The sequence below is a fragment of the Cervus canadensis genome, chromosome X (assembly GCF_019320065.1).
Source record: "Cervus canadensis isolate Bull #8, Minnesota chromosome X, ASM1932006v1, whole genome shotgun sequence".
Lineage (NCBI taxonomy): Eukaryota > Metazoa > Chordata > Mammalia > Artiodactyla > Cervidae > Cervus > Cervus canadensis.
Window position 1 is genome coordinate 70,059,574 of NC_057419.1, and position 111,060 is coordinate 70,170,633.

Genomic DNA, 111,060 nt, shown 5'->3' on the forward strand with positions numbered 1-111,060 from the left:
GAGGACAAGATGGTTGGCAGGCATCACTGACTCAATGGACATGAGCTTGAGAAAACTCTAGGAGACAGTGAAGGGCAGGGAGGACTGTGAGCTACAGTCCACTGGGTCACAAAGAGTCGGACAGGACTGAGCGACTTCACTTTCACTTTCACTTTCAGTGTACTTGATAGGATTGCTTCATGGTAGCTGAGAATATACAGTAATGAATGGATCACTAAAATTTTTTATATCATACACAATTATGGTCATATTTATAATAGAGTACTGATAACATTGTGACTTCAAGAGAAAACACCTGTGATGACAGGCTGATATGTGTTTATGTTTATCCATTTACAAGAGAGAGGTGGGACACAAGAGAGAGGTAGTACAATAATATAGTTCTTTGAAAGTAAATCTTAAAACAGAAAAATGAAAATATTATTACTTTTATATTAAATGTCACTCACCTTCTGCCTATGTAATGGTAGGCTATCCACTTCAATACAAGTCTTGCACGCTATGTTCTACAGGATGATTACTTAGGTGGTGGTGTTGATGACGGTGATGATGACACAGAAGCATCTCATAGAGTCCTTGGCATACAGTTATTGGCTCTTAGCACAAAGACATCACACACATACTCAGCAGATGAGTTGATTACCCATATGGTATGACGATTATTTACTACTCATTGAGTGGAAGTGGATGGATCATCATGAAGGTCTTCATTCCTGACACCTTCTTGCTGAGTAGGCTGAGGAGGAGGAGGAAGAGGAGGGCCTGACCTTGATGAGTGGCACAGATGGAAGACCAGAGGAGGTGGAAGGGAAGGCAGGAGAAGCAGACACACTCAGTGTACCTTTATGGAAATACATTATAATTTTTGTCCAAATATTTTTAGTTTTCATTTCTCTAAAAATGTTTCTGTGTATTATCAGCCGTCCTTCCACCACTTGCTTTTGTTTCAGTGCCCAGATCACAGAAGGATCCATGCCATACAAGAGACAGAAGCAGTCTTGAGTCCTCTGAACACTTCTGCCAGATTGTCTAATGTCAATTTGGTTTCTGACACTGCTTCTTCTGCATCTTGTTCCTCATCATCCAGCTCTGGTTCATAACCACTCATCTCCATCAAGTCATATTCTGTTAATTCCTCTGCCGCTCTCCCAACTTTGCATGCCATATCCACAGTCTCTTTCATGATTTCCTCGACTGACTCTGTCACAAATCCTGTGAAGGCATGCACAACACCTGGACTGTTTTCTTTAGCAGGAATTTATTGATTTGGAATTGCATGTTTTTTCTTTTTTTGGCCACAACAATCGCATCTTCACTCATGGAATCCTTCCAGACTTCATGATGTTCTATCAGGGTTCTCTTCTATACCATTGACAAGAGAGTACCCTATGTAAGAAGCCTGAAAGGTCCTTTTGATCCTCTGATCTATAGAGATGGAGCTCTAAGTCCTCTGACTTAGAGATGTTGTGTTTAGAGGAAAGGAGACCACTTTGATTCCTTTGGTGTTGAACTCACGGGGTTCTTGGTGGCCAAGGGCATTATACAATATCAAAAGAATTTTAAAAGGCAGTCCCTTACTGGCAAGGTACTTCCTGAATTCAGGGACAAAGCACTGACAGAAACAATCCCACTCAAGGGTTCATGCTGTCCAGCCTTCTTGTTGTACAACTGAAACACTGGCAGATGGTATTTATTGTTTCCCTTTAAGGCTCAGGGTTAGCAGCTCTAGAGGTTAGGGGAGTCCTGATCATTTGCACAAAACCCTGACGACATTTGCACTAAATCATAAAATTGGCCTATCTCTTTCTGTCTCAAATCCGGGAGCTCAATTCCCTTCCTTACCAATGCATGTACTTTGTGGCATTTCGTTCAGAATGGGGCACTTTGATGTGCCTTAAAACCTGTCCAGACAGGTCTCCTTTCTCCTCAGTGATTTTCTGTTTTAAATCTTATTGGAGTATATTTAATTAACAATGGTGTGTTAGTTTCAGGTATACTGCAAAGTGAAACAGTTATTCATATCCATATATGCATTCTTTTAGAGAGTCTTTGGTCATATGAGTTATCACAGAATATTGAATTTCTGCTCTATACAGTAGATCCTTGTTGGTTATCTACCTTATATACAATAGTGTGTATATGTTTATCCCTCCCTGCCACGTTTTCTCTTGTTTCCTCTTTGGTAACCAGAAGCTTGCCTTTGATATACGTTCAGTCCGTTTCTATTCACTAAAGAAGTTCAGTCGTGTAATTTTTTAAAAAAGAAAACTATATTTCCAGATGAGAACAAGATGGCAGAGGTATAGGTTGATGTGGAGTACATCTCTCTCCACGGATACATCAGGAATACACCTTCAGACACAGAAGTGCATGCAGAACACCAGATGAGAGTGAACAGGAGTACCTGACCATCAGAGAAAATATCTAGAACCATGCAAAACTCGGTAGGAGGAAGGAACTAGGGGGGAAAACAGGAGTGTTAGTAGGACCAGACCTGCCCTCAGCGGGTGGGGGCACTGAAGGAAGGTTTGATTCCAACATCGGGGCAACTGTCTGAGTCAGAGAAGAAACATTAAGGCTGAGAGTGGAACAGCTGATCTGTGGCAGCCTAAATGGAATGAGAACGACAATCCTTGCTGCTGCCACACACACCCCAGACTGGGACACAGGTCCCCTAGAAGGCACAGCGGTTGGGAGCTGGAGTTTAGGGATTGTGGAGCAATCTCATGGCAAGAGCTGCTCTTGACCGTGGAGAGGACAATTGTGGGGATGTGAGAGAGGAGATTGTGGTGGGCAATGCCTGTGGAGGAAAGACAGGCAGCCGTGGAAGCAAGGCGATACTACTGAGTCACATGTAGAGGGTGGCTGCTGCTGCTGCTAAGTCACGTCAGTCATGTCCGACTCTGTGCTACCCCGTAGACGGCAGCTCACCAGGCTCCCCGTCCCTGGGATTCTCCAGGCAAGAACACTGGAGTGGGTTTCCATCTCCTTCTCCAATGCATGAAAGTGAAAGGTGAAAGTGAAGTCGCTCAGTGGTTTCCGACTCTTAGCGACCCCATGCACCACAGCCTACCAGGCTCCTCCGTCCATGGGATTTTCCAGGCAAGAGTACTGGAGTGGGATGCCAATGCCTTCTCCGTGTAGAGGGTGGAGCCATCACCATAGCCTCTCTCACCCAACATGCCAGCATCGACAGCTGAAGAATAGAAAGGCTGGCCCATCAAACACCTGACGCACTGGACTACAGAATAGGATCCCACACAGGGTGCCCCTTTAAGTGCCTGACATGCCGATCTACAGAGTAGAGCCCCAGCCCGGCGGGGGGGTGCCCTCTATGTGCCTAATGTGCACAACAGAGAAGGACCACAGCTAAGGGAGCCCTCTAAGTGCCTGAATGGGCAGAGCTACAGAGAAAGACTGGCCAAAGAGGCCTTCTGATCACCAGCTACAAGAGGCTAGAAAGAAGACTCTGATAGGGCCATAACTCCTGCGGCAGAAGCAGTTCGTGTCCCTGCACAATTGGCGCCACCAGGGTCCCCACAACCCAAGGAGCTGCGCCACCTTCACAATCAACCCTCACTGGGCAGAGCTGCCACAGGCACAGAAGTCTTGTGTCTATGCATGTAGGGTTGCTACATTCATGTCCAACTCTTTGCAACCCTGTGGACTGTGGCCTGCCAGGCTTCTCTGCCAGGGAGGGGGGCTCTCCAGGCAAAAATACTGGAGCATATTGGCCAATACTGGTTGCCATACCCTTCTAGAGCACTATATTTCCTGCTGCCCTAGCCACCAACTCCCCTGAGTCCTTGGTGCTGCCAGAACCACTGCGACGCAAGGAGCTGCACCACCTCCACACCCGGCCCTCATTGGGGCAGACCTCAGGCCTCCAGGGCAGCCTCAGGAGTTACCCTAGTGGATGACTCACATGCAGAGGTGGAAATAAAACCACAGGTGAAACCCAGGGGCAGTGTGGCTAAGGAAGAAGACCCAAAATCTTCCCACCAGCTGTACAAGCTGCAGATGAAATCCACACAATGAACTAGCCAGACTCTGTGTCTCTGGAATATATAAAAGGTCACTGAGAGCTCCCACAAAAGAAAGTGCACTAGTTCTGATAGCTGTGGATATTGGACGCAAGAACACAGAATAGTAGGACCAGATTAGAATCTGAACTGCCCCCAGAGCAGGTCCAGAGACCAGCATAGTGTTGGAGGGCATCCTAGGGAGGTGAGGTGGACTATGAATCCCAGCAAGGGAAAGGACTCTGACGGCAGTGACTCAAGAAAACATTCATTATTCTTATGTTTTGACTTGTTCTGTAGATTCTTTTGGATTTTTTTTCTTTTACTTCCCCCCACCCCCATTGTAGTTTTCAACTTTATTGCCACTATTAAATCTAATTAAGCTTTTGGGTTTTTTTTTCCAGTTACACTTTTACTGTTGTTATAAACCTCTGCCTCTGCGTTGGGATTTTACAGTTCTGTGGAGTTTTCCTTCTTATTTGCTTTCTTCTTTTTTTTTTTTCTATTTTAATTTTAATTTTTAAAGCTATTATTATTGATTCTACATGTATGCCTTTGTTTGCTTTTCCCACTGTTCTTTTCTCCTTGCAGTTAATCTTTAATGTATATAAATCTTCTTTTTCTACCTCTATTTAACTTTGCATATCTATTCTTTCTTTCCTTTCCTCTCAACACATTGGTCACTTTTGTTTTCATTGCTTTATTCCCCACTTGCCATCTTGCTTTAGTTCTGTTTTCCAGTTTGTGCTTTAGTAAGCTTGCTTCGTAAATGGTAGATATAATTTTTGGTTTCTTCTGTTTGCTGGGTCAATCTATTGTACTTTATTTTCATTGAACTGTTTTGATTTTGCTTATGGGTTTATATGTATATGTGTATATTCCATTATTTTAATTATTTGCCTGATTTTGTAACTGCCATCTTCCTGGGGTTCATCTTTGGTTTCTTGTTTTTGAGTATTTGTTTTAATCTCATTTAATGCCATAACAAATCACCTGTGGAATCTTTGTTCCTGACAGAGATCAAGCCCGGAACCTTTGGAGTGGGAGTACTGACTCCAAGACCCTAGACAACTGGAGGACTAACCCTGCTGCTGCTGTTGCCGCTAAGTCGCTTCCTCTGTGCGACCCTGTAGCCGGCAGCCCACTACGCTCCCCGGTCCCTGGGATTCTCTGGGCAAGAACACTGGAGTGGGTTGCCATTTCCTTTTCCAATGCATGAAAGTGAAAAGTGAAAATGAAGTCACTCAGTCGTGTCCGACTCTTAGCGACCCATGGACTGCAGCCTACCAGGTTCCTCCATCCATGGGATTTTCCAGGCAAGAGTACTGGGGTGGGGTACCATTGCCTTCTCCAGACTAACCCTAGGGAGTATCAAATAGTGAGAACTCACACAGAAGAAACCACCTGAATACAAGAACCAGCATCACCAAACCACCTGTAGCACCCTGAGCAGGACACCTCATCTAGACAACAAACAAACAAAAAAATACAAACCCAAACATCAGCAGACAGGATTACCAACCTTACTCAGCCTTGCCCATCAGTGGAAAAACAAACAAACAAGAAATCTAAGCACAAAACTCACCATATACAAGGTTACACAAACCTCTGGACCAACATAGGAGGGTATGAATCAAAAGGAAGAAAGAATTCAACCTTGAAGCCTGGGAAAAGGAGACCTCAAACACATTAAGTTAAAAAAAAAGAAAGAAAAAGCAGAGAAATACTACAGAATTGAAGGAACAAAGCAGAAACACAGAAGTCCAAATAAATGAAGAGGAAATTGTCAAACTACCTGAAAAAAATAATTCAGAATAATGAGAGTAAAGATGATCAAAACCCTTGAAAACAACATGGATAAAATTCAAATATCAACCAACAAAGCCCTATAAGAATTAAAGAATTAGCATACTGAAACAAACAACAAAATTACTGAAATTAAAATATGCTAGAAGGAATCAAGAGCAGAATATCTGAAGCAGAAGAAGGAATCAGTGAGCTGGAATATAAAATGGTGGAAATACCTTCTGAAGAGCAGAATAAAGTAGAAGGAATGAAAAGAAGTGAGGATAGTCTCAGATACCTCTGGGACAATATCAAACATACCAACAGTCGAATTATAGGGATCCCAGAAGAAGAGAAAAAGAAAGGGTAGGAGAAAAATTTTCAAGAGATTATAGTTGAAAATTTCCCTCACATGGAAACGGAAATAGCCAATCAAGTCCAAGAGGTGTAAAGAGTCCCATACAGGATAAATCCAAGGAGAAACATGCCAAGATACATATTAATCACACTAACAAAGATAAAACAGAAAAAGAGAATATTAAATGCAGTAAGGGAAAAGTAACACGTAACATACAAGGTAAACCCCATACGTTTAATAGCTGATCTTTCAGCAGAAACGCTGCAGGCCTGACGGGAATGGCAAGATATATTTAAAGTACTGAAAGGGGAAAATCTACAACCAAGAGTACTGTACCTGGCAAGGATCTCATTCAAGATTGATGGAGAAATGAAAAGCTTTTCAGACAAGCAAACGTTAAGAGAATTCAGTACCACCAAACCAGCTTTACAACAAGCGTTAAAGGGACTTATACAGTAAAGAAATACAAGAGAAGAAAAAAGATCTACAAAATCAACCCCAAACAATGAAGAAAATGGCAATAGGAACATATATATCAATAATTACCTTAAATGTAAATGGATTAAAGGCTCCAACCAAAAGACACAGACTGGCTGAATGGATACACAAACAAGACCCATATATATGCTGTCTACAAGAAACACACCTCAGACCTAAAGACACATATAGAGTGAAAGTGAGAAAATGGAAAATGATTCCATGCAAACGGGAAGCAAAAGAAAGCTAGAGTAGCAATCCTCATGTCAGACAAAATAGACCTTAAAATAAAGAAGTTTACAAGAGATAAGAAAGGACACTATATAATGATCAAGGGGTCAATCCAAGAGGAAGACGTAACGATTGTAAATATCTATGCACCCAACATAGGAGCACCTCATACATGAGACAAACACTAACAGACATAAAACGAGAAATTGACAGTAACACAATCATAGTAGGAGACTTTAACACCCCACTCACACCAATGGACAGATCATCAACAGGAAATTAATAAGGAAGCACAAGTCTTAAATGATAAATTCGATGAGATGGATCTCATTGACATTGTCAGGACATTCCATGCAAATGCAGAAGAATACACCTTCTTCTCAAGGGCACATGGAACATTCTCCAGGATAGACCACATCGTGGGGCAAAAATCAAACCTCAGTAAATTTAGGAAAACTGAAATCATATCAAGCATCTTCTCTGACCACAAAGCTATGAGACTATATATCAATTACAAGAAAAAAGCTGTAAGAAACAATAACACATGGAGGTTACACAACACGTAAATATCCAAAAGGTTACTTGAGAAAGCAAAAGAGAAAACAAAACATTTCTAGAAACAAATGACAATGAAAACATGACAACTCAAAACCTATGGGATGCAGCAAAAGTAGTTCTAAGAGGGAAGTTTATAGCAATGCAATCCTACTTCGAAAAACAAGAAAAACATCAAACAGACCACCTAACTTTACACCTAGAACAACTGGAAAAGAAGAACAAAAAATTTCCCAACATTAGAAAAAGGAAAGAAATCATAAAGATCAGAGCAGAAATAATTGAAAAAGAATGGAAAGAAACAATAGTAAATACTAATAAATCTAATAGCTGGTTCTTTGAGAAGATAAAACTGACAAACCTTTAGCTAGACTCATCAAGAACGAAAGGGAGAAGAATCAAATCAAACAAATTAGAAATGAAAATGAGAGGTTACAACAGATAATGTAGAAATACAAAGGATTATAAGAGGCCATTGAACAACTGTATGGCAATAAAATGGATAACCTGGAAGAAATGGACACATTCTTAGAAAATTCAATCTTCCAAGACTGAAACAGGAAGAAACAGAAATTATGAACCACCCAGTTACAAGCACTGCAATTGAAGCTGTGATAACAAACCTTCCAAAAATCAAAAGCCCAGGACCACATGACTTCACAGGAGAATTGCGTCAAACATTTCGAGAAGAGCTAATGCCTATACTTCTAAAACTCTTTCAAAAAATTGCAGAGCAAAGAACACTTCCAAACTCATTCTCCAAGGCCACTATCACCCTGATACCAAAACCAGAAAAAGACAACACAAAGAAAGAAAACTACAGGCCAATATCAGGGATGAATATAGGTGCAAAAATCCTCAATATAATTTTAGCAAACAGAATTCAGCAACACATCAAAAAGCTCATACACCATGATCAAACTGGGTTTATTTCCGAGAGGCAAGAATTCTTCATTATATGCAAATCAATCAATGTGATACATCATATAAACAAATTGAAAGATAAACACCAATGATAATCTCAAGAGATGCAGAAAAAGCCCTTGACAAAATTCAGCACCCATTTGTGATTAAAACTTGTCAAAAAATGGGCACAGAAGGAACATACCTCAACATAGTAAAGGCCATATATGATAAGTCTACAGCAAATATTACTGTACGTGGTTAAAAACTGAAAGTATTCCTCCTATGATCAGGAACACGGCAAGGGTGTCCACTTTCACCACTATTTTTCGACATAGTTCTGGAAGTCCTAGCTCCAGCACTCAGAGAAGACAAAGAAATACAAGGAATCCAGATCAGAAAAGAAGAAGTAAAGCTCTCACTGTTTGCAGATGACATGATACTGTACGTAGAAAACCCTAAAGATACTATCAGAAAATTACTAATACTAATCAGTGAATTTAGCAAAGTTGCAGGATACAAAATCAATACACAGGAATCAGTTGCATTTCTATATACTAACAATGAAAAATCAGAAAGGGAAATCAAGCCATCAATCTCACTTACCATTGCAACAAAAAGAATTAAATATCTAGGAATAAACTTACCTAAGGAGACAAATGACTGTACACAGAAAATAATAAGACACTGATGAGAGAAATCACAGATGACATAAAAAGATGGAGAGACATTCCATGTTCCTGCATAGGAAGAATCCATATTGTGAAAATGACTACATGACCAAACACAACCTACAGATTCAATGTGATACCCATGAAGTCACCAATGGCATTTTTCACAGAACTAGAACAAAACATTTCACAAAGCATATGGAAACATAAAAGACCCCGAAGAGCCAAAGTGGTCTTGAGAAAGAAGTATGGAGATGGAGGAATCCACCTTCCTGACTTCAGATTGTACTACAAAGCTACAGTCATCAAGACAGTATGGTACTGCCACAACAATGGAAATACAGACCAATGGAACAAGATAGAAAGCCCAGCAATAAACCCATGCACCTGTGGGTACCTTGTATTTGACAAAGGATGCAACAATATACAATGGGGCAAAGACAACCTCTTCAATCAATGGTGCTGTGAAAACTGGACAGCTACATGTAAAAGAATAAAATTAGAACACTTTCTAACACCATAGACAAAGATAAGCTCAAGATGGATTAAAGAACTAAATGTAAGACCAGAAACTATAAAACTCTTAGAAGAAAACATAGGCAGAATTCTCGATGACATAAATCAAAGCAAGATCCTCTATGTCCCACTGCCCGAAGTAAAGGAAATAAAAATAAAAGTAATCAAGTGGGACCTGGTGAAACTCAACAGCTTTGGCACAGCAAAGGAAACTATCAGCAAGGTGAAAAGACAACCCTCAGAATGGGAGAAAATAACAGCAAATGAAACAACTGAGAAAGGATTAATTTTAAAAATACAAAAGCAGCGCACACAACTCTATACCAGAAAAACAAACAACCCAATGAAAAAGTGGAAAAAGACCTAAACAGACATTTCTCCAAAGAAGACATATAGGTGGGTAAGAAACACATGAATAGATGCTCAAAATCACTCATTATTAGAGAAACAGAAATCAAAACTACAATGAGCTATCGCCTCACACTAGTTGGAATGGCCATCAACAAAAAGTCTACAAAAAATAGAGGCTGGAGAGGGTGTGGAGAAAAGCTCTTTCACTGCTGTGGAAATGTAAATTGATACAGCCACTATGAAAGACGATATAAACATTCCTTAAAAACCTAGGAATAAAACCACCATATGACCCAGCAATCCCACTCCCTGGCATAAACCCTGAGGAAACCAAAATTGAAAAGACACATATACCCATTGCTCATTGCAGCACTATCTACAATATCTAGAACATGGAAGCAACCTAGATGTCCATCAACAGATGAATGGATAAAGAAGTTGTGGTACATATACTCAATGGAATATTACTCAGCCATAAAAAGAAACATATTTGAGTCAGTGTTAATGAGGTGGATGAACCTAGAGCCTATTATACAGAGTGAAGTAAGTCAAAGGGAGAAAGATAAATATTTTATTCTAACACATATATACGGAATCTAGAAAAATGGTACTGAAGAATTTATTTACAGGGCAGCAATGGAGACGAACAAAGCTACAGGAGGTGATGGAATTCCAGTTGAGCTATTTCAAATCCTTAAAGATGATGCTGTGAAGGTGCTGCACTCAGTATGCCAGCAAATTTGGAAAACTCACCAGTGGCCACAGGACCGGAAAAGGTCAGTTTTCATTCCAATCCCAAAGAAAGCCAATCCCAAAGAATGCTCAAACTACCACACAGTTGCACTCATCTCACACGCTAGTAAAGTAATGCTCAAAATTCTCCAAGCCAGGCTTCAGCAATACGTGAACCATGAACTTCCATATGTTCAAGCTGGTTTTACAAAAGGCAGAGGAACAAGAGATCAATTTGCCAACATCTGCTGGATATTTGAAAAGCAAGAGAGTTCCAGAAAGACATCTATTTCTGCTTTATTGACTATGCCAAAGCCTTTGACTGTGTGGATCACAATAAAATGTGGAAAATTCTGAAAGAGATGGGAAAACAAGACCCCCTGACCTGCCTCTTGAGAAACCTATATGCAAGTCAGGAAGCAACAGTTAGAAGTGGACATGGAACAACAGACTGGTTCCAAATTGGAAAAGTGGTACATCAAGGCTGTATATTGTCACCCTGCTTCTTTAACTTATATGCAGATTACATCATGAGAAACACTGGGCTGGAAGAAGAACCAGCTGGAATCAAGATTGCCAGGAGAAATATCAATAACCTCTGATATGCAGATGACACCACCCTTATAGCAGAAAGTGAAGAAGAACTGAAGAGCCTCTTGATGAAACTGAAAGAGGAGAGTGAAAAAGCTGGCTTAAAGTTCAACATTCAGAAAACTAAGACCATGGCATCCGGTCCCATCACTTCATGGCAAATAGATGGGGAAACAGTGGAAACAGTGGCTGACTTTCTTTTTCTGGGCTCCAAAATCACTGCAGATGGTGATTGCAGCCATGAAATTAAAAGATGCCCACTCCTTGGAAGGAAAGTTATGACCAACCTAGACATCATATTGAAAAGCAGAGACATGACTTTGTCAAGAAAGGTCCATCTAGTCAAGGCTATGATTTTTCTGGTGGTCATGTACAGATGTGAGATTTGGACTATAAAGAAAGCTGAGCACTGCAGAATTGATGCTTTTGAACTGTGGAGTTGGAGAAAACTCTTGAGAGTCTCTTGGACTTCCGGGAGATCCAACCAGTCTATCCTAAAGGAGAAGAGTCTTGAGTGTTCATTGGTAAGACTGAGTTTGAAGCTGAAAGTCCAATACTTTGGCCACCTGATGCAAAGAGCTGACTCATTTGAAAAGACCCTGATGCCAGGAAAAATTGAGGGCAGGAGGAGAAGGGGGTGACAAGGGATGAGATGGTTGGATGGCATCACTGACTCGATGGACACGGGTTTGGGTGAACTCCAGGAGTTGGTGATGGACAGGGAGTCCTGGCATGCTGCAGTTCATGGAGTTGCAAAGAGTTGGACATGACTGAGCGACCGAACTGAACTGAACTGAATGGAGAAACAGTCATAGAGAATAGACTTGTGGGTATGGGGAGAGGGGAGGAGAGGGTGAGATGTATGGAGTGAGTAACATGGAAACTTACATTAATGTGTGCAAAATATATAGCCAATGGGAATTTTCTCTATGTCTCAGGAAGTTAAAATGGGGCTTTGTATCAATCTAGAGGAGTGGGATGAAGAGGAAGATTGGAGTGAGGCTCAAAAGGGAGAGGATATATGTATACCTATGGCTGATTCATGTTGAGGTTGGATAGAAAACAACAAAATTCTGTAAAGAAATTATCCTTCAATTAAAAAAATTATCTTTCCACATGAGTGATGTGATCTCTCTTTTTCTGACTTCACTTAATATGAAAATCCCAAGGATGTCCCGTCTCCACTTTTGCTCAACATGATTTCAGAAATACTAGCTGTAGCAATCAGAGATGAGAAAAATAGAAAGGAATCCAAGTTGGAAAAGAAGTGAAACTGGCACTGGTTGCAGATGACATGATACTAGACATAGAAAAGCCTAAAGATGCTCCCAGAAAACAACTGGAGTTCATCAATGAATTGGTAAATTTGCAGGATACAAAATTAATACCCAGTGATTTTCTTAATGGCATCTGTGAATGCATCTGTTGCCTGTTGATTTTGCGAAAGCTACTTCTCCTATTCTTTTGATAATTTACGTCAATCTTCTTTCTAGTGTTGTCAGGCCATCCCTTGCTGCCATTAAGTTCTCCAGCTCTAGATCCTTCACCCCCGTTTTGCTTTAGGTTGTCATAATGACTTTGGTTTTTCTTCAATCATATTAGAGTCTATAGATATGCCTTGCTTATAGCAATCCTGCACCCACATACAAGCTATATTTTCAATATAAGATAAAAAGATATTTCACAAAAAGCAAAGGTTTTCACACCTGCTGGTGTAGCTGAAGCGATGGCTTCCTAAATTTCATGTTCTTTTTCTTACAGTGGTCCTTATGCTGGATTCATTCATCTTGAAATGGAGGCAACTACAACTGCAGACCCAAACTGTGGTACATAACAAGCAATTCAACTTTTTTGTATAATGTTGTGACTTCCCTCCACTTCTTGAGAGCACTTCCAGCACCACTTGATATGAGTCCTATCATGTTATTCAAGGTTTACAATATCATGGTAAACACAATGAGAACTACCTGAGAACCACTGGTGGTCAGATTTTTGAGATCATAACTTACTACCGAAACTGCTCATCAGGGATTAATAGTGCTATTCACGGTCGATAAGTGTGTGTGTGTGTGTGTGTGTGTGTGTGTGCATAACTTTTGATAAATTTAAGCTTTTCATATTTGTGTATATTTTATGGTATTGAGTGATAAAATAGACTAGTCTACATAAATTTTATGCATTCATGATACCTTTTTCTTAATCTTTTTTTATTGCTAGGCTATGCGAGTCACCTGTTTTTTCAAGTCATCCCAAATCTCTGAATCATTTTCAATGTATTTATTGAAAAAAAATTCATCTATATGTGGACCTGCACAGTTCAAATTTGTGTTGTTCAAGGGTCGATTGCATACAAGGAGGTGGCAATGCTGAGCCGTATGATAGTTACATTTGTGATTTTCTGAGGAACCTCCACACTGTTTTCCATAGTGGCTGTGCCAATTTATATTTCCAGCAACTGTGTACAAAGGTTCCCTTTTCTCAACAGCCTTGCCAAAACGTGTTATCACTTGGCTTTTTGATAATAGCTGTGCCAACAGGCATGAGGTGATGTCTTACTGTGGTGTGGATTGTCATCTCCCTGATGGTTAGTGATGCTGAGCTCCTTTTCATATAGCTGCTGGCCATTTGTATGTCTTCTTTGGAAAATGTTTAGGTTCTTTGCTCCTTTTTTTTAGTGATTTTCAATTAATTAGTCTGTCATAGAGTTGTCTGAGTTCCTTTTATAAGATATTAATTTATGAGATATATGGCTTGCACTCTTTTTCTCCTATTCCACCTTTTCATTTAGTTGATTGTTTCCATTGCTATACAGAATCTTTTTAATTTGATGTAGTGCCATTTAGTTTTGTTTTCCTTGCCTGTGTTTCTGATCTCAAATTGAGAAACAAAACAAACAAACAAAACTAAAATCCCCAGAACACTGCCAAGACAAATGACAAGGAGTTCTCCCCTATGTTTTCTTCTTCTAAGTGTTTTAAGGTTTCTGGTCTCATTTTTAAGTTTTAAATCCATTTTGCATTTTTCGAGTGATATAAGATATATGATATATATCTTATAAGATATAAGTGATATAAGATATATGACTCCTGTTTAATCCTTTTCATGCAAATATTCAGTTTTCTCGACACTATTGGGTGACTGAGGATACCCTCTTTTTCACTGTGTATTCTTTTTTTTTTTTTTTTTATTAGTTGGAGGCTAATTACTTCACAACATTTCAGTAGGTTTTGTCATACATTGACATGAATCAGCCATGGAGTTACATGTATTACCCATCCCGATGCCCCCTCCCTCCTCCCTCTCCACCCGATTCCTCTGGGTCTTCCCAGTGCACCAGGCCCGAGCACTTGTCTCATGCATCCAACCTGGGCTGGTGATCTGTTTCACTATAGATAATATACATGCTGTTCTCCCGAAACATCCCACCCTCGCCTTCTCCCACAGAGTCCAAAAGTCTGTTCTGTACATCTGTGTCTCTTTGTCTGTTTTGCATATAGGGTTATCATTACCATCTTTCTAAATTCCATATATATGTGTTAGTATGCTGTAGTGGTCTTTATCTTTCTGGCTTACTTCACTCTGTATAATGGGCTCCAGGTTCATCCATCTCATTAGAACTGATTCAAATGAATTCTTTTAACGGCTGAGTAATATTCCATGGTGTATATGTACCACAGCTTCCTTAGCCATTCGTCTGCTGATGGGCATCTAGGTTGCTTCCATGTCCTGGCTATTATAAACAGTGCTGCGATGAACATTGGGGTGCACGTGTCTCTTTCAGATCTGGTTTCCTCAGCGTGTATGCCCAGGAGTGGTATTGCTGGGTCATATGGCAGTTCTATTTCCAGTTTTTTAAGAAATCTCCACACTGTTTTCCATAGTGGCTGTACTAGTTTGCAGTCCCACCAACAGTGTAAGAGGGTTCCCTTTTCGCCACACCCTCTCCAGCATTTATTGCTTGTAGACTTTTGGATAGCAGCCATTCTGACTGGCGTGTAATGGTACCTCATTGTGGTTTTGATTCGCATTTCTCTCATAATGAGTGATGTTGAGCATCTTTTCATTCACTGTGTATTCTTAGTGCCTTTGTCAAAGATGACTTGACTTTCTGTGCATGGTTGTATTCCTAGGCTCTATTCTGTTCTATTGGTCTGTGTGTCTATGTATACGCTGGTATCACACGGTCTTGAACAAAGGCAAGAAGTGCCAGGCTTCCACCTTTGCTCGTCTTTCTCAACATTATTTTGTCTATTCAAGGTATTTTGTGGTTTCAAAAGAATTTTACCATTTCTATTTCTCTGGAAAATTCCAGTGGAATTATGACACACAGTACATTAAGTCTGTAGATCACTTTGGGCAGGATGGATACTTTCACAGTATGGCTTCTTCCAATTCATATACTTGGGGCATCTTTTTATTTGTGTCTTTTCCAACTTCTTCCATCAGTGTCTCGTTGCTTTCAGTGTATAGATATTTCACTTCCTGGATCAAACTTATTTCAAAGTATTTTATTCTTTTTGACACATTTGAAGTAGAACTGTTTTCTTATTTTCTTTTTCAGATAGTTTGTTGCTGGTATTTAGAAACACAACTCATTTTTCTGTGTTATTTTGTGTCCTGCACCTTTCTTGAATGCATTTCTTAGTACTAACAGGACTGAAACTCAAAACACTCACCCCACTGTCACTTCCCCCTACCAGCAATGGTCACAATCGCTCTTGGTACCCAGCTGTACCAGCCCAAGACAGGGGGTGATGCCAAAGAGTCAAATTGCTGTGCTTACACATTTCAAGTGCAGCTGATGTAAATTATATGCTTACCTATGGTACTGCAATTTCTTAATTGGGTTCTAGACCTTCTATAAAGGTATTTTGTTACTTATACAATTTTAAAATCTGGGTTGCTGTGGGGAAACAGGGGCTGGGAATTCCTGTTCCACTGTATTGCAGATGCCACACACTCAAGACCCTTTTCGTTATTTCCTGATATCAACAATTTCACTTAGTCTTCATTCACAATGGTAAGAAACTCCCAATACTCTTGACATGTTATCTTGCTCTGAATCACAAAGAGAGACTCAAGGATTTCCAATTCGTTATAGAAAATACCAAAACTTTTATACTTATACTGAAATGCAGTAATAAATGGGATATACTTTGTTCATAAACACAGATACGGAAGTCAAAGAGACCTTCAATGACAAGGAAGTATATTTCAATACTATGAAAAAGAAAGCCCTAAGCAGAAAGAGATACATCTCCCAGTTACTGAGGTCAAGCAAGAACAAAAAAAGACATAAAATGTGTTCCCTTAAGCTCCATCTTGGCACTCAATTAGTTCAAATACTTCCTTCTCTTCTCAACCTCAAGATGAAGGATCGGTCCTGTATGTCACTATGTGGGAGGAGCAAGAGGACTGAGATCTGGAACGTGCCCTGCTCATGGCAGTAGCACTCTCTCTTAGCTCTCGAGGCCTCTCTCTACCTCATCCTATGATGGAATTCAGGACCTCCAAGGGCTGACAGCAGGAAGTGGATGCTACAGAACCCCAGCGGTTCTGGGTCGCTATTTCTTTCACTTCTTTGTCAGGGGCTTCACATATATATCAGACAATTCCTACTCTGACCTGAGATAGTAGTCTTTAGACCAAAGGTTTCAAGTCCCTGACAACTGTACTGTGACAACAGGGAAAAGAGATGTTCACCTTGAGATCTCTCCCTGGAATCTTCTTATGCCTAATATTCTTGGGGGTGCTTTCCTCAGTCCAGACGTATGGGTGTCCTCCTATAGGCCCTTGCCCCTTTGATTAAAGGCTTCTTGGGAGATGCCACATCCTTGAAAAGCCCCGATCAGTTTCCCTGCTCCAGACCTTGCAGAGAATGAATCCCTGTCCTAGGAGTGATAAGAGATGGGAAATCCATGGCATAAGAAAGGGGGGCCAGGTAGAGACCTGCGAGAGAAACAAAGTGTGGTAACCTGTCCCTTCTCTCCTTCAGCCAGATTTCTCAGGCAACCTCTAATAAATAAACTTTATATTTTAGATCTAACAGAGATTTCTTAATACAAAGAAATGGCTATGTGATGTTCGTTTTGTGAATCCTTGATCTTTTAAGCTTATCTGAAACCTCATATGTAGGCATAGATGATCTTAATACCAGCAAATATTATCTCTTTCTTTCCTCTCTTCATATGTCACACTTGTTATGGCATTATTATTATTATTGCTCTGGCTATGTATTACAATGTAACTGTTTGAACCTAGAGTCTTGCTTCCTTTTGCTTCCAATACATTTCACAATAATGAGAAGAAGGTAATTAAGGGTACAAGGTCAGCTCAGGCTTGCAGGAGTGAGAGGGTGAGCTTTAGAGTAACTCAGATCAGGGGGCTATGCCCATCCCTGTCACTTGAGCAGCCATGGGAAGTTTGTCATGTCATTAAACTCTCTGAGAGAGCCTTGGGCTCTTTAACTCTGAAGGGAGTTTGGCAATCCCTGCCTGGAAGGACTGGTGGCATGTGGTGGTAACTGTAAAGCATCTGCCACAGTGCCTGGCAGGCACCATATCCCTCCTTTCTCATGACTGGTGGCTGTACTTTCCAACGAAGATCTGGCCTCCCTTAGGCCTGACATAGGGCTTCCCCGGTGGCTCACCAGTAAAGTGTCCGCCTGTGATACAGCAGCTGCAGGAGATGCAGACTCAGTCTCTGGGTCAGGAAATCCCCTGGAGGAGGAAATGGCAACCCACCCCAGAATTCTTCCTTGGGATATCCCATGGACTAAGGAGCCTGGTGGGCCACAGTCCATGGAGTCACAAGAGAGTCCGACATGGCTTAGCAATTCAACAAGAAGGAGGAGGCCTGGTATAAAGATGTGAGGGAGAGCCTTGCCTGACAGTCTTCCCCTGAGCTTTCTAGAACTGACATCAAAGGGCAGGGCATGACTCTCTTTAGTCCCCTCTATTCAGGGATGAGTACACCCCTCAACCTTCACTTGGACTTCACAATTTGACTTCTGGTGAGGCCTGGGGAATCCCCTCCTTCTTGACCTGAGGCCTACCTCCTCATAGTAAGACCCATACGTCCCTGTGAGCCTGGAGGAGGAAATAGGGTGGCCTTGTCTAGCCACCCCTGCCCATAGTCTCACAAGAATGAAAGCTGTGGCAAGCTCCTTGAGGATGACAGACGGTTCCTCTCAGGGTCCCAAGTCAGGGTCCAAAATTTGACTCTTAGCCAAGCCAAAACTCCCCCCTCTGTTGACATGGGACCGCCACCATCAGACCAAAACCCCAACTTTCCTGCTATTACACAGTCAGAACTGAAGGGGCCCTTGGCCTGACAACTCCACCTGTGGCCTTCTAGTCTGACAGTAGGGAAGATTCTGTGTGGCTATCCTGGTATGTGTGTTTAAACAGTTTTACTGTCCTCACCCTGATTTGGAAATAACCTGGAAATATTCCCTGGTTTGCCTTAAGGCTTCTCCCCTCAGGCCCCCAATTCCCTGAGACCCCCAAGGGAGAAGTGGAATTTGCCTCATCGGGTCACCACAGCTTGTGGTCTTCCGAGGCTAACAGCAGTGGAAGGAATATGTTCTGTCCCCTATTGTTTTGAGACAGATAGTCTTTTCAGTCATCAGGGACCTTACCTTCTGGTACAATCTGGAAATCGTCCTTCTGTTTAGCGTTGGCTGCTCCCATTGACGAGGATGAGGTTCCTTCCCTCCACGAGACGCTCTGGGAGGAAGTGAGTAGGACTCACCACGTCACCAGGCCTAAGTGGCAGAGTCTCAGGCCTGACAGGGACAGTGCCCTCTGTGGATACCTTCCTTCTGGGAGGGATCCTTCGTTGTCAGCCAGTGCCATCAGTTGACTCCTGTTCGGAACTCGGTACCCGACCTCAACTGAATGGGGCCTCCTGCACTAGTCCAAGGACTGTAAGGCCCTGAAGCCATTCGCCTTCAGAAAATGAGGGATAAACCTAGTCTGAAAGTCCTGCCTGTTCCCTCCCAGGGCCCAGTACATTTGCAGGACTTTCTAAGAATTTCTCTGTAGCGGGGTAGTTGCCTGCTGCACTCCTCAGACAAGTTTGTGCCACTCTCATACCTGGCATTTCCACTCTGTCATGAACAGCCAGTCTATGAATGACAGTCCTCACCTCCTTGACACCAACTAGGGAGAAGTCACGGGGCCCTTGAGCTGACCAGCACTTCCCTCTGCTTCCCAGGGCTCACTGAAGATGGGCTAAGTGTAGCCCTGTTGGCTGTTGAGTTGAGGGGCTTTCACGTCCATACCCTGGGTCTTCACTTTGACTCTGCACCCTTCCTGGGGCTGCTCTATCCTCTGCTGATTCCCAAAGTCCCTACTTTCCCGGGACCTGAGTTGAAAGTGATAACCACAGCAGCCCAGATAGTTCTGGACTCCATGGGCTTGCCAACAAGGACAGGTATATCGTTACATGTTCCTACTATGTCGCTGCATCTTTCCATCACCCTCATTCAGGTTTATCACTGTCATGTCTGAGAGACTGATCCTCTCTCCCTTACCAACCTCAGAACTCTGCTCCGAGACCAAGTTTCTTAGGTCTCAGAGGCCTGAAAAATAAGCGAGGCTATGCTTAGTTAGCCTAATAGGTCTGAGATCGCCTGTGACTGAGAGCAGTTGGGAGGGCTGTTCAAGTGAGTCCCCCCATATTCTGGGGTGTTGCTCTCCTCAATCCTCCTACATGGGGTCCTCATCTTGCTTTCTGGGTCTTGGATTAAAGGCTCCTGGGGAAATTCCACATCCCTGCAAACTCTGGAGCCGTACTTGCTCTGCAGTGCTACAGAGAGTGAATGGGTCCTTTTCCCAGGAGTGATAGGAGATGGAGAAGCTACAGCCAAAGGCAGGAGTCCCAGGACAGGTGGTCATCCGTCAGGGAAAAAAAGTACATCAATCTATCTCATCAGCCAGGTGAAGGTTCTCACGTCATTTCTGTTCTGATAGATTTACTTTCTATAGACAAGAGACTGTAGGCATGATATGGAGAGCCCCTGGTCTTCAGAGGTTATCTCACACGGCCAATGCACATGCTAATACTGTCACCGAATATTGTCTCTTTCATTTATCTATGGGTAATGAATAAGGGATACATATTTCTGGTTAAATGCATTTGGAATTCTTACTGCTCTGGCTACACATTCTGATCCACTAGCTTGAGCACAAGGGCATTCTTTTTTATCACCTAGGACCAATTTTGAAGTATTGAGAAAAACACTGAAATAAAACATACAGGGTGGGGACTTTCCTAGTGGCCCAGTGGCTAGTACCCCAGGCTGTCACTGCAGGGGGCCCAGGTTCCAACCCTTGTCAGGGAAGTAGACCCCACGTGCCGCAAATAAGATCCACCACAGCCAAATAAATAAATAAGTAAAAGGAAATTAAATGTCAAAGATTAAAAGTACTTGTTTAAAAGACAAGACATGGGTATGTCTCAGGACCGTGGATAAAGAACAGTATGTATGCTTCAGTAGTTTAGAGCAGGAGCCTAGTCCCAGCTCTTTCATTGACCGGCCTTAAGTATTTTGGCACAAAACCAAACTCTGACTCTACGAGCCTTGGGCTCTCCACTGTGAAGTGAGTTTTATAAACCCTGCCTTGTCAGACTGGTGGAATATATGTATTCATGGAAAGCATCTATCACAGCACCTGCCTCTGTTGTGAAATTACGGGCAATCGCAGTTATTACGATTAACTTGACCTCAGATGTTACATCAGCTGGGTTTCTTTTCTTTTTTTGCATCTATCAGATGTCAGAAACTATGCAGCGTTCTAACTGAAAGAAAAACAAAAATGACCCCACCTCTGCAATCAGCCAAAATTCTGCTTAGCAATGAAACCAGAGTAATATATTCTCTCCACGCCCTCTTTACCCTGCTTCTTTCTTACTCTTCTTGAGGTTGAGAGCATCTCAGCCTCTTCCACAGAATGACAGCTTCCCTGGAAACTATAATTGAATGGGCAGACTGGGAGTTTCCTTGACGAAACAGTGCCAGTACAGGCCTGAAAGACTTCTTTGAAGCAGATGCTCAATTAATGTTTGTGTAAAAGAAGAGCCACAAATAAATCATTTGCTATAATTTATATTCTCAAACATTCTTGAAAACCATAAGCAGATCCAAGGATATATCTTATACATTTACAAAATAGGAGACTATAACAGAGAGTAAAGCAAACCAAAAATTGAAGAACTTTCAGCTCTCTATGTATCTATGTTCTGAGCTTCTATTAGTGTGGTGTCTTTCACATTTCTAAGGCTATTCTTATCCTAAAGTGATGTTATTCTCATCCGGGATCACAAAAGTGATTTGAGGATTTCCAATATGCATTTCCAAAAACAAAATTCCTACTCATGAATTTGATAAACAGCAAAGTGTGTGTGACCCATGTTATTCAAATACTTGTATCATCAACCTAAATACAACCTAAATCAACTTTTTCAGTTGAAAAAAGAAAGAACTGAAAACTGGGTGGGAGGGGGAAGTCAACAGGACCACAGGATGATGACAGGCTTTTCAAACCACAAAGTGAAGAACAGCCTTCAGACCACACTAGGGGCGAGATGACCGGCTGCATGCGGCCCTAGCGTGGGCACTGGCCGAGACAGAAGGGCCAGCACTGGCTGCAGCAGAAATGCCAGGCATGGCTGAGGCAGGATGCTCAGCCTGGGCTGCAGCAGAAGGGCCATCCCAGACCGAGACAGAAATGCCTGCAGTATCCCAGACAGACGTGCCAGCCCAGCCCGAGGCAGAAGTGCCAACACTGGCTACAGCTCTGGCGCTGGTGCTCTCTACTTCCTCTTCAGAAGACTCCTCAAAATGCTCCAGGAAGGTAGCAGGGACCGTATCATTGACCTTGGCCAAAAACTCCAGGACTTTCATCTTGTTGGATTCCATGAGTGCTTTCCGACCCCACAGGAACTCATAGCGAGGGGGATCGCTGCCTGGCACCTGGCGGTACTCCACGTACTCTTCCCGCACCAGATCTTCTGTGAGGAACTTCCTGGTATCTCCAAAGATGAAGTGCCTTCTTCCATCATAGATGCCCAGAAAATTCAGGATCTTCCAGATCTTCTCCTCAGAGAGGCGGTGGCCATTCAAGTAGATGACACCCAGAAGAGGCATCAGAAGACCATTCTTCGGCAGCCCCCGGTCACCTCTCATAGACTCACTGTCGCTGAGATCTAGGTTGCTCACCAGGATATAGGAGTGACCGTCGGGCCTGACTTCCTTCAGGACCAGGCCAAACACCATCTCTATGTGCTCAGAGGCTCTCCTGAGGATCTCAGGGAATTGCCCCCTGTACCTCTTATTGATTGCCTTCAGCATTTCTGACCTCTTAATGAGCTCCCTCTCCTTATACTTATACAGCATCTTCTGTAGCAACACCTCGACGTTCTTGGTCAGAGGATCTGTGTGAGAGCTCTCAGCAGCAGCTGAGGCCTGGGAGGAATTTTCACCTCCCTGACCTTGGCCCTCGGCACCGACAAGAGCTCTTGAGCGTGCTGCAGCACCGACACCAGCTCTTGAGCGTGCTGCACCACAGACATCAGCTCTTGAGCGTGCTGCAGCACCGACATCAGCTCTTGAGCGTGCTGCAGCACCGACATCAGCTCTTGAGCGTGCTGCAGCACCGACTTCAGCTCTTGAGCGTGCTGCACCACAGACATCAGCTCTTGAGCATGCTGCAGCACCGACACCAGCTCTTGAGCGTGCTGCACCACAGACATCAGCTATTGAGCATGCTGCAGCACCGACATCAGCTCTTGAACATGCTGCACCACAGACATCAGCTCTTGAGCGTGCTGCAGCACCGCCATCAGCTCTTGAGCGTGCTGCACCACAGACATTAGCTCTTGAGCGTGCTGGAGCACCGACATCAGCTCTTGAGCGTGCTGCACCACAGACATCAGCTCTTGAGCGTGCTGCAGCACCGACATCAGCTCTTGAGCGTGCTGCACCACAGACATCAGCTCTTGAGCGTGCTGCACCACAGACATCAGCTCTTGAGCATGCTGCAGCACCAACACCAGCTCTTGAGCGTGCTGCACCACAGACATCAGCTCTTGAGCGTGCTGGAGCACCGACATCAGCTCTTGAGCGTGCTGCACCACAGACATCAGCTCTTGAGCGTGCTGCAGCACCGACATCAGCTCTTGAGCGTGCTGCACTACAGACATCAGCTGTTGAGCATGCTGCAGCACTGACATCAGCTCTTGAGCGTGCTGCACCACAGACATCAGCTCTTGAGCGTGCTGCACCACAGACATCAGCTCTTGAGCGTGCTGCACCACAGACATCAGCTCTTGAGCGTGCTGCGGCACCGACACCAGCTCTTGAGCCTACTGCACCACAGACATCAGCTCTTGAGCGTGCTGCAGCACCGACACCAAATCTTTTGGGTATAGCACCTGCAGCAGCACTGGTGGTGCCTTGGGCTCCCTGAGGCTCCTTCGGGGTGCCAGCAGCTGAGGAGCTTGAGGGAGCACTCTCTAAATCAGGAGGGGAGGAGGAGGTGGTCTCTTCTCCCCTAGAGGTGGTGGCTTGATCATGAAGACCCTGGGTCTCAGCCCGGGCCTGGTGATGTTTCTCATGACCACGGACCTTACTCTTCTGCCTACGGGGCATGATGGCCGTGGACAGGAACTACAGGCAGGAGTCTGGGTCAAAGGACAGGAGATTGGTGCACCTGGAGAATGGAGAATGAGGCGATGTGAGCAACTTAAAATGGGGAGATTCCACCTTGCCTTTATCAAAGGCCGCCTCTGCAGGTGTCCTTGAGGACACTGCCCGAGGAACCCACAAGGCTCCTGTTTCGTGCTCAGCTGTCCCCACAGAATCCCACAGAGGAGGAACAGAGGCCTTCGATTTTCCCTCTGCATCCTCTCAGCCCTGCTTTGGATTTACCGGCATTGCAGTCCTCTCAGCTCATCTTTAGTATTACCATGTCAAGACTTGGCAGAGCCTGGGCACCCTTCCCTCTGCTACTCTGATGCAGACAACTTTAGACCTCCACATCATCCAGAAGCCAAGTGAAGGGATATCTCAGGCCACCTCCCTCTCAAGGCATTCCCAGTGCTGAGGGCTCAGTAGGGTTTTTTCCACCCAGAGTTCACTGGGATCACCATTCATGGTCCATACCTTGGCTCCTTAAAACATTGGGCACCATTCTCCATTTGCTGACTAGTGGCTGCACCTTCAGACTAGACATTTCCCCTCCCCTAGACTTGGTATAAAGTGGTGAAGTAGATGCTCAACCTCACAGCCCTTCCCTGAGATTTCCTGGGCTCAAATCCAAGGGATGGGATAAATGCACTGAGTACTCACTCAGGTTCCTCAATTGGGCTCCTGGCAGAGAAGCTCCTCTTTCTCCTGAATTGATGCCTGTGAGATAGTAAAAGCCAATCAGCCTGTGTCCCAACAGGAGGAAGTAAGATGACCTTATCTTACCAAACACAGTCTTCTAAGAACAGGTGCTATTACAGGCAGATTAATGTCCCTGTGCTCCCACACAGGATCCCAATTCAAGGTCTATAATATCTTTTTGCTTCTCTTTTCTTCTCTCTTTTCATAATTAAATTTATTTACTATTAATTGGAGGATAATTGCTTTACAGTATTGTTTTTGTTTCAGCCACACATCAATATGAATCAGCCATAGGTGTACTGTATGTCCCCTCCCTCTTGAAGTTTCCTCCTACCTCCCAGCCCATCCCACTCCTCTAAGATATCACAGAGCACCGGCTTTGAGCTCTCTGTGTCATAGGACTAATTCCCACTGGTTATCTATTTTACATATGGTAATGTGTGTGTTTTCAATGTTACTCTCTCAGTCTGTCCCTCCCTCTCTTTCCCCCAGTGTCCACAAGCCTGTTCTCTATGTCTGCAAATTCACTGCTGCCCTGCAAATAGGTTCATCAGTACCATCATTTTAAATCCATGTATATGCGTTAATATGCAATATTGGCTTTCCTCTTTCTGACTTAATTCACTCTGCATAGAAAATTAGGACTAAAATTACCACATGGAAAGTGGAGCTAAGATGGCGGAGGAATAGGACGGGGAGACCACTTTCTCACCTACAAATTCATCGAAAGTACATTTGAACGCTGAGCAAACTCCATAATAACTTCTGATCACTAGCAGAGGACATCAGGCGCCCAGAAAAGCAGCCCATTGTCTTTGAAAGGAGGTTGGACATAATAGAAAAGATAAAAAGAGAGACAAAAGAGTTAGGGACGGAGACCCGTCTCGGGAAGGAAGTCTTAATAGAGGAAGTTCTAAACACCAGGAAACCCTCTCCCTTACAGGTATGGGGGAAGTTTTGGAGTCTCAGAGAGCAACCTAACTGGGAGGAAAAATAAATAAAACCCATGGATTACATGCCTAAAAGCAACTTTCAGCAGAAAAGTACCCCAGACGCTCGCATCCGCCACCAGCTAGTGGGGGCTGAACGGAGAGGAGCCGGAAGCATTGCTTATGGCAAGAACCGGGCCTGAATGCCCTGTGGGCAATCGGAAGGAGCTAACCTGAGATGGCAACTTAAACTGTGGGATAGCAAGAGAGAGAAAGAAAATTAACCTGCGATAAGCCGTAACTGAAGACATTGCCGGCTGTTGGCAGAACCAAGGAAGGACTGAGCAATTCTGGAGAAGAGCTAACCGGCTGTGGACTGGCCTGTCCCCCGCTGGTGGCAGGGGGCAGTGGGGAGGGGAAAGGGGCAAACCTGGCCCCAGAGACAGCATCCCCTACCAAACTGCAAATAGGTTTCCAGTCTCTAACCAAAGACTTTCTGAGATTCTGGAGGGTTGACACCTGCTGGGAGGGTCGCAGCTAGAGACCAGCTCCCCAGAAGAGACACAAGGGGTGCCGGACAGGCGGAAACTGAGGCTGGGACCGCGGAGGGGAGAAGGTGCACCGCACCCAGGGAGAGTGAGCCCGTCAAGCTCCTGGCTGCCTGAGCTGCTCGGGCTGGGGAAGGCACAAAACGCAGGCGCAACTGTGTCCGCGCTTTTGTGGAGGACCCAAAAACTGGAACCTAAGCAGCTTAGGCCTCAGGAGTGCACGCACCTCAGGGCCTGCTCCCTGTAGAGCAACCTGGAGCCTTAGCACTGTCGATGGGGAAAGCACACACGCCGTGAGCGGGGACAAACCCAGTGTGGCCGGAAAACCGCGAGTGCTCCCCACACACGCCAGTGATGTGTCTGCAGTGCCCCGCCCCCCTGCCCACAGCACGACTGAACAAGCGAAGCTAAACAAGGGACCACCTCCGCCCGTGTGTGTCAGGGCAGAAATTAGACACTGAAGAGACCTGCAAACAGAAGCCAAATAAACAAAAGGGACCGCTTCAGAAGTGACAGGTGCAACAGATTAAAATCCCTGTAGTTAACACTGACTATACTGGAAGGGGTCTATAGATATCGAGAAGTGTAAGCTGGAAAAAGGAGCTATCTGAAACTGAACCGAACCCACACTGCCCGCAACAGCTCCAAAGAAAATCCTAGATATAATTTTACTATTTTTTTAATTAAAAAAATTTTTTTTAAATGTTTTTCTTTTCCTTTTTTGGAAATGGCAACCCACTCTAGTATTCTTGCCTGGATAACCCCATGGGGGGAGTAGCACGATAGCCTACAGTCCATGGGGTTGCAAAGAGTCGGACATGACTGAGCGACATCACTTTCACTGTCTATTACTCCTCTATTACTTCTTAATTTTCATTTGCATAACCCACTAAAACCTTGCAAAAAAAAGACCCTATTTTTAAAGCAAACTTCATATAGATTTCTTAAATTTTTTGTGTTTTTGTTTTTAATATTTTATTTTTAAGAGTCTAACCTCTACTCTAGATTTTTAATCTTTGTTTTCCAGTGTTTGATATCAATTTTGGACATTGAAGAATCCAATATTCAGTACCCATTTTTACTCAGGAGTGTGATGATTACTCTCTCCCCATTTTGACTCTCCTTTTTCTCTCCCAGATCACCTCTATTTCCTCCATCCCCCTTCTCTTCTCAATCCAATTCTGTGAATCTCTGTGGGTGTTCTGGGCTACGGAGAACACTTAGGGAACAGAGTACTGCATAGATCTGTCTCTCTCCTCTTGAGTCCCCCTTCTTCTCCTCCTGCTCATCTCTATCTCCTTCCTCCCTCTCCTCTTCTTATTGTAACTCTGTGAACCTCTCTGGGTGTCCCTCATGGTGGAGAATCTTTTCACCATTAACCTAGAAGTTTTATTATCAGTGCTGTACAGTTGGAGAAGTCTTGAGGCTACTGGAAGAATAAGACTGAAATCCAGAGACACGAGACTTAAACCCAAAACCTGAGAACACCAGAGAACTCCTGACTACAGAGAACATTAAGTAATAAGAGATCATCCAAAAGCCTCCATACCTACACTGAAGCCAACCACCACCCAAGAGCCAATAAGATCCAGAGCAAGACATACCACACAAATTCTCCAGCAACGCAGGAACATAGCCCTGAGTGTCGACGTACAGGCTGCCCAAAGTCACACCAAACCCACAGACCCATCTCACAACTCTCTACTGGACATTCCATGGCACTCCAGAGAGAAGAAATTCAGCTGCACATACCAGAACACCGACGCAAGCTTCCCTAAACAGGAAACCTTGACAAGCCAATCGTCCAACCACACCCACTGGGAGAAACCTCCACAATAAAAAGGAACCACAGACCACCAGAATACAGAAAGGCCACCCCAAACACAGCAATCTAAACAAGATGAAAAGGCAGAGAAATACCCAGCAAGTAAAGAAACATGAAAAATGCCCACCAAGCCAAACAAGAGGATGAGATAGGGAATCTACCTGAAAAAGGATTTAGAATAATGATAATAAAAATGATCCAAAATCTCGAAAACAGAATGGAGTTACAGATAAATAGCCTGGAGACAAGGATTGAGAAGATGTAAGAAATGTTTCACACGGACCTAGAAGAAATAAAAAAGAGTCAATTAAAAGTGAATAATGCAATAAAGGATATCAAAAACACTCGGGAGGGAATCATCAGTAGAATAACGGAGGCAGAAGATAGGGTAAGTGAGGTAGAAGATAAAGTGGTGGAAATAAGTGAAGCAGAGAGGAAAGAAGAAAAAACAATCAAAAGAAATGAGGACAACCTCAGGGACATCTGGGACAATGTGAAACACCCCAACATTCGAATCATAGGAGTCCCAGAAGAAGACGACAAAAAGAAAGGCCATGAGAAAATACTCGAGGAGATAATAGCTGAAAACTTCCCTAAAATGGGGAAGGAAATAGTCACCCAAGTCCAAGAAACCCAGAGAGTCCCAAACAGGATAAACCCAAGGCGAAACACCCCAAGACACATAGTAATCAAATTAACAAAGATCAAACACAAAGAAAAATACTAAAAGCAGCAAGGGAGAAACAACAAATAATACACAAAGGGATTCCCATAAGGATAACAGCTGATCTATCAGTAGAAACTCTTCAGGCCAGAAGGGAATGGCAGGACATACTTAAAGTAATGAAAGAGAGTAATCTACAACCCAGATTACTGTACCCAGCAAGGATCTCATTCAGATATGAAGGAGAATGCAAAAGCTTTAGACACAAGCAAAGTCTGAGAGAATTCAGCACCACCAAACCAGCTCTTCAGCAAATGCAAAAGGATCTTCTCTAGACAGGAAACACAGAAAGCTTGTATAAATGCGAACCCAAAACAGCAAAGTAAATGGCAACGGGACCATACCTATCAATAATTACCTTAAATGTAAATGGGTTGAATGCCCCAACCAAAAAACTAGGACTGGCTGAATGGATACAAAAACAAGACCCCTATATATGCTGTCTAAAAGAGACCCACCTCAAAACAAGGGACACATAAAGACTGAAAGTGAAGGGCTGGAAAAAAATATTTCACACAAACGGAGACCAAAAGAAAGCAGGAGTCGCAATACTCATATCAGATAAAATAGACTTTCAAATAAAGGCTGTGAAAAGAGACAAAGAAGGACACTACATAATGATCAAAGGATCAATCCAAGAAGAAGATATTACAAGTATAAATATATATGCACCCAACATGGAAGCACTGCAATATGTTAGGCAAATACGAATGAGTATGAAAGGGGAAATTAACAATAACACAATAATAGTGGGAGACTTTAATACCCACTCTCATCTATGGATAGATCAACTAAACAGAAAATTAACAAGGAAACACAAACTTTAAATGACACAATGGACCAGCTAGACCTAATTGATATCTATAGGAAATTTCACCCTAAAACAATCAATTTCACATTTTTCTCAAGTGCACACGGAACCTTTTCCAGAACAGATCACATCCTGGGCCATAAATCTAGCTTTGGTAAATTCAAAAAAATTGAAATCTTTCCAGTCATCTTTTGTGACCACAGTGCAGTAAGATTAGATCTCAATTACAGGAAAAAAAAAACATTAAAAATTCAGACATATGGAGGCTAAATAACACGCTTCTGAATAACCAACAAATCTTAGAAGAAATCAAAAAAGAAATCAGAATATGCATAGAAATGAATGAAAATGAAAACACAACAACCCAAAACCTATGGGACACTGTAAAAGGAGTGATATGGGGAAGGTTCACAGCAATACAGGCTTACCTGAAGAAACAAGAAAAAAGTTAAATAAACAACCTATGTCTACACCTAAAGCAACTAGAGAAGGAAGAAATGAAGAACCCCAGGGTTAGTAGGATAGAAATCTTAAAAATCAGGGCAGAAATAAATGCAAAGAAACTAAAGAGACCATAGCAAAAATCAACAAAGCTAAAACCTGGTTTTTTGAAAAGATAAACAAAATTGACAAACCGTTAGCAAGACTCATTAAGAACCAAAGGGAGAAGAACCAAATCAACAAAATTAGACATGAAAATGGAGAGATCACAACAGACAACACTGAAATACAAAGGATCATAAGAGACTACTACCAGCAGCTCTATGCCAATAAATTGACAACATGGAAGAAATGGACACATTCTTAGAAAAGTATAACTTTCGAAAACTAAACCAGGAAGAAATAGAAGAACAGAACCATCACAAGCATGGAATCAAAACTGTAATCAGAAATCTTCCAGCAAACAAAAGCCCAGGACCAGATGGCTTCACAGCTGAATGCTACCAAAAATTTAGAGAAGAGCTAACGCCTATCTCACTCCAACACTTCCAGAAAATCGCAGAAGAAGGTAAACTTCCAAGCTCATTCTATGAGGCCACCATCACCCTAATTCCAAAACCAAACATGCCACACAAAAAGAAAACTACAGGCCAATATCACTGATGAACATAGGTGCAAAAATCCTTAACAAAACTCTAGCAAACAGAATCCAACAACATATTAAAAAGATCATACATCATGACCAAGTGGGCTTTATCCCAGGAATGCAAGGATTCTTTAATATCTGCAAATCAATCAATGTAATACACCACATTAACAAATTCAAAGATAAAAACCATATGATTATCTCAATAGATGTAGAAAAAGCCTTTGACAAATTCAACATCCATTTATGATTAAAACTCTCCAGAAAGCAAGAACAGAAGGAACATACCTCAACATAATAAAAGCTATATATGACAAATCCACAGGCAACATTATCCTCCATGGTGAAAAATTGAAAGCATTTCCCCTGAAATCAGGAACAAGACAAGGGTGCCCACTCTCACCACTACTATTCAACATAGTTTTGGAACTTTTGGCCACAGCAATCAGAGAAGAAAAAGAAATTAATGGAATCCAGACAGGAAAAGAAGAAGTGAAACTATCACTGTTTGCAGATGATATGATCCTCTACATAGCAAACCCTAAAGACTCTACCAGAAAATTACTAGAGCTAATCAATGCAGATAGTAAAGTTGCAGGATATAAAATTAACACACAGAAATCCCTTGCATTCCTATACACTAACAATGAGAAAACAGAAAGAGAAATTAAGGAAACAATACCATTCACCATTGCAAAAAAAGAATAAAATATTTAGGAATATATCTACCTAAAGAAACTGAAGACCTATACACAGAAAACTATAAAACACTGATGAAAAAAATCAAAGAGGACACAAAGAGATGGAGAAATATACCGTGTTCAAAGATTGGAAGAATCAATATTGTGAAAATGAGTATACTACATTACTTTTCCAACAAAGTCCGTCTGGTCAAGGTTATGGTTTTTCCAGTGGTCATGTACGGATGTGAGAGTTGGACTGTGAAGAAAGCTGAGCACCGAAAAATTGATGCTTTTGAATTGTGGTGTTGGAGAAGACTCTTGAGAGTCCCTTGGACTGCAAGGAGATCCAAGCAGTCCATCCTAAAGGAGATCAGTCCTGGGTGTTCATTGGAAGGACTGATGCTGAAGCTGAAACTCCCAAAACTTTGGCAACCTCAAGCAAAGAGTTGACTCATTGGAAAAGACCCTGATGCTGGGAGGGATTGGGGGCAGGAGGAGAAGGGGACGACAGAGGATGAGATGGCTGGATGGCATCACCGACTCGATGGGCATGAGTTTGAGTAGACTGGGGGAGTTGGTGATGGACAGGGAGTCCTGGCGTGCTGCGATTCATGGGGTCACAAAGAGTCGGACACGACTGAGCGACTGAGCTGAACTGAACTGAACCCAAAGCAAACTATAGATTCAATGCAATCCCTATCAAGCTACCAATGGTATTCTTCACAGAACTAGAACAAATAATTTCACAATTTGTATGGAAATACAAAAAACCTCGAATAGCCAAAGCAATCTTGAGAAAGAAGAACGGAACTAGAGGAATCAACCTGCCTGACTTCAGGCTCTACTACAAAGCCACAGTCATCAAGACAGTATGGTACTGGCACAAAGACAGAAATATAGATCAATGGAACAAAATAGAAAGCCCAGAGAAAAATCCACATACCTATGCACACCTTATCTTTGACAAAGAAGGCAAGAACATACAATGGAAAAAAGACAACCTCTTTAACAAGTGGTGCTGGGAAAACTGGTCAACCACTTCTAAAAGAATGAAGCTAATACACCTTCTAACACCATACACAAAAATAAACACAAAATGGATAAAGATCTAAGTCTAAGACCAGAAACTATAAAACTCCTAGAGGAAAACATAGGCAAAACACTCTCTGACATAAATCACTGCAAAATCCTCTACGAACCACCTCCCAGAATATTGGAAATAAAAGCAAAAATAAACAAATGGGACCTAATGAAACTTAAAAGCTTTTGCACAACAAAGGAAACTATAAGCAAAGTGAAAAGACAGCCTTCAGAATGGGAGAAAATAATAGCAAATGAAAAAACAGACAAAGGATTAATCTCAAAAATATACAAGCAACTCCTGCAGCTCAATTCCAGAAAAATAAATGACCCAATCAAAAAATGGGCCAAAGATCTAAACAGACATTTCTCCAAAGAAGACATACAGATGGCTAACAAACACATGAAAAGATGCTCAACATCACTCATTATCAGAGAAATGCAAATCAAAACCTCCATGAGATACCATTACACGCCAGTCAGAATGGCTGCTATCCAAAAGTCTACAAGCAATAAAGGTTGGAGCAGGTGTGGAGAAAAGGGAGCCCTCTTACACTGTTGGTGGGAATGCAAACTACTACAGCCACTAGTACAGTGTGGAGATTCCTTAAAAACTGGAAATAGAACTGCCATATGACCCAGCAATCCCACTCCTGGGCATACACACCGAGGAAACCAGATCTGAAAGAGACACGTGCACCCCAGTGTTCACCACAGCACTGTTTATAATAGGCAGGACAAGGAAGCAACCTAGATGCCCATCAGCAGATGAATGGATAAGGAAGCTCTGGTACATATACACCATGGACTATTACTCAGCCATTAAAAAGAATTCATTTGAATCAGTTCTAATGAGATGGATGAACCTGGAGCCCATTATACAGAGTGAAGTAAGCCAGAAAGATAAAGATCAATACAGTATACTAACACATATATATGGAATTTAGAAAGATGGTAACGATAACCCTATATGCAAAACAGAAAAAGAGACACAGATGTACAGAACAGACTTTTGGACTCTGTGGGAGAAGACGAGGGTGGGATGTTTCTAGAGAACAGCATCAAAACATGTATATTATCTATGGTGAAACAGATCACCAGCCCAGGTTGGATGCATGAGACAAGTGTTCAGGGCTGGTGCACTGGGACGACCCAGAGGGATGGGATGGGGAGGGAGGTGGGAGGGGGGATCGGGATGGGGAACACATGTAAATCCATGGCTGATTCATTTCAACGTATGACAAAAACCACTACATTACTGTAAAGTAATTAGCCTCCAACTAATCAAAATAAATGAAAAAAAATTAAAAACATTAATTACCACATGAGCCAAAAATCCCATACTGGGCATGTCCCCTGAGGAAACAGTAACTTAAAAAACACTTCTACTCCAAAGTTCGTTGCAGCACTCTTTACAATAGCTAGGGCATAGAAGCAACCAAGGCCTACATTTGATTTATGACAGGATCGAAGATTACTCAGTGTGCTGACACGCCCCTCGGACCAGGGCAGAGTGCTCAGAGGGGACTTGCTTCCCCTTTAGGCTGCAGTGGGAACCACCATGTATTCTTGAGGTCTCAAAGGGATGATGACAGGGAGGATGTGGTCTGAATGATGTGGTGTGGAACATCCCCATTGCCCCTGAGGTTCTCACCATCCCACCAGGGAACCCGAAACTCTCCCTTCCCAACCTGACGCTCCCCGCTTTGACATGGTCTCTCACTTCCCTGAGATGATCTGGGAAGTGTCATGTCAAAATGCCCGATTGCGACTCCATTTCTTATGAGAGGAGCCCCCATCCTCACTCAGCATCACAACCATGAATCGTGTTGGGAACTAGGTCCCTTTGTTGAATTAAGTTTATTCCTTTAGAGCAAGCTTCTCACCTCCCTGATCCCACCACCAGCAAACGATAGGGGGCACCACTGTCGGCCAGCTCCACGTGGGGCCTCCTAGAGCTGAGTGCAGGGGGGCCGCTCAGTGTGGCCCCCATGCGGTTTTGAAGTCTGATAACTGGCCCTCAGGCCATTATCTAGGACCGACAACTCCTTCGAGGGTAGAATCCGGGCCTACCCCCACAGACCAACGCCTTCACCTGAGACACGCTAGACTGCATTCTGCCGATTGCTGTGAGGGACTCGAAAGAGCCAGGTCACAGGGGTGGGATGCTGCTGGGTCACTTTTCTTAATAGTGGGTTCGCAAAGTCCCTTCAGTTACATTCCAGTCCTCACCTTGGTTCCGGACAAGTCCTGGACACAGAAACACCACCAAAGAGACGCCACGACTCCCGGTCAAGCTCCTCGCCGTTGAAGCGGAAGTGGACGGGAGCTGCGTACGGTCCTACGTGGGGTCTCCCGGGGATGACGGCAGGGGCAAAACACTACGGGAACCCTGGTAGCTCAAAATTCATCCGTCCCCGTGTCCTCCTTCTGCAGTGTGTTAGAGCCCGGGACGTCTCCAGCTATGAATCCAAGCCCTCAGCCCCCAAACAAAGCCCTCGCCTCCCTGAGTCCCTAGTGGGAGGAGTCAGGGCGCTGCTCTGAGCATCTCTGCTTGTCAGGAGGGGCGCCACTCTGTGAGCCTCCCTCGTTGGGGGAGACCCTCTCACTAGCACTGATGGGCCTCATCTTCCTGATGGTGATGGCCAAGACACCACCCTTCTAAGAACTGGGGTTTCCATCCTGATAGAAAAAGTCCTTCCCTCGCTGAGACCAGACAGAAATGAAGAGGCTTCTCATCCCTATAACTCTGCCTGGAAACTCTGGGGTTAAGAATAGGGGCAGGGGTCTGCAAAGCCTCCTCATTTGTGGGTCTAGTGATACTTCTTTCTTCACTCAGGGGTCTCACCATGATCCTGGCCAGTCCTGGGACCTGACCTTCCAACCTGAGATTCTCCCTCCTCTGAACCGAGGCCATTCTTCTTAGACTCAGATTTTGACCTCACAGAGAACTACAAGGCTTCTAAGAGGGAATGTCCTGTCTGGGAATTCTAGGCCTGAGGGCAAGTTTAGGCAGGTCTCTGAATGACCTGTATATTAGGGTGGTTGTCTCTCCAGTCCTCACTGATGGGGGCCCAACTTTTGTCTATCTCTTGGATTAAAAGATTCCTGGGGAAAACCACATTCCTGCAACCTCTTGAGCCGTGTCCCTAATGCAAACCTTACAGTTTCATGTCCCAGACTGGACCTGAGATGGGGAAAATAACACAGAAGGCAGGGGGCAGGATGGGGTGTGCTCCCAGAAAAAAATGCTGACCCATCCTTTCAAAAGCCAGGGTCAGTCTCTTTTCATGGCTTGTTTTAATGATTTACAGGCATACATTTAAAACATTGTACTGCATGTAATCATTGTTCACAAATACTGTGTTTTGTTACAAACTGAAAGTTTATGGTAACCATGCACTGAAAGTGTCTATGGCACCATTTTCCCAGCATCATGTATTCACTTGGGGTCCCTTTTCCACATATTGTTCATTCTTTAAATATTTTAAACTCTTTCCTTATTTTATTTCTTATGGTGCTCTGATCAGTTGTATTTGTTACTATTGTAACTGTACGACATTTGTAAATTAAGATATGTGCATTTTTAAGACATCTTCTAGTAAGCCTATAATAGGATTAACAACTTTTATAAGCACTGGGAATCCCCCAAATTCCTAATGATTTACTTTATGACAGTTTTCACTTTATTGCAGTGATCTAGAACCCAACTCACCATATCTGAGATATGAGTACAATTCTAAAGGAAATAGCCACCCAAGATGGTTTTGTGGTATTCTGATTGAGGTCATCTGACACTGCACAGAGAAATGATCTGACTGTCCCTGTCATCTGTTTCTCTTCCTTTTTCCTGTCATTTCCTGAGGTAGCCTTCAAGGCTTTGTGCCTAAAGAAGTGCATTGGAAAGAAAAAATAAAAGAAGTGCATTGGAATATATCCAGTGGCCTTACTTTTATCCCAAGATACATTTTGAGTGGTAAGGAACACAGCTCTGCTTTAGGACAAGAGTATAACAGCATAAGATCTAGAGTAATTCAAAGAAGAATCTAATTCCAGGCCTATCAGTCACGAGTGTTCCCCAGCAAGGGCTCACTGCCTGATGCACATGGAAGCGAAGATTATGGAACGGGCTTTTGAGAGAAAAACTTTAATCCAAGGTGCAGTAGCAAGAAGACAGGAAGTCGGGCTCTCAAATCTGTCTCCTCATTCCAGAGTTTGGGGTAAAATTATAGGGTTTAGGGGAACTGCAAACTTGGAAGCTAATTGGCTAGTCTTGAATTAGTTCATGTGAGCTATTCATGCTGCTAGAAGCCAAATTGTCCCTATTGAAGGACTTCATACAGTTCTCCCATGGCAACATTCCTACTCTGAGAGTTGCACAGACTGAACCCTCTTGGTTCAGGGCTCGTCCTGCAAACAGGGGCTCCTTTTTTTCACTTGTATAGTGCTGCCTCTAAAAATAAGTCAAGGTTTGATTAATCAATAACCTGTTTTCAGGAGGAAAAACCAGTTTAAACTGGTCAGTGCTTTATGTTTCAATCCCCCCATTTCTCTTTGTACATTCTTCAAGCTTGTGGGAAACCATCCTCAATTTGGTTAATGAATCTCAAATTGTGTAGAAAATGATAATCCCAGGTCACAGATTTTGTACCAACAGGGCTGGAGTGTTATATAAGCACTGACAACGTTGAATTAATTGGTATTTAAGAAAGGTGGTTATCAGAGGCTTTGTTACCTTCACATGTGTCTTTACAGGATATTGCTTTAAATGTGGCATCATGGAGGCTGCATGGAATTTATCACTACTGGGTCAGCTGTCTTGGCTTTTCCTGGACACTCATCAGCCCAACCTGAGCTCTGCAGTTGAATGATTAATTTCTTCTACTGTAGGGCTCTTTCAAAATTAGTTTACATTTTGGCCAGCAAACAGAGCCTGGACCACCTGCGTTTAACCAATGCTTGCTGCCTCTTCCTAGCCTTCACGGATTGCAGTCGACATCAACCAGCACTCTTATCAGGAACTTGAGGTCTCTGGATGAGGCAGAAATGTTGGCTTCCCCTGGAAAACCCCTGCATTCATGGGAGCTGTAGGAAGGCCTTCAGGGCTTGTCTTTCTGTGGCTCAGAGTGCTTTGTTCCTTTCTAGGGAGAAAATGGGCAAACTAGAGGCACTGTCCCTTAATTTAGGACCCAATTCCATCTCCTAGGTTGGTTTCTGGGAGGAACTGGCTGTATGAATTCCCTGGAGAAACCACTGAGAAGAATGGACAGTCTCAAGGTGACCAGCTTGGATCTGAGGGTTCACTTAAAGAACCCTGAAAAGTTTTCCATTACATGTGGTTATCAAACTGTAGCTTGAAAGGCACATGTGCTACCCAGCTTCCAAGGAATCTGTCCCACCAGTTCCAAGACTGGAGCCCATTTGGTCAGAGGCTCCCAAAATTTCTGCACCGCCATGTGATGAGGAGAAGCTTGTCCTTAAAGAGAGTCCTATGGAAGTTCAGGCTCTGTCTCACTCTCCACGTAGAGAAACTTACCTAGTGAGGAGGAGGCTGAGATAGTGATTGCATGACATTGAAGAAAGTGAAAGAGGAAGCTGTCTTAGACTCAGGCAGAGCTGACTTTCAGAGAGCAACTGAGGAGCACACACGTTTAAACACCAATTTCCTCACTTCCTTTCGGTGCATGCTGGGGTTTAATCTTTCTGGTAGATGACTGCACCACTTGGGAAGCCCACATCTACAACTAACATATATACATATATGTATATATATATATATGTATACATAAATAGCAATAACTGAAAAACACCTACTGTATAACACAGGGAACTCTACCCAATAATCTCTGATAATATGTATGCGAAAAGAATCTGAAAATGAGTGAATATGTGTATGTATAACTGAATCACTTTGTTATACACCTGAAACTAACACATTTTAAATTAATTATACTGCAATAAAATGAAATAGAAACATAATACAACCATAGCATCCAGCAATCTGACTCCTGGGCATATATCCTGAGAAAATCATAATTCGAAAAAGGAACAATCACCCCAATGTAAATTTCAGCAATGTTTACAATACCCAAGACAGGGGAGCAACCTAAATATCCATCAACAGAGGAGTAGATAAACATGTGGTCCAGAAATACAAAGGAATATTACTCAGCCACATGAAAGAATGCCATTTGCAAGAACATGAATGGACCTAGGGATTGTCATACTAAGTCAAGTAAGTCAAACACAACTCTATCCCTCATCTGTGGAATCTAGTTTTAAACAGTGATAAAATGAACTTATTTACAAAACAGAAAACTTACGGATCCTGAAAATGAACTTATGGATACTAAAGGGGAAATGTAATGGGGGATGGATAAATCAGGAGCTTGGGATGAACTTACACACACCACTATATATAAAAGAGATAACCAATAAGGACCTCCTGCATAGCACAGGGAACTCGAATTGATATTCTGTGATGCCTATATGAGAAAAGAAACAGAAAATGAATTTATATATGTATAACTGAATTACTTTGCTATATGCCTAAAACTAACACAACATTGTAAATCAACTATACTCCAATAAATTTTCAAAAATAGACTACCTGGGCATATATCTGAAGAAAACCATAATTTGAATAGGAACAAGCACCCCCATGTTCACTGCAGCACTGTTTACAATAGCCAAGACATGGAAACCACCTACAGGTCCATCAACAGATGAAAAAGACGTGATACCTAAATACAATGGAAGCATACTCAGCCATAAAATGAATCAAGTATTGCCATTTTTGGCAATATGGACGACCTAGAGATTTTCATACTGAGTGAAGTAAGCCAGACAAAGACAAATACCACAGTATACTGCTCATAGGTGCAATCTAATTTTTTAAAATGACACAGATGGACTTATTTACAAAACAGAAACAGACTCACACAATTTGAAAACAGATTTATGGTTACCATAGGGGAACTTTGTGAGGAGGGATACATTAGAAACTTCAGATGAACATACACACACACAACCAATATAGAAAATAGATAACCGAACAGGACCTCATATATAACAAAGGGAACTCTACTCAATATTCTGTAATAGCCTATATGGGGAAAGAATCCAGAAAAGATTGAATATCTGTGTAACTGAATCACTTTGCTGCACAGCTCAAACTAACACAAGACTGTAAATCAACAAATCTCCAATAAATTAAAAAAAAAAAAAAAAGAATATCCATCTGTAACAATACCGCTGTGCTGCCACCTTAGGCAAGGGGGAAAAACCCCATCACCTCCACAAAGCAATGTTTCCAGTCCAGGAGCAAGGTGTTTTATCTCCCGATTCAGAGGATCCTCATTAATTATAGGTTGAAAAAGTTTCACCACATTTATCCAATAGCTAACTCCTATTAGCCAATCCCAACACATTAAACAGTCAGACACAGACAAACATAGGCAATTAAATCCAAAGGCCTGGAACCTTAACCCAGTGTTCAGAGCTCTAACCCAATCATTTGAGCACCTCAGTAGCTCTAACCTCTGGCATTGTCCTCTTAGGTGGGTCTCTAAACCACGACTGTAGCCTTAGGATTCTAATCAGACAGAAGAAACTCTCCAAGGTGGGACTCTAACCCACAGCGTTGTTGTCGTTCTTCAATCAATCAGTCATGCCTGACTCTGCTTCCCAAAGGACTGCAGCATACCAGGCTTCCTTGTCCTTCACTTTCCCCTCAGGTTTGCTCAAACTCATGTCCATTGAGTCAGTGATGCCATCCAACCGCCTCATCCTCTCTAACACACAGTTCTGATGACATTATTAGACTATAAGCACATTATAATTTCATATAGCACATTTAGTTCCAGGCACATTTTAACAAGTTTACTCACCCCAAAGATGTCTGGTCCAGGAGCTGTTTCCTTCCTTAAAAGTGAAAGGAGCCCAAGAAGCCAGAGGATCCCAGAGCACCATGGCTAGGGAAGAGGAACCCAAGAACAAAGTCTAGACAAACCCAGTATAGGTGGCCACTCAGGGTTGGTGTTGAAGGCCCACCAGGGGCTACAGTGTATCAAGCAGATGGTCACAAGTCCTAAATCTCAACTAGGCTGCCCAAACTCACTGAACATGGGCTCACTGCCCAATGCTCAGAGAAGTCAATACTTATGGCAAGAGCTTTAGAGAAAAGAGCTTTGCTGCAAGGCCAACCAATGCAGGAGGCAAGGTATCAAATCTCTCTTCAATCCAGGAGCCTGGGTGCAATCTAAGGGGTCACAGGAATTTCTAACTTGGAAGCTAATTGGCTAGTCTTGAATTAGTCCATATCCAAGTCAGGATACTGAAAGCCAGGTTTTCCTTATTGAAGGACTTCTCACTTCATAAAGTGCCCTCGGGGCAGCATTTCTCTTCTCTGAGTTTTGCAGACTGAAGACCTTGGCTTCGGGCTCATCCTGAGGTCCTGTGTTCCTTCTTGGACACATGTAGTTCTTTCTTTGTATGATGACTCAAGGTGTGATTAATCAACAACCTCAACAATCTATTTTGAGAAGGTAAAACCAGTTTAAGCTGGTCAATTGTTTCACATGCTGTTTCACTAGCCCCTTGAATTACAGCACATTACCCCAACTCCAAGACAAAGAAAATCACAGTGAACTAAAATGTTGCCTAGCAAGGACAATCGAGTAATATTCACACCAGAGGATATAACATAGAATGTGCTTAAGGTAGAATCTTTCCCAGTTGGAAACAACTCAACGTTCTTAGAATTTTTGTCACTGACCAGTATCTTCCCTCCCAGCTACCCTTTCATCTAAATAATAAGTATTGCCACGTATTTCAGTCAGTTCAGTTCAGTCGCTCAGTCATCTCTGACTCTTTGCGACCCCATGAATCGCAGCACGCCAGGCCTCCCTGTCCATGTACTTAACTACCAACAAAAAATCTAGAACTTGCCTAGAATTTGCCCAGTTACACACAAGAGAAAATAATCAAGTACCTCCTTAAGGAGAGGTCTCTGGCTCCCTCAACCCAGGGTAAAGGTCACCAGTCCAGGAGACTGTGGATTCTCTGAGGCCCTCCATGTGCAGATCTGGCTGTGCTCATCACTCCCACTGTCTCTCGAGCCCACCAGGCAACTTGACTTAAAATGACCGCTCACTGACGGCTCTGCATTTTCCTAAAGCTCCAAACCTAGACAGTGTATTAAAAAATGGAGACATCATTTTGCTGACAAAGGTCCCTTTAGTCAAAGCTACTGTTTTTCCAGCAGTCATGTATGGATGTGAGAGTTGGGCCAGAAAGATGGCAGAGAGCTGAAGAATTGATGCTTTCAAACTGTGGTGCTGGAGAAGATTCTTGAGAGTCCCTTGGAAGCAAGGAGACCAAGTCAATCCACCCGAAAGGAAATCAACCCTGAGTATTCATTGGAAGGACTGATTCTGAAGCTGAAGCTCCAATACATTGGCCACCTGATGCAAAGAGCCAACTCATTGGAAAAGACCCTGATGCTAGGAAAGAAAGATTGGGGGCAGGAGAGGACAGGGCAGCAGAGGACAAGATGGTTGGCAGGCATCACTGACTCAATGGACATGAGCTTGAGAAAACTCTAGAAGACAGTGAAGGGCAGGGAGGCCTGTGAGCTACAGTCCATAGGGTCACAAAGAGTGGGACAAGACTTAATGACTGAACAACAACAAGGCTCCAAACTGCCTCACCGCAGGCCATTTACCCTTGCTTTCAACTCCAACTGCATGCCGTCTTTACCCCTGCTTTTGACATCTTCATTCAGCAGTGCCCAAACTTTTTGGCACCAGGGACTGGGTTTGTAAAAGACAATTTTTCCACACACTGGGAGTGGGGGATGGTTTTGGGGCAAATCAAGCACATTACATTTATTGTGAACTTGATTTCAAGTCTAAATGTTGGTGCTGATCTCACAGGCGGTACTGGTCCAAGACCTGAATGGTGGGGACTGCTGCTTTTGGTCATAGAGAGTATCTCAGCATATTTTTATGTAATAGTACCTCCTAGATTCTAAAATCCAATGGGCAGCGGCTAGATCTTGTTTTGGTGGTGGTTGTTGTTCCATGTTTTGAAAAAACAAAACAAAAAAATAGTCCACAGTACTAGTAAACATTCCAAAAGGCTCATTCTCAGAACTTCCCGGTGATCCAGAGGATAAGACTCCCTGCTCCCACTGCAGGGGGCATGAGTTTGATCCTGGTTGGGGAAGGTCCCTCATGCTGCACATACCCCTGCACCCCAAAAAAGAGCTCCTTCTCAATTACTAATTGGGAAATAAATAAGAGAATAAGCATGTGGCCTAATCCATTAGAATTTGTCTTCAGTTCAGTTCAGTTCAGTTACTCACTCGTGTCCGACTCTTTGTGATCCTATGGAATGCAGCACGCCAGGCCTTTCTGTCCATCACTGACTCCCACAGTTTACTCAAACTCATGTCCATTGAGTCGGTGATGCCATCCAACCATCTCATCCTCTGTCATCCCCTTCTCCTGTCACCTTCAATCTTTCTGAACATCAGGGTCTTTTCAATTGAGTCTGCTCTTCACATCAGGCAGCCAAAGTATTGGAGTTTCAGCTTTAGAATCAGTCCTTCCAATGAATATTCAGAACTGATTTCCTTTAGGGTGGACTGGTTAGATCTCCTTGCAGTCCAAGGGACTCTCAAGAATCTTCTCCAACACTACAGTTCAAAAGCATCAATTCTCTACTGCTCAGCTCTCTTTACAGTCCAATTCTCACATCCATACATGACTACTGGAAATACCATAGCTTTGACTAGATGGACCTTTGTTGGCAAAGTAATGTCTCTGCTCTTTAATATGCCGTCTAGGTTGGTCATAACTTTTCTTCCCTGGGCCTTTATTCCCTGGTGACTCAGATGGTAAAGCATCTGCCCGAAATGCGGGATACCCGGGTTGAATCCCTGGGTCAGGCAGATCCCCTGGAGAAGGAAATGCCAACCCACTCCAGTACTCTTGCCTGGAAAATTCCATGGACAGAGGAGCCTGGTAGGCTACAGCCCATGGGGTCACAAAGAGTCGGACACGACTGAGCGACTTCACTTCACTTCACTTCAGGTTGGTCATAACTTTTCTTCCCTGAAGCAAGTGTCTTTTAATTTCGTGGCTGCAGTCACCATCTGCAATGATTTTGGAGTCCCCCAAAATGAGTCTGTCAATGTTTCCACTGTTTTCCCATCCATTTGCCATGAAGTGATGAATTTATCGTACATTCCTAAATAATATAAACAAATCCAATTGTATAACATTCATTTTTAGAGGAAAAAGCAACATTCCATGGTATGTGTACACCATATATATATCCATTCATCGATCAAAGGACATTTAGGCTGCTTCCCTGTCTCGGTTATTGGGAAAATGCTGCAACAAATATGGGAATACTAGTATATCTTGGAGAGTCTAAATTTAACTCCTTTGGATAGATACCCAGAAGTGGTTTGCTGAATCATATGGTAATTCAATTTTTAATTTTTTGAGGAACCTCAATACTGTTTTCCACAGTGGCTTTACCCATTGACATTCTCACAGTATAAAAGAGCTCTTTTCTAAATTCTTGCACTTAATCAGCTTACTCTCTACTGGAGAGAGAGCAAGGCAATCAAAATTTCAAATTATTGTTGTGGTAAAAACATATAACATTAAATCCACCCTTAAAATTTTAGGCACACAGTACAGTACTGTTAAAAACAGGTGCACTGTTTCACAGAGAATCTCTGGTATTTATTCACTTTGCATAACTGAAACATTTTACCAAGTGGAAAGCAACTGCCCATTTCTCCCTCCTGTGGCCCCTCTGTGTTTCTATGTGTTTAAGGATTTTAGATACCTCATATAAGTGGAAGCATGCAGCATTTGTCCTTCTGTGACTGGCTTAGCTCATTTAGAATAATGTCCCTGTGGTTTCTCCATGTTGTCCCATATAACAAAATTTCTTTCATTTGTAAGGAGAAATTATATCTCATTGTCTGTGTCTACCACATTTTCTTTATCCATTTATCTGTTGGTAGATATTTGGGTTGTTACCATATACTGGCTATTGTAAATAATGGTGCAATGAACACAGGAGTGAAGATGTCTCTTTGAGATACTGATTTCACTTCCTTTGGTGGGTTTGGTTTACACAAAACCCCCATGCAGTCAAAACCCTCTGTATTCTTTTGACCCTGCCCACATGTAACTACTAATAACCTACTGTTGACTGGAAGCCTTACTGATAAACAGTCAATGCATATTTTGTATACTCTAAGTATTTTCTACTGTATACTTATGCTAAAGTAAGCTAGAGACAACGAAATGTTATTAAGAAAATCATAAGAGAAAATATAGTAACGGTACTGTGTTTATCAATACTACAGTAGTACAGCATCCATTTACAAGAATAGTCTGTCAGTACCTACATCTATTTTGTCTTACTGACACAAAAGACTATAGATACAAGACACTATGTATCAAAACTGAAAACTTAATGTGAAAAGAAATTCATATTTAGTTACAGGTATAATGATTCAAGCATTGATCAGGAAGAAGAAAAAATATAATTGCTTTATAGTAGCCTAGTGGGGCTTTCGTGGTGGCTCAGAGGGTAAAGCATCTGCCTCCAATGTGGGAGACCCGGGTTCAGTCCCTGGGTTGGGAAGATCCCCTGGAGAAGGAAATGGTAACCCACTCCAGTATTCTTGCCTGGAGAATCATGGACGGAGGAGCCTGGTAGGCTAGAGTCCACGGGGTCACAAAGAGTCGGACAGGACTGAGCGACTTCACTTTCATTTTCACTTTCAGTGTACTTGATAGGATTGCTTCATGGTAGCTGAGAATATACAGTAATGAATGAATCACTAAAATTTTTTATATCATACCCAATTATGGTCATATTTATAATAGAGTACTGATAACATTGTGACTTCAAGAGAAAACACCTGTGATGACAGGCTGATATGTGTTTATGTTTATCCATTTACAAGAGAGAGGTGGGACACAAGAGAGAGGTAGTACAATAATATAGTTCTTTGAAAGTAAATCATAAAACAGAAAAATGAAAATATTATTACTTTTATATTAAATGTCACTCACCTTCTGCCTATGTAATGGTAGGCTATCCACTTCAATACAAGTCTTGCACGCTATGTTCTACAGGATGATTACTTAGGTGGTGGTGTTGATGACAGTGATGATGACACAAGAGCATCTCATAGAGTCCTTGGCATACAGTTATTGGCTCTTAGCAAAAAGACACTCACACACATACTCAGCAGATGAGTTGATTACCCATATGGCATGACGATTATTTACTACTCATTGAGTGGAAGTGGATGGATCATCATGAAGGTCTTCGTTCCCGACTCCTTCTTGCTGAGTAGGCTGAGGAGGAGGAGGAAGAGGAGGGCCTGACCTTGATGAGTGGCACAGATGGAAGAACAGAGGAGGTGGAAGGGAAGGCAGGAGAAGCAGACACACTCAGTGTACCTTTATGGAAATACATTGTAATTTTTGTCCAAACATTTTTAGTTTTCATTTCTCTAAAAATGTTTCTGTGTATTATCAGCCGTCCTTCCACCACTTGCTTTTGTTTCAGTGCCCAGATCACAGAAGGGTCCATGCCATACAAGAGACAGAAGCAGTCTTGAGTCCTCTGAACACTTCTGCCAGTTTGTCTAATGTCAATTTGGTTTCTGACACTGCTTCTTCTGCATCTTGTTCCTCATCATCCAGCTCTGGTTCAGAACCACTCATCTCCATCAAGTCATATTCTGTTAATTCCTCTGCCGCTCTCCCAACTTTGCATGCCATATCCACAGTCTCTTTCATGATTTCCTCGACTGACTCTGTCACAAATCCTGTGAAGGCATGCACAACACCTGGACTGTTTTCTTTAGTGGGAATTTATTGTTTTGGGCTTTCGTGTTTTTTTCTTTTTTTGGTCACAACAATCGCATCTTCAGTCATGGAATCTTTCCAGACTTCATGATGTTCTATCAGGGTTCTCTTCTATACCATTGACAATAGAGTACCCTATGTAAGAAGCCTGAAAGGTCCTTTTGATCCTCTGATCTATAGAGATGGAGCTCTAAGTCCTCTGACTTAGAGATGCTGTGTTTAGAGGAAAGGAGACCACTTTGATTCCTTTGGTGTTGAACTCATGGGGTTCTTGGTGGCCAAGGGCATTATACAATATCAAAAGAATTTTAAAAGGCAGTCCCTTACTGGCAAGGTACTTCCTGAATTCAGGGACAAAGCACTGACAGAACCAATCCCACTCAAGGGTTCATGCTGTCCAGCCTTCTTGTTGTACAACCGAAACACTGGGAGATGGTGTTTATTGTTTCCCTTTAAGGCTCAGGGTTAGCAGCTCTATAGGTCAGGGGACCTGATCATTTGCACAAAACCCTGATGACATTTGCACAAAATCATAAAATTAGCCTATCTCTTTCTGTCTCAAATCCTGGAGCTCATTTCCCTTCCCTACCAATGGATGTACTTTGGGGCGTTTCATCCAGAATAGGGAATTTCATCTGCCTTAAAACCTGTCTAGACAGATCTCCTTTCTCCTCAGTGATTTTCTTTTTAAAATCTCATTGGAGTATATTTAATTTACAATTGTGTGTTAGTTTCAGGTATATTGCAAAGTGAATCAATTATTCATACCCATATATGCATTCTTTTAGAGAGTCTTTGGTCATATAACTTATCACACAATATTGAGTTTCCTGCTCTATACAGTAGATCCTTGTTGGTTATCTACCTTATATACAATAGTGTGTATATGCTCATCCCAAGCTCCTGATTTATCCCTCCCTGCCACGTTTTCTCTCGTTTCCTCTTTGGTAACCAGAAGCTTGCCTTTGATATCTGTTCAGTCTCTTTCTATTTGCTAAAGAAGTTCATTCGTGTAATTAAAAAAAAAAGAAAACTGTATTTCCAGATGAGAACAAGATGGCAGAGGTATAGGTGGATGTGGAGTACATCTCTCTCCACGGATACATCAGGAATACACCTTCAGACACAGAAGTGCATGCAGAACACCAGATGAGAGTGAACAGGAGTACCTGACCATCAGAAAAAATATCTAGAACCACGCCAAACTTGATAGGAGGAAGGAACTAGGGGGGAAAACAGGAGTGTTAGTAGGACTGGACCTGCCCTCGTCGGGTGGGGGCACTGAAGGAAGGTTTGATCCCAACATCGGGGCAACTGTCTGAGTCAGAGAGGAAACATTAAGGCTGAGAGTGGAACAGCTGATCTGTGGCAGCCTAAATGGAATGAGAACGACAATCCTTGCCGCTGCCACACACACCCCGAACTGGGACACAGGTCCCCTAGAAGGCACAATGGCTGGGAGCTGGAGTTTAGGGACTGTGGAGCAATCTCATGGCGAGAGCTGCTCTTGACCGTGGAGAGAACAACTGAGGTGATGTGAGAGAGGAGATTGTGGTGGGCAATGCCTGTGGAGGAAAGACAGGCAGCTGTGGAAGTAAGGCAATACTACTGAGTCACATGTAGAGGGTGGCTGCTGCTGCTGCTAATTCATTTCAGTCATGTCCAACTCTGTGTGGCCCCGTAGACAGCAGCCTGCCAGGTGCACCGTCCCTGGGATTCTCCAGGAAAGAACACTGGAGTGGGTTGCCATTTCCACCTCCAATGCATGAAAGTGAAAAGTAAAACTGAAGTCGCTCAGTCGTGTCCGAGTCTTAGAGACCCATGGACCGAAGCCTACCAGGCTCCTCCGTCCATGGGATTTTGCAGGCAAGAGTACTCGGGTGGGGTGACAGTGCCTTCTCTGGACTAACCCTAGTGAGTATCAAATAGTGAGAACTCACACAGAAGAAACCACCTGAATACAAGAACCAGCATCATCAACCACCTGTAGCACCCTGAGCAGGACACCTCATCTAGACAACAAACAAACAAAAAAATACAAACCCAAACATCAGCAGACAGGATTACCAACCTTACTCAGCCTTGCCCATCAGTGGAAAAACAAACAAACAAGAAATCTAAGCACAAAACTCACCATATACAAGGTTACACAAACCTCTGGACCAACATAGGAGGGTATGAATCAAAAGGAAGAAAGAATTCAACCTTGAAGCCTGGGAAAAGGAGACCTCAAACACATTAAGTTAAAAAAAAAGAAAGAAAAAGCAGAGAAATACTACAGAATTGAAGGAACAAAGCAGAAACACAGAAGTCCAAATAAATGAAGAGGAAATTGTCAAACTACCTGAAAAAAATAATTCAGAATAATGAGAGTAAAGATGATCAAAACCCTTGAAAACAAAATGGATAAAATTCAAATATCAACCACAAACCCTATAAGAATCAAAGAGTTAGCATACTGAAACAAACAAGACAATTACTGAAATTAAAATATGCTGGAAGGAATCAAGAGCAGAATATCTGAAGCAGAAAAAGGAATCAGTGAGCTGAAAGATAAAATGGTGGAAATACCTTCTGAAGAGCACAATAAAGTAAAAGAAATGAAAAGAACTCAGGATAGTCTCACGGACCTCTGGCACAATATCAAACGTACCAACAGTCGAATTATAGGGGTCCCAGAAGAAGAAGAGATAAAGAAAGGGTAGGAGAAAATTTTGCAAGAGATTATATTTGAAAATTTCCCTCACATGGAAAAGGAAATAGCCAATCAAGTCCAAGAGGTGTAGAGTCCCATTCAGGATAAATTCAAGGAGAAACATGCCAAGATACATACTAATCACACTTACAAAGGTTAAACACACAAAAAAGAGTATTAAACGCACTAAGGGAAAAGCAACACGTAACATGCAAGGTAAACCCCATATGTTTAATAGCTGATCCTTCAGCAGAAACTCTGCAGGCCTGATGGGAATGGCAAGATATATTTAAAGTACTGAAAGGGGAAAATCTACAACCAAGAGTACTGTACCTGGCAAGGATCCCATTCAAGATTGATGGAGAAATGAAAAGCTTTTCAGACAAGCAAACGTTAAGAGAATTCAGTACCACCAAACCAGCTTTACAACAAGCGTTAAAGGGACTTATACAGTAAAGAAATACAAGAGAAGAAAAAAGGTCTACAAAATCAACCCCAAACAATGAAGAAAACGGCAATAGGAACATATATATCAATAATTACCTTAAATGTAAATGGATTAAAGGCTCCAACCAAAAGACACAGGCTGGCTGAATGGATACACAAACAAGACCCATATATATGCTGTCTACAAGAAACACACCTCAGACCTAAAGACACATATAGACTGAAAGTGAGAAAATGGAAAATGATTCCATGCAAACGGGAAGTAAAAGAAAGCTGGAGTAGCAATCCTCATGTCAGACAAAATAGACCTTAAAATAAAGAAGTTTACAAGAGATAAGAAAGGACACTACATAATGATCAAGGGGTCAATCCAAGAGGAAGACGTAACGATTGTAAATATCTATGCACCCAACATAGGAGCACCTCATACATGAGACAAACACTAACAGACATAAAACGAGAAATTGACAGTAGCACAATCATAGTAGGAGACTTTAACACCCCACTCACACCAATGGACAGATCATCAACAGGAAATTCATAAGGAAGCACAAGTCTTAAACGACAAATTCGATGAGATGGATCTCATTGACATTGTCAGGACATTCCATGCAAATGCAGAAGAATACACCTTCTTCTCAAGGGCACATGGAACATTCTCCAGGATAGACCACATCGTGGTCCAAAAATCAAACCTCAGTAAATTTAAGAAAACTGAAATCATATCAAGCTTCTTCTCTGGCCACAATGCTATGAGACTAGATATCAATTACAAGAAAAAAACTGTAAGAAACAATAACACATGGAGATTACACAACACGTAAATATCCAACAGGTTACTTAAGAAAGCAAAAGAGAAAACGAAAAATTTCTAGAAGCAAATGACAATGAAAACATGACAACTCAAAACCTATGGGATGCATCAAAAGTAGTTCTAAGAGGGAAGTTTATAGCAATACAATCCTACCTCAACAAACAAGAAAAACATCAGACAGACAATCTAACTTTACACCTAAAACAACTGGAAAAGAAGAACAAAAAATATCCCGAAATTAGTAAAAGCAAAGAAATCATAAAGATCAGAGCAGAAATAATTGAAAAAGAATGGAAAGAAACAATAGTAAATACTAATAAATCTAAAAGCTGGTTCTTTGAGAAGATAAAACTGACAAAACTTTAGCTAGACTCATCAAGAACGAAAGGGAGAAGAATCAAATCAAACAAATTAGAAATGAAAATGAGAGATTACAACAGATAATGTAGAAATACAAAGGATTATAAGAGGCCATTGAACAACTGTATGGCAATAAAATGGATAACCTGGAAGAAATGGACACATTCTTAGAAAATTCAATCTTCCAAGACTGAAACAGGAAGAAACAGAAATTATGAACCACCCAGTTACAAGCACTGCAATTGAAGCTGTGATAACAAACCTTCCAAAAAACAAAAGCCCAGGACCACATGACTTCACAGGAGAATTGCATCAAACATTTAGAGAAGAGCTAATGCCTAAAACTCTTTCAAAAAATTGCAGAGCAAAGAACACTTCCAAGCTCATCCTACAAGGCCACTATCACCCTGATACCAAACCAGAAAAAGACAACACAAAGAAAGAAAACTACAGGCCAATATCAGGGATGAATATAGGTGCAAAAATCCTCAACATAATTTTAGCAAACACAATTCAGCAACACATCAAAAAGCTCATACACCATGATCAAGCTGGGTTTATTTCCAAGATGCAAGAATTCTTCATTATATGCAAATCAATCAATGTGATACATCATATAAACAAATTGAAAGATAAATACCAATGATAATCTCAAGAGATGCAGAAAAAGCCCTTGACAAAATTCAGCACCCATTTGTGATTAAAACTCGTCAAAAAATGGGCACAGAAGGAAACTACCTCAACATAGTAAAGGCCATATATGATAAGTCTACAGCAAATATTACTGTAAATGGTTAAAAACTGAAAGTATTCCTCCTACGATCAGGAACACGGCAAGGGTGTCCACTTTCACCACTATTATTTGATATAGTTCTGGAAGGCCTAGCTCCAGCACTCAGAGAAGACAAAGAAATACAAGGAGTCCAGATCAGAAAAGAAGAAGTAAAGCTCTCACTGTTTGCAGATGACATGATACTGTACATAGAAAACCCTAAAGATACTATCAGAAAATTACTAATACTAATCAGTGAATTTAGCAAAGTTGCAGGATACAAAATCAATACACAGGAATCAGTTGCATTTCTATATACTAACAATGAAAAATCAGAAAGGCAGATCAAGGAATCAATCCCACTTACCATTGCAACAAAAAGAATTAAATATCTAGGAATAAACTTACCTAAGGAGACAAATGACTGTACACAGAAAATAATAAGACACTGATGAGAGAAATCACAGATGACATAAAAAGATGGAGAGACATTCCATGTTCCTGCATAGGAAGAATCCATATTGTGAAAATGACTACATGACCAAACACAACCTACAGATTCAATGTGATACCCATGAAGTCACCAATGGCATTTTTCATGGAACTAGAACAAAACATTTCAAAATGCATATGGAAACATAAAAGACCCAGAAGAGCCAAAGCAATCTTGAGAAAGAATTATGGAGATGGAGGAATCAATCTTCCCGTTTTCAGATTATACTACAAAGCTACAGTCATCAAGACAGTATGGTACTGCCACAACAACAGAAATACAGACCAATGGAACAAGATAGAAAGCCCAGCAATAAACCCATGCACCTGTGGGTACCTTGTATTTGACAAAGGATGCAATAATATACAATGGGGCAAAGACAACCTCTTCAATGAATGGTGCTGTGAAAACTGGACAGCTACGTGTAAAAGAATAAAATTAGAACACTTTCTAACACCATAGACAAAGATAAGCTCAAGATGGATTAAAGAACTAAATGTAAGACCAGAAACTATAAAACTCTTAGAAGAAAACATAGGCAGAATTCTCGACGACATAAATCAAGCAAGGTCCTCTATGTCCCACCTCTCAGAGTAAAGGAAATAAAACATAAAAGTAAACAAGTGGGACCTGGTGAAACTTAACAGCTTTTGCACAGCAAAGGAAACTATCAGCAAGGTGAAAAAACAACCCTCAGAATGGGAGAAAATAACAGCAAATGAAACAACTGAGAAAGGATTAATTTTAAAAATATACAAGCAGCTCACACAACTCAATACCAGAAAAACAAACAACCCAATGGAAAAGTGGAAAAAGACCTAAACAGACATTTCTCCAAAGAAGACATATAGGTGGGTAAGAAACACGTGAATAGATGCTCAAAATCAGACATTATTAGAGAAACGCAAATCAAAACTACAATGAGCTATCGCCTCACACTATTCAGAATGGCCATCATCAAAAAGTCTACAAAAAATAGAGGCTGGAGAGGGTGTGGAGAAAAGGGAATGCTCTTGCACTGCTGGTGGGAATGTAAATTGATACAGCCACTCTGAAAGACGATATAAACATTCCTTAAAAAACTAGGAATAAAACCACCATATGACCCACCAACCCCACTCCCTGGCATATACCCTGAGGAAACCAAAATTGAAAAAGACACATATACCCATTGCTCATTGCAGCACTATCTACAATATCTAGAACATGGAAGCAACCTAGATGTCCGTCAACAGATGAATGGATAAAGAAGTTCTGGTACATATACTCAATGGAATATTACTCAGCCATAAAAAGGAACATATTTGAGTCAGTTCTAATGAGGTGGATGAACCTAGAGCCTATTATACAGAGTGAAGTAAGTCAAAAAGACAGAGATAAATATTGTATTCAAAGGCATATATACAGAATCTAGAAAAATGGTACAGAAGAATTTATTTACAGGTCAGCAATGGAGACCAAGAAAGCTAGTGGAGGTGACGGAATTCCAGTTGAGCTATTTCAAATCCTGAAAGATGATGCTGTGAAGGTGCTGCATTCAGTATGCCAGCAAATTTGGAAAACTCACCAGTGGCCACAGGACCGGAATAGGTCAGTTTTCATTCCAATCCCAAAGAAAGGCAATGCCAAAGAATGCTCAAACTGCCACACAATTGCACTCATCTCACACGCTAGTAAAGTAATGCTCAAAATTCTCCAAGCCACGCTTCAGCAATACGTGAACCATGAACTTCCACATGTTCAAGCTGGTTTTACAAAAGGCAGAGGAACAAGAGATCAATTTGCCAACATCTGCTGGATCATCGAAAAGCAAGAGATTTCCAGAAAGACATCTATTTCTGCTTTATTGACTATGCCAAAGCCTTTGACTGTGTGGATCACAATAAACTGTGAAAAACTCTGAATGAGATGGGAATACCAGATCCCCTACCTGCCTCTTGAGAAACCTATATGCAAGTCAGGAAGCAACAGTTAGAACTGGACATGGAACAACAGACTGCTTCCAAATAGGAAAAGTGGTACGTCAAGGCTGTATATTGTCACCCTGTTTATTTAACTTCTATGCAGAGTACATCATGAGAAACGCTGGGCTGGAAGAAGAACCAGCTGGAATCAAGATTGCCAGGAGAAATATCAATAACCTCTGATATGCAGATGACACCACCCTTATAGCAGAAAGTGAAGAAGAACTGAAGAGCCTCTTGATGAAACTGAAAGAGGAGAGTGAAAAAGTTGGCTTAAAGTTCAACATTCAGAAAACTAAAACCATGGCATCCGGTCCCATCACTTCATGGCAAATAGATGGGGAAACAGTGGCTGACTTTCTTTTTCTGGGCTCCAAAATCACTGCAGATGGTGATTGCAGCCATGAAATTAAAAGACGCCTACTCCTTGGAAGGAAAGTTATGACCAACCTAGACATCATATTAAAAAGCAGAGACATGACTTTGTCAAGAAAGGTCCATCTAGTCAAGGCTATGATTTTTCTGGTGGTCATGTACAGATGTGAGATTTGGACTATAAAGAAAGCTGAGCACTGCAGAATTGATGCTTTTGAACTGTGGTGTTGGAGAAGACTCTTGAGAGTCCCTTGGACTGGCAGGAGATCCAACCAGTCCATCCTAAAGGAGAACAGTCCTGGGTGTTCATTGGTATGACTGAGTTTGAAGCTGAAAGTCCAATACTTTGGCCATCTGATGCAAAGAGCTCATTTGAAAAGACCCTGATGCCGGGAAAAATTGAGGGCAGGAGGAGAAGGTGACAAAGGATGAGATGGTTGGATGGCATCACCGACTCGATGGACACGGGTTTGGGTGAACTCCAGGAGTTGGTGATGGACAGGGAGTCCTGGCATGCTGCAGTTCATGGAGTTGCAAAGAGTTGGACATGACTGAGCGACTGAACTGAACTGAACTGAATGGAGAAACAGTCATAGAGAATAGACTTATGGGCATGGGGAGAGGGGAGGAGAGGGTGAGATGTATGGAGTGAGTAACATGGAAACTTACATTAATGTGTGCAAAATATATAGCCAATGGAAATTTTCTCTGTCTCAGGAAGTTAAAATGGGGCTTTGTATCAATCTAGAGGAGTGGGATGGAGAGGAAGATTGGAGTGAGGCTCAAAAGGGAGGGGATATATGTATACCTATGGCTGATTCATGTTGAGGTTGGATAGAAAACAACAAAATTCTGTAAAGAAATTATCCTTCAATTAAAAAAATTATCTTTCCACATGAGTGGTGTGATCTCTCTTTTTCTGACTTCACTTAATATGAAAATCTCAAGGATGTCCCGTCTCCACTTTTGCTCAACATGATTTCAGAAATACTAGCTGTAGCAATCAGAGATGAGAAAAATAGAAAGGAATCCAAGTTGAAAAAGAAGTGAAACTGGCACTGGTTGCAGATGACATGATACTAGATATAGAAAAGCCGAAAGATGCTCCCAGAAAACAACTGGAGTTCATCAATGAATTGGTAAATTTGCAGGATACAAAATTAATACCCAGTGATTTTCTTAATGGCATCTGGGAATGCATCTGTTGCCTGTTGATTTTGCGAAAGCTACTTCTCCTATTCTTTTGATAATTTACGTCAATCTTCTTTCTAGTGTTGTCAGGCCATCCCTTGCTGCCATTAAGTTCTCCAGCTCTAGATCCTTCACCCCCGTTTTGCTTTAGATTGTCATAATGACTTTGATTTTTCTTCAATCATATTAGAGTCTATAGATATGCCTTGCTTATAGCAATCCTGTACCCACATACAAGCTATATTTTCAATATCAGGTAAAAAGATATTTCCCAAAAAGCAAAGGTTTTCACACCTGCTGGTGTAGCTGAAGTGATGGCTTCTTAAATTTCATGTTCTTTTTCTTACAGTGGTCCTTATGCTGAATTCATTCATCTTGAAATGGTGGCAACTACAACTGCAGACCCAAACTGTGGTACATAACAAGCAATTCAACTTTTTTGCATAATGTCGTGACTTCCCTCCACTTCTTGAGAGCACTTCCAGCACCACTAGGGGCACTTCATATGAGTCCTATCATGTTATTCAAGGTTTACAATATCATGGTAAACACAATGAGAACTACCTGAGAACCACCGGTGGTCAGATTTTTGAGATCATAACTTACTACCGAAACTGCTTATCAGGGATGAATAGTGCTATTCACGGTCCATAAGTTGTGTGTGTGTGTGTGCGCATTACTTTTCATAAATTTAAGCTTTTCATATTTGTGTATATTTTATGGTAGTGAGTGATAAAGTAGACTAGTATCTACATAAATTTTATACATTCATGATACCTTTTTCTTAATCTTTTTTTATTGCTAGGCTATGCGAGTCACCTGTTTTTTCAAGTCATCTCAAATCTCTGAATCGTTTTCAATGTATTTATTGAAAAAAAATTCATCTATATGTGGACCTGCACAGTTCAAATTTGTGTTGTTCAAGGGTCGATTGCATACAAGGAGGTGGCAATGCTGAGCCGTACGATAGTTACATTTGTGATTTTCTGAGGAACCTCCACACTGTTTTCCATAGTGGCTGTTCCAATTTATATTTCCAGCAACTGTGTACAAAGGTTCCCTTTTCTCAACAGCCTTGCCAAAACGTGTTATCACTTGGCTTTTTGATAATAGCTGTGCCAACAGGCATGAGGTGATGTCTTACTGTGGTGTGGATTGTCATCTCCCTGATGGTTAGTGATGCTGAGCTCCTTTTCATATAGCTGCTGGCCATTTGTATGTCTTCTTTGGAAAATGTTTAGGTTCTTTGCTCCTTTTTTTTAGTGATTTTAAATTAATTAGTCTGTCATTGAGTTGTCTGAGTTCCTTTTATAAGATATTAATTTATGAGATATATGGCTTGCAAGCTTTTCTCCATTCCACCTTTTCATTTAGTTGACTGTTTCCATTGCTATACAGAATCTTATTAATTTGATGTAGTGCCATTTAGCTTTGTTTTTCTTGCCTGTGTTTCTGATGTCAAATTGAAAAACAAAACAAAACAAACAAACAAAAAAACAAAATAAAATCCCCGGAACACTGCCAAGACAAATGACAAGGAGTTCTCCCCTATGTTTACTTTTAAGTGTTTTAAGGTTTCTGGTCTCATTTTTAAGTTTTAAATCCAATTTGCATTTTTCGAGTGATGTAAGATACAACTCAAGTTTAATCCTTTTCATGCAAATATTCAGTTTTCTCGACACTATTGGGTGACTGAGGATACCCTCTTTTTCACTGTGTATTCTTAGTGCCTTTCTCAAAGATGACTTGACTTTCTGTGCATGGTTGTATTCCTAGGCTCTATTCTGTTCTACTGGTCTGTGTGTCTATGTATACGCTGGTATCACATGGTCTTGAACAAAGGCAAGATGTGCCAGGCTTCCACCTTTGCTCGTCTTTCTCAACATTATTTTGTCTATTCAAGGTCTTTTGTGGTTTCATAAGAATTTTACCATTTCTATTTCTCTGGAAAATTCCAGTGGAATTATGACACACAGTACATTAAGTCTGTAGATCACTTTGGGCAGGATGGATACTTTCACAGTATGGCTTCTTCCAATTCATATACTTGGGGCATCTTTTTATTTGTGTCTTTTCCAACTTCTTCCATCAGTGTCTTGTTGCTTTCAGTGTATAGATATTTCACTTCCTGGATTAAACTTATTTCAAAGTATTTTATTCTTTTTGACATATTTGAAGTAGAACTGTTTTCTTAAGTTCTTTTTCAGATAGTTTGTTGTTGGTATTTAGAAACACAACTCATTTTTCTGAGTTATTTTGTGTCCTGCACCTTTCTTGAATGCATTTCTTAGTACTAACAGGACTGAAACTCAAATCATTCACCCCACTGACACTTCCCCCTACCAAGAAATGTCACAATCTCTCTTGGTACCCAGCTGTACCAGCCCGAGACAGGGGGTGATGCCAAAGAGTCAAATTGCTGTGCTTACACATTTCAAGTGCATCTGATGTAAATTTTCTGCTTACCTATGGTACTGCAATTTCTTAATTGGGTTCTAGGCCTTCTATAAAGGTATTTTGTTACTTATACAATTTTAAAATCTGGGTTGCTGTGGGGAAACAGGGGCTGGGAATTCCTGTTCCACTGTATTGCAGATGCCACACACTCAAGACCCTTTTCGTTATTTCCTGATATCAACAATTTCACTGTCTTCATTCCCAATGGTAAGAAACTCCCAATACTCTTGATATGTTATCTTGCTCTGAATCACAAAGAGAGATTCAAAGGTTTCCAATTCGTTATAGAAAATACCAAAACATTTATACTTATACTGAAATGCAGTAATAAATGGGATATACTTTGTTCATAAACACAGATACGGAAGTCAAACAGACCTTCAATGACAAGGAAGAATATTTCAATACTATGAAAAAGAAAGCCCTAAGCAGAAAAAGATACATTTCCCAGTTACTGAGGTCAAGCAAGAACAAAAAGAGACATAAAATGTGTTCCCTTAAGCTCCATCTTGGTACTCAATTACTTCAAATACTTCCTTTTCTTCTCAACCTCAAGATGAATGATCTGTCCTGGATGTCACTATGTGGGAGGAGCAAGAGGACTGAGATCTGAAACATGCCCTACTCATGGCAGTAGCACTCTCTCTTAGCTCTCGAGGCCTCTCTCTACCTCATCCTATGATGGAATTCAGGACCTCCAAGGGCTGACAGCAGGAAGTGGATGCTACAGAACCCCAGTGGTTCTGGGTCACTATTTCTTTCACTTCTTTGTCAGGGGCTTCACATATATATCGGACAATTCCTACTCTGACCTGAGATAGTCCTCCTTAGACCAAAGGTTTCAAGTCCCTGACAACTGTACTGTGACAAAAGAGAAAAGAGATGTTCACCTTGAGATCTCTCCCTGGAACCTTCTTACGCCTAATATTCTTGGGGGTGCTTTCCTCAGTCCAGACGTATGGGTGTCCTCCTATAGGCACTTGCCCCTTTGATTAAAGGCTTCTTGGGAAAAGCCACATCCCTGAAAAGCCCCGATCACTTTCCCTGCTCCAAACTTGCAGAGAATGAATCACTGTCCTAGGAGCGATAAGAGATGGGGAATCCATGGCATAGGTAATGGGGCCCAGGTAGAGACCTGTGAGAGAAACAAAACGTGGTAACCTGTCCCTTCTCTCCTTCAGCCAGATTTCTCAGGCAACCTCTAATAAATAAACTTTATATTTTAGATCAAACAGAGATTTCTTAATACAAAGAAATGGCTATGTGATGATTGTTTTGTGAGTCCTTGATCTTTTAAGCTTATCTGAAACCTCATATGTATGCATAGATGATCTTATTGCCAGAAAATATTATCTCTTACTTTCCTCTCTTCATATGTCACACTCGTTATGGCATTATTATTATTATTGCTCTGGCTATGTATTACAATGTAATTGTTTGAACCTAGAGTCTTCCTTCTTATTGCTTCCAATACATTTCACAGTAATGAGAATAAGAAGGGAATTAAGGGAACAAGGTCAGCTCAGGCTTGCAGGAGTGAGAGGGTGAGCTTTAGAATAACTCAGATCAGGGGGCTATGCCCATCCCTGTCACTTAAGCAGCTATGGGAAGTTTGTCACACCATTAAACTCTCTGAGAGAGCCTTGGGCTCTTAAACTCTGAAGGGAGTTTGGCAAGCCCTGCCTGGAAGGACTGGTGGCATGTGGTGGTAACTGTAAAGCATCTGCCACAGTGCCTGGCAGGCACCATATCCCTCCTTTCTCATGACTGGTGGCTGTACTTTCCAACGAAGATCTGGCCTCCCTTAGGCCTGACATAGGGCTTCCCCGGTGGCTCACCAGTAAAGTGTCCGCCTGTGATACAGCAGCTGCAGGAGATGCAGACTCAGTCTCTGGGTCAGGAAGATCCCCTGGAGGAGAAAATGGCAAACCACCCCAGAATTCTTCCTTGGAATATCCCATGGACTAAGGAGCCTGGTGGGCCACAGTCCATGGAGTCACAAGAGAGTCCGACATGGCTTAGCAATTCAACAAGAAGGAGGAGGCCTGGTATAAAGATGTGAGGGAGAGCCTTGCCTGACAGTCTTCCCCTGAGCTTTCTAGAACTGACATCAAAGGGCAGGGCATGACTCTCTTTAGTCCCCTCTATTCAGGGATGAGTACACCCCTCAACCTTCACTTGGACTTCACAATTTGACTTCTGTTGAGGCCTGAGGAATCCCCTCCTTCTTGACCTGAAGCATACCTCCTTATAGTAAGACCCATATGTCACTGTGAGCCTGGAGGAGGAGACAGGGTGGCCTTATCTAGCCACCCCTGCCCATAGTCTCACAAGAATGAAAGCTGTGGCAAGCTCCTTGAGGATGATAGATGGTTCCTCTCAGGGTCCCAAGTCAGGGTCCAAAATTTGACTCTTAGCCAAGCCCAAAACTCCCCACTCTGTTGACATGGGACCACCACCATCAGACCAAAACCCCAACTTTCCTGCTATTACACAGTCAGAACTGAAGGGGCCCTTGGCCTGACAACTCTACCTGTTGCCTTCTAGTCTGACAGTAGGGAAGATTCTGTGTGGCTATCCTGGTATGTGTGTTTAAACAGTTTTACCGTCCTCACCCTGACTTGGAAATAACCTGGAAATATTGATAAGCTGGAAATATTCCCTGGTTTGCCTTAAGGCTTCTCCCCTCAGGCCCCCAATTCCCCGAGACCCCCAAGGGAGAAGTGGAATTTGCCTCATCGGTCCACCACAGCCTGTGGTCTTGCGAGGCTAACAGCAGTGGAAGGAATATGTTCTACCCCTATTGTTTTGACACAGATGGTCTTTTCAGTCATCAGGGTCCCTACCTTGGCTTCTGGTGCAATCTGGAAATCGTCCTTCTGCTGAGCTGTGGCTGCTCCCGTTGACCAGGATGAGGTTCCTTCCCTCCACGAGACGCTCTGGGAGGAAGTGAGTAGGACTCACCACGACACCAGGCCTAAGTGGCAGAGTCTCAGGCCTGACAGGGACAGTGCCCTCTGTGGCCACCTTCCTTCTAGGGGGCATCCTTCATTGTCAGCCCATGCCATCAGTTGACTCCTGTTTGGAACTCAGTACCCGACCTCAACTGAATGGCGCCTCCTGCACTAGTCCAAGGACTGTAAGGCCCGAAGCCATTTGCCTTCAGAAAATGAGGGATAAATCTAGTCTGAAAGTCCTGCCTGTTCTCCCCAAGGGCCCATTACATTTGCAGGAATTTCTACGAATTTCTCTGTAGCGGGGTAGTTGCCTGCTGCACTCCTCAGACAAGTTTGTGCCACTCTCATACCTCGCATTTCCACTCTGTCATGAACAGCCAGTCTATAAACCAAGGTCCTCACCTCCTTGACACCAACTAGGGAGAAGTCACGGGGCCCTTGAGCTGACCAGAACTTCCCTCTGCCTCCCAGGGCTCACTGGAGAAGATGGGCTAAGTGTAGCCCTGTTGGGTGTGAGTTGAGGGGCTTTCACGTCCATACCCTGGGTCTTCACTTTGACTCTGCACCCTTCCTGGGGCTGCTCTATCCTCTGCTGATTCCCAAAGTCCCTACTTTTCAGGGACCTGAGTTGAAAGTGTTAACCACAGCAGCCCACATCGTTCTGGACTTCATGGGCTTGTCAACAAGGACAAGTGTATCTTTACAGGTTCCTACTATGTCGCTGCATCTTTCCATCACCCTCATTCAGGTTTCTCACTGTCAATTCTGAGAGACTGATCCTCTCTCCTCTACCAACCTCAGAACTCTGCACCGAGACCAAGTTTCTTAGCTCTCTGAGAGGCCTGAAGAATAAGCGAGGCTATGCTTAGCCTAACAGGTCTGAGATCCCCTGTGACTGAGAGCAGTTGGGAGGGCTGTTCCAGTGATCAACCCCCATATTCTGGGGTGTTCCTCTCCTCAATCCTCCTACATGGGGTCCTCATCTTGCTTTCTGGGTCTTGGATTAAAGGCTTCTGGGGAAATTCCACATCTCTGCAAACTCTGGAGCCGTGCTTGCTCTGCAGTGCTACAGAGAATGAATGGGTCCTTTTCCCAGGAATGATAGGAGATGGAGAAGCTACAGCCAAAGGCCGGAGTCCCAGGACAGGTGGTCATCCGTCAGGGAAAAATGGTACATCAATCTATCTCATCAGCCAGGGGAAGGTTCTCACGTCATTTCTGTTCTGATAGATTTACTTTCTACAGACAAGAGACTGTAGGCATGATATGGCGAGCCCCTGGTCTTCAGAGGTTATCTCACATGGCCAATGCACATGCTAATACTGTCACCGAATATTGTCTCTTTCATTTATCTATGAGTAATGAATAAGGGATAGATATTTCTGGTTAATTGTATTTGGTATTCTTACTGCTCTGGCTACACATTCTGATCCACTAGCTTGAGCACAAGGGCATTCTTTTTTATCACTTAGGACAAATTTTGAAGTATTGAGAGAAACACTGAAATAAAACATACAGGGTGGGAACTTTCCTGGTGGTCCAGTGGCAAGTACCCCAGGCTCCCACTGCAGGGGTCCCAGGTTCCATCCCTTGTCAGGGAAGTAGACCCCAAGTGCCGCAAATAAGATCCAGCACAGCCAAATAAATAAATAAGAAAAAGGAAATTAAATGTCAAAGATTAAAAGTACTTGTTTAAAAGAAAAGACAAGGGTATGTCTCTGGGTCGGGGAAGAAGAACAGTATGTATGCTACAGTAGTTTCGAGCAGGAGTCTAGTCCCAGCTCTGTCATTTGCCAGCCTTAAGTAGTTTGGCACTAAACCAAACTCTAACTCTATGAGCCTCAGGCTCTCCACTGTGAAGTGAGTTTTATAAACCCTGCCTTGTCAGACTGGTGGAATATATGTATTCATGGAAAGCATCTAACACAGCACCTGTCTCTATTGAGAACTTACAGGCAATCGCAGTTATTATGATTATCTTGACCTCAGATGTTACATCAGCTGGGTTTCTTTTCTTGTTTTGCATCCATCAGATGTCAGAAACTATGCAGCGTTCTAACTGAAAGAAAAACAAAAGTGACCCCACCTCTGCAATCAGCCAAAATTCTGCTTAGCAATGAAACCAAAGTAATATATTCTCTCCACTCCCACTTTACCCTGCTTCTTTCTTGTTCTTCTTGAAATAGAGAGTATCTCAGCCTCTTCTGTACAATAACAGCTTCCCTGGAAACTATAATTGAATGGGCAGACTGGGAGTTTCTTTGACCAAACAGCGCCAGTACAGGCCTGAAAGACTTCCTTGAAGCAGATGCTCAATTAATGTTTGTGTAAAAGAAGAGCCACAAATAAATCATTTGCTATAATTTATATTCTCAAACATTCTTGAAAACCATAAGCAGATCCAAGGATATATCTTATACATTTACAAAAAAGGAGACTATAACAGAGAGTACAGCAAACCAAAAATTGAAGAACTTTCAGCTCTCTCTCTATGTATCTATGTTCTGAGCTTCTATTAGTGTGGTGACTTTCACATTTCTAAGGCTATTCTTATCCTAAAGTGATGTTATTCTCATCCAGGATCACAAAGGTCATTTGAGGATTTCCAATATGCATTTCCAAAACCAAAATTCCTACTCATAAATTTGACAAACAGCAAAGTGTGTGTGACCCATGTTATTCAAATACTTGTATCATCAACCTAAATACGCTTTCTGTTGAAAAAAGAAAGAACTGAAAACTGGGGGGGGGGGGGCAAGTCAACAGGAACACAGGCTGATGACAGGCTTTTCAAACCACAAAGTGAAGAATGGCCTTCAGCCCACACTAGGGGCGGGTTGGACAGCTGGATGCGGCCCTAGCGTGGGCACTGGCCGAGACAGAAGGGCCAGCCCTGGCTGCAGCAGAAATGCCAGGCATGGCTGAGGCAGGATGCTGAGCCTGGGCTACAGCAGAAGGGCCATCCCAGACCGAGAAAGAAATGCCTGCAGTATCCCAAACAGACATGCCAGCCCTGCCCGAGGCAGAAGTGCCAACACTGGCTACAGCTCTGGCGCTGGTGCTCTCTACTACCTCTCTGGCAGACTCCTCAAAATGCTCCAGGAAGGTAGCAGGGACCGTATCATTGACCTTGGCCAAAAACTCCAGGACTTTCATCTTGTTGGATTCCATGAGTGCTCTCGGACCCCACAGGAACTCATAGCGAGGGGGATCGCTGCCTGGCACCTGGCGGTACTCCACGTACTCTTCCCGCACCAGATCTTCTGTGAGGAACTTCCTGGTATCTCCAAAGATGAAGTGCCTTCTTCCATCATAGATGCCCAGAAAATTCAGGATCTTCCAGATCTTCTCCTCAGAGAGGCGGTGGCCATTCAAGTAGATGACACCCAGAAGAGGCATCAGAAGACCATTCTTCGGCAGCCCCCGGTCACCTCTCATAGACGCACTGTCACTGAGATCTAGGTTGCTCACCAGGATATAGGAGTGACCGTCGGGCCTGACTTCCTTCAGGACCAGGCCAAACACCATCTCTATGTGCTTAGAGGCTCTCCTGAGGATCTCAGGGAATTGCCCCCTGTACCTTTTATTGATTGCCTTCAGCATTTCTGACCTCTTAATGAGCTCCCTCTCCTTATACTTATACAGCATCTTCTGCACCAACACCTGCACCTTCGTGGTCAGAGGATCTGTGTGAGAGCTCTCAGCAGCAGCTGAGGCCTGGGAGGTATTTCCACCTCCCTGACCTTGGCTCTTGGCACCGACACCATCTCTTGCACGTGCTGTGGCACCGACACAAGCCCTTGCACGTGCTGTGGCACCGACACCCGCTCTTGTGCGTGCTGCACCACAGACATCAGCTCTTGAGCGTGCTGCAGCACCGACATCAGCTCTTGAGTGTGCTGCACCACAGACATCAGCTCTTGAGCGTGCTGCACCACAGACATCAGCTGTTGAGCGTGCTGCACCACAGACATCAGCTCTTGAGCGTGCTGCAGCACCGACATCACCTCTTGAGCGTGCTGCAGCACTGACACCATCTCTTGCACGTGCTGCACCACAGACATCAGCTCTTGAGCGTGCTGCAGCACCGACACCAAATCTTTTGGGTATAGCACCTGCAGCAGCACTGGTGGTGCCTTGGGCTCCCTGAGGCTCCTTCGGGTTGCCACCAGCTGAGGAGCTTGAGGGAGCACTCTCTATATCAGGAGGGGGGGAGGAGGTGGTCTCTTCTCCCCTAGAGGTGGTGGCTTGATCATTTAGACCCTGGGTCTCAGCCCGGGCCTGGTGATGTTTCTCATGACCACGGACCTTATTCTTCTGCCTACGGGGCATGATGGCCGTGGACAAGAACTACAGGCAGGAGTCTGGGTCAAAGGACAGGAGATTGGTGCACCTGGAGGATGGAGGATGAGGCGATGTGAGCAACTTAAAATGGGGAGATTCCACCTTGCCTTTATCAAAGCCTGCCTCTGCAGGTGTCCTTGAGGACACTGCCTGAGGAACCCACAAGGCTCCTGTTTCGGGCTCAGCTGTCCCCACAGAATCCCACAGAGGAGGAACAGAGGCCTTCGATTTTCCCTCTGCATCCTCTCAGCCCTGCTTTGGATTTACCGGCATTGCGGTCCTCTCAGCTCATCTTTAGTATTACCATGTCAAGCCTTGGCAGAGCCTGGGCACCCTGCCTTTTGCTACTCTGATGCAGACAACTTTAGACCTCCACATTTTCCAGAAGCCAAGTGAAGGGATATCTCAGGCCACCTCCCTCTCAGGGGATACCCAGTGCTGAGGGCTCAGTAGGGGTTTTTCCATCCTGAGTTCACTGGGATCACCATTCATGGTCTTTACCTTGGCTCCTTAAAACACTGGGCACCATTCTCCATTTGCTGACTAGTGGCTGTACCTTCAGACTAGACATTTCCGCTCCCCTAGACTTGGTATAAAGCGGTGAAGTAGATGCTCAACCTCACAGCCCTTCCCTGAGATTTCCTGGGCTCAAATCCAAGGGATGGGATAAGTGCACTGAATACTCACTCAGGTTTCTCAATTGGGCTCCTGGCAGAGAAGCTCCTCTTTCTCCTGAATTGATGCCTGTGAGATAGTAAAAGCCAATCAGCCTGTGTCCCAACAGGAGGAAGTAAGATGACCTTATCTTACCAAACACAGTCTTCTAAGAACAGGTGCTATTACAGGCAGGTTGATGTCCCTGTGCTCCCACACAGGATCCCAATTCAAGGTCTATAATATCTTTTTGCTTCTCTTTTCTTCTCTCTCTCTTTTCATAATTAAATTTATTTACTATTAATTGGAGGATAACTGCTTTACAGTATTGTTTTTGTTTCAGCCACACATCAATATGAATCAGCCATAGGTAAACTGTATGTCCCCTCCCTCTTGAAGTTTCCTCCTACCTCCCAGCCCATCCCACTCCTCTAAGCTATCACAGAGCACCGGCTTTGAGCTCTCTGTTTCATAGGACTAATTCCCACTGGTTATCTATTTTACATATGGTAATGTGTGTGTTTTCAATGTTACTCTCTCAGTCTGTCCCTCCCTCTCTTTCCCCCAGTGTCCACAAGCCTGTTCTCTATGTCTGCAAATCCACTGCTGCCCTGCAAATAGGTTCATCAGTACCATCATTTTAAATCCATGTATATGCGTTAATATACAATACTGTCTTTCCTCTTTCTGCCTTAATTCACTCTGCATAGAAAATTAGGACTAAAATTACCACATGGAAAGTGGAGCTAAGATGGCGGAGGAATAGGACGGGGAGACCACTTTCTCACCTACAAATTCATCGAAAGTACATTTGAACGCTGAGCAAACTGCATAAAACAACCTCTGATCGCTAGGAGAGGACATCAGGCACCCAGAAAAGCAGCCCATTGTCTTCGAAAGGAAGTAGGACAAAATATAAAATATAAAAAGAGAGACAAAAGAGTTAGGGACAGAGACCCGTCTCGGGAAGGAAGTCTTAATAGAAGAAGTTTCTAAACACCAGGAAACACTCTCACTTGCGGGTGTGGGGGATGTTTTCGAGTCTCGGAGAGCAACTTAACTGGGAGGAAAAATAAATAAAACCCACAGATTACATGCCTAAAAGCAACTCCCAGCAGAAAAGTACCCCAGATGCTCGCATCCACCACCAGAAAGGGGGGCTGAACGGAGAGGAGCGGGAAGCATTGCTTATGGTAAGAACCGGGCCTGAATGCCCTGCAGGCAATCGGAGAGAGCTAACCTGAGATGGCAACTTAAACTGTGGGATAGCAAGAGAGAGAGAGAAAATTAACCTGCGAAAAGCCCTAACTGAAGACACTGCCAGCTGTTGACAGAACAAAGGAAGGACTGAGCAATTCCGGAGAAGAGCTAACCGGCTGTGGACTGGCCTGTCCCCTGCCTGAGGCAGGAGGCAGTGGGGAGGGGAAAGGGGCAAACCTGGCCCCAGAGACAGCATCCCCTACCAAACTGCAAATAGGTTTCCAGTCTCTAACCAAAGACTTCCTGAGATTCTGGAGGGTTGACACCTGCTGGGAGGGTCACAGCTAGAGACCAGCTCCCCAGAAGAGACACAAGGCTAGCCGGATAGGTGGAAACTGAGGCTGGATCCACAGAGGGGAGAAGGCGCACCACACCCTGGGAGAGTGCACCCATCAAGCTCCTGGCTGCCTGAGCTACTTGGCAGGGAAGCAGAAAACGCAGGCCGAACAGAGTCTGCGCTTTTGTGGAGTACCCGAAAACTGGAACCTGAGTGGCTTAGGCCTCGGAAGTGCATGCACCTCAGGGCCCGCTCCCTGTAGAGCAACCTGGAGCCTGAGCGGTGTAGATGGGGAACCACACACGCCACGAGTGGGGGCAAACCCAGTGTGGCCGGAAAACCGCCTGTGCTCCCCACACACGCCAGTGATATGTCTGCAGTGCCCCCCCTTCCCCACAGCATGACTGAACAAGCAAACCTAAACAAGAGTCCACCTCCGCCCGTGTGTGTCAGGGCAGAAATTAGACACTGAAGAGACCTGCAAACAGAAGCCAAATAAACAAAGGGAACCACTTCAGAAGTGACAGGTGTAACAGATGAAAATCCCTGTAGTTAACACCAACTATACTGGAAGGGGCCTATAGATATTGAGAAGTGTAAGCTGGAACAAGGAGCTATCTGAAACTGAACCAAACCCACACTGCCTGCAACAGCTCCAAAGAATATCCTAGATATAATTTTACTATTTTTTTAATTAAAAAAATTTTTTAATGTTTTTCTTTTCTTTTTTTGGAAATGGCAACCCACTCCAGTATTCTTGCCTGGAGAATCCCATGGGGGGAGGAGCCTGGGAGGCTACAGTCCATGGGGTTGCAAAGAGTCAAACACGACTGAGCTACTTGACTTTCACTTTCACTTTCTATTACTCCTCTACTGCTCCTTAATTTTCATTTTCATAACCAACTATAACATTGCAAAAAAAGACCCTATTTTTAAAGCAAACTTCACATATATTTCTTAAATTTTTTGTCTTTTTGTTTTTAATATTTTATTTTTAAGAGTCTAACCTCTACTCTAGATTTTTAATCTTTGGTTTTCAGTATTTGATATCAATTTTGGACATTTTAGTATACAATATTCAATACCCATTTTTACTCCGGAGTGTGATGATTACTCTCTACCCCTTTTGACTCTCCTTTTTCTCCCCCAGATCACCTCTATTTCCTCCATCCCCCTTCTCTTCTCAATCCAATTCTGTGAATCTCTGTGGGTGTTCTGGGCTACGGAGAACACTTAGGGAACAGAGTACTGCATAGAGCTGTCTCTCCTGAGTCCCCCTTTTTCTCCTCCTGCTCATCTCTATCTCCTTCCTCCCTCTCCTCTTCTTATTGTAACTCTGTGAACCTCTCTGGGTGTCCCTCACGGTGGAGAATCTTTTCACCATTAACCTAGAAGTTTTATTATCAGTGCTGTACAGTTGGAGAAGTCTTGAGGCTACTGGAAGAATAAGACTGAAATCCAGAGGCAGGAGACTTAAGCCCAAAACCTGAGAACACCTGAAAACTCCTGACTACAGGGAACATTAAGTAATAAGAGACCATCCAATACTCTCCATACCTACTCTGAAACCAACCACCACCCAAGAGCCAATAAGTGCCAGAGCAAGACATACCACACAAATTCTCCAGCAACGCATGGACATAGCCCTGAGTGTCGACATACAGGCTGCCCAAAGTCACACCAAACCCATAGACCCATCTCAAAACTCTCTACTGGACACTCCATGGCACTCCAGAGAGAAGAAATCCAGCTGCACATACCAGAACACCGACGCAAGCTTCCCTAAACAGGAAACCTTGACAAGCAATCGTCCAACCACACCCACTGGGAGAAACCTCCACAATAAAAAGGAACCACAGACCACCAGAATACAGAAAGGCCACCCCAAACACAGCAATCTAAACAAGATGAAAAGGCAGAGAAATACCCAGCAAGTAAAGAAACATGAAAAATGCCCACCAAGCCAAACAAGAGGAGGAGATAGGGAATCTACCTGAAAAAGGATTTAGAATAATGATAATAAAAATGATCCAAAATCTTGAAAACAGAATGGAGTTACAGATAAATAGCCTGGAGACAAGGATTGAGAAGATGTAAGAAATGTTTCACACGGACCTAGAAGAAATAAAAAAGAGTCAATTAAAAGTGAATAATGCAATAAATGAGATAAAAAACACTCGGGAGGGAACCATCAGTAGAATAACGGAGGCAGAAGATAGGGTAAGTGAGGTAGAAGATAAAGTGGTGGAAATAAGTGAAGCAGAGAGGAAAGAAGAAAAAACAATCAAAAGAAATGAGGACAACCTCAGGGACCTCTGGGACAATGTGAAACACCCCAACATTCGAATCATAGTAGTCCAGAAGACGACAAAAAGAAAGGCCATGAGGAAATACTCGAGGAGATAATAGCTGAAAACTTCCCTAAAATGGGGAAGGAAATAGTCACCCAAGTCCAAGAAACCCAGAGAGTCCCAAACAGGATAAACCCAAGGCGAAACACCCCAAGACACATAGTAATCAAATTAACAAAGATCAAACACAAAGAAAAATACTAAAAGCAGCAAGGGAGAAACAACAAATAATACACAAAGGGATTCCCATAAGGATAACAGCTGATCTATCAGTAGAAACTCTTCAGACCAGAAGGGAATGGCTGGACATACTTAAAGTAATGAAAGAGAGTAATCTACAACCCAGATTACTGTACCCAGCAAGGTTCTCATTAAGATATAAAGGAGAATGCAAAAGCTTTACAGATAAGCAAAATCTGCGAGAATTCAGCACCACCAAACCAGCTCTTCAGCAAATGCGAAAGGATCTTCTCTAGACAGGAAACACAGAAAGCTTGTATAAATGCGAACCCAAAACAGCAAAGTAAATGGCAATGAGACCATACCTATCAATAATTACCTTAAATGTAAATGGGTTGAAAGCCCCAACCAAAATACAAAGACTGGCTGAATGGATACAAAAACAAGACCCCTATATACACTGTCTAAAAGAGACCCACCTCCAAACAAGGGACACATACAGACTGAAACTGAAAGGCTGGAAAAAATATTTTCTCGCAAACGGAGACCAAAGGAAAGCAGGAGTCACAATACTCATATCAGATAAAATAGATAAAATAGACTTTAAAATAAAGGCTTTGAAAAGAGACAAAGAAGGACACTACATAATGATCAAAGGATCAATCCAAGAAGAAGATATTACAAGTATAAATATATATGCACCCAACATGGGAGCACTGCAATATGTCAGGCAAATGTGAATGAGTATGAAAGGGGAAATTAACAATAACACAATAATAGTGGGAGACTTTAATACCCACTCTCATCTATGGATAGATCAACTAAACAGAAAATTAACAAGGAAAAACAAACTTTAAATGACACAATGGACCAGCTAGACCTAATTGATATCTATAGGAAATTTCACCCTAAAACAATCAATTTCACCTTTTTCTCAAGTGCACACGGAACCTTTTCCAGAATAGATCACATCCTGGGCCATAAATCTAGCCTTGGTAAATTCAAAAAATTGAAATCATTCCAGTCATCTTTTCTGACCACAGTGCAGTAAGATTAGAACTCAATTACAGGAAAAAAAAACATTAAAAATTCAGACATATGGAGGCTAAATAACACGCTTCTGAATAACCAACAAATCTTAGAAGAAATCAAAAAAGAAATCAGAATATGCATAGAAACAAATGAAAATGAAAACACAACAACCCAAAACCTATGGGACACTGTAAAAGCAGTGCTAAGGGGAAGGTTCAAAGCAATACAGACTTACCTCAAGAAACAAGAAAAAAGTCAAATAAATAACCTAAATCTACAACTAAAGCAACTAGAGAAGGAAGAAATGAAGAACCCCAGGGTTAGTAGAAGGATAGAAATCTTAAAAATTAGGGCTGAAATAAATGCAAAACAGACAAAAGAGACCATAGCAAAAACCAACAAAGCTAAAAGCTGGTGTTTTGAAAAGATAAACAAAATTGACAAACCGTTAGCAAGACTCATTAAGAACCAAAGGGAGAAGAACCAAATCAACAAAATTAGACATGAAAATGGAGAGATCACAACAGACAACACTGAAATACAAAGGATCATAAGAGACTACTACCAGCAGCTCTATGCCAATAAAATGGACAACTTGGAAGAAATGGACACATTCTTAGAAAAGTATAACTTTTGAAAACTGAACCTGGAAGAAATAGAAGATCTTAACAGACCCATCACAAGCACAGCAATCGAAACTGTAATCAGAAATCTTCCAGCAAACAAAAGCCCAGGACCTGATGGCTTCACAGCTGAATGCTACCAAAAATTTAGAGAAGAGCTAACACCCATCTCACTCCAACACTTCCAGAAAATCGCAGAAGAAGGTAAACTTCCAAGCTCATTCTATGAGGCAACCATCACCCTAATTCCAAAACCAGACAAACATGGCACAAAAAAAGAAAACTACAGGCCAATATCACTGATGAACATTGATGCAAAATCCTTAACAAAATTCTAGCAAACAGAATCCAACAACATATTAAAAAGATCATACATCATGACCAAGTGGGCTTTATCCCAGGAATGCAAGGATTCTTTAATATCCACAAATCAATCAATGTAATACACCACATTAACCAATTCAAAGATAAAAACCATATGATTATCTCAATAGATGTAGAAAAATCCTTTGACAAATTCAACATCCATTTTTGATAAAAACTCTCCAGAAAGCAGGAATAGAAGGAACATACCTCAACATAATAAAAGCTATATATGACGAATCCACAGGAAATATTAACCTCAATGGTGAAAAATTTAAAGCATTTCCCCTGAAATCAGGAAGAAGACAAGGGTGCTCACTCTCTCCACTACTATTCAACATAGTTTTGGAAGTTCTGGCCACAGCAATCAGAGCAGAAAAAGAAGTAAAAGGAATCCAGATAGGAAAAAAAGTAGTGAAACTATCACTGTTTGCAGATGACATGATCCTCTACATAGCAAACCCTAAAGACTCTACCAGAAAATTACTAGAGCTAATCAATGCATATAGTAAAGTTGCAGGATATAAAATTAACACACAGAAATCCCTTGCATTCCTATACACTAACAATGAGAAAACAAAAGGAGAAATTAAGGAAACAATACCATTCACCATTGCAACAAAAAGAATAAAATATTTAGGAATATATCTACCTAAAGAAACTGAAGACCTATACATAGAAAACTATAAAACACTGATGAAAAAAATCAAAGAGGACACAAAGAGATGGAGAAATATACCGTGTTCAAAGATTGGAAGAATCAATATTGTGAAAATGAGTATACTACATTACTTTTCCAACAAAGTCCGTCTGGTCAAGGTTATGGTTTTTCCAGTGGTCATGTACGGATGTGAGAGTTGGACTGTGAAGAAAGCTGAGCACCGAAAAATTGATGCTTTTGAACTGTGGTGTTGGAGAAGACTCTTGAGAGTCCCTTGGACTGCAAGGAGATCCAAGCAGTCCATCCTAAAGGAGATCAGTCCTGGGTGTTCATTGGAAGGACTGATGCTGAAGCTGAAACTCCCAATACTTTGGCCACCTCATGCAAACAGTTGACTCTTGGAAAAGACCCTGATGCTGGGAGGGATTGGGGGCAGGAGGATAAGGGGACGACAGAGGATGAGATGCCTGGATGGCATTACTGACTTGATGGGCATGAGTTTGAGTAGACTGGGGGCGTTGGTGATGGACAAGGAGTCCTGGCGTGCCGCGATTCATGGGGTCACAAGGAGTCGGACACGACTGAGGAACTGAACTGAAATGAACTGAACCCAGAACAATCTATAGAGTCAATGCAATCCCTATCAAGCTACCAACGGTATTCTTCACAGAACTAGAACAAATAATTTCACAATTTGTATGGAAATACACAAAACCTCGAATAGCCAAAGCAATCTTGAGAAAGAAGAATGAAACTGGAGGAATCAACCTGCCTGACCTCAGGCTCTACTACAAAGCCACAGTCATCAAGACAGTATGGTACTGGCACAAAGACAGAAATATAGATCAATGGAACAAAATAGAAAGCCCAGAGAAAAATCCATATACCTATGGACACCTTATCTTCGACAAAGGAGGCAAGAATATACAATGAAAAAAAGATAACCTCTTTAACAAGTGGTACTGGGAAAACTGGTCAACCACTTCTAATAGAATGAAACTACAACACTTCCTAACACCATATACAAAAATAAACCCCAAATGGATTAAAGGTCCAAATGTAAGACCAGAAACTATAAAACTCCTAGAAGAGAACATAGGAAAAACAGTCTCTGACATAAATCACTGCAAGATCCTCTATGAGCCACCTCACAGAATATTGGAAATAAAAGCAAAACTAAACAAATGGAACTTAATTAAACTTAAAAGCTCTTGCACAACAAAGGAAACTATAAGCAAAGTGAAAAGACAGCCTTCAGAATGGGAGAAAATAATAGCAAGTGAAAAAACAAAGGATTAATCTCAAAAATATGCAAGCGACTCCTGCAGCTCAATTCCAGAAAAATAAATGACCCAATCAAAAAATGGGCCAAAGATCTAAACAGACATTTCTCCAAAGAAGACATACAGATGGCTAACAAACACATGAAAAGATGCTCAACATCACTCATTATCAGCAAAATGCAAATCAAAACCTCCATGAGATACCATTACATGCCAGTCAGAATGGCTGCTATCCAAAAGTCTACAAGAAATAAATGCTGGAGAGGGTGTGGAGAAAAGGGAGCCCTCTTACACTGTTGGTGGGAATGCAAACTACTAAAGCCACTAGTACAGTGTGGAGATTCCTTAAAAACTGGAAATAGAACTGCCATATGACCCAGCAATCCCACTCCTGGGCATACACACCGAGGAAACCAGATCTGAAAGAGACACGTGTACCCCAATGTTTATCACAGCACTGTTTATAATAGCCAGCACATGGAAGCAACCTAGATGCCCATCAGCAGACGAATGGATAAGGAAGCTCTGGTACATATACACCATGAAATATTACTCAGCCATTGAAAGAATTCATTTGAATCAGTTCTAATGAGATGGATGAACCTGGAGCCCATTATACAGAGTGAAGTAAGCCAGAAAGATAAAGACCAATACAGTATACTAACACATATATATGGAATTTAGAAAGATGGTAATGATAACCCTATATGCAAAACAGAAAAAGAGACACAGATGTACAGAACAGACTTTTAGACTCTGGGGGAGAAGGCGAGGGTGGGATGTTTCGAGAGAACAGCATCAAAACATGTATATTATCAAGGGTGAAACAGATCACCAGCCCAGGTTGCATGCATGACACAAGTGCTCAGGGCTAGTGCACTGGGACGACACAGAGGGATCGGGTGGAGAGGGAGGTGGGAGGGCGGAATCGGAATGGGGAACACATGTAAATCCATGGCTGATTCATGTCAATGTATGGCAAAAACCACTGCAATACTGTAAAGCAATTAGCCTCCAACTAATAAAAATAGGGAAAAAAAAAGAAAGCTGTGGTACATATACAAAATGTAATATTACTCAGCCATTAAGAAGAATCAATTTCAATCCGTTCTAATGAGGTGGATGTAAGTGGAGCCCATTATTCAGAGTGAAGTAAGCCAGAAAGAAAAACACCAATACAGTATACTAATGCATATATATAGAATTTAGAAAGATGGTAACGATAACCCTATATGCAAGACAGAAAAGGAGACACAGATGTATAGAACAGAATTTTGGGCTGTATGGGAGAAGGCGAGGGTGGGATGATCTGAGAGAATGGCATCGAAACCTGATTATCAATTGTGAAACAGATTGCCAGTCCAGGTTGGATGCATGAGACAAGTGCTCGGGGCTGGTGCACTGGGATGACCCAGAGGGATGGGATGGGGAGGGACGTTCAGGATGGGGAACACATGTAAATCCATGGCTGATTCATGTCAAAGTATGGCAAAAACCACTACATTATGGTAAAGTAATTAGCGTCCAACTAATAAAAATAAATGAAAAAAATTAAAAAATAAATTACCACATGAGCCAACAATCCGATACTGGGCATATCCCCTGAGGAAACAGAAACTTAAAAAACACTTCTACTCCAAAGTTCATTGCAGCACTCTTTACAATAGCCAGGACATAGAAGCAATCAAGGCCTACATTTGATTTATGACAGGATCTAAGATTTCTCAGTGTGCTGACCATGCCCCTCAGACGAGGGCGGAGTGGTCAGAGGGGAATTGCTTCCCCTTTAGGCTGCAGTGGGAACCGCCATGTATTCTTGAGGTCTCAAAGGGATGATGACAGGGAGGGAGGATGTGGTCTGAATGATGTGGTGTGGAACATCCCCACAGCCCCTGAGGTTCTCACCATCCCACCAGGGAACGCAAAACTCTCCCTTCCCAGCCTGACGCTCCCCGCTTTCACCTGGTCTCTCACTTCCCTGAGATAATCTGGGAAGCGTCATGTCACAATGCCTGATTGCGACTCCGTTTCTTATGGGAGGAGCCCCCATCCTCACTCAGCGTCACAACCATCAATTGTGTTGGGGACTAGGCCCCTTTGTTGAACTAGGTTTATTCCTTTAGAGCAAGCTTCTACCTCCCTGATCCCAACTCCAGAAAACGATAGGGGGCACCACTGTCGGCCAGCTCCTCGTGGGGCCTCCTAGAGCTGAGTGCAGGGGGGCCGCTCAGTGTGGCCCCCATGCGGTTTTGAAGTCTGATAACTGGCCCTCAGGGAGGTTATCTAGGACCGAGAGCTCCTTCAAGGGTAGAACCCGGGCCTACCCCCAGACCAGCAACTTCACCTAAGACACGCTAGACCGCATTCAGCCGATAGCTCTGAGGGACTCGAAAGAGCCAGATAATAGGGGTGGGATGCGGCTGGGTCATTTTTCTTAATAGTGGGTTCGTAAAGACCCTTCAGTTACATTCCGGTCCTCACCTTGGTTCCAGACAAGTCCTGGACACAGAAACACCACCAAAGAGACGCCACGACTCCTGGTCAATCTCCTCGCCTTTGAAGCGGAAGTGGATGGGAGATGCGTACGGTCCTACGTGGGGTCTCCCGGGGATGACGGCAGGGGCCTGGTGCTACGGGAACCCCTGTAGCTCAATATTCATCCGTCCCTGGGTCCTCCTTGCGCAGTGTGTTAGAGCCCGGGACATCTCCAGCTATGAATTCAAGTCTTCCAGCCCCCAAACAAAGCCCTCGCCTCCCTGAGTCCCTAGTGGGAGGAGTCAGGGCGCTGCTCTGAGCATCTCTGCTTGTCAGGAGGGGCGCCACTCTGTGAGCCTCCCTCGTTGGGGGAGACCCTCTCACTAGCACTGATGGTCCTCACTTTAAGTCTGGTTATGGTCAAGACGTCCCCTCTGCAGATCTGGGGCCTAATCCTGCTAGAGGAGGCCCTGCCCTCCCCGAGATCACACAGGTGGAATGAGGGGACCACTTAGAAGTAGCTCTTCTCGTCTCTCAGGGCTAAGAATTTACAGAATTCTGTTTGGCTCCCTCTCCAGGGCTCCCCTCTAACAGTCAGCATTGTCATCTGAGGTCCTGCTTGGGCTCAGGTCCATTCCTCTCTAAAACGGAGGCTGATCCTATTAGACAGAGATCTCACCTCACTGAGACTTGCCAGACTGAAATCAACCTGACATCTGTCCCCAGAGCTTCCCAGGGAGCCCAGCATCAGATATTTTCCAGGGCCTCCTTTTATGGTGTGTGCTACCATGAGTCCACTTTCAGGAACTCATATTGACACATGATAAATCCTGTAACTCCACTCTCTACTTTATGAAGCTTCTTGTCTTACATCAAGGTCCTAGTCTCCTGAGAATTCCACGTTGGAAGTCAGGGTGATCCTCTTGTGATCCTAGTCCATCAGGGCCTCTGAAAACAGACAGTGGGGATGCAACTTGAGTCCTTCTGGATTCCTCCTGCTCAGCATCCTCACTACATCTACCACAGCCAGGGACTACTCCTTCTACTGATCTAAGATTCCTCTTCTTAGTCTTTGGGTGACCCCTGTATTCAGGGGTAATTGTCTCCTCAGCCCTCCTTCATGGAAGTTCCCATATCAGCTTCTGTCCTTTGATTAAAGGCTTCCTGGGAAATGCATATTCCTACACACATTGAGCAGATACCCTCTAGAAAATCTTGGAGAAAAGGGGACTAGGTCCCAAAAGTGATGTTAGATTAGGAAAACGGAGCCCAAATAAAGGAACTCAGGGCAGATGTTATGCTGTCAGAGAAAAAGAGCTGATATATTCCTTGTCTTCAGCCACATTTAGGGGGTCTGCTAAGTCGCTCAGTTGTGTCTGACTCTTTTTGACCGCATGGACTGTAGCCCGCCGGGCTCTTCTGTCCATGGGAATTCTCCAGGCAAGAATACTGCAGTGTCTGGCCATACCCTCCTCCAGGGGATTTACCAAATTCAGGAATCGAACCCAGGACTCCCATATTGCAGATGGATTCTTTACTTTCTGAGCCATGAGCTTTAGGGTAGTTCTGAAGTATTTATCTCAGCACCTCCCTGTTGGCCCAGTGGTTAAGACTCCGCACTCCCAATGCACAGGGCCTGGGTTCGATCCCTGGTCAGGTAACTGGATTACACATGCCAGAACTAAAAGTTCACGTGCCGCAACAAAAAGCATCACATGCTGCAGCTAAAGAGCCTGCATGTGGCATCAAAGATTCTGTGTGTCACAACTGAATGCAGCGCAGCCAAAAATTAACTATTTTTAATTAAAAAATAAAATGTTTACTTTCTATATAGAAGGATAGTGCCAGATAATCTTGTAAGCCCTGGATCACTTGAGGGTGTCTGAATTTGCACATGCAGATGATCATGTGGTTACTGAGCATCATTTCCTTCTCTCCCTTATTCATGCCTCTTAATTATTTTGGTGTTTGTATTGCCTTGGCTATGTATCCCAACCCAGTGTTTTAGTCACAGAGTCCTTCTTTCTATCACTCAAGATACATTTTGGAGTGCTAGAAGACAGTGAATTAACTGCCTCTTGAGCACCTCAGGCCGGGACAAATGGAAGGGTATGTGCTCTGGACAAGTTCAGACCAGCGCTCCTGTCCCAGCTCTGTCTCTTATCAGTTGTGTGGACTTGGGTCCATCCCCAAACTCTGGGAGCCTCAGGTGAAGTGGCTTTTGTACGGCCAGTGGCATGTAGCTAAAGCACCTGGCTTGGTGCCTGGACCACACGGAGACTTTACACAATATCTGTTTCTACTATGATTATGATTATTTTGTTCCCAGAGGATACCACCTACCCTGATGAAGTTTTAAATCCAGGAGATGTCAGAGAATCTGTGCCATTCTTGGACATAGAACACCAAACCAGTCCAAAATGCTGTTTAGAAAGAATCTTTCATTTCCAGTACTAAATCATATTTTGAGCGAGGGGGTAGTTTTGTTTAGGTGAATGAAATTCACTTAATCTAGAATTTGGTTCTTAGACTAACGCTTCCTTCCTTCCAAGCTGCTCTTTCATTTAAACAACTCCTAGATTTGTTTTGCCTTGGAGAAGGAAATTGCAACCCACTCAAGTGTTCTTACCTGGAGAATCCCAGGGATGGTGGAGCCTGATGGGCTTCCATCTATGGGGTCGCACAGAGTCAGACATGACTGAAGTGACTTAGCAGCAGCAGCGGAAGAGACTTGCCTAGTGGCCCAGTAGCTAATTGGCTAAGAATCTGTGCTCCAAATGCAGTGGGCCTGGGTCCCATCCCTGATCAGGGAACTAGACTCCACCCCACACACCATAAGTAAAAATCCTATATGCCACAACTATAACATTCTTCATGCTGTAACTAAAGTACTCTCAGGCTGCACGGAAGTTCAAGGATCCTGGATGCCAAAGACAAGAGCAAGCATAGACAAATAAGTAAGGAATTTGCCTAAGCTTCATTAGGCCTGGGAAGAATTGCTGGAGGAACACTGGGACATCACTGGCTTGGGCCCTCTCTTCCACATCTTTCAAAGCTGTGATACCCAGGATCTCCGATAGCTCACAGAAGGGGTGGGGGTGGGGTGGGGTGGGGCTGGGAGTGGGGGTGGGGCTGAGGGGAGGGGGTGGGTTTGGGGAGAAGCCTGATGGGGTATTCTACAGTCCTCATTCACAGTCCACATCTTCATATCTATCAGAGCCTGACAGTCCTCCCTTTACTGAACTGTGTCCACAAGCCTCCAAAGTTTCACCTCTTACAGTTCGGCAGGGGAGAAGTCCGGGAATTGAGCGCATGGGTGCCACTTTGTGTCGCCATCTTCACTGCCCCATGCCTCGTTAGCACTCGGCGCTCTCCTGGGACTGGACTTAGGGCCTAGGTTTCCTTCATTTACAGAATCAAGTAATCGCTTATCTTACAGAATGTCTTAGATCAAGATATACGGAAAATCAGCCTAAGAGAATTGTAGGAACTGCCCCCTGCCGATCAGAGAGATGAGACTTTGGGCATACTCTTTGTTACAGGACGGGGGAATGGTCCCTTGAGACCACATTCAGGTCCTCACCTTGCCTTCAGCTCAGTCCTGGGAATCCACTCCTAGCCACACAAATGCACTGAACATCAGTCCGAGCTCTTCCCACCAGCACGGAAGTTTTGCGGAGACACTTCCGGCTATGGCTGCCTTATGCAGGATCTCTGAGGGATGATGACAGGACCAGGGCTCTGTGGGGACCCCGTCGTTCAGTGTTCAGTGGTCCCTGTTAGGGTCCTGAACATGCCGTCTGTTAGAGTCCGGGACCCTTAGCCTTACGGACTTGAGTCCTCCGGCCCCCAAACCAAGCCCTCACCTCTCCGAGTCCCTAGTGCGGAGTCAGGGTACTGCTCTGAGCATCTCTCCTTGACAGGAGGAGCGCCACTCTGTGAGCCTTCCTCCTTGGTGGCAGAGACCCTCTCATTAGCACTGATGGGCCTCATCTTCCCAGTGGTGATGGCCAAGACACCACCCTCCTAAGAACTGGGGTTTCCTGATAGAAAAAGTCCTTCCCTCGCTGAGACCAGATAGAAATGAAGAGGCTTCTCATCCCTATAACTCTGCCTGGAACCTCTGGGGTTAAGAATAGGGGCAGGGGTCTGCAAAGCCTCCTCATTTGTGGGTCTAGTGATACTTCTTTCTTCACTCAGGGGTCTCACCATGATCCTGGCCAGTCCTGGGACCTGACCTTCCAACCTGAGATTCTCCCTCCTCTGAACCGAGGCCATTCTTCTTAGACTCAGATTTTGACCTCACAGAGAACTACAAGGCTTCTAAGAGGGAATGTCCTGTCTGGGCATTCTAGGCCTGAGGGCAAGTTTAGGCAGGTCTCTGAATGACCTGTATATTAGGGTGGTTGTCTCTCCAGTCCTCACTGATGGGGGCCCAAATTTTGTCTATCTCTTGGATTAAAAGATTCCTGGGGAAAACCACATCCCTGCAACCTCTTGAGCCGTGTCCCTAATGCAAACCTTACAGTTTCATGTCCCAGACTGGACCTGAGATGGGGAAAATAACACAGAAGGCAGGGGGCAGGATGGGGTGTGCTCCCAGAAAAAAATACTGACCCATCCTTTCAAAAGCCAGGGTCAGTCTCTTTTCATGACTTGTTTTAATGATTTACAGGCATACATTTAAAACATTGTACTGCATGTAATCATTGTTCACAAATACTGTGTTTCGTTACAAACTGAAAGTTTATGGTAACCATGCACTGAAAGTGTCTATGGCACCATTTTCCCAGCATCATGTATTCACTTGGGGTCCCTTTTCCACATATTGTTCATTTTTTAAATATTTTAAACTCTTTCCTTATTTTTTTTCTTATGGTGCTCTGATCAGTTGTATTTGTTACTATTGTAACTGTATGACATTTGTAAATTAAGATATGTGCATTTTTAAGACATCTTCTAGTAAGCCTATAATAGGATTAACAACTTTTATAAGCACTGGGAATCCCCCAAATTCCTCATGAGTTACTTTATGACAGTTTTCACTTTATTGTAGTGATCTAGAACCCAACTCACCATATCTGAGATATGAGTACAATTCTAAAGGAAAAAGCCACCCAAGATGGTTTTGTGGTATTCTGATTGAGGTCATCTGACACTGCACAGAGAAACGATCTGACTGTCCCTGTCATCTGTTTCTCTTCCTTTTTCCTGTCATTTCCTGAGGTAGCCTTCAAGGCTTTGTGCCTAAAGTGCATTGGAAAAAAAAATAAAAGAAGTGCATTGGAATGTATCCAGAGGCCTTACTTTTATCCCAAGATACATTTTGAGTGGTAAGGAACACAGCTCTGCTTTAGGACAAGAGGAGTATAACAGTATAGGATCTAGAGTAATTCAAAGAAGAATCTAATTCCAGGCTTATCAGTCACGAGTGTTCCCCAGCAAGGGCTCACTGCCTGATGCACATGGAAGTGAAGATTATGGAATGGGCTTTTGAGAGAAAAACTTTAATCCTAGGTGGAGTAGCAAGAAGACAGGAAGTCGGGCTCTCAAATCTGTCTCCTTAATCCAAAGTTTGGGGAAAAATTAAAGGGTTTAGGGGAACTGCAAACTTGGAAGCTAATTGGCTAGTCTTGAATTAGTTCATGTGTGCTATTCATGCTGTTAGAAGCCAAATTTTTTGTCCCTATTGAAGGACTTCATACAGTTCTCCCATGGCAATATTCCTACTCTGAGAGTTGTACAGACTGAACCCTCTTGGTTCCGGGCTCATCCTGGAAACAGGGGCTCCTTTTTTTCACTTGTATAGTGCTGCCTCTAAAGATAACTCAAGGTTTGATTAATCAATAACCTGTTTTAAGGAGGAAAAACCAGTTTAAACTGGTCAGTGCTTTATGTTTCAATCCCCCCCATTTCTCTTTGTACATTCTTCAAGCTTGTGGGAAACCATCCTCAATTTGGTTAATGAATCTCAAATTGTGTAGAAAATGATAATCCCAGGTCACAGATTTTGTACCAACAGGACTGGAGTGTTATATAAGCACTGACAACGTTGAATTAATTGGTATTTAAGAAAGGTGATTATCAGAGGCTTTGTTACCTTCACATGTGTCTTTACAGGATATTGCTTTAAATTTGGCATTTTGGTGGCTGCATGGAATTTATCACTACTGGGTCAGCTGTCTTGGCTTTTCCTGGCCACTCATCAGCCCAACCTGAGTTCTGCAGTTGAATGATTAATTTCTTCTACTGTAGGGCTCTTTCAAAATTAGTTTACATTTTGGCCAGCAAACAGAGCCTGGACCACCTGCGTTTAACCAATGCTTGCTGCCTCTTCCTAGCCTTCACGGATTGCAGTCGACATCAACCAGCACTCTTATCAGGAACCTGAGGTCTCTGGATGAGGCAGAAATGTTGGCTTCCCCTGGAAAACCCCTGCATTCATGGGAGCTGTAGGAAGGCCTTCAGGGCTTGTCTTTCTGTGGCTCAGAGTGCTTTGTTCCTTTCTAGGAAGAAAATGGGCAAACTAGAGGCACTGTCCCTTAATTTAGGACCCAATTCCATCTCCTAGGTTGGTTTCTGGGAGGAATTGGCTGTATGAATTCCCTGGAGAAACCACTGAGAAGAATGGACAGTCTCAAAGGTGACCAGCTTGGATCTGAGGGTTCACTTAAAGAACCCTGAAAAGTTTTCCATCACATGTGGTTATCAAACTGTAGCTTGAAAGGCACATGTGCTACCCAGCTTCTAAGGAATCGTCCCACCAGTTCCAAGACTGGAGCCCATTTGGTCAGAGGCTCCCAAAATTTCTGCGCCGCCATGTGATGAGGAGAAGCTTGTCCCCAAAGAGAGTCCTATGGAAGTTCAGGCTCTGTCTCACTCTCCACGTAGAGAAACTTACCTAGTGAGGAGGAGGCTGAGATAGTGATTGCATGACATTGAAGAAAGTGAAAGAGGAAGCTGTCTTAGACTCAGGCAGAGCTAACTTTCAGAGAGCAACTGAGGAGCACACACGTTTAAACACCAATTTCCTCATTTTCTTTCTGTGCATGCTGGGGTTTAATCTTTCTGGTAGATGACTGCGCCACTTGGGAATCCCACATCTACAACTAATATAAAATAGCAATAACCAAAAAGCGCCTGCTGTATAACACAGGCAACTCTACCCAATAATCTGTAATAATCTGTATGAGAAAAGAATCTGAAAATGAGTGATTATGTGTATGTATAACTGAATCACTTTGTTATACACCTGAAACTAACACAACATTTTAAATTAATTATACTCCAATAAAATGAAATAGAAAAATAATACAACCATAGCATCCAGCAATCTGACTCCTGGGCATATATCCTGAGAAAATCATACTTCGAAAAAGGAACAGTCACCCCAATGTAAATTGCAGCAATATTTACAATACCCAAGACATGGGAGCAACCTAAATGTCCATCAACAGAGGAGTAGATAAACATGTGGTCCAGAAATACAAAGAAATATTACTCAGCCATATGAAAGAATGTAATTTGCAGCAATGTTTAAAATACCCAAGACAGGGGAGCAACCTAAATGTCCATCAACAGAGGAGTAGATAAACACGTGGTCAGGAAATACAAAGGAATATTACTCAGCCACATGAAAGAATGCCATTTGCATGAACATGAATGGACCTAGGGATTGTCATACTAAGTCAAGTAAGTCAAACACAACTCTATCCCTCATCTGTGGAATCTGATTTTAAAAAGTGATAAAATGAACTTATTTACAAAACAGAAAACTTACGGATCCTGAAAATGAACTTATGGATACTAAAGGGGAAATGTAATGGGGGATGGATAAATCAGGAGCTTGGGATGAACTTACACACACCACTATATATAAAAGAGATAACCAATAAGGACCTCCTGCATAGCACAGGGAACTCGAATTGATATTCTGTGATGCCTATATGAGAAAAGAAACTGAAAATGTATTTATATATGTATAACTGAATTACTTTGCTATATGCCTAAAACTAACACAACATTGTAAATCAACTATACTCCAATAAATTTTCAAAAATAGACTATCTGGTCATATATATGAAGAAAACCATAATTTGAATAGGAACCAGCACCCCCATGTTCCCTGCAGCACTGTTTACAAAAACCAAGACATGGAAACCACCTACAGGTCCATCAACAGATGAGAAAGACGTGATAACCTAAATACAATGGAAGGATACTCAGCCATAAAAATTAATCAAATATTGCCATTTTTGGCAATATGGACGACCTAGAGATTTTCATACTGAGTGAAGTAAGTCAGACAAAGACAAATACCACAGTATACTGCTCATAGGTGCAATCTAATTTTTTAAAATGACACAGATGGACTTATTTACAAAACAGAAACAGGCTCACACAATTTGAAAACAGATTTATGGTTACCATAGGGGAACTTTGTGGGGAGGGATACATTAGAAACTTGAGATGAACATACACACCCACAACCAGTACAGAAAATAGATAACTGAACAGGACCTCCTATATAACAAAGGGAACTCTACTCAATATTCTGTAATAGCCTATATGGGAAAAGAATCCAGAAAAGATTGAATATCTGTGTAACTGAATCACTTTGCTGTATACCTCAAACACAAGATTGTAAATCAAGAAATCTCCAATAAACTTAAAAAAATATATATCCATCTGTAACAATACCGCTGTGCTGCCACCTTAGGCAAAGGGGAAAAACCCCATCACCTCCATAAAGCAATGTTTCCAGTCCAGGAGCAAGGTGTTTTATCTCCCGATTCAGAGGATCCTCATTAATTATAGGTTGAAAAAGTTTCGCCACATACATCCAATAGCCAACTCCTATTAGCCAATCCCAACACATAAAAGAGTCAGACACAGACAAACATAGGCAATTAAATCCAAAGGCCTGGAACCTTAACCCAGTGTTCAGCGCTCTAACCCAATCATTTGAGCACCTCAGTAGCTCTAACCTCTGGCATTGTCCTATTAGGGTGGGTCTCTAAACCACGACTGTAGCCTTAGGATTCTAATCAGACAGAAGAAACTCTCCAAGGTGGGACTCTAACCCACAGCGTTGTTGTCCTTCTTCAATCAATCAGTCATGCCTGACTCTGCTTCCCAAAGGACTGCAGCATACCAGGCTTCCCTGTCCTTCACTTTTTCCTTGGGTTTGCTCAAAAAAAAAAAAAAAAGAACTAAATGTAAGACCAGAAACTATAAAACTCTTAGAGGAAAACATAGGCAGAACACTTGATGACATAAATCAAGCAAGATCCTCTATGTCCCACCTCTCGGAGTAAAGGAAATAAAAATAAAAGTAAACAAGTGGGACCTGGTGAAACTTAACAGCTTTTGCACAGCAAAGGAAACTATCAGCAAGGTGAAAAGACAACCCTCAGAATGGGAGAAAATAATAGCAAATGAAACAACTGACAAAGGATTAATTTTATACAAGCAGCTCATATAACTCAATACCAGAAAAACACACAACCCAATCAAAAAGTGGAAAAAGACCTAAACAGACATTTCTCCAAAGAAGACATATAGGTGGCTAACAAACACGTGAACAGATGCTCAAAATTTCTCATTATTAGAGAAATGCAAATCAAAACTACAATGAGCTATCACCTCACACCAGTCGGAATGGCCATCATCAAAATGTCTACAAACAATAAAGGCTGGAGTGGGTGTGGAGAAAAGGGAACACTCTTGCATTGTAGGTGGGAATGTAAATTGATACAGCCAGTATGAAAGATGATATAAAGATTCCTTTAAACTAGGAATAAAATTACCATATGACCCAGCAATCCCACAACCTGGCATATACCCTGAGGAAACCAAAATTGAAAAAGACACATTGTTCATTGCAGCACTATTTACAATATCTAGAACATGGAAGCAACCTAGATGTCCATCAACAGATGAATGGATAAAGAAGTTGTGGTACATATACACAATGGAATATTGCTCATCCATAAAAAGGAACACATTTGAGTCAGTTCTAATGAGGTGGATGAACCTAGAGCCTATTATACAGAGTGAAGTAAGTCAAAAGGAGAAAGATAAATATTGTATCCTAACGCATATATACGGAATCTAGACAAATGGTACTGAAGAATTTATTTACAGGGCAGAAATGGAGACGAACAAAGCTACAGGAGGTGATGGAATTCCAGTTGAGCTATTTCAAATCCTTAAAGATGATGCTGTGAAGGTCCTGCACTCAGTATGCCAGCAAATTTGGAAAACTCAGCAGTGGCCACAGGGCCGGAAAAGGTCAGTTTTCATTTCAATCCCAAAGAAAGCCAATCCCAAAGAATGCTCAAACTACCACACAATTGCAGTCATCTCACACACTAGTAAAGTAATGCTCAAAATTCTCCAAGCCAGGCTTCAGCAATACATGAACCATGAACTTCCGTATGTTCAAGCTGGTTTTACAAAAGGCAGAGGAACAAGAGATCAATTTGCCAACATCTGCTGGATCATGGAAAAAGCAAGAGGGTTCCAGAAAAACATCTACTTCTGCTTTATTGACTATGCCAAAGCCTTTGACTGTGTGAATCACAATAAACTGTAGAAAACTCTGAAAGAGATGCGGATACCAGACCCCCTGACCTGCCTCTTGAGAAACCTATATGCAGGTCAGGAAGCAACAGTTAGAACTGGACATGGAACAACAGACTGCTTCCAAATAGGAAAAGTGGTATGTCAAGGCTGTATATTGTCACCCTGCTTCTTTAACTTATATGCAGAGTACATCATGAGAAATGCTGGGCTGGATGAAGCACAAGCTGGAATCAAGATTGCCAGGAGAAATATCAATAACCTCAGATATGCAGAAGACCCCACCCTTATAGCAGAAAGTGAAGAAGAACTGAAGAGCCTCTTGATGAAACTGAAAGAGGAGAGTGAAAACGTTGGCTTAAAGTTCAACACTCAGAAAACTAAGATCATGGCATCTAGTCCCATCACTTCATGTCAAATAGATGGGGAAACAGTGGCTGATTTTATTTTTCTGGGCTCCAAAATCACTGCACATGGTGACTGCAGCCATGAAATTAAAAGAAGCCTACTTCTTGGAAGGAAAGTTATGACCAACCTAGACAGCATATTAAAAAGCAGAGACATGACTTTGTCAACAAAGGTCCGTCTAGCCAAGGCTATGGTTTTTTCTGGTGGTCATGTATGGATGTGAGATTTGGACTATAAAGAAAGCTGAGTACCGAAGAATTGATGCTTTTGAACTGTGGTGTTGGAGAAGACTCTTGAGAGTCCCTTGGACTGCAAGGAGATCCAAACAGTCCATGCTAAACGAGATCAGTCCTGGGCATGCATTAGTAGGATTGACGCTGAAGCTGAAACTCCAATACTTTGGCCACCTGATGCAAAGGGCTGACTCATTTGAAAAGACCCTCATGCTGGGAAAAATTGAGGACAGGAGGAGAAGCGGGTGACAGAGGATGAGATGATTGGATGGCATCACTGACACAATGGACACGGGTTTGGGTGAACTCCAGGAGTTGGTGATGGACAGGGAGGCCTGGCTTGCTGTGGTTCATGGGGTCGCCAAGAGTTGGACATGACTAAGCAACTACACTGAACTGAACTGAATGGAGAAACAGTCATAGAAGATAGCCTTATGGGAAGGGGGAGAGGGGAGGAGAGGGTGAGATGTATGGACTGAGTTACATGGAAACTTAAATTACTGTGTGTAAATTATATAGCCAAAGGGAATTTGCTGTATGTCTCAGGAATTAAAATGGGGCTTTGTATCAATCTAGAATGGTTGATTGGGGGGGGAGATTGGAGGGGGGTTCAAAACTGAGGTGATATATGTATACCTATGGCTGATTCATGTTGAGGTTGGACAGAAAACAACAAAATTCTGTAAAGAAATTATCTTTCAAGAAAAAAGAAATTATCTTTCAATTAAAAAACCTTATATTTCCACATGAGTGATGTGATCTCCATCTTTTCGTGACTTCAGTTAATATGAAAATCTCAAGGATGTCTACTGTCTCCACTTTTACTCAACATGATATTAGAAATATTAGCTGTAGCAACCAGAGACAAGAAAAAATGAAAGGAATCGAAGTTGGAAAAGAAGTGAAAATGGCACAGTTTGCAGATGATATGATACTAGACATAGAAAAGCCTAAAGATGCTCCCAGAAAGCTACTAGAGCTCATCAATGAATTGGTACATTTGCAGGATGCAAAATTAATACCCAGTGATTTTCTTAATGGCATCTGGGAATGCATCTGTTGCCTGTTGATTTTACAAAACTGCCTCTCCTATTATTTTGATATTTTACGTCAAACCTCTTTCTAGAGTTGTCAGGCCATCCTTTGCTGCCATTAAATTCTCCAGCTCTAGATCCCTCAACCCCCTTTTGCTTTAGGTTGTCATAATGACTTTGATTTTTCTTCAATCATATTAGAGTCTATAGATATGCCTTGCTTATAGCAATCCTGCACCCACATACAAGCTATATTTTCAATATAAGATAAAAAGATATTTCCCAAAAAGCACAAGGTTTTCTCACCTGCTGGTGTAGCTGAAGTGATGGCTTCTTAAATTTCATGTTCTTTTTCTTACAGTGGTCCTTATGCTGGATTCATTCATCTTGAAATGGTGGCAACTACAACTGCAGACCCAAACTGTGGTACATAACAAGCAATTCAACTTTTTTGCATAATGTCGTGACTTCCCTCCGCTTCTTGAGAGCGCTTCCAGCACCAATAGGGCCACTTGATATGAGTCCTATCATGTTATTCAAGGTTTACAATATCATGGTAAACACAATGAGAACTACGTGAGAACCACTGGTGGTCAGATTTTTGAGATCATAACTTACTACCGAAACTGCTCATCAGGGATGAATAGTGCTATTCACGTTCGATAAGTGTGTGTGTTTGTGTGTTCATAACTTTTTAAAAATTTAAACTTTTCATATTTGTGTATTTTTTATGGTAGTGAGTGATAAAATGGACTAGTATCTACATAAATTTTATACATTCATGATACCTTTCTCTCAATCTTTTTATTTTGCTAGGCATGCGAGTCACCTGTTTTTTCAAGTCATCTCAAATCTCTGAATCGTTTTCAATGTATTTATTGAAAAAAAATTCATCTATATGTGGACCTGCACAGTTCAAATTTGTGTTGTTCAAGGGTCGACTGCATACAAGGAGGTGGCAATGCTGAGTACTACGATAGGTACATTTGTGATTTTCTGAGGAACCTCCACACTGTTTTCCATAGTGGCTGTGCCAATTTATATTTCCAGCAACTGTGTACAAGGGTTCCCTTTTCTCAACACCTTGCCAAAACGTGTTATCACTTGGCTTTTTGATAATAGCTGTGCCAACAGGCATGAGGTGATGTCTTACTGTGGTGTGGATTGTCATCTCCCTGATGGTTAATGATGCTGAGCTCCTTTTCATATAGCTGCTGGCCATTTGTATGTCTTCTTTGGAAAATGTTTAGGTTCTTTGCTCCTTTTTTAGTGATTTTCAATTAATTAGTCTGTCATAGAGTTTTCTGAGTTCCTTTTATAAGATATTAATTTATGAGATATATGGCTTGCAAACTTTTTCTCCTATTCCACCTTTTCCTTTAGTTGATTGTTTCCATTGCTATACAGAATCTTGTTAATTTCATGTAGTGCCATTTAGCTTTGTTTTTCTTGCCTGTGTTTCTGATGTCAAATTGAAAAAAAATAGTAAAACTAAAATCCCCAGAACATTGCCAAGACAAATGAAAAGGAGTTCTCCCCTATGATTTCTTCTAAGTGTTTTAAGGTTTCTGGTCTCATTTTTAAGTCTTTAATCCATTTTGCATTTTTCGAGTGATGTAAGATACAACTCAAGTTTAATCCTTTTCATGCAAATATTCAGTTTTCTCGACACTATTGGGTGACTGAGGATACCCTCTTTTTCACTGTGTATTCTTAGTGCCTTTCTCAAAGATGACTTGACTTTCTGTGCATGGTTGTATTCCTAGGCTCTATTCTGTTCTATTGGTCTGTGTGTCTATGTATACGCTGGTATCACACTGTCTTGAACAAAGGCAAGAAGTGCCAGGCTTCCACCTTTGCTCGTCTTTCTCAACATTATTTTGTCTATTCAAGGTCTTTTGTGATTTCAAAAGAATTTTACCATTTCTATTTCTCTGGAAAATTCCAGTGGAATTATGACACACAGTACATTAAGTCTGTAGATCACTTTGGGCAGGATGGATACTTTCACAGTATGGCTTCTTCCAATTCATATACTTGGGGCATCTTTTTATTTGTGTCTTTTCCAACTTCTTCCATCAGTGTCTTGTTGCTTTCAGTGTATAGATATTTCACTTCCTGGATTAAACTTATTTCAAAGTATTTTATTCTTTTTGACATATTTGAAGTAGAACTGTTTTCTTATTTTCTTTTTCAGATAGTTTGTTGCTGGTATTTAGAAACACAACTCATTTTTCTGTGTTATTTTGTGTCCTGCACCTTTCTTGAATGCATTTCTTAGTACTAACAGGACTGAAACTCAAAACACTCACCCCACTGTCACTTCCCCCTACCAAGAAATGTCACAATCTCTCTTGGTACCCAGCTGTACCAGCCCGAGACAGGGGGTGATGCCAAAGAGTCAAATTGCTGTGCTTACACATTTCAAGCGCAGCTGATGTAAATTTCATGCTTACCTATGGTACTGCAATTTCTTAATTGGGTTCTAGACCTTCTATAAAGGTATTTTGTTACTTATACAATTTTAAAATCTGGGTTGCTGTGGGGAAACAGGGGCTGGGAATTCCTGTTCCACTGTATTGCAGATGCCACACACTCAAGACCCTTTTCGTTATTTCCTGATATCAACAATTTCACTTAGTCTTCATTCACAATGGTAAGAAACTCCCAATACTCTTGACATGTTATCTTGCTCTGAATCACAAAGAGAGATTCAAAGGTTTTCGTTATAGAAAATACGAAAACCTTTATACTTATACTGAAATGCAGTAATAAGTGGGATATGCTTTGTTCATAAACACAGATATGGAAGTCAAACAGACATTCAAAACAAGGAAGAATATTTCAATACTATGGAAAAGAAAGCCCTAAGCAAAAAAAGATACATCTCCCAGTTACTGAGGTCAAGCAAGAACAAAAAAAGACATAAAATGTGTTCCCTTAAGTTCCATCTTGGCACTCAATTACTTCAAATACTTCCTTCTCTTTTCAACCTCAAGATGAAGGATCGGGCCTGGATGTCACTATGTGGGAGGAGCAAGAGGACTGAGATCTGGAACGTGCCCGGCTCATGGCAGTAGCACTCTCTCTAAGCTCTCGAGGCCTCTCTCTACCTCATCCTATGATGGAATTCAGGACCTCCAAGGGCTGACAGCAGGAAGTGGATGCTACAGAACCCCAGCGGTTCTGGGTCGCTATTTCTTTCACTTCTTTGTCAGGGGTTTCACATATATATTGGACAATTCCTACTCTGACCTGAGATAGTCCTCCTTAGACCAAAGGATTCAAGTCCCTGACAACTGTACTGTGACAACAGGGAAAAGAGATGTTCACCTTGAGATCTCTCCCTGGAACCTTCTTACGCCTAATATTCTTGGGGGTGCTTTCCTCAGTCCAGACGTATGGGTGTCCTCCTATAGCCCTTGCCCCTTTGATTAAAGGCTTCTTGGGAAATGCCACATCCCTGAAAAGCCCTGATCACTTTCCCTGCTCCAAACTTGCAGAGAATGAATCGCTGTCCTAGGAGTGATAAGAGATGGGAAATCCATGGCATAAGTAAGGGGGCCCAGGTAGAGACCTGCGAGAGAAACAAAACGTGGTAACCTGTCCCTTCTCTCCTTCAGGCAGATTTCTCAGGCAACCTCTAATAAATAAACTTTATATTTTAGATCAGAGATTTTTTATACAAAGAAATGGCTATGTGATGATTGTTTTGTGAGTCCTTGATCTTTTAAGCTTATCTGAAACCTCATATGTATGCATAGATGATCTTAATACCAGCAAATATTATCTCTTTCTTTCCTCTCTTCATATGTCACATTTGTTATGGCATTATTATTATTATTGCTCTGGCCATGTATTACAATGTAACTGTTTGAACCTAGAGTCTTGCTTCGTTTTCCTTTCAATACATTTCACAATAATGAGAAGAAGGTAATTAAGGGTACAAGGTCAGCTCAGGCTTGCAGGAGTGAGAGGGTGAGCTTTAGAATAACTCAGATCAGGGGGCTATGCCCATCCCTGTCACTTAAGGAGCTATGGGAAGTTTGTCACACCATTAAACTCTCTGAGAGAGCCTTGGGCTCTTTAACTCTGAAGGGAGTTTGGCAAGCCCTGCCTGGAAGGACTGGTGGCATGTGGTGGTAACTGTAAAGCATCTGCCACAGTGCCTGGCAGGCACCATATCCCTCCTTTCTCATGACTGGTGGCTGTACTTTCCAACGAAGATCTGGCCTCCCTTAGGCCTGACATAGGGCTTCCCCGGTGGCTCACCAGTAAAGTGTCCGCCTGTGATACAGCAGCTGCAGGAGATGCAGACTCAGTCTCTGGGTCAGGAAATCCCCTGGAGGAGGAAATGGCAACCCACCCCAGAATTCTTCCTTGGGATATCCCATGGACTAAGGAGCCTGGTGGGCCACAGTCCATGGAGTCACAAGAGAGTCCGACATGGCTTAGCAATTCAACAAGAAGGAGGAGGCCTGGTATAAAGATGTGAGGGAGAGCCTTGCCTGACAGTCTTCCCCTGAGCTTTCTAGAACTGACATCAAAGGGCAGGGCATGACTCTCTTTAGTCCCCTCTATTCAGGGATGAGTACACCCCTCAACCTTCACTTGGACTTCACAATTTGACTTCTGTTGAGGCCTGAGGAATCCCCTCCTTCTTGACCTGAGGCCTACCTCCTCATAGTAAGACCCATACGTCCCTGCGAGCCTGGAGGAGGAAATAGGGTGGCCTTGTCTAGCCACCCCTGCCCATAGTCTCACAAGAATGAAAGCTGTGGCAAGCTCCTTGAGGATGATAGACGGTTCCTCTCAGGGTTCCCAATTCAGGGTCCAAAATTTGACTCTTAGCCAAGCCCAAAACTCCCCCCTCTGTTGACATGGGACCACCATCATCAGACCAAAACCCCAACTTTCCTGCTATTACACAGTCAGAACTGAAGGGGCCCTTGGCCTGACAACTCTACCTGTGGCCTTCTAGTCTGACAGTAGGGAAGATTCTGTGTGGCTATCCTGTATGTGTGTTTAAACAGTTTTACCATCCTCACCCTGATTTGGAAATAACCTGGAAATATTCATCAACTGGAAATATTCCCTGGTTTGCCTTAAGGCTTCTCCCCTCAGGCCCCCAATTCCCCGAGACCCCCAAGGGAGAAGTGGAATTGGCCTCATCGGTCCACCACAGCCTGTGGTCTTGCGAGGCTAACAGCAGTGGAAGGAATATGTTTTGCCCCTATTGTTTTGACACAGATAGTATTTTCAGTCATCAGGGTCCCTACCTTGGCTTCTGGTGCAATCTGGAAATCGTCCTTCTGCTGAGCTTTGGCTGCTCCCGTTGACCAGGATGAGGTTCCTTTCCTCCACGAGACGCTCTGGGAGGATGTGAGTAGGACTCACCACGTCACCAGGCCTAAGTGGCAGAGTCTTAGGCCTGACAGGGACAGTGCCCTCTGTGGCCACCTTCCTTCTGGGAGGCATCCTTCATTGTCAGCCCATGCCATCAGTTGACTCCTGTTAGGAACTCAGTACCCGACCTCAACTGAATGGGGCCTCCTGCACTAGTCCAAGGACTGTAAGGCCCGAAGCCATTTGCCTTCAGAAAATGAGGGATAAATCTAGTCTGAAAGTCCTGCCTGTTCCCCTCAAGGGCCCATTTCATTTGCAGGACTTTCTAAGAATTTCTCTGTAGCGGGGTAGTTGCCTGCTGCACTCCTCAGACAAGAGTGTGCCACTGTCATACCTCGCATTTCCACTCTGATGAACAGCCAGTCTATAAACCAAGGTCCTCACCTCCTTGACACCAACTAGGGAGAAGTCACGGGGCCCTTGAGCTGACCAGAACTTCCCTCTGCCTCCCAGGGCTCACTGGAGAAGATGGGCTAAGTGTAGCCCTGTTGGGTGTGAGTTGAGGGGCTTCCAGCTCCATACCCTGGGTCTTCACTTTGACTCTGCACCCTTCCTGGGGCTGCTCTATCCTCTGCTGATTCCCAAAGTCCCTACTTTTCAGGGACCTGAGTTGAAAGTGTTAACCACAGCAGCCCACATCGTTCTGGACTTCATGGGCTTGTCAACAAGGACAAGTGTATCTTTACAGGTTCCTACTACGTCGCTGCATCTTTCCATCACCCTCATTCAGGTTTCTCACTGTCAATTCTGAGAGACTGATCCTCTCTCCTCTACCAACCTCAGAACTCTGCACCGAGACCAAGTTTCTTAGCTCTCTGAGAGGCCTGAAGAATAAGCGAGGCTATGCTTAGCCTAACAGGTCTGAGATCCCCTGTGACTGAGAGCAGTTGGGAGGGCTGTTCCAGTGATCAACCCCCATATTCTGGGGTGTTCCTCTCCTCAATCCTCCTACATGGGGTCCTCATCTTGCTTTCTGGGTCTTGGATTAAAGGCTTCTGGGGAAATTCCACATCTCTGCAAACTCTGGAGCCGTGCTTGCTCTGCAGTGCTACAGAGAATGAATGGGTCCTTTTTCCCAGGAGTGATAGGAGATGGAGAAGCTACAGCCAAAGGCCGGAGTCCCAGGACAGGTGGTCATCCGTCAGGGAAAAAAAGTACATCAATCTATCTCATCAGCCAGGTGAAGGTTCTCACGTCATTTCTGTTCTGATAGATTTACTTTCTATAGACAAGAGACTGTAGGCATGATATGGAGAGGCCCTGTTCTTCAGAGGTTATCTCACATGGCCAATGCACATGCTAATACTGTCACCGAATATTGTCTCTTTCATTTATCTATGGGTAATGAATAAGGGATACATATTTCTGGTTAAATGCATTTGGAATTCTTACTGCTCTGGCTACACATTCTGATCCACTAGCTTGAGCACAAGGGCATTCTTTTTTATCACCTAGACAAATTTTGAAGTATTGAGAAAAACACTGAAATAAAACATGCAGGGTGGGGACTTTCCTGGTGGTCCAGTGGCAAGTACCCCAGGCTCCCACTGCAGGGGTCCCAGGTTCCAACCCTTGTCAGGGAAGTAGACCCCAAGTGCCGCAAATAATATCCAGCACAGCCAAATAAATATATAAGGAAAAGGAAATGAAATAACAAATGTTAAAAGTACTTGTTTAAAAGAAAAGACAAGGGCATTTCTCACAGTCGGGGAAGAAGAACAGTATGTATGCTACAGTAGTTTAGAGCTGGAGTCTAGTGTTAGCTCTGTCATTTACCAGCCTTAAGTAGTCTGGCACAAAACCAAACTCTAACTCTATGAGCCTCGGGCTCTCCACTGTGAAGTGAGTTTTATAAACCCTGCCTTGTCAGACTGGTAGAATATATGTATTTATGGAAAGCATTTATCACAGCACCTGTCTCGATTGAGAAATTAGGGCAATGGCAGTTATTATGATTATCTTGACCTCAGATGTTACATCAGCTGGGCTTCTTTTCTTTTTTTGCATCTATCAGATGTCAGAAACTATGCAGCGTTCTAACTGAAAGAAAAACAAGTTACCCCACCTGCCCAATCAGCCAAAATTCTGCTTAGCAATGAAACCAAAGTAATATATTCTCTCTACCCCCTCTTTACTCTGCTTCTTTCTTGTTCTTCTTGAGGTAGAGAGCATCTCAGCCTCCTCCATAGAATGACAGCTTCCCTGGAAACTATAATTGAATGGGCAGACTGAGAGTTTCCTTGACTAAACAGTGCCAATACAGGCATGAAAGACTTCTTAAAAGCAGATGCTCAATTAATGTTTGTGCAAAAGAGGAGCCACAAATAAATCATTTGCTATAATTTATATTCTCAAACATTCTTGAAAACCATAAGCAGATCCAAGGATATATCTTATACATTTACAAAAAAGGAGACTATAACAGAGAGTACAGCAAACCAAAAATTGAAGAACTTTCAGCTCTCTCTCTATGTATCTATGTTCTGAGCTTCTATTAGCGTGGTGACTTTCACATTTCTAAGGCTATTCTTATCCTATAGTGATGTTATTCTCATCCGGGATCACAAGAGGGATTTGAGGATTTCCAATATGCATTTCCAAAAACAAAAATTCCTACTCATGAATTTGACAAACAGCAAAGTGTGTGTGACCCATGTTATTCAAATACTTGTATCATCAACCTAAATACGCTTTCTGTTGAAAAAAGAAAGAACTGAAAACGGGGGGGGGAAAGTCAACAGGAACAGAGGCTGATGACAGGCTTTTCTGACCACAAAGTGAAGAATGGCCTTCAGCCCACACTAGGGGTGAGATGACTGGCTGGATGTGGCCCTAGCGTGGGCACTGGCCGAGGCAGAAGAGCCAGCACTGGCTGCAGCAGAACTGCCAGGCATGGCGGAAGCAGGATGCTCAGCCTGGGCTACAGCAGAAGGGCCATCCCAGACCAAGACAGAAATGCCTGCAGTATCCCTGACAGACGTGCCAGCCCTGCCCAAGGCAGAAGTGCCAACGCTGGCTACAGCTCTGGCGCTGGTGCTCTCTACTTCCTCTCTGGAAGACTCCTCAAAATGCTCCAGGAAGGTAGCAGGGACCGTATCATTGACCTTGGCCAAAAACTCCAGGACTTTCATCTTGTTGGATTCCATGAGTGCTCTTGGACCCAAAAGGAACTCATAGCGAGGGGGATCGCTGCCTGGCACCTGGCGGTACTCCACGTACTCTTCCCGCACCAGATCTTCTGTGAGGAACTTCCTGGTATCTCCAAAGATGAAGTGCCTTCTTCCATCATAGACGCCCAGAAAATTCAGGAACTTCCAGATCTGCTCCTCAGAGACGTGGTGGCCATTCATGTAGATGACACCCAGAAGAGGCATCAGAAGACCATTCTTCGGCAGCCCCCGGTCACCTCTCATAGACACACTGTCACTGAGATCTAGGTTGCTCACCAGGATATAGGAGTGACTGTTGGGCCTGACTTCCTTCAGGACCAGGCCAAACACCATCTCTAGGCGCTCAGAGGCTCTCCTGAGGATCTCAGGGAAGTGCCCCCTGTACCTTTTATTGATTGCCTTCAGCATTTCTGACCTCTTAATGAGCTCCCTCACCTTATACTTATACAGCATCTTCTGTAGCAACACCTCGACCTTCTTGCTCAGAGGATCTCTGTGAGAGCTCTCAGCAGCAGCTGAGGCCTGGGACCCTTGAGCCTTTGAGCGTGCTGTGGCACCGACCCGAGCTCTTGAGCGTGCTGCGGCACCGACACGAGCTCTTGAGCGTGCTGCGGCACCGACACCAGCTCTTGAGCGTGCTGTGGCACCGACACGAGCTCTTGAGCGTGCTGCGGCACCGACACCAAATCTTTTGGGTATAGCACCTGTAGCAGCACTGGTCATGCCTTGGGCTCCCTGAGGCCCCATGGGGGTGTCAGCAGCAGACGAGCTTGAGGGAGCACTCTCTAACTTAGGAGGGGAGGAGGAGGTGGTCTCTTCTCCCCTAGATGTGGTGGCTTGATCATGAAGACCCTGGGTCTCAGCCTGCTCCTGGTGATGGTTCTCAAGACCACGGACCTTACTCTTCTCCCTATGGGGCATGATGGCCGTGGACAGGAACTATAGGCAAGAGTCTGGACAAAGGACAGGATATTGGTGCACCTGGAGGATGGAGAATGAGGTGACATGAGCAACTTAAAATGGGGAGATTCCACCTTGACTTTATCAAAGGCCGCCTCTGCAGGTGTCCTTGAGGACACTGCCTGAGGAACCCACAACGCTCCTCTTTCGTGCTCAGCCTGTCCCCACAGAATCACACAGAGGAGGAACAGAGGCCTTAGATATTCCCTCTGCATCCTCTCAGCCCTGCTTTGGATTTACCGGCATTGCGGTCCTCTCAGCTCATCTTTAGTATTACCATGTCAAGCCTTGGCAGAGCCTGGGCACCCTTCCCTCTGCTACTCTGATGCAGACAACTGTAGACCTCCACATCATCCAGAAGCCAAGTGAGGGGATATCTCAGGCCAGCTCCCTCCCAGGGAATACCCAGTGCTGAGGGCTTAGTAGGGCTTTTTCCACCCAGAGTTCACTGGGATCATCATTCATGGTCCTTACCTTGGCTCCTTAAAACATTGGGCACCATTCTCCATTTGCTGACTGGTGGCTGCACCTTCAGACTAGACATTTCCCCTCCCCTAGACTTGGTATAAAGCGGTGAAGTAGATGCTCAACCTCACAGCCCTTCCCTGAGTTTTCCTGGGCTCAAATCCAAGGGATGGGATAAATGCACTGAGTACTCACTCAGGTTCCTCAATTGGGCTCCTGGCAGAGAAGCTCCTCTTTCTCCTGAATTGATGCCTGTGAGATAGTAAAAGCCAATCAGCCTGTGTCCCAACAGGAGGAAGTAAGATGACCTTTTCTTACCAAACACAGTCTTCTAAGAACAGGTGCTATTACAGGCAGGTTGATGTCCCTGTGCTCCCACAAAGGATCCCAATTCAAGGTCTATAATATCTTTTTGCTTCTCTTTTCTTCTCTATCTCTTTTTAAAATTAAATTTTTTTACTATTAATTCAAAGATAATCACTTTACAGTATTGTGTTTCTGTCAGCCACACATCAATATGAATCAGCCATAGGTATACTGGATGTCCCCTCCCTCTTGAAGTTCCCTCCCAGCTCCCAGCCCATCCCACTCCTCTAAGCTATCACAGATCACGGGGTTTGTGCTCTCTGTGTCATAGGACTAATTCCCACTGGTTATCTATTTTACATATGGTAATGTGCGTGTTTTCAATGTTACTCTCTCAGTCTGTCCCTCCCTCTCTTTCCCCCCGTGTCCACGAGTCTGTTCTCTATGTCTGCAAATCTACTGCTGCCCTGCAAATAAGTTCATCAGCATCATCGTTTGAAATACATGTATATGCGTTAATATACAATATTGGCTTTCCTCTTTCTGACTTAATTCACTCTGCATAGAAAATTAGGACTAAAATTACCACATGGAGAGCAGAGCTGACATGGCAGAGGAATAGGAAGGGGAGACCACTGTCTCACCTACAAATTCATCAAAAGTACATTTGAACGCTGAGCAAACTCCACAAAACAACTTCTGATCACTAGCAGAGGACATCAGGCGCCCAGAAAAGCAGCCTATTGTCCTCGGAAGGAAGTAGGACAAAATATAAGCATTAAAAATAGAGCAAAAGAGATAGGGATGGAGACCCATCCCAGGAAGGAAGTCTTAATAAAGGAAGTTTCTAAACACCAGGAAACCCTCTCACTGGCGGGTCTGGGGGAAGTTTTTGCATCTCAGAGGGCAACCTAACTGGGAGGAAAAATTAATAAAACTCATGGATTACATGCGTAAAAGCAACTCCCAGCAGAAAAGTAACCCAGATGCTCGCATCCACCACCAGCTAGTGGGGGCTGAACGGAGCGGAGCAGGCAGCATTGCTTAGGGTAAGGACCTGGCTTCAATGCCCTGAGGGCAATCGGAGGGAGCTAACCTGAGATGGCAACTTAAACTGTGGGATAGCAAGACAGAGAGAGAAAATTAACCTGTGAAAAGCCCTAACTGAAGACACTGCTGGCTGTTGGCAGAACAAAGGTAGGACTGAGCAATTCCGGAGAAGAGCTAACCGGCTATGGACTGGCCTGTCCCCCGCTGGAGGCAGGATGCAGGGGGGAGGGGAAAGTGGTAAACTCGGCCCCAGAGACGGAATCCCCTATCAAACTGCAAATAGGTTTCCAGTCTCTAACCAAAGACTTCCTGAGATTCTGGATGGTTGACATCTGCCGGGAGGGTCGCAGCTAGAGACCAGCTGCCCAGAAGAGACACGAGGCACACCAGACAGGCGGAACCTGAAGCTGGGACCGCAAAGGGGAGAAGCACACCACACCCGGGGAGAGTGCGCCCGTCAAGCTCCTGGCTGCCTGAGCTGCTCGGGCTGGGGAAGGCACAAAACGCAGGCCCGAGTCTGCGTCTTAGTGGAGTACCTGGAAACTGGAACCTGAGTGGCTTATGCCTCGGAAGTGCACGCACCTCAGGGCCTGCTCCCTGTAGAGCAGCCTGGAGCCTGAGCAGTGTTGACGGGGAAAGCACACATGCTGCGAGTGGGGGCAAACCCAGTGTGGCCGGAACACTGCGAGTGCTCCCCACACATGCCAGTGATGTGTCTGCAGTGCCCTCCCTCCCCACGGCACTACTGAGCAAGCGAACCTAAACAAGAGACCACCTCCGCCCGCTTGTGTCAGGGCGGAAATTAGACACAGAAGAGCCCTGCAAATAGAAGTGAAATAAACAAAAGGAACTGCTTCAGAAGTGACAGGTGCAACAGATTAAAATCCCTGTAGTTAACACTGACTATACTGGAAGGAGCCTATAGATATGGAGAAGTGTAAGCTGGAACAAGGTGCTATCTGAAACTGAACCGAAACCACACTGCCCGCAACAGCTCCAGAGAAATTCCTAGATACAATTTTACTATTTTTTAATTAAAAAAAATTTTTTTTAGTTTTTTAAATATTTATCTTTTCTTTTTTTAAAGTGCTCAGTTATGCCTCTATTACTCCTTAATTTTCATTTTCATAACCCACTATAACCTAGCAAAAAAAACACCCTATTTTTAAACCGAAATTCATATATACTTTAATTTTTTGTGTTTTTGTTTTTAATATTGTATTATTAAGAGTCTAACCTCTACTCTAGATTTTTAGTCTTTGTTTTTCAGTATTTGATATCAATTTTGGATATTTAAGAATCCAATATTCAGTAAGCATTTTTACTCAGGAGTGTGATGATTACTCTCTCCCACTTTTGACTCTCCTTTTGCTCCCCTGGATCACCTCTATTTCCTCGCTCCCCCTTCTCTTCTCAATCCAATTCTGTGAATCTCTGTGGGTGTTCTGGGCTATGGAGAACACTTAGAGAACAGAGTACTGTGTAGATCTGTCTCTCTCCTCTTGAGTCCCCCCTTTTCTCCTGCTCATCTCTATCTTCTTCACCACCCAAGAGCCAATAAGTTCCAGAGCAAGACATACCACACAAATTCTCCAGCAACACAGGAACACAGACCTGAGCGTCGACATACAGGCTGCCCAAAGTCACATCAAGCACATAGACCCATCTCAAACCTCACTACTGGACACTCCATGGCACTCCAGAGAGAAGAAATCCAGCTGCACATACCAGAACACCGACGCAAGCTTCCCTAAACAGGAAACCTTGACAAGCCAATCGTCCAACCACACCCACTGGGAGAAACCTCCACAATAAAAAGGAACCACAGACCACCAGAATACAGAAAGGCCACCCCAAACACAGCAATCTAAACAAGACGAAAAGGCAGAGAAATACCCAACAGGTAAAGGAACATGAAAAATGCCCGCCAAGCCAAACAAAAGAGGAGGAGATAGGGAATCTACCTGAAAAAGAATTTAGAATAATGATAATAAAAATGATCCAAAATCTTGAAAACAGAATGGAGCTATAGATAAACAGCCTGGAGACAAGGATTGAGAAGATGCAAGAAATGCCTCACAAGGACCGAGAAGAAATAAAAAGGAGTCAATTAAAAATGAATATCAATGCAGTAAATGAGATGAAAAGCACTCTGGAGGAAACCAACAGTAGAATAACAGAGGCAGAAGATAGGGTAAGTGAGGTAGAAGATAAAATGGTGGAAATAAATGAAGCAGAGAGGAAAACAGAATCAAAAGACAGGAGGACAACCTCAGGGACCTCTGGGACAATGTGAAACGCCCCAAAATTCGAATCATTGGAGTCCCAGAAGAAGAAGACAAAAAGAAAGGCCATGAGAAAATACTCGAGGAGATAATAGCTGAAAACTTCCCTAAAATGGGGAAGGAAATAGCCACCCAAGTCCAAGAAAGGGCAGAGAGTCCCAAACAGGATAAACCCAAGGTGAAACACCCCAAGACACATAGTAATCAAATTAACAAAGATCAAACACAAAGAAAAAATATTAAAAGCAGCAAGGGAGAAACAACAAATAACACACAAAGGGATTCCCATAAGGATAACAGCTGATCTATCAATAGAAACTCTTCAGGCCAGAAGGGAATGGCAGGACATACTTAAAGTAATGAAAGAGAATAACCTACAACCCAGATTACTGTACCCAGCAAGGATCTCATTCAGATATGAAGGAGAATGCAAAAGCCTTACAGACAAGCAAAAGCTGAGAGAATTCAGCACCACCAAACGAGCTCTTCAACAAATGCTAAAGGATCTTCTCTAGACAGGAAACACAGATAGGCTGTATATAAAAGCGAACCCCAAACAGCAAAGTAAATGGCAACGGGAACATACCTATCAATATTTATCTTAAACGTAAATGGGTTGAATGCCCCATCCAAAAGACAAAGACTTGGTGAATGGATACAAAAACAAGACCCCTATATATGCTGTCTACAAGAGACCCACCTCAAAACAAGGGACACATACAGACTGAAAGTGAAGGGCTGGAAGAAAATATTTCACAGAAACGGAGACCAAAAGAAAGCAGGAGTGGTAATACTCATATCAGATTAAATAGACTTTAAAATAAAGGCTGTGAAGAGAGACAAAGAAGGACACTATATAACGATCAAAGGATCAATCCAAGAAGAAGATATAACAAGTATAAATATATATGCACCCAACATGGGAGCACCGCAATATGTAAGGCGAATGAGCATGAAAGGGGAAATTAACAATAACACAATAATAGTGGGAGACTTTAATACCCCACTCATACCTGTGGATAGATCAACTAAACAGAAAATGAACAAGGAAACACAAACTTTAAATGACACAGTGGACCAGCTAGACCTAAGTGATATCTATAGGACATTTCACCCCAAAACAATCAATTTCACATTTTTCTCAAGTGTACACAGAACCTTTTCCAGAATAGATCACATCCTGGGCCATAAATCTAGCCTTGGTAAATTCAAAAAAACTGAAATCATTCCAGTCATCTTTTCTGACCACAATGCAGTAAGATTAGATCTCAATTACAGGAAAAACAAAAAACATTAAAAATTCAGACATATGGAGGCTAAATAACATGCTTCTGAATAACCAACAAATCTTAGAAGAAATCAAAAAAGAAATCAGAATATGCATAGAAACGAATGAAAATGAAAACACAACAACCCAAAATCTATGGGACACTGTAAAAGCAGTGCTAAGGGGAAGGTTCAAAGCAATACAGACTTACCTCAAGAAACAAGAAAAAAGTCAAATAAATAACCTAAGTCTACTCCTAAAGCACCTAGAGAAGGAAGAAATGAGGAACCCCAGGGTTAGCAGAAGGCTAGAAATCTTAAAAATCAGGGCAGAAATAAATGCAAAGAAACTAAAGAGACCATAGCAAAAATCAACAAAGCTAAAACCTGGTGTTTTGAAAAGATAAACAAAATTGACAAACCATTAGCAAGACTCATTAAGAACCAAAGGAAGAAGAACCAAATCAACAAAATTAGACATGAAAATGGAGAGATCACAACAGACAACACTGAAATACAAAGGATCATAAGAGACTACTACCAGCACCTCTATGCCAATAAATTGACAACTTGGAAGAAATGGACACATTCTTAGAAAAGTATAACTTTCCAAAACTGAACCAGGAAGAAATAGAAGATCTTAACAGAACCTTCACAAGCATGGAATCAAAACTGTAATCAGAAATCTTGCAGCAACCAAAAGCCCAGGACCAGATGGCTTCACAGCTGAATTCTACCAAAAATTTAGAGAAGAGCTAACACCTATCTCACTCAAACTCTTCCAGAAAATTGCAGAAGAAGGTAAACTTCTGAACTCATTCTACGAGGCCACCATCACCTTAATTCCAAAAGCCGACAAACATGCCAGAACAAGAGAAAACTACAGGCCAATAACACTGATGAACATAGATGCAAAATCCATAACAAAATTCTAGCAAACAGAATCCAACAACATATTAAAAAGATCATACATCATGACCAAGTGGGCTTTATCCCAGGAATGCAAGGATTCTTTAATATCCACAAATCAATCAATGAATTACACCACATTAACCAATTCAAAGATAAAAACCATATGATTATCTCAATAGATGCAGAAAAAGCCTTTGACAAAAGTCAACATCCATTTATGATAAAAACTCTCCAGAAAGCAGAAATAGAAGGAACATACCTCAACATAAGAAAAGCTATATATGACAAATCCACAGGAAACATTATCCTCCATGGTGAAAAATTGAAAGCATTTCCCCTGAAATCAGGAACAAGACAAGGGTGCTCACTCTTACGACTACTATTCAACATTGTTTTGGAAGTTTTGGCCACAGCAGTCACAGCAGAAAAAGAAATAAATGGAATCCAGATAGGAAAAGATGATGTGAAACTATCACTGTTTGCAGATGACATGATCCTCTACAAAGAAAACCCTAAAGAATCTATCAGAAAATGACTAGAGCTATTCAACGAATATAGTAAAGTTGCAGGATATAAAACTAACACACAGAAATCCCTTGCATTCCTATACACTAACAATGAGAAAACAGAAAGAGAAATTAAGGAAACAATACCATTCACCACTGCAACAAACTGAATAAAATACTTAGGAGTATATCTACCTCAAAAACAGAAGAGATATACATAGAAAATTATAAAACACTGATGAAAGAAATCAAAGAGGACACAGAGAGATGGAGAAATATACCGTGTTCAAGGATTGGAAGAATCAATATTGTGAAAATGAATATACTACATTACTTTTCCAACAAAGGTCCATCTGGTCAAGGCTATGGTTTTTTCCAGTGGTCATGTATGGATGTGAGAGTTGGACTGTGAAAAAAGCTGAGAACCAAAAAATTGATGCTTTTGAACTGTGGTGTTGGAGAAGACTCTTGAGAATCCCTTGGACTGCAAGGAGATCCAAGCAGTCCATCCTAAAGGAGATCAGTCCTGGGTGTTCATTGGACGGACTGATGCTGAAGCTGAAACTCCAATGCTTTGGCCACCTCATGTGAAGAGTTGACTCACTGGAAAAGACTCTGATGCTGGGAGGGATTGGGGCCAGGAGGAGAAGGGGACGACAGAGGATGAGATGGCTGGATGGTATCACTGACTCGATGGACATGAGTCTGAATAGACTCTAGGAGTTGGTGATGGACAGAGAGGCCTGGCGTGCTGCGATTCATGGGGTCACAAAGAGTAGGACACGACTGAGCAACGAACTGAACTGAACTGACCTGAACTGAACCAAAAGCATTTTATAGATTCAATGTAATCCCTATCAAGCTACCACCGGTATTCTTCACAGAACTAGAACAAATAATTTCAAATTTGTATGGAAATACAAAAAACCTCGAATAGCCAAAGAAATCTTGAGAAAGATGTATGGAACTGGAGGATCAACCTGCCTGACTTCAGGCTCTACTGGAAAGCCACTGTCATCAAGACAGTATGGTATTGGCACAAAGACAGAAATATAGATCAATGGAACAAAATAGAAAGCCCAGAGATAAATCCAGGTACATATGGACACCTTATCTTTGACAAAGGAAGCAAGAATATACAATGGAAAAAAGGCAACCTCTTTAACAAGTAGTGCTGAGAAAACTGGTCAACCACTTGTAAAAGAATGAAACTAGAACACTTTCTAACACGATACACAAAAATAAACTCAAAATGGATTAAAGGTCTAAATGTAAGACCAGAAACTATAAAACTCCTAGAGGAGAACATAGGCAAAACATTCTCTGACATAAATCACTGCAAGAGCCTCTATGACCCGCCTCCCAGAATCTTGGAAATAAAAGCAAAAATAAACAAATGGGACCTAATGAAACTTAAAAGCTTTTGCACAACAAAGGAAACTATAAACAAGCTGAAAAAACAGTCTTCAGAATGGGAGAAATTAATAGCAAATGAAAAAACAGACAAAGGATTAATCTCAAAAATATGCAAGCGACTCCTGCAGCTCAATTCCAGAAAAATAAATGACCCAATCAAAAAATGGGCCAAAGATCTAAACAGACATTTCTCCAAAGAAGACATACAGATGGCTAACAAACACATGAAAAGATGCTCAACATCACTCATTATCAGAGAAATGCAAATCAAAACCTCCATGAGATACCATTACACGCCAGTCAAAATGAGTGCTATCCAAAATCTACAAGCAATAAGTGATGGAAAGGGTGTGGAGAAAAGGGAGCCCTCTTACACTGTTGGTAGGAATGCAAACTAGTACAGCCACTAGTACAGTGTGGAGATTCCTTAAAAAACTGGAAATAGAACTGCCATATGACCCAGCAATCCCACTTCTGGGCATACACACCGAGGAAAGCAGAACTGAAAGAAACACGTGTACCCCAATCTTCATCACTGCACTGTTTATAATAGGCAGGACATGGAAGCAACCTACATGCCCATCAGCAGATGAATGGATAAGGAAGCTGTGGTACATATACACAATGGAATATCATTCAGTCATTAAAAAGAAATCATTTGAATCAGTTCTAATGAGGTCGATGAAACTGGAGCCCATTATACAGAGTGAATTAAGCCAGAAAGAAAAACACCAATACAATATACTAACGCATATATATAGAATTTAGAAAGATGTTAATGATAACCCTATATGCAAGACAGAAAAAGAGACACAGATGTATAGAAGAGACTTTCAGATTCTATGGGAGAAGGCGAGTGTGGGATGATCTGAGAGAACAGCATTGAAACACGTATAATATCAAGTGTGAAACACATAGCCAGCCCAGGTTGGATGCATGAGACAAGTGCTCGGGGCTGGTGCACTGGGATGACCCAGAGGGATGGGATGGGGAGGGAGAAGGGAGGGGGGTTCAGGATGGGGAACACATGTAAATCCATGACTGATTCATGTCAATATATGGCAAAAACCACTACAATACTGTAAAGTAATTAGCTTCCACTAATAAAAATAAATGAAAAAAAATTTAAAAAATTACCACATGAGCCAACAATCCCACTACTAGGCATAACCCCTGAGGAAACAGTAACTTAAAAAACAATTCTACTCCAAAGTTCGTTGCAGCACTCTTTACAATAGCCAGGACATAGAAGCAACCAAGGCCTACATTTGATTTATGATAGGATCTAAGATTTCTCAGTGTGCTGACCATGCCCCTCAGACCAGGGCAGAGTGGTCAGAGGGGACTTGCATCCCCTTTAGGCTGCAGTGGGAACCGCCATGTATTCTTGATGTCTCAAAGGGATGATGACAGGGAGGATGTGGTCTGAATGATATGGTGTGGAACATCCCCACAGCCCCCGAGGTTCTCACCATCCCACCAGGGAACCTGAAACTCTCCCTTTGCAACCTGACGCTCCCGGTTCTGACATGGTCTCTCACTTCCCTGACATCACCTGGGAATAGTCATGTCAAAATGCCGGATTAGAACTCCGTTTCTTATGGGAGGAGCCCACATCCTCACTCAGCGTCACAACCATGAATCGTGTTGGGGACTAGGTCACTTTGTTGAACTAGGTTTATTCTTTAGAGCAAGGTTCTCACCTCCCTGAGAGCACCTCCAGCAAATGGCAGGGGGCACCAACGTCAGCCAGCTCCTCGTGGGGCATCCTAGAGCTGCGTGCACGGGGGCCGCTCAGTGTGGCCCCCATGCGGTGTCGAAGTCTGATAATTTACCCTCAGGGCCATTATCTAGGACCGAGAGCTCCTTCAAGGGTAGAATCCGGGCGTACCCCTACAGACCAACGCCTTCACCTGAGACACGCTAGACCGCATTCCGCCGATAGCTCTGAGGGACTCGAAAGAGCCAGATAACAGGGGTGGGATGCGGCTGGGTCACTTTTCTTAATAGTGGGTTCGCAAAGTCCATTCAGTTACATTCCGTTCCTCACCTTGGTTCCGGACAAGTCCTGGACACTGAAACGCCACCGAAGAGACGCCACGACTCCCAGTCAAGCTCCTCGCCTTTGAAGCGGAAGTGGATGGGAGATGCGTACGGTCCTACGTGGGGTCTCCCGGGGATGACGGCAGGGGCAGGGTGCTACGGGAACTCCGGTAGCTCAATATTCATCCGTCCCTGGGTCCTCCTTGCGCAGTGTGTTAGAGCCCGGGACGTCTCCAGCTATGAATCCAAGTCTTCCAGCCCCCAAACAAAGCCCTCGCCTCCCTGAGTCCCTAGTGAGAGGAGTCAGGGCGCTGCTCTGAGCATCTCTGCTTGTCAGGAGGGGCGCCACTCTGTAAGCCTCCCTCGTTGGGGGAGACCCTCTCACTAGCACTGATGGTCCTCACTTTAAGTCTGGTTATGGTCAAGACGTCCCCCTCTGCAGATCTGGGGCCTAATCCTGCTAGAGGAGGCCCTGCCCTCCCCGAGATCACACAGGTGGAATGAGGGGACCACTTAGAAGTAGCTCTTCTCATCTCTCAGGGCTAAGAATTTACAGAATTCTGTTTGGCTCCCTCTCCAGGGGTCCCCTCTATCAGTCAGCATTGTCATCTGAGGTCCTGCTTGGGCTCAGGTCCATTCCTCGGTGAAACGGAGGCTGATCTTATTAGACAGAGATTTCACCTCACTGAGACTTGCCAGACTGAAATCAACCTGACATCTGTCCCCAGAGCTTCCCAGGGAGCCCAGCATCAGATATTTTCCAGGGCCTCCTTTTATGGTGTGTGCTACCATGAGTCCACTTTCAGGAACTCATATTGACACATGATAAATCCTGTAACTCCACTCTCTACTTTATGAAGCTTCTTGTCTTACATCAAGGTCCTAGTCTCCTGAGAATTCCACGTTGGAAGTCAGGGTGATCCTCTTGTGATCCTAGTCCATCAGGGCCTCTGAGAACAGACAGTGGGGATGCAATTTGAGTCCTTCCAGATTCCTCCTGCTCAGCATCCTCACTACATCTACCACATGTAGGCACTGCTCCTTCTACTGATCCAAGTTTCCTCTTCTTAGTCTTTCGGTGACCCCTGTATTCAGGGGTGATTGTCTCCTCAGCCCTCCTTCATGGAGGTTCCCATATCAGCCTCTGTCCCTTGATTAAAAGCTTCCTGGGAAATGCATATTCCTACACACATTGAGCAGATACCCTCTAGAAAATCTGGGAGAAAAGGAGACTCGGTCCCAAAAGTGATGTTAGATTAGGAAAACGGAGCAGAAATGAAGGAACTCAGGACAGATATTATGCTGTCAGAGAAAAGAGCTGATATATTCCTCCTCTTCAGCCAGATTTAGGGGGTCTGCTTAGTCGCTCAGTTGTGTCTGACTCTTTGTACCCCATGGACTGTAGCCCACCAGGCTCTTCTGTCCATGAGGATTCTCCAGGCAAGAATACTAAAGTATGTGGCCATACCCTCCTATAGGGGATTTACCAAATTCAGGAATCAAACCCAGGACTCCCACATTGCAGATGGATTCTTTACTTTCTTAGCCACGAGATTTAGGGTAGTTCTGAAGTATTTACTCTCAGCACCTCCCTGTTGGTCCAGTGGTTAAGACTGCGCACTCCCAACGCACAGGGCCTGGGTTCGATCCCTGGTCAGATAACTGGATTACACATGCCAGAACTAAAAGTTCACGTGCCACAACACAAAAAAGTCACAGGCTGCAGCTAAAGAGCCTGCATGTGGCATCAAAGATTTCCAGTGTCACAACCAAGATGCAGCAGAGCCAAAAAATAACTATTTTTAATTAAAAAATAAAATGTTTCCTTTCTACATAGAAGGATAGTGCCAGATAATCTTGTAAGCCCTCGATTACTTGAGGGGTGTCTGAATTTGCACATGCAGATGATCATGTGGTTACTGGGCATTATCTCCTTCTCTCCTGTATTCATGCCTCTTAATTATTTTGGTGTTTGTATTGCCTTGGCTATGTATCCCAACCCAGTGTTTTGCTCACAGAGTCCTTCTTTCTGTCACTCAAGATACATTTTGGAGTGCTAGAAGACAGTGAATTAACTGCCTCTTGAGCACCTCAGGCCGGGACAAATGGAAGGGTATGTGCTCTGGACAAGTTCAGACCAGCGCTGTAGTCCCAGCTCTGTCCCTTATCATTTATGTGGACTTGGGTCCATCCCCAAACTCTGGGACCCTCAGGTGAAGTGGCTTTTGTAGGGCCAGTGGCATGTAGCTAAAGCACCTGGCTTGGTGCCTGGACCACACTGAGACTTTACACAGTATCTGTTTTTACTATGATTATGATTATTTTGTTCCCAGAGGATACCACCTACCCTGATGAAGTTTTAAATCCAGGTGATGTCAGAGAATCTGTGGCATTCTTGGACATAGAACACCACATCAGTCCAAAATGCTGTTTAGAAAGAATTTTTCATTTCCAGTACTAAATCATATTTTGAGTGTGGGGGTAGTTTTTTTTAGCCAAATGAAATTCACATAATATAGCGTTTGGTTCTGAGACTAACGCTTCCTTCCTTCCAAGCTGCTCTTTCATTTAAACAACTCCTAGAGACTTGCCTTGGAGAAGGAAATTGCAACCCACTCCAGTGTTTTTTCCTGGAGAATCCCAGGGACGGTGGAGCCTGATGGGCTGTGGTCTATGGGGTCGCACAGAGTCGGACAGGACTGAAGTGACTTAGCAGCAGTAGCAGAGACTGCCTAGTGGCCCAGTAGCTAAGTGGCTAAGAATCTGTGCTCCAAATGCAGTGGGACTGGGTTCCATCCCCGAT

The 111,060-nt window shown here is 43.0% G+C and overlaps 3 protein-coding genes across 10 annotated transcripts; all 3 read right to left on the minus strand.

The window, feature by feature from the left end:
• Positions 1-21,287: 21,287 nt before the first annotated feature.
• On the minus strand, positions 21,288-76,276 carry LOC122435885 (melanoma-associated antigen B6-like). Of its 6 annotated transcripts, none has more exons than XM_043459978.1 (7): positions 76,220-76,276; positions 65,742-65,798; positions 62,664-62,769; positions 60,600-60,692; positions 59,592-59,662; positions 24,547-24,603; positions 21,288-23,908 (listed from the first exon to the last, which is right to left on the minus strand). In XM_043459978.1, the coding sequence occupies exon 7, from the start codon at positions 23,845-23,847 to the stop codon at positions 21,772-21,774; it is 2,076 nt and encodes a 691-aa protein (XP_043315913.1). In that variant the 5' UTR covers positions 23,848-23,908; positions 24,547-24,603; positions 59,592-59,662; positions 60,600-60,692; positions 62,664-62,769; positions 65,742-65,798; positions 76,220-76,276; the 3' UTR covers positions 21,288-21,771. The 6 variants fall into 6 exon arrangements, with proteins under 6 accessions (XP_043315913.1, XP_043315914.1, XP_043315915.1 ...); XM_043459979.1 differs by lacking the exon at positions 59,592-59,662 and adding an exon at positions 41,265-41,458 and having other exon boundaries at positions 60,600-60,913; XM_043459980.1 differs by having other exon boundaries at positions 60,600-60,913.
• Positions 63,061-81,361, minus strand: LOC122435887 (melanoma-associated antigen B1-like). 2 transcript variants are annotated; one of them, XM_043459985.1, is made up of 3 exons: positions 81,290-81,361; positions 65,742-65,798; positions 63,061-65,103 (listed from the first exon to the last, which is right to left on the minus strand). In XM_043459985.1, exon 3 carries the CDS (start codon positions 65,040-65,042, stop codon positions 63,537-63,539), a length of 1,506 nt encoding a protein of 501 aa, XP_043315920.1. In that variant the 5' UTR covers positions 65,043-65,103; positions 65,742-65,798; positions 81,290-81,361; the 3' UTR covers positions 63,061-63,536. The 2 variants fall into 2 exon arrangements, with proteins under 2 accessions (XP_043315920.1, XP_043315919.1); XM_043459984.1 differs by lacking the exon at positions 81,290-81,361 and adding an exon at positions 76,220-76,300.
• A 14,846-nt stretch (positions 81,362-96,207) lies between these two features.
• Positions 96,208-108,501, minus strand: LOC122435888 (melanoma-associated antigen B2-like). 2 transcript variants are annotated; one of them, XM_043459987.1, is made up of 4 exons: positions 108,265-108,501; positions 98,669-98,725; positions 97,640-98,029; positions 96,208-97,609 (listed from the first exon to the last, which is right to left on the minus strand). In XM_043459987.1, the coding sequence occupies exons 3-4, from the start codon at positions 97,967-97,969 to the stop codon at positions 96,680-96,682; spliced, it is 1,260 nt and encodes a 419-aa protein (XP_043315922.1). In that variant the 5' UTR covers positions 97,970-98,029; positions 98,669-98,725; positions 108,265-108,501; the 3' UTR covers positions 96,208-96,679. The 2 variants fall into 2 exon arrangements, with proteins under 2 accessions (XP_043315922.1, XP_043315921.1); XM_043459986.1 differs by having other exon boundaries at positions 96,208-98,029; positions 108,265-108,500.
• Positions 108,502-111,060: the final 2,559 nt, after the last annotated feature.

What these genes read in the sequence shown, in the direction of transcription:
- LOC122435885 (XM_043459978.1), bottom strand. Translation starts at nt 23,847, where the DNA reads ATGCCCCGTAGGCAGAAGAGTAAGGTCCGTGGTCATGAGAAACATCAC.
- LOC122435888 (XM_043459986.1), bottom strand. Translation starts at nt 97,969, where the DNA reads ATGCCCCATAGGGAGAAGAGTAAGGTCCGTGGTCTTGAGAACCATCAC.
- LOC122435887 (XM_043459985.1), bottom strand. Translation starts at nt 65,042, where the DNA reads ATGCCCCGTAGGCAGAAGAATAAGGTCCGTGGTCATGAGAAACATCAC.